Here is a 142,549-nt window from a genome sequence, read left to right on the forward strand (position 1 = left end):
TTATGGAAAATGATATCAATTTATATACTACAGTGGAGTAATAGAATAGAGCAAGTGAAGAGATTTTGGCATGGAGCCATCTTTGATTCTGTTTGCTTACTTTTTGGTTTACCCATATATAATATTTCCTTTTAAAACATGGTTCATATTCTTAGTATCTTTGTGTGGGTTCAAAAGTAGGGTAGCATGGCCTTCTGAGGCAGTTCTGTTTAGAAATCAGCACAGCATGCTCTGTTGTACCTCTCCTCCCTTGTTCCCAACTGTTACAAACACAGTGAATATTTATTTGGTCTACATTCGCCAACAGTAGAAAGATCATCAGCTTTGGAGTGAGTTCAGACCTCTGTCTTCTGCATAGCTGCAACCCTGGGAAAGTAAGTTACTTAATCTTTCTGATTCTGAAAATTTTCCCCTGGTATATGGCAATGAAAATATGTATTTATCATATCTGCTATGAGGACTAAAGGTGGTGAAGCACATAAGCACTCAGCACAATGCTAGGTGCTTAATAGGTGTTTCATAAATGAGAATTACCATTATTTTAGTTTAGTGTCTAACGGATTTGTTTAGATTTTAGAAACTCTGTTTTCCCAGTTCTCCTTCAATGGGTGGTACACTTTAATGCCCAAGCCTTGCTCTGGAAAGTTAAGTACTTAAAAGGGTCTTTATGTTTTCTTTTAAGCATTTTTAAAACAAAATTTTATACTTCTCTTTCTCATGACCATAGCGTCCTTTAAAAGAGAATGCTCTTTGTCCCCTTGACTTCAATAGGGAATTTAACTTTGTTAAGATGCTTTCTGTGTATGTTTAAATGTATTACTGTACATTATAAGCTGAACATTATATATTATTCATTGTGTAGAAGCCTGTCTAGCAAAACGGCCACAATTTAAAACAGGTCAATAGTGTGAATTAAAAGCAAAAACTTGGGAAAATATACATATTAGACTCTCTTACTGATCTAAATTATGTAGTAAGAATATAGCCTTTGCAAGTAATTAAAAAATGTTTGTTTTTCATCTCTATCTTTTTCAGCCTGGCATGGCAGAAAGACCAAGATATATGGCCCCACAAATACCTGATGATGAAGAAATAGTTAAGTATATATTTCAAATAGAACTCTGCATTTTAAACTTCAATAAGAATGTATAGCTTCAAAATATTGACTTAGTAAAGTGCTACAGGACTAGATAATAAAGGCTAGTTTGTTACATTTAGACATGAATTAACTTTTATATTAATTGCAATTAAATATCAGTGAGGATTTAAATAATTGTTATGTTTCATTAGTCTGCTGACCTTGTTAGTAGTGCAAAAGACTATTTCTATTTGATACCAAAGAAAAATAATTAATTAAAACTCCAGAATCTCCCAAGAGGTGAGAAGAATAGTGCTATTTTGATGGAGCGAGACCCCATCTCTACTAAAAATAGAAAGAAATTATACTAACAGCTAAAAATACATATAGAAAAAATTAGCTGGGCATGGTGGTGCATGCCTGTATTCCCAGCTACTCAGGAGGCTGAGGCAGGAGGATCGCTTGAGCTCAGGAGTTTGAGGTTGCTATGAGCTAGGCTGATGCCACGGCACTCACTGTAGCCCAGGCAACAGAGTGAGACTCTGTCTCAAAAGAAAAAAAAAAAGAAAAAAAAAAGAAAGAAAGAAAGAAAGAAATTTTAATTTTTTGTCTTTTATTAGTTTTTAATTTTAATATATTTATGTGGTACAAATGCAGTTTTCTTACATGGATATATTTTATGGTAGTGAGGTCTGGGCATTTAGTGTAACCACCACTTGAATGGTGTACATTTTACCCAATAGGTAACTTTTCATCCTTCAACCCACTCCCAGCCTCCCACATTTGGAGTCTCCAATGTCTATTATTCTACTTTGTATGACCATGCATACCCATGGTTTAGCTCCCACTCATAAGTAAGAACACGTACTATTTTATTTTCCATTCCTGAATTACTTCACTAAGGATAATAGCCTCATGTTCCATTCAAGTTGCTACAAAAGAAATATTTCACTCTTTTTTATGGCTGAATAGTATTCCTGTGTGTGTGTCTGTGTGTGTGTGTGTGCATACACCACATTTTCTTTATCAACTCCTCAGTTGTAAGCACTTAGGCTCATTCCATATCTTTATTATTGTAAATTTTGCTGTGGTAAGTATATGAGTGCAGGTATCTTTTTGTTATAATATAAAAATTATATAAAATTTTTATCTTTTTGATATAATTTCTTTTCCTCTGGGTAGATCTACAGTAGTGGTTTTAATGGATCAAGTGGTAGATCTACTTTTAGTTCTTTGAGAAATCTGCACCATTTTACATAGAGGTGGTATTAATTTACATTCCCACCAACAGTGTGTAAGTGTTTCCTTTTCACGATATCTTTGCCAACATCTATTGTTTTTTGACCTTCTATTAATGGCCATTCTGACTGAGGTAAGGTGGTATACTTTTGTGGTTTTAATTTCCATATCACAGATGATTAGTAATGTTGAGCATTTTTCATGTTTGTTGACCATTTGTATGTCTTCTTGTGAAAAATATGTTTATGTCTTTTGCCTACTTTTTAATGAGGTTGTTTGTTTCTTGTTAATTTGTTTGAGTTCCTTATAGATTCTGAATATTAGCCCTTTATCAAATGCATAGTTTACAAATATTTTGTCCCATTCTGTAGGTTGTCTATTTACTCTGTTGATTATTTCTTTTGCTGTGCAGAAGATTTTAAGCTTAATTAAGTACCATTTGTTTATTTTTGCTTTTGTTGCATTTGTTTTGGGGGTCTTAGTCATAAATTCTTTGCCTAGGCAAATGTCCAGTTTTTTGCTAGGTTTTCTCCTAGAATATTTAATGTTTCTGGTCTTACATTCTTTAATCCACCTTGAATTAATTTTGTACATGGTGAGAGATAGTAATCTAGTTTCGATCTTCTCCACATGGCTATCCAATTTTTCCAGCACTATTTGTTGAATAGGACGTCTTTTCCCCAGTGTATGTTTTTGCCTGCGTTTTCAAAGATCAGTTGGTTGTAGGTATATAGCTTTATTTCTAGGTTGTCTATTCTGTTCCATGAATTGATGTGTCTACATCTATACCAGTAGGAGGCTATTCTGTTTACTGCAGCCTAGTAGTATAATTTGTAGTCAGGCAATGTGATGCCTCCAGGTTTGTTCTTTTTTATTAGGATTACCTTGGTTATTTGGGATCTTTTTTGGTTTATGAATTTTAGGATTGTTTTTTGCAATTCTGTAAAGAATGATGTTGAGATTTTGATAGAAATTGTATTGAATCTTGTAGATTGATTTGAGAAGCATGGTCATATCAACAATATTGATTTTTCTAATTTGTAAGCACGAAGTGTTTTTTCATTTGTTTGTGTTACCTAGGTTTTCTTTCATCAGTGTTTCATAGATTTCTTTGTAGAGTTCTTTCACCACCTTGGTTAAATATATTCCTAATTATTTTATTTTACTGCAGCTATTGTAAATGCAATTGAGTTCTTTATTTGGCTCTTAGCTTGATCATTATTGGTGTGTAGGAATGCTACAGGTTTGTGTACATTGATTTTTCAACCTGAAACTCTACTGATTCATTTATCATATAAAAGACATTTAGAGGAGTATTTAGGGTTTTCTATGTATAAGATCATATCATCAGCAAACAGAGATAATTTGAGTTTTTCTTTCCCAATTTGAATGCCCTTTATTTCTTTCTCTTGCCTGATTGTTCTGGCTAGGATGTCCTGTACTATGTTAAATAGAAGTGGTGACAGTGTGCATCTTGTCTTGTTCCAGCTCTTAGCAGGTATGCCTTCAACTTTTCTCCATTCAGCATGGTGTTGGCTGTGGGTTTGTCTCATATGGCTTTTATTATTTTGGGATATGTTTTCTCTATATTTTGGGATGTACAGATGCTCATAATAGTGTTGGATGACTCTTTGTATTTCTGTGGTATCAGTTGTAATCTCTATCAGTTGTTATGCCTAATTGATTGAGGTTTTTTTTAAATCACAAAGGAGTGCTGGATTTTATTGAATGCTTTTCCCACATCTATTGAGATGATCGTATGGTTTTGTTTTTAATTCTGTTCATGTGCTTAATCACATTTACTGACTTGTGTTGGCTGTAAAATCTTCACGTGTCTGGAACAAGACCCACATAATCATGGTGTATTATCTTTTTGATGTGCACTTAGATTCAGTTTGCTATTATTTTGTTAAGGATTTTTACATCTATGTTCATCAGGGACATGGGTCTGTAGTTTTCTCCTATTGTGTCCTTTCCTGGCTTTGGTATCAGAGTAATACTGTTTCTATAGAATAAGTTGGGGATTTTCCCTCCTTCTACCCTTTGGAGCATTTTTGGTAGGATTTGTACCAGCTCTTATTTGCATATCTGGTAGAATTCAGCTGTGAATCCATTTTATCCTGGGGTTTTGTTTGTTGGGAGATTTTTTTTAATTGCTGATTCAAACTCATGAGTCATTATTGGTTTGTTCAAGATTTCTATTTATACCTTATTCAAGCTTATGAGGTTATATGTTTCTAGGAATTTACCCATTTCCTCTAAATTTTCTAATTTTTGGTATAGAGATGTTCATAATAGTCTTGGATGATCTTTTTTATTTCTTCAGTATCCATTGTAATGTCCCCTTTTTCATTTCTGATTGAACTTATTTGAATCTTTTTTTCCTTGGTTAATCTAGCTAGTGGTCTATCAATTTTGTTTATCTTTTCAAAGAACCAATGTTTCATTTCATTGATCTTTTGTATTTTTTCCTTTAATTTCATTTATTTCTTTTATTATTTTTGTTATTTATTCTCTTCTGCTATCTTTAGGTTTGTTTTGTTCTTGTTTTTCTAGTTCCTTGAGTTATGACATTAGGTTGTTAGTTTGTGATCTTACTGCCTTTTTGATGTAGGCATAAAACTTTCCTCTTAGCACTACTTTTTCTGTATACCACATGTTTTGGTAACTCATGTCATTATTATCATGCATTTACAAAAATTTGTATCCTGTTCTCTTGATTTCATCATTGTCCGAAAAATTGTTGAGCAGCAGGCTGCTTAATTTCCATGTATTTGTATAGTTTTAAGAATTTCACTTCGAAATGATTTATGGTTTTATGCTGCTGTGGTCTGAGAAGATAATGTGATTTTAATTTTTCAAAATTTTCTAAGTCTTGTTTTGTAGCCTAGCACAATATCTATCTTAGGAAATGTACCATGTGCTGAGGAGAAGCAGGCATATTCTGCAGTTTGGGGGTAGAATGTTGTGTGAACGTCTGAAGGTCCATTTATTCTAGAGTCCAGTTTAAGTCCAGTGTTTCTTTGTTGACTTTCTTCCTTGGTGATCTGTCTAGTGTTGTCAGTGAAGTGTTGAAGTCCTCCGATATTATTGTATTGCTGTCTATCTTTTTTATTAGGTCTAGTAGTATTTGTTTTATGAATATGGGTGCCCTGGTTTTAGGTGCATATATATTTAGGATGGTTTTATGTTCTTGTTGAATTGATACCTTTACCATTATATAATGGGTTTTTAAATCTTTTTTTTTACTGTGATCTATTTAAAGTCTGTTTTATCTGACATAAGTGTGGCTAGTAGGGCTCACTTTTAATTTCCATTTGTGTGGAATATCTTTTTCCATCCCTTTACCTTGAATCTATGAAAATCTTTATCAGTTAAGTGAGTCTCTTGAAGGCATCAAGCATTCAGATACTATTGCTTTTTATCCATTTCACCATTATGTATGTTTCAATTGGGGCCTTTAGCCTGTTTATATTCAAAGTAAATATTGATAAGTGAGCTTATATTCTTATCATAATGGTAATTCTTACCTAATTACTTTATATATTCTCATTACAAAATTGTTTTTATAGAACCTGTGAGTTTCATGGTTTTGTGTGTCTTTATGATAGTATCTACCTTTCGTTTCTGGTTTAGAACTCTCTTGAGCATTTCCTGTAGGGCCATTCTAGTAGTGAGAAATTCCCTCAGAGTTGCTTGTCTGGAAAAGACTTTATTTCTCCTTCATTTACAATGCTTAGTTTAGCAGGGTACAAAATTCATGATTGAAAGTTCTTTCTTTTAAGAATTTTGAAAACAGAACCCCAATCTCTCCTGGATTGTAAGGTTCCCACTGAGAAGTCTGCTTTTAGTCTTCTGAGCTTTCTTTTATAGGTGATTAGATGTTTTTTGTTTGCTGCTTTTAAATTTTTTTCCTTCATGTTGACTTCAGGTAGTCTGATGACTATATGTCTTGGTGAAGGCCTTCTTGGAATGTATCTCTCTGGTGTTCACTGACCCTCTTCCATCTGGATGTCAAAATATCTTGCAAGACCAGAGAAGTTTTCCTGAATTATTCAAACAAATAGGTTTTCTATGCATTTTACTTTTTCATCTTCTCCCTAAGGAATAACCTATGAGACAAGTTTTGGACACTTTATATAGTCCCATTATACTTGAAGATTTCATTCATTTTTTAAAAATTATTCTTTCTGTCTTTCTGGTTTTTCAATTTTTTTATTTCAGAATATTATGGGGATACAAATGGTTTGGTTACATGGATTACTTTTGTACTGCCTGAGTCAAAATTAAAAGCATGCCTATCACCCAGATAGTATACATTATATCCATTACATATGGTTTCACCTATGCCCTCCTTCCCCTGCCACCAACTTGAGTTCTATTGAGTTTTAATTCCCTCTGTACACATGAATGTTGACTAACTGGTACTAACTGGTCAACTAACCAATTGAATAGTGAGTATATGTGGTGTTTGTTTTTCCATGCTTGTGCTACTTCACTTAGGAGGATGGTCTCTAGTTCCATCCAGATTGTTGCAAAAGGTATTAATTCATTTTTCATGGATGAGTAGTACTCCGTGGTATACATATACCACATTTTACTAGTCCACTCATGAATTGACGGGCACTTGGGCTGATTCCACATCTTTGTTATTGTGAATTGTACTGCAATAAACATTCTAGTGCAAGTGTCTTTTTTATAAAATGTCTTTTTTTTCCTTTGGATAAATACCTAATAGTGGGATTGCTGGATTAAATTGTAGGTCTACTTTTAGCTCTTTGAAGTATACCCATACTACTTTCCATAGAGGTTGTACTAGTTTGCAGTCCCACCAACAGTGTATAAGCATACCTTTCTCTCTGCATCCTCACATGCATCTGTTGTTTTGGGACATTTTGATAAAAGCCATTCTCACTGGAGTTAGGTAATGTCTCATTGTGGGTTTGATTTGCATTTCCTTAATGATTAGACATGTTGAACATTTTTACATGTTTTTGTCCATTAGTCTATCTTCTTTTGAAAAGTTTCTGTTCATGTCCTTTCTCCAGTTTTTAATAGGTCTGATTTTTTTCTTGCTGACTTGCTTGAGTGCTTTGTAGATTCTGTTTATCAGGCCTTTATCAGATGTATAGCATGCAAATATTTTCTCCTATTCTGTAGGTTATGTGTTTGCCCTATGAATTGCATCCTTAGCTGTGCAGAAGCTTTTTAATTTGATCAGGTCCTATTTATTTATTTTTGTTGTTGCTGTGATTGCTTTTTGGGTCTTCCTTGTAAATTCTTTCCCTAGGCCAATATCTAAGAGTTTTTCCAACATTTTCATCTAGGATTCTTATAGTTTCATGCCTTAGGTTTAAGTCTGTTATCCATTGTGAATTAATTTTTGCAAGAGGTGAGAGGTGCAGATCCTGTTTCAGCCGTCTACATGTGGTTATCCAATTTTCTCAGCACCATTAATTGAATAGAGATTCTTTTCCCCAGTGTATGTTTTCATCTGCTTTGTCAAAGATCAGATGGCAATATAAGTATGGTTACATTTGTTCTCTGTTCTGATCCATTGATCTATGTCTCTGTTTTGTGCCAGTAGCATGCTCTTTTGGTTACTATTAATTCTAGTAAAGGTTGACATCTGGTAAAGTGATGCCTCCCAATTTATTCTTATTATGTAAGATTGCATTTACTATTTGGGGTCTTTTTATGATTCCATGTGAAGTGTAGAACTATTTTTTCAAGGTCTGCAAAAAATAACATTAGTATTTTAATGCGGATTTCATTGAATCTGTAAATTACTTTGGGTCATATAGACATTTAAACAATGTTGATTCTGCTCATCCATGAGCATGATATGTTTTTCCATCTGTTTTCATCCTCTGCAATTTCTTTCCTCAGTGTTTTGTAGTTCTCTCTGAATAGATTGCTCCCCTCTTTCATTAAATATATTCCTAAGTATTTTATTTTCTCAGTTGCTATTGCAAAAGGTATTGCATCATTGATTTGATTCTCAGCTTGACTGTTATTGGCATATATGAAAGCTACTGGTTTGTGTGTATTAATTTTATAGCCTGAGACTTTGTTCAATTCATATATCAATTCAAGGAGCCTCTTGGTTGAATCTTCAGAGTTTTCTAAACATAGGATCATATCATCAGCAAAAAGTGATAGTTTGACCTCTTCTTTCCCCATTTGGATATCCTTGATTTCCTTCTTTTATCTGATTACTCTGGCAAGGACTTCCAATTCTATGTTGAGTAGAGGTGGTGATAGTAGACAACCTTGTCTGCTTCACCTTCTAACCTGGAATGCTTTCAGTTTTTCCACATTCACTATGATATTGGCTGTGGGTTTGCCATATATGAAAAACCCACAGCCAACACAGTTAATAATTCTGAGGTATGTCCCCTCTATGCCCATTTTGTTAAGAGTTCTTATCATAATAGGGTGCTGAATGTTGTCAAATGCTTTTTCTGTGTCTATTGAGAAGATCATATGGTCTTTGTTTTTGCTTCTATTTATGTGGTGAAATATATTTATAGATTTGCATGTATTGAACCATCCTTGCATCAATGGGGTAAAGCCCACTTGGTCATGGTGAATTATTTTTTTCATGTGCAGTTGAATACAGTTTGCTAAGAGTTTATTGAGAATTTTTGCATCTATATTTATAAAGGATATTGGTCTGTACTTTTCTTTTATGTTGTGTCCTTCCCAGGCTTTGGTATCAAGGTGATATTGGCTTTATAAAATGAGTTGGGGAGGATTCCTTCCTCTTAGTGTTATGGAATAGTTTCTGCAGTATAGGTACCAGTTCTTCATTGTGAGTTCATAAATTTGAGTGTGAACGTGTCTGGTCCAGAACTTTTTTTTTTATTTGGACGATTTTTTTATTGCTTCTTCAATTTTGGTGCTTGATATTGGTCTGTTCAGGATTTCTATTTTTTCCTAACATGACCTAGGGAGGTTGTGTGTTTCTAAGAATTTGTCCATTTCCTCCACATTTTCAAGTGTATAGGCATAGAGATTTTTATAGTATTCAAAGATGACGTTTTGTATTTCCATGGTATCAGTTGTGACTCCTCGTTTTTTACTTCTAATTGACCTTATTAAAGTCCTTTCCTTTGTGTTTCTGGTCAATCTAACAATAGGCCTATCAATTTTCTTTATCTTTTCAAACAACCAACTTTTTGTTTATTATTCTTCTGTATAGTTCTTTTATTCTTGATTTCATTTAGTTCTGCTCTGATGTTGGTGATTTCTTTTCTTCTGCTGTGTTTAGGATTGGTTTGCGCTTCCTTTTCCAGTTCCTTGAGATAATTCATTAGATTGTTGATTTGTGATCTTTCTGTCTTTTGGATGTGGGCGTTGAAGGCTAGGAGTTTTCCTCTCAGTAATGCTTTTGCTGTATCCCACAGATTTTGATAACCTGTGGCTCATTGCCATTTAGTTCAAAGAATCTTTTGATTTCCACCTTTGTTTCCTCCTTGACCCAACAATCATTCAGCAATAGGTAGTTTAATTTCCATGACTTTGTGTAGAGTGAATGTTTCCGTTGTAATTGATTTCTAATTTTATTCCACTGTGGTCTGAGAAGATACATGGTATAATTCTATTTTTTAAAATCTGTTGGGATCTGTTTTATGACCTACAATGTGATCAATTTTAGAGAATGTTCCATGAGCTAAGGGGAAGAAAGTATATTCAGTGTTATTTGGGTGGAATGTTCTGTAGATGTCTGTTAGGCCCATTTGTTTTCGAGTTCTGTTTAAGCCAATTTTTTTTTGCTTATTTTCTGTTTGGAGGATCTGTCCAGTTCTGTCAGTGGGGTGTTGAAATCCCTGGCTATGAGAGCATTGCTGTTTATCATTTTGTTTAGATTAAGTAGTATTTGCTTTATATATCTGGGCACTCCTGGGTTAGGTACATAAATATTTAGGATTGCTAAGACTTCTTGTTGAATTGTTTCTTTCACCGTTATATGGTGACTGTCTTTGTCTTTCTTTGCTTTTATTGATTTAAAGTCTATGTCATCTGATATCAGAATGGCTACAACAGCTTCTTTTGGTTTCCATTTCCAAGGAATATTGTTTTCCATCCCTTCACCTTGAGTCTGAATGAGTACTTGTGAGTTAGATGTGTTTCCTGGAGATAGAAGATACTTGGCCTATATATTTTTTTTATCCATTCAGCCAGCCTATGTCTCTTCAGTGGGCAGTTCAAGCCATTCACATTTATTAAGAGAATTGATGTTTGCAGGGAATTTCTGTTCATTCTATTGGGCAGACCCTTATTGCTTTGTTTTACCTCTTGAGCTATCATGGTTTCTAGGTTCTGGAGTTTATCTTTTGGGTGATTTTACACTGGTGGGTGTCTATTGCAATGATCAGTGTATAATGCAACTCTGAGCACTTCCTGCAGGGGAGGTCTAGTCTTTGCAAATTCCTTGAGTGACTGCTGGTCTGGGAAAGTTTTTATTTCTCCCTCATATAAGAAGCTTAGTTTTGCAGGATACAAAATTCTAGACTGGCCATTATTCTGTTTGAGAAGAGTTAGGATGGGTCCCCAGTCCCTTCTGGCTATAACTGTTCAGTTGAGAAGTCTGCAGTTAGTTTGATAGATTTTCCTTCATAGGTAATCTGCCATTTTCACCTTACTGCTCATAGGAGTGCCTTTTTCATGTTTATTTTGACCAGCCTAATGACTATGTAGCATGGTGCTTTCTCTTCATGATGAATTTCCCAGGAGTCCTGTGTGCTTCTTATACCTGGACATTTAGATTTCTACCTAGGCCAGGGAAATTTTCCTCAATTATTCCCTCAAACAAATTATCCAACTCTTGTGTATTTTATTTTATTTTTCATCCTCATGGATGCCTATGATTCTTATGTTTGGCCTCTTTCTATTATCCCACATTTCTTATAGGCTTTGTTTGTCCCTCTTGTTTTTCTGTTCTTTCTCTTTGGGTGATTTATTTAGCTCATAGGTGTTATCTTCACGTTCTGAGATTCTTTCTTCTGCATGATCACAATTTTTCTTAAGGCTTTCTACTGTGTTTTGTAATTCCTTGAATGTGTTTTTCATTTCTAGAATTTCTGTTTGGTTTTCCTTTAATACTTCAATTTCTTTAGAGAATTTTTCATTCATTTCCTACATTTTTTTTTTGGCTTCTTTGTGTTGGATGTCTATTTTCTCTTGTGTTTCATTGAGCTTTCTTACAATCCATATTCAAAATTCTTCATCTGTCATTTTAACCATTTCATTTAGATTGGTATCCATTGGTGAGTAGTTATTGATTTCTCCTAGGGGTGTCTTTTTGTTCTGATTTTTCATGCTTCTGGAGTTCTTTTGTTGCTTCCTTCCCATCTGGCCTCTTGGTTGAGAGCTGGTGGTGCTAGAGCTAGTTTATGGCCCTGTCTCTGAGTTCCCAAATATCGATTCCTGACTATTCCCAGGGGAGGAATGCTGGTCCTGAATTGTCTTAGTGGTGTTTTAGCAGACTTGATGAACCCCTTGGGTTACCTTTGACCTGTTGTCTTCACCTCTTCCCAATGGAGTATAGTGAGTTTGTTCCCCCAGTTTAAGCTCTGAGCTGGTGGATTGTACTGTGGGCATATTTGCACTGCCCCTTAATAGCTTGAGATGGAAGGCACTATGTTTGGCTGTGAGGTGGTTCCTGCTGTCATTGATTGTAGTTTGCATGGGGTAGCAGTTGTTAACATCTGTTGTGCCTATGGCAGACTTTTGTCCCCCAACTTGAGTTTATGAATGTCCCAAGCTTTGTAGCTTTGTAGCTCCCATGGTTTGCTTGTACTCTGCTCCCCCTGAGGTGGGGGAAGGAGCAAGATAGGTCAAAGCTGGGATGCAAGAGTCTGGGTTCAGGGCTTTGCTGAACCTCTACGTTGCTCAGAAGTTGCCTATCTGGCCGCTAGGGGGAGCCGCTGACATGGAGTTCGGGGCTCTCTTTCCAAACAGGGAGAGCTGTCTCTGGTGGGAGGGGCTTAATAGTATGATTGCTGAGGCCCCTAGCCAGTCTTTTTCCTTCCCTGTCCACTAGCCTGGTTTCTCTGTGGAGTGGGGCGTGTGCCCTCCCTACTTGTTCCATGGGACCTCACAGCATTTTCTCCTCTAATTAGTCCATGTGCTTTCCCTCTCCACCCAAGACTGGCTGTTGAGCTACCCCACAGTTGGTATGTCTGACCCACTGGTTTGCATCTCTTTGTGATGCTGGCAGATGCACCCCTTTTTCACCACTAGACCCCCTACCCCAGAGAGGTAGGTAGGCCTCTCTATCTGCAGGGGTCTTTACCAGGGGGATGTTCCCACCAGGGGAACAGTGGCAGCTCAACAGACTTGGATCAAGCTGCACTTCGTATAGAAGTGAGTGGTGAGAGTGGCAGGGCTCTGGTTCAGCCCGAGTGCCGAAAGCATTTGGTTGTCATGGGAACCAGGGCCTCTGCAAATTCAGTCCCAGTGCCTATGGCAATTCTCCAGTGGGGGGTGGAGGATGAGGCGCTCTCACAGCCCCCAGCTCCTCTGTGCTGCTCCACAATTTCCCATTGGTTATGGTCACCAGGGCTCTCTTGACACCTGAGCCTGGAACTGTGACCTCTCCCCAAGACTCCCCACCCTGCTGTCAAGCTTTCAGTAGGTGAATGTGCCAAAGCCTGTGGGCGGAAAGATCACAAACTGGGGCTCTCCCGCTGGCTCAGGCGGAAATGTGCCCCTGGTGCCGAAAAGCAGGTCACTCAGCACAGAGTACCCTTGTGGCTGGTATGGTAGGGGGAGGAGCTGCGGTCTCCCGACACTGCTCTTGCATCAGAGCTGAGGCTGTGGCAATTATGGGGAGGGGCGGAAGGGGGGCTTCACCTGGGAACACGCCCCTTTTGCGGGGAGCCAAGTCTCTCAGTGCAAAGTGCTTTTATGGTTTCTATGGGGAGAGTGGGCTTTGGCTACAGGTTGGCTTGAGCCAAAATTACTTTCTTAGATTCTAGGAGTGAACGAGGTGCGGAGGAGGAAGCATCCAGATGCAGGGATGCTGCCTCTCTGGTCCGGCGTGGCACTCCCCCATGGGATGAGAGCCCTGTGTCCCAATACTGGCCTGAGGCACCCGGGTTGGGGAGGGGAGACTCCTTATCCTTCCACTGGGCTCCAGGGCTCCGTGCAGTTGGATCATGCTGCCAATTTCTCTTTTCTATCCTCTTTGTCAGCTTTGCAGTTCCTCTTGGTGGGGACCCCGGACTCCTCTGCTGTCTGCCTCTGTGGTCCACTTCTGAGCAGTAATCATTCTCTGCTCTCCTCAATCCAAACCTCAACTCTTTTGCCAGGATGGTCCGACAAGCTGTGTCTCCAGTTGGGCATCTTGCTTCCTCTTTTTTCGCCTTTTACAAATAATCAGTTGATTAATTTGTGTATAATATTGACGGATTTCTAATTTTCTTGGGTGGTGTTATTAGTAGTAGATTTTTAAAGATAATTTGATATAACACAAGTTCTCACAGGGTGTATGACAAATTTAAAATAAAAGTCATTTGCATTTTTTTACAAATTGCAAATTTATTTTTGTTTCTTCATATTTACATATGATTTCCAACTTATAATGGTTCAACTTAAAATTTTTTGTCTTTATAATGGGGCTGTTTTTCACTTTCAGTACAGTATTCAATAAATTATGTGGGATATTTAATATATTATTATAAAATAGGCTTTGTGTTAGTTGATTTTGCTCAACTGTAGGCTAATGTAAGCGTTCTCAGCATGTTTGATTTAGGTGAAACTAAGCTATAGTGATCAGTATGTTAGGTGCATTAAATTCATTTATAACTTACAATATTTTCAACTTACCATGGGTTTATTGGGACATAGCCCCATCATATGTCAAGAAGCATCTGCATTAAACATTAACATGTATTGGGTTTTCTTGACCAATCAACACACTAAAACAAAATGAAAGAATGCTAAAGTCTTTTCTTTTTTCTTATGGAAGAAATGATTTATTATTTTAGAGTAATACACTGGTGTTTCCTTTGGTATTTCCTTAATTCTTTATTTCTTTTTAAATTAAAAAATAGCCTCTTTAAGTGTGCTGAGAGATAGATTCACTTTTTTAATTAAAATTATATCAAAATCTATGTGTCTGGACACAGATTTCGGTTTTCACAAATTTACTTAATACATTTGCATTTTGTCTGAGATGCAGTGGCTCATGCCTCTAATCCCAGCACTTTGAGAGGCTGAGGTGGGAGGATCACTTGAAGCCAGGAGTTTGAGATCAGCCTGGGTAGCACAGCTAGACCCCATATCTACAAAAAAATTTTTAAATTATCTTGGTGTGGTGGTACGTGCTTGTAGTCCCAGCAAAAGAATCACATGATAGTCAATACTAATTTATTTGCTGTATGTTATCACTGTCTTTTCAAACTACTTCATTTCCTATTCTAATTAGAAACTTTTAAATTTTCTTTTATTTAAGCAAAAAGAAGACAATATTCGTTGCTTAACTACACTTGGCCATTTTGGTTTTGAATGTTTTCCCTATCAGTTGGTGAACAGATCTATCCAACAAGGATTTGCTTTTAATATTCTCTGTGTAGGTAAGTGCCAAACACTTTATTTGAATTATTACTTCATTTTTCCCAATGCTTATTTCAACTTAAGTAGTGTAATACTGGTGCTATTAATTCAAGACCATTATTCATGTTTATAATGGTTTCCATCTTCTTAATCATATTATGTAAACATTTTTAAAAATTTAAATACTTCAGTGCTCTTCAAAATCTGACAAACCTTAGTTTATACTTTCTTTCTACATTATATTAATGAGTGAGGGGATCAGGGCTAGCATGTATACATTCAAGACCATCCCAATCTTTAAAGTATTGGAGACCCTTTATTTATTTTTTAAGTAATAATAATAATATTAGTTATTATTATTATTTTGAGACAATCTCTCTCTCTGTTATCTGGGCTAGAGTGCGGTGGTGTCATCATAGCTCATTGCAACATCTGACTCCTGGGTTTAAGCTATCCTCCTGCCTCAGCCTCCTAAGAAGCTGAGACAACAAGCATGCACCACCACACCAAGACAATTTTAAATTTTTTTGTAGAGAAAGGGTCTAGCTATGTTACCCAGGCTGGTCTTAAACTCCTGGCCTCAAGCAATCCTCCTACCTCAGCCTCCTAAAGTGCTGGGATTACAGGTTTCAGCTACTACACCCAGCTGAAAGTAATATTATTTTTAATAGGAAAATCATAATTGTATATATTTATGAGATATGATGTGATGTTTTGATATATGTTTACAATCTGAAATGATTAAATCAAGCTAATATGTCCATCACTTGGCTTATCTATCATTTTTAATGTTGGGGTATTTGAAATTTACTCTAAGTTATTTTGAAATATACAACATATTATTATTGACTATAGTCACCTTGATGTGCAATTATCTCAAAACTTATTCCTCCTATCTATTAAATATTTAAAACTTTGTACCTTTTGACCAATAAATCCCCATTTCCCTTCTCCCCTCTTCCACAGTCTCTTTTAATCATTATTGTACTCTTTAATTCTATGAGTTCAACTTTTTTAGATTTTAAAAATCACAGTAGGAGTATTGCCTCTTCTTAGCCATTTTATGCCCCTATGATGAATTCTCTATTACAGGGGAAACTGGAATTGGAAAATCAACACTGATTGACACATTGTTTAATACTAACTTGAAAGATAATAAATCCTCACATTTTTACTCAAATGTTGGACTTAAAATTCAGACATATGAACTTCAGGAAAGCAATGTTCAATTGAAATTGACTGTTGTGAAAACAGTGGGGTATGGTGATCAATTAAACAAAGAAACCAGGTTAGTGTTTTATTATTTTAATTACAGAAAATATTTCCTTATTTTAAGAAATTTGCCTTCTTTCTCCATAAACTAAATTATAATATCCTTCTAAGATAATTAATACATTTCCTTCCATATTTTAATTCTTTTCTAATAATGTTCTTTTCTTGAAAAATTGATACTTTTGTATATAATTGATTTTCTTACAAGATTTTGAATGAACCTAGTATAGCAAAAATTTGTTAATGCAGTTTCTATTAGTTCTAGGTTATTTCCTTCTTTATTTTATTTTTTATTTGTACAAATTTATTGGATACATGTGTAATTTTGATACACACATAGATTGCATAGTGGTCAAGTCCAGGCTTTGAGGGTATCCAACACCCAAATAATGTATGCTGTAATAATTAAGTAATTTCTCATCATCTACTCCTCTCCCACCCCTTCACCCTTCTGGGTCTCCATTATAAAATTCCATTCTCTATGTCCATGTGTACATATTTATTTAGCACCAATTTATGAGTGAGAATGTGATATTTGACATTCTGTGCTTGGTTTGTTTCATTTAAGAAAATGTACTCCAGTTCCATTTATGTTACTGCAAAAGACATGATTTTATTCTTTTTTATAGCTGAATGGTATTCCATTGTGTATATATACCACATTTTCCTTTTTGGGGGGGAGACAGAGTCTCGCTCTTTTGCCCTGGTTAGAGTGCCGTGGCATCAGCCTAGCTCACAGCAACCTCAAACTCCTGGGCTTAAGCAATCCTTCTTCCTCAGCCTCCCGAGTTGCTGGGACTACAGGCATGCACCACCATGCCCAGTTAATTTTTTCTGTTTATTTTTGGTTGTCCAGATAATTTCTTTCTATTTTTTAGTAGAGACAGAGTCTCGCTCTTGCTCAGGCTGGTCTCGAACTCCTGACCTCGAGTGATCCTCCCGCATCGGCCTCCCAGAGTGCTAGGATTACAGGTGTGACCCACCGTGCCTGGCCTGTACCACATTTTCTTTCTTTCTTTTTTTTTTTTAATTTTTTTTTTTTTTTTTTGAGACACAGTCTCACTCTGTTGCCCAGGCTAGAGTGCCGTGGCATCAGCCTAGCTCACAGCAACCTCAAACTCCTGGGCTTGAGCAATCCTCCTGCCTCAGCCTCCCGAGTAGCTGGGACTACAGGCATGTACCACCATGCTAATTTTTTCTATATATATGTATGTTTTTTTTAGCTGTCCGTATAATTTCTTTTCTATTTTTAGTAGAGATGGGGTCTCGCTCTTGCTCAGGCTGGTCTCGAACTCCTGAGCTCAAACAATCTGCCCGCCTTGGCCTCCCAGAGTGCTAGGATTACAGGCATGAGCCACCGCGCCCAGCCCACATTTTCTTTATCTATTCTTCCATTGATGGACATTTAGTTTGATTTCTTGTCTTTGCTGGTGTGAATAGTGCAGTGATAATCATACAAGTGTGTCTTTTAGATATACTGATTTCTTTTTCTTTGGGTAGACATAGTAATGGGATTCCTGGATCCCATTATTATGGTGGTTCTGTTTTCAGTTTTTCAAAAAATCTTCGTACTACTTTTCATAGAGTTTGTGCTAATTTATATTCCCATCAACAGAGTATAAGCATTCCCCTTTCTCTGCATCCTTGTCAACATCTTATTTTCTGTTCAGTCATTCTGACTGGAGTGAGATGATATTTCCCTATGGTTTTAGTTTGCATTTCTCTGATGATTAGTGATGTTGAACACTTTTTCAAATACCTGTTGGCCATTTGTATGGCTTCTTTTGAAAAATGTCTAGCATATATATTGCTGAATTTTTAATGGAATTATTTGTGGGGGGGGGGTTGTTCATTTGTTTGAGTTCTTTGTATACTCTGGGTACTAGTCTCTTGTATAAATAGTTTGCAAATATTTTCTCCAGTTTTGTAAGTTGTCTGTTCAGCCTATTGATTATTTCTTTGGCTGTCCAGAATGTTTTTAGTTTAATTAAGTCCCATTTGTTTATTTTTGTTTTCGTTGTTTGTGCCTTTGAAGTCTTAGTCATGAATTCTTTGCCTAGACCAATGTCTAGAAGAGTTTTCCCTAGGTTTTCTTCTAGTATTTTTACAATTTTGGATCTTACATTTAAGTCTTTAATCCATCTTGCATGAATTTTTGTGCATGGTGACACATAGGATTTTCCAGTTTTATTTTTTGGCATATGGCAACTCAATTTTTGCAGCACCATTTATTGAAAAGGATATTCTTTCCCCAGTATGTGTTTTTGTTGACTTTGTCAAAGATCAGTTAGCTGTAGATGTGTGGATTTATTTTTGGGTTTTCTATTTCATTCCATTGATCTCTGTATCTATTTGTATACTAGTATCATGCTTGTTTTATTTGCTATTTAGTATTGTGTTTGAAGTCAGGTAATGTGATGCCTCCAGTTTTTTTACTTTGTACTTAGGATCTCTTTGGCTCTTTGTGTTCTTTTTGGTTCCATACAAATTTTAAGATTGTTTTTTCTAACCCTGCAAAAACTAATGTTGGAATTTTGATAGGGATTTCATTGAATCTGTGGATTGCTTTGGATAGTATTGTCATTTTAATGATATTAATTGTTCCAATGCATGAACATGGGAAGTTTTTCCATTTGTTTGTGTCATCTATAATATCTTTCATCAGTGTTTTGTAGAGTTCCTCGCAGAAATCTTTCATCTACTTTGTTAACTATATTCCTAGATATTTTATTTTTATAGTTATTTTAAATGGGATTATCCTCTTGATTTGGTTCTTGTCTAAACTGTTATTGGTGTATACAAAAGCTGCTAATTCTTATACAGTGATTCTGCTAACTGAATTCATTTATCAAATCTAATAGTTTGTTGATGGAGTATTTAGGGGTTTTTTTCGCTGTAAATTCATATTATCAGTGAACAGGAATAATTTGGGTTCCTGTTTTCCAAATTTGGATGCCCTTAAGGTTTTTTTCTTGCGTGGTTGCTCTGACTGGGACTTCCAATAGTATGTTGAATAGGAGTGGTGAAAGTAGGCATCCTTCTCTTGTTCTTGTCCTTAGAGGGAATGCTTTCAATTTTTCCCCGTTTGGATTAATGTTGGTTGTGGGTTCATCATTCTGAGTTATGTTCCTTCTATGCCAAGTTTGTTGATGGTTTTATCATGAAGTTATGCTGATATTTTTTCAAATGTTTTCCTGCATCTATTGAGATAAGCATGTGGGTTTTGTCCTAAATTATGTTTATGTGATATATCACATTTATTCATTTGCATATTTGAATCATCCTTGCATCCTTGGGATAAAAAGCCAATCTCACTGGAGTTAAGTGATATCTCACTGTGGTTTTGATTTTAATTGCCCTGATAATTAGGGATGCTGAGCATTTTTTCATGTTTGTTGGCCATTAGACCATCTTCTTTTGAAAAGGTTCTGTTCATGTCCTTTGCCCACTTTTTAATGGGGTCATTTGATTTTTTTCTTGCTGATTTGCTTGAGTTCTTTATAGATTCTAGTTATCAGCCTTTTATTGGAGGTATAGCATGCAAATATTTTCTTCCATTCTATAGATTGTCTGTTTGCTCTAATGATTGTTTCCTTGGCTGTGCAGAAGTATTTTGTTGATTCTGTGATTGCTATTGGGGTCTTCTTCATAAATTATTTACCTAGGCTGTTGTCTATAAGAATTTTTCCAATATTTTCTTCCAGAATTCTTATACTTTCATGACTTAGGTTTAAGTCTGTTATCCGTCATGAGTTGATTCTTGTGAGTGGTGAGAGGTGTGGATCCTGTTTCAGTCTTCTCCATGTGGCTATCCAATTTTCCCAGCATTATTTATTGCATAAGCATTCTTTTCTCCAGTGTATGTTTTTGTCTGCTTTGTCAAAGATCAGATGGCTATATGAGGATGGTTTTATATCTGGGTTCTCTGTTGTGATCCATTGGTCTATGTCTCTGTTCTTGTGCCAGTACCATTCTATTTTGGTTACTATAGCCTTGTAGTATAGCTTGAAGTCTGGTAAATTGATGCCTCCCAATTTGTTCTTTTTGCTTAAGGTTGCTTTGGCTATCTGGGTCTTCTTTTGTTCCATATGAAGCATAGAATCTTGACTTGGTTAGTCTAGCTAGCAGTTTATAAATCTTGTTTATCTTTTCAAAGAGCCAGATTTTCATTTTGTTGATGCTTTGTATTTTTTTTTTTTGGTCTCTATTTCATTTAGTTCTGCTCTGATCTTTGTTATTCATTTTCCTCTGCTAATTTTGGGTTTGTTTTATTCTTACTTTTCTAGTTCCTTGAGGTTAACATTAGATTGTTAACTGTAATTATTTTACTTTTTTGATATAGGCATTTAATGCTATAAAATTCCCTCTAACACTAATTTTACTGTATCCCAGAGGTTTTGGTATGTTGTGTTTCCATTTACATTCATTTCAAAAATTTTTTACATTTTCATCTTAATTACTTCATTGACCCGAAGATCTTTCAGGAGCATGTTGTCTAATTTCCATGTATTTTTATAGTTTCTGAATTCCCTCTTACTATTCACTTGTAGTTTTATTCAATTTGTGGTCTATGAAGATACTTGATATGATTTCAATTTAAAAAATGTGTTGAGATTTATTTTGTGGCCTATCATATGGCCTATGTTGGAGAATGTTCCATGTACTGATGAGTATATATTTTGCAGTTGTTTGGTAAAATTTGTATGATTTCATTGCTTATACATAGCCTTAGTGTGGTGGCTTTTTCCAATGCTGGTTGTAGTACCTACATATCCAGTGGGTTAGTGAGCTCACAAACTCCTGGTCAGCCACAGTGATATGCATGATGGTGGCAGCACTGGTCATAAGAAGTTTGTCTTGTTCCCATACGATGTGCTTTTGTGTTAGCAGTTATTATAATGAGTTGTGTGGGCTGGCCACCTGACCATTAGGTGGCACTAAAAAATAAGAACCAGCTTCAGTGGTAGTGGTAGCATTTATGCCTGACCTTTGTTAACTGGGAGAAGTATTTGGGTATCCCAGGTGGTGGATTGGGCTGTGGAACCCTGAGGGGCATGGATCTCAAGCTCCATCTCACGGGGTGCACAAAAATAGGCAGAGCTGGTCTAGGCAAGCCTGTACTCAGGCCCCATAATGAAGGGTGCAAGTGCCAGCTTTGATGGGGGTGGTGGAGAAGTCCTCAGGTCCCTGGTTAAATGCCTGGGTAAGGGGCAACTGCTGCTGGGTCAAGTTCTCAGAATGGGGAGGAAGGGACAGTCCTAATGCCACAGCTTGGCTCGTGGGAGTGGGACCTTGTTTCCATTTATGCTCCAGTTACTGTACAGCTCTCTCCCTCACCCTAACTATGGCAGTCTATAAAGGTATTCAGTTTGTCACTACAGTTTGCTTCTAGTCTGCAACATATCTCTGGCTGTAGGAAATGCCCCCTCAGTCATTCAATACCAAGCCTTCAGGGCAGCTCTCCTTCTGCTCAGGTTTTGGTGGTTGTAGGAGTCCAGTTTGAACAGTTTTTGAACTTGAAGTCTATTTTATCTAACATAAGTGTAGCCACCCCTGCTCTCTTTTGCTTTTCATTTGCATGGAATATTTTTTCTGTCCCTGACTTTCAGCTTATGTGTGTTCTTAAAGCTAAGGTGAGTTTCTTGTAGGCAGCATGTAGTTGGCTCTCGTGTTTGTTTCCATTCAGCCAGTCTATGTCTTTTTGTTGGAGAATATATTTTGTTTACATTCAATGTTATTATTGATAGGTAAGAACCTACTGTTGCCATTTTGTCATTTGCGTTCTGGTTGTTTTCAAAAACTTTTTCACCTCTCTTGTAATCTTTGTGATTTTATGATTTTCTGTAGTTCTATGCTTTGACTTCTTTCTCTTTATCTTTTGTGTATGTGTTGTAGTATTTTTTTTTTTGTGGTTAACATGAGGATTACATTAAATGTTTTATATGGGCATATCTCTGAGATATTGTGGGTTCAGTTTCTGACCACCACAATAAAGTAAATATTATAATAAGCCAAGTCTCACAATTTTTTTGATTTCCAATTGTATATAAAGTTATATTTATACTATACTATATCACATTTACAATAGGACTATGTCTGAAAAATGTGTGTCCCTTTATTAAGATACTTTATTGCTAAAAATGCTAATGATTATCTGTGCCTTCAGAGAGTCATAATCTTCCTGCTGATGGAGGGTCTTGCTTCAATATTGATGGTTGCTGACTGATCTGGTGATGGTTGCTGAAGGTTGGGGTAGTTGTAGCAATTTCTTAAAGTAAGACAATGATGAAATTTGCCATGTTGATTGATATTTTCTTTCATAAAATATTTCTCTGTAGCATATGATGTTGTTTGATAGCATTTTAACCACAGTAGAACTTTCAAAATTGGAGTCAATACTCTGAAACCCTGCCACTGCTTTATCAACTAAGTTTATGGTACATTCTAAATCCTTTGTTGTAATTTCAACAATGTTTAGAGCTTCTTCACCAGAAGTAGATCCTATCTCAAGATACTACTTTCTCATTCATAAGAAGCAACTCCTCATCTATTCAAGTTTGATAATGAGATGGCAGCAATTCAGTCCCATATTCAGGCTCCAGTTCTTATTCTCATTCTCTTGTTATTTCCACTACATATGCAGTTAATTCTTCCACAGAAGTCTTGAATCCCTCAAAGTCATCCATGAGGATTGGCTATCTTGTCTGTACTATATTGACTCCTTTGTCAAGTTTAACATCACTAGCAATAAGACATATCCACAATATGTGCCTCCTGTTAGGATATACTGAGAAAGGCAAATTGACTCCATGTTCATGTCAAATTGCACAACCTCAGTCTATTCATTAGAAAATATTATAAAAAACCAAATTGAAAACCATTCTGCAAAATAACCTGACCTATATCATTATATAATAATGAACTTTGTCTCTTGTGACAATTTTTGAATTAAAGTCTATTTTGTCTGACCTAAGTATTGCTATTCCTCTTTTCCTTTGGCTACCATTTGCAAGAATTTTTTTTCCATCTCCTTACTTCCAGCCTATGCATGTCCATAAGGCTAACGTATTTCTTGTAGGCTGCACATACTTGGATCTTGTGTTTGTGTCCATTTAAGCCACTGTATGTCTTTTGATTAGTAAACTTAGTCCATTTACATTTAAAATAATTATTGATAGGTAAGGACTTCCAATTGTGATTTTCTTAATTGTTTTCTGACTGTTTTTTAGTTACTTTCTTTCTCTCTTGTTATCTTCCTTGGGATTTGATTTTTGTAGTGCTATACTTTGATTTTTATCTTTATCTTTTGTGTGTATAGTACAGAGTTTTCCTTCATGTTTTCTATAAGGCTTGTACAAAACATTTTATAATTATTACAGAGTATTTTGTGCTTATAACAACTTTGATTGCACATAAAAATGCTACACTTTTACTTCTCCCCCCATTTTATTAGGTTATTAAATATGAAATGTTCAATTTTGAATCAAAAGTTTAGTTTACTATATCTCAAACAAAAAGCAATACAATTAATCAAAGTATGCACCTAAACTATTGACACAGTGTTGCCATCTTAAGGGTAGCTTGTTTATGCCAGCAGCAAAGAAGCCTGGAGAGCAAGTGGTGATGAAATCACAAAAGGTGTTTTCCACAGCTTGTTGAGATTTGAATATTTTTTCTTGCAAGAAGTGGTCCAAAACCTGGAGGAACTGGTAGTCAGTTGGTGCAAGGTCTGGTGAATGTGGTGGATGACAGAGTTTCCAAGTCCAGCCTCTGTAGTTTCAGCAGCATTGTTTTTTGTGACATGTGCTCTTGCAAGAGGATTAGCCTGTCTCTATTGACCAATTTCAGCTGCTTAATCACAAGCATCCTCATCACTGCATCCAAATGGCTGAAGTAGACATTCACTGTAATTGATTGACCAGGTTTCATGAAGCTGTAGTGGATAATACCAGCACTGGACCACCAAATAGACACCACTAGCTTCTTTTGATGAATATTTGGTTTTGGACTGTTTTGGCACTTCATCTTTATCCAACCATTGTGCTGAATGCTTGTAATTGTCAAAAAGAATCTATTTTTCATCACATGTAACAATATAGTGCAGAAATGTATTACCTTTATGTTGTGACAGTAAAGAAAGGCAAGCTTTGAGATGACTTTTCTTCTGACACTCGTTTAATTCATATGGTACCCATCTATCCAGCTTCTTTACCTTGCCAATTTGTTTCAAATGGTCCAATATTGTTGGAATAGTAACGTTAAACCTTGCTGCTAATTCCCACTAGGTTGAGATGGATTTGCTTCCACTACAGCTTTCAGCTCATCATGATCCATCTTGGTCTCAAGTCACCCACATGGCTCACTTTCAAAATTAAAATCACCAGAATGGAAGTTCTCAAACCATTGATGTACTATGCATTCCTTAGCCACATCTTTCCCAAACACTTAAATGATATTTTGAGCTATCTGCACTGCATTAGTTCCATGATGGAACTCATATTTGAAAATAACATGAATTTTTGACTTATCCATGGTTTCACAAAATTCCTCTTAAAAAAATGGAAAGGTAATCACAAGCCAAACCATGCATTTGAAAGGCTGAGGATAGGATGTACCTTCACAATAGGAAAAAAAAAAAAGACATGTTAAAGTGAAATATCAGAAATATCAACTGTCAAACTTAGTACTTAAGGAAATTGGATATTTCATACTTAATGACCTAATATATTATTGATGTCAATATTTATATTCTTTTTAATATGTAGCCATTAACAAATCATTGTAGCTATAGTTATTTTTAATACTTTCTTTTGACTTTTATAGCATTAAAATTATTTACATATCAACATTACAACATTAGAATTTTCTGATTTCGACTGTGTACTTACCCTTACCAGTAAGTAGTATACTTTTGTATGTCTTCATGTTGCTATTTAACGTCCTTTAATTTCAACTTGAAGAACTCTCTTAGGCATTTCTTGTAAGGCAAGTCTAGTGGTGATGGACCTCCTCAGGTTTTGTTTGTTTGGTAAAGTCTCTATGTCTCCTCCAAGCCTGGTGCTTACTCTGCTCTCACTTCACCATAGGTGACTTGTGGGTTGATGGACTCTCTTTTTACACTGAATTATGCCACTTTGGGGGAGGGATGACACTGGTTAAAGTAAAACTGTTTTTAGCTGCTTCATTGCATTTATTCTTGATATTTATTGCTCAAATGGGGTGCAAAAATCTCTCCACTGGGCTCCTGGGCTCCCATAGAGATATTCTTGTCCATGAGTGTTTGCCAAAATTGATGTTTCCTTGGGATTCTGAGGGCTAGAATTTCCTATTTTGCTATCTTTCCCCTTCAGAAATTTTAGACTTTTGTAATTCCACTTAGTAAATAGAGCTTCTTTTACCATTTTTCTTTAATGTTAACATCCGGTATAGTGATTATCAAAAGAAATGATTATTGCTACAATGCAATTTACCATGCTATAAACTATTCAGTTTCACCTGTCTTTCCACTAATAACTTTTTTTGTTCCAAAATCCAATAAAGGATCACACTTATTATTTATTTGTCATGTCTCTTTAGTCTAATTTAATTTGTAGTGGTTCCCAGTCTTTACCTTTTATGGCTTTTAAATATTTTAGGAGCACTGGCCAGTTATTTTGTAGAATGTTTTTAATTTGGGTTTTCCTAATATTTTCTCATGTTTATACTGAGGCTGTGAACTTTGCAAGAATACTACAGCATTGATTTACCTTTCTCAGTACATCATGACAGTAAAGACATGACATGGATATGTCTTATTACTAGTGATGTTAAACTTGACTAAGATTAAGGTAATATCCACTATAAAGTTACAATTTTTGCTTTGTAATGAAAAAACATCTTGGTTGGTGATATTTGCTTCGAGACTATGGAAATATTCTCTTTCTCCTTAAACTTTCACCCACTTTTTAAAGCATATATTTTGGATTTTGCTTGTAACAATTATCATTCTGGTGTTTTAATGTCAAATTTGTATCTTTCCTCGTCTCTTCTAGGTTTACTAATTTGAATTTTTGTCTAAAGCATAGTTTATTTCTCTCCCAATGATATATTCATTCATTCAATTATTTATATACATCAGTTGGACTAATGGATATTTATTTTATGAGTTATAATACAATGCTATAGCAATTGATTTTGTTGATCAAAATTTTCCAGCCTTGGTCATTGAGAAGTATTTTAGTTAGCTTTCAATTAGTTTCTAGGCCCTTCTGATATCCTCTTATTTAAAACTTTTAATTTTGAGATAATTTTAGATTCAGAGGAGTGCTAAAACAAGTGTACAGAGAGTTTTTGTATACCCTTCACATAGTTTTTCTTTATGTTAATATTTTATGTACCCATAGGGTAAAGCATGGGCCTTATTGTTGATTTAGAATTATTTAATATTATCTTTGTATGGACATGTCATGCACATTTTTATCACTATGGCAAACTGGTATGTATATTAACTATTAAGTGGTGAAAAAGAAGACCAGATTTTATTAATATGTTATGCTAAATGTTTAAATAATCTTTTTTTAGCTACCAACCAATAATTGACTACATAGATGCTCAACTTGAGGCATATCTTCAAGAAGAACTGAAGATTAAACGCTCATTTTTTGATTACCATGATTCTCGAGTCCATGTGTGCCTTTACTTCATTTCACCTACAGGACATTCTCTGAAGTCCCTTGACCTATTAACAATGAAGAACATTGACAGCAGGGTATGTTTGGTAAATAAATCAACTTTTCAATATTTAATATTAATTTTGAGATAATAACATATTTTGAGGGCATTTGCATACAAGTACAGTTACATGTAGCTTAATGACAGAAGTTTGTTCTGAGAAATGCACCCTTAGGTGATTTCATCATTGTTGAAACATCATAGAATATACTTACACAAGCCTAGAAGATATGATCCTACTACATACCTAGGCTATATAACCTTTTATGGTGTGTCCTATTGCTCTTAGGCTACAAACCTGTACAGAATGTTACTATACTGAATACTGTAGACAAATGTAACACAATGGTATCTGTGTATCCAAGCATAGAAAATGCATAGTATTATAATCTTAGGGTACAATCATTATGTATGTGGTCCATCATTTACTGAAATGTCATTACGTCATGCATGGCCATATTTGTTATTTTATAATATGTGTATATATTATAATTATTTTTTCTGTTAATATTTAAAGTATTTGCACCATTTTCCTAGAGCTACCATAGCAAAATACCACAGACTTGGTTGTTCAAACAATAGAAATTTATTTTTTCAGAGTCTTGGAGGCTAGAAGTCCAAAATCAAGGTTTCAGCAGGCTTGCTTTCTTCTGAAGCCTCTATTCTTCTCTAGCAGATGGTTGCCCTCTCTTTGTGTTCTCATGTGGTACTTCCTCTGGCGTGTCTTTATGTGTCCAAGTTTTACTTTCTTTTTTTTTTTTTATTTCAGCTCATCATGGGGGTACATAAGTTCAAGTTATATACAATGTCCATGTCCTGCCCATCCCTCCGAGTCAGAGCCTCAAGCGTGTCCATTCACCAGACAGTTCACATGGCACTCACCATGTAGTCATATCTCCATCCCCTCCCCCCAACCCCTATCTCCCCGAGTCAGCACCCTCAAGCATGACCATTCCCCAGACGGTGCGCAACGCACTCATCATGTAGGCATACACCCATCCCCTTCCCCCCACCCCCATCTCAATCTGATATCTAATTGGTACCCTTCCCTGAGGTGCATTTAGGTGATGATCAGGGAAACCAATTTTCTGGTGAGTACATGTGATGCTTGTTTTTCCATTCTTGGGATACATCACTTAATATAATGGGTTCCAATTCCCTCCAGGAGAACCAAAGAGATGTTGTATCACCGTTATTTCTTATAGCTGAGTAATACTCCATGGTATACATGTACCACAGTTTACTAATCCATTCGTGGATTGATGGGCATTTGGGTTGTTTCCACATCTTTGCAATTGTGAATTGTGCTGCTATAAACATTTGGGTACAGGTGTCTTTGTTATAGAATGACTTTTGTTCTTCTGGGTAGATGCCCAATAATGGGATTGCTGGATCGAATGGTAGGTCTACTTGAATCTTTGAAGCTAAGTTTTACTTTCTTATAAGGACATCAGTCAGATTAGATTCGACTCCATTGTCACAGACTCACATTAATTTAATCACCCCTTTAAAGTCTCTATCTCAAAGTTACATTATGAGGTACTAGGAATTAGGGCTTCAATATATAAATTTTGGAGGGACACAATTCAGCATTTGATAGATTTCAACCTTGACTTACTTTCCAGAGAAATGTAATAAAAATATATCAGTTTAGAAAATAAAATGCAGGTAAAAATACTAAAATAAAACTTTCTTAATTTTTTCTCTAATTAAATGGTAATTCAGATCATGGTCATTTGCTTATTTAGTAGTTTCCCTTTATCCCCAGGGAATAAGTTCTAAGACCCCCCCTCAGTGGATACCTGAAACCATGAATAGTACCAAACCCTATATATGCTATGTTTTTTGGTATATGCACATACTTTTGATAAAGTTTGATTTATAAATTAGACACATTAAGAAATTAACAATAACTCAAAATAGAACAAAAAATTATAACAACATACAGTAATAATAGTTATATGAATGTTATCTTTGTCAATCTCTCAAAATATCTTATCATACTGCACTCACTCTTCTTGTGATTATGTGAGAAAATACAATGCCTACATGATGAGATGAAGTGAGGTGAGTGATGGGTTGATTCACATCCAGGGTGAGAGAGAGTGGGACAGTGTGAAATTTCATCATAATATTTATAATGGCATATAATTTAAAACTTATAAATTGTTTATTTCTGGAAATTTCTATTTTATACTTTTGAAATGCTGTTGATTACAAGTAACTGAAATGGTAGAAAGTGAAACAGCAGATCATGGAAGACACTTGTTTTTTTGAAATTGATTTTACTATATGTTACTATAAAATAATACCATTAATGTTTGACTAGTACCACTGATGGTATGAAACAAAGCTTTTGTGATCCTGGCTACAGGTCCTATCAGGGAGGATTCAGAATGCAAGAGCAGGTAGGCAGCTACTTCTTGATATATAGAAACAGCCAAAAAAGCATGATCCTTTCTAGCAAAAGTTTGGGAAACAAATAGACTTTTTTTCAACAGGGTGGTTAAGTCCCATGACTTTAGCAAAATCTTGATAAAATTTATATAGGACCCTGTTCATTTGATTGATTTTTCTAATCATTCAGTGGTTTCTCATAGTTTAGTTTCATTGTATAGAAAATCATTCATTCTATGTATATAAAAACCAGAACAGGCAGATTTGTAGTCTTATCCAGAGAGAAGGAATTTTAATGTGTATGTAAAAGTCACAGGATTTGCTGTCAGTAGAAGCAGATTTTCAGTATTTGCTTTATCACTTGTTAGCATTCTGTGACCCTGGGAAAAACTTTTGAGATTTCTGTGATTGAAAGCATGAGCAGTGGGTTCAAGCTGTTAGCTTTCAAAACCTGACCCTACCACTTCCTGGCTATCTGGCTTTGGGAAAATCATAAAGTCTCAATTTTTTCTCTGTAGTATTTGTGCAACTCTTCTATAAGTCTAAATTATTATACATAAAAGTTAAAAATTATATCTTTTTTTAAAAATAGAGGGCCAAGGTACATATAAAAGAAACTGTCACATTATCAAATTGTTTTCTATACTCAGCCCTGGTAAAACATGCTGTCTTCAACTTTATTTAGTTGGAAAGAGAAAAAGTTCTAAAGTTGGGTTTCTTTTAACAGAGGAGTCCTAACTTTGTATTGCTCAAACTGAGAATGGACATGCTTGAGGCTCTGACTCAAGGGGATGGGTGGGACATGGACAATGTATATAACCTGAACTTATGTACCCACATGATGAGCTGAAATTAAAAAAAAAAAGAAGAAAGAAAGAAACTTGGTACTTAATCTCATATGTCATTAAGTAGTTGAAAGAAATTAGATTTCTAGTAAAATTAAAATCTGCTTCAAGTTTTTCATTAGCAGTACATTCAATGGTCAGGAACAAAGAGTTTTACTTTTAATTTTATGATCACCTGTGATCATCAAGCCATTTTTCAGATATAGAAAACCCCTAGTTTTCACAAGGACCATTACATAAAGAGGTGGGCAAGAGGGTGTATGTGTCTGCTGCCTTCTCCTTCAAGTTGTTCAATTTTCCTTGAAATATAAAAAGTGCCTTTCCCCTCAAATCTGAACACCTAAAGAATTATTGACAAGAAAAGTTTGGGTTTTTTTTTAAAAAAACAATTTCAAACTATAACGGGGTACAGATGATTTTGTTACGAGGCTTAAGTCAGGGCCACAAATGTGCCCATCACCCAAATAGTGCTCGTTGTATCCATTAGGTGGGTTTTTGCTCCTCTGTTCCTGCCCCCCTCCCCCTACTTGATTTCCAGTGACTTTTACTTTCTCTGTGCATTTGTGTGCCCATCGCTTAGTTTCAATTTATTGGAGTGTACAGGTGGTGTTAGTTTTCCCATTCTTGACATATTTCACTTAGGATTATTGTATCCAGTTCCTTCCAAATGGCTACAATTCATCCTTTTTATGGTTGAGTTGTACACCATGGTATAGATATACCATATTTTGTCTATTCATTCATGAATTGACAGGCACTTGGGTTGATTCCACATCTTGCAATTGTGAATTGTATTGTAATAAACTTTCGAGTTTAGGTGTCTTTTTGATAAAATGACTTCTTTACCTTTGGTAGATATGCAGTAGTGGGATTGCTGCATCCAATGATAGGTCTACTTTTAGTTCTTTGAGGAATCTCCATACTGTTTTCCTTAGAGGCTGTACTAATTTGCAGTCCCACCAGCAGTGTATAAGAACACTGTATTAATATTCTTTCTCTCTGCATCTATGCCAGCATCTATTGTTTGGGGGCTTTTCAATAAAAGCCATTCTGACAAGAGTAAGGTGTTATCTCATTGTGGCTTTAGTTTGCATTTCTCTGATGATTAGTTATGTTGAGCATTTTTTCCCTATGTTTGTTGGCCATTTGTCCACCTTGTTTTGAAAAACTTCTGTTCATTTTTTTTTGCTTACTTTTTAATGGGGTTGTTAGTTTATTTCCTACTGATTTGTTTGAGTTCTTTGTAGATTCTGGATATTAGCCCTTTATAGGATGTGTAGATTGCAAACGTTCTCTCCTGTTTTGTAGGTTGTCTGTTTAGTCTGTTGATTATTTTCTTAGCTGTGCAGAAGTTTTTAAATTTAATCAAGGTCCCATGTGTTTATTTTTGTTGTTACTATAATTGTTAATGGAGTCTTAGTCATAAATTCTTTGCCTAGGCTGTTATCTAGAAGTTTTTCTTCCATTTTATTCTAGAATTCTTATGGTTTTATGCCTTACATTTAAGTCTTTTATCCATCTTGAATTAATTTTTGTGAGTGGTGAGAGATAAGGGTCCTGTTTCATTCTTCTGCATGTGGCTATCAAATTTCCCTAGTACCATTTACGGAATAAGAATTCTTTTTCCCAGCATGTAGTGTTGTGTGCTTTGTCAGAGATCAGCTGGCTGCATGTAGATGGTTTTATATCTGGGTCCTCTGTTCTGTTCCATTGGTATATGTCTCTATTTTTGTACCAACGTCATGCTGGGTTTTTTAATGCAGCCTTGTAGTGTAGTTTGAACTCTGGTAATGTGAAGCCTCCAGCTTTGTTCTTTTTGGTTGGTATTCCTTTGGCTGCTTGGGCTCTTTTCTGGTTCCAAATGAAGCACAGAATTATTTTTTCTAGGTCTGTGAAATATGGCATTGGTATTTTGATGGAAATTACACTGAATCTGTAAATCACTTCAGGTAATATGGACATTTTAACAATGTTGATTCTACCAATCCATGAGCACGATATACAAGTGCTGCCTGGAAAGGATCCAGCCATGTAATATGTTCTTGTTATATTAGAAATGGCTGGATACTTTTGAGACATCCCTCCTATTTCTCCATTTATTTGTGTCATCTGCAATTTTTTTCTCAGTGTTTCATAGTTATCCTTGTAGAGATCTTTCATCCTTGGCTATGTATATTCCTAGGTGTTTTATTTTCTTTGTAGCTATTGTGAATGGTATTGAGTCTTTGATTTTACTCTCAGCTTGACTGTTACTGATATATGGAAATGCTTCTGGTTTGTGTACATTGATTTTGTAATCTGAGAATATGCTGAATTTATTTATCAATTCCAGGAGTCTCTTGGTGGAGTCTTTGGGGTTTTCTAGATACAAGATTATATCATCAGTGAAAAGTGATAGTTTGACCCCCTCTTTCCTGATTTGAATACCCTTTATTTTTTTCTCTTGCCTGATTACTCTGGCTAGGACTTCCAGTACCATATTGAATAGATGTGATGATAGTGGGCACCCTTGTCTTTTTCCAGTTCTTAGGGGGAATGTTTTCAATTTTTCCCCATTGAGCATAATGTTGGCTGTGGGTTTGCCATATGTGGCTTTTATAATATTGAGATAAGTTCCTTCTATATCTAGTTTGTTGAGGATTTTTATCATGAAAGGGTGTTGGATTTTGTCAAATGCTTTTTCTGCATCTATGAGATGATGGTATGGTCTTTGTTTTTGCTTTTATTTGTGTGGTGAATCACATCTATTGATTTACATATGTTGCACTATCTATCCTTGCATTCCTGGAGTGAAGCCCACTTCTTCATGGTGGATTATTTTTTTGATGTGCTGTTGAATTCAGTTTGTTAGTATTTTTTTGAGGATTTTTTGCGTCTATATTCATAAGGGATATTGGTTTGCAGTTTTCTTTTTTTGTTGTGTTCATTCCCAGCTTTGGTATCAAGGTGATAACTGCCTTTGTAGAATGAGTTGGAGTTGATTCCCTCTTTCTCAGTGTTATGGAATAATTTCTACAGTATGGATACCAGCTCTTGTTTTTAGGTCTTGTAAAATTTGGCTGTGAATTCGTCTGTTCTGGGGATTTTTGTTGCTGTTGTTGAAAGACTTTTTATTACTGCTTCAATCTCATTGCTTAATCATTGGTCTGTTCATGAGTTCTATTTCTTCCTGATTGATTCCTGGAAGGTTGTATGCTTCCAGGAATTTGTCTATTTCCTCTACATTTTGTAGTTTATGTGCATAGACATCTGTAGTATTTATGGATGGTGTTTTGTATTTCTGCACTATCAGTTGTAATATCTCGTTTTACATTTCTAATTGAGCTTATTTGGATCCTTTCTCTTCTGTTCCTGGTTAATGTAGCAAGAGTTCTGTCAATTTTGTTTATCCTTTCAATGAACTTACTTTTTGCTTCACTTACATTTTGTATGAGTTCTTGTTTTCTATTTCATATATTTCTGCTCTGAACTTTGTTATTTCTTTTCTTCTGCTGTCTTTGAGTTTGGATTGCTCTTCCTTTTCATTGAGTTGTAATATTAGACTGTTAATTTGTGACCATTCTGACTTTGGATGTGGGAATTTAAGGCTATAAATTTTCCCCTAAGGTATGCTTTTGCTTAGTTTCATGGATTTTGATAGCTTGTGTCTCCTTTGTCATTCAGTTCAAGGAATTTTTTGATTTCCATTTTAATTTCATTTTGACCCAATAATCATTCAGTAGCAATTTGTTTAATTTCCATGACTTTGTGTAGAATTGAATGTTATTCTTGGAGTTGATTTCTAGTTTTAACCCATTGTTGTCTGAGAATATATGGAGCATGATTTTGATTTTTTAAAATTTGTTGAGACATTGTTTTTTGGCCTACGATATGCTCAATCTTGGGAAATATCCCATGTGCTTATAAGAAGAATGTATATTCTGTAGTTTTTGGTTAGAATGTTTTGTAAATATCTGTTAGGTCCATTTGTTCTAAGGTCTCATTTAAGTCCAGTTTTTCTTTATTTATTTTTTGCTTTGATGATCTGTCCAGCTCTGATAGTGGGGTGTTGAAGTCCCTAGCAATTACGATGCTATTATTTAATTCTTTGCTTACCTCTAGTAGAATTTGTTTTATCTGTCTGGGAGCTCCTATGTTAGGAGTATGTATAGTTAGGATTGTTATGTCTTCTTGTAGAATTGGACCCTTTACCATTACATAATGACCATCTCTGTATTTCTTTACCTTTATTGGCTTAACATTTGCTTTATCTGATATGAGAATGGCTACATCGTCTCTCTTTTGATTTCCATTTGTATGAAATATTTTTCCATCCTTTCGCTTTGAGCCTTTATGCATCCTTGTGGGTTAGATGTGTGTCCTGAAGACAGCAGATACTTGTGTTCTGTTTTTTTATCCATTCAGCCAGTTCATGTCTTTGGAGTGCTGCATTTAAACTGTTAATGATTAGAGACAGAATTGACTTTGGGATGCTGTTCTGATCATCATAAATGTTAGTACCTTAATGCTTTGTTTTCCTTCTTGTGCTATTGTTTTGTTGGAATTGTGAACGTTAGCTATTTTCAGTGATTTTACACTGCTGGGTATCTATTGTGCTTGTTCATGTATAATGCAGTTTGGGTAGTTCCTGCTGGGCAGATCTGGCCATGACAAATTCCCTCAGTGTTTGCCTGTCTGGAAAAGACTTAATTTCTCCATCAATTGTGAAACTTAGCTTTGCAGGATATAAAATTCTAGGCTGGAATTTCTATTTAAGAGGATTTAAAATGGGGTCCCACTTCTTTCTGGCTTGTAAGTTTTCCACTGAGAAATCTTCTGTTAGCCTGATGAGTTTTCCCTTGTAGGTCAGTTATTGCTTACATCTAGCTGCTTGTAGAAGTTTCTCTTTCACTTTGACTTTGGCCACATCGATTAGTATGTCTTGGAGGTGTCCTATTTGTTTTGAATCTTCTCAGTATTCAATGACCATCTTGTATCTGGATGTTTGGATCTCTGGCAATACCAGGGAAGTTTTCCTCAATAATTCCCTTGAATAGATTTTTCATTTTTTAACTCTTTCTTCTTCTCTCTCAGGGATACCTATAATTCACATGTTAGTTCACATCACATAATTTCATATCTAAGTGATTGCTCCACCTTTTTTGTTCTCTTCTATGCCTCTTTAAATGACTGGGTTAGCTCAAGAGCCTTGTCTTCAATCTCTGAGATTCTTTCTTCTCCTTGCTTTAGTTTGTTGCTGAAGCTTTCTGCTGTGTTTTGAAATTTCCTAAATGACTCTTTCATTTCTTTAAGTTCTATTATATCCTTCCTTATTTTGTCTAGTTCTTTAGTGACTTTTTCATTGATTTCTTGCAATGTTTTTTGGCTTCTTTTTGTTGGTTTTCAGCTTTCTCTTCAATTCCTTTGATCTTATTTGCCACTCATGTTTTGATTTCCATTTCTTTTATTTTGACAATTTCTTTGAAATTGGAGTTCACTGCTGTAGCTCCATAGTGATCCCTTGTGGGTGTCAATTTGTTTTGATTTTTCATATTGCCAGGGTTCTTTTGCTGATTTCTTCTCATCTGAAACATCTTTTCTCAGCTCAGGACTAACAGGTTTGCAGGGCACCTGTTCTTTGCTGGGAACTCTCTTGCTTAATTAGAAGAAGGGGTGGTTGCTAGATGGTGCTTTTTTTCTTACTCTGGAATGTTGATGTGGCAGGGGAGGGGCATTTGCACTAGAATCCAGTAATGTAGCTTTTCTGGCTTGTTCTGTTCTTTTGTGATTGCCTCTGTTCAAGCCTGTGCTGGATGATTTTGTGCTGGGTGTTGGGTTGTTCACCATATAGTTGTAGGATATTTGAGTTAGGAGCTGGATGAATCCCTCTTCACTGAGGCAGGTTTTGTGTGGACTGCTTTGCCCAGGGTTTTCCTGTAGAGGTAAGAGTAGCAGCTGGATGATGCTATCTAAGCAGTCATCTTGTGTTCCTGGGCTGTGAGTGTTTGCCCAAACCAGGTCCTAGTGTACTGGCAGCTCAAGGCTGGAGTATCCATGTCAGTGTGTTGGACTTCTGAGTAGTTCCACCTGTGACAGCGGTGGAGGCTTTGGGCTGGAGTAGCTGGTCTTGGGGCCCAGGTGCATTGCAGGAATTTTGGAGGTGGTTTCACAGGCCTAGTGGGAGCTCTAGAGGCACAGTGGCAGATCGTTGGTCTCCAGCATGGAAGCCTCAGATCTGAGACTGCAGAGGAGCCAGAAGTAGGACTTCTGAGCAGGGCCTCAGAGTTAGAAGCAAGGCCATGTGGATGGTGGGAATGATCTGACCTGGGTAGTGGGGTCAGGGCCAAGCAGGCAGGATGCAATTAGGGCATGGAGGGTAGAGTCAGGGCTGAGCCAATGGTAGTCTGTTCCACAGACTCAGGGACTGCCTGGATGCCAAGTCATGCAGGCAGAGGTCAGTTCTAACAGCCCAGGGACCATGGAATTCTCCTTGCCCCTACAAGGACCCACCAAAGCAGTCATCCAAAGTCTCCCAGGTTGGAGCCTGCAGCACCCTAGTTAATTCCTGTGCTCAAATCCCATTGCACTGTAGGGGAGCGGTGCTTGGCTTCCAGTCACAGTATGTCACTCAGGGGAGCCTCTGGTTAGTGTGCTCCCTCCCCAGCCCAGGGTGAGTATGTGAAGTTCACTGCCACAAAGCTGGATCCTGCTTTGACCTGGGACCATGCACCCAAGAGCTCAGGATGGCATTATCTGCTGCCCAATCCCCATCGCACCTCTTGTCTGGTGCAATGACTCCACAGACTCCAGGAAGAACCCAGTCCATCCACATAGAGGTCTGTGGTGGCAGAAGGAGCCCTGTCACATCTCAAATACCATGCCTGTGGGGTGAGTGCAGTATCCCAGCACTCTATCCTCCTATTCTTCCCCACATATACTTTGATCTTATCAAATGTATCACCCCATTACCTTTTTTCCACACTGAGTATCCCATGTTGCTTCTCTGCAATTTCAAAATATTCCTTCTGAGAAAGGCAATCCATATATAGACAGCTGCCTGCAATTTTCACTTCTTTCCTTGAGACCAGTGTGTTTGCAGGCTGCTTCTAGTCTGCCATTTTTTCTTTTCTCCATTTCTTTATGTTAATGATTTACTATAACTGCGTTTCATCCCATCAAATTTAGGATGTTGTGGAAGGGGAGTTCCCACAGGGACTACTCCAAAATATACTGAGATGGGACCTGTTGGGATTGCAAAAAAAGAAGTACTAAATGCCAGAGTGATCAGTTTAAAGCATTTATTAGAAGAACTTACAGAGTTTAATAGCAATCCTCAGGATGAACAGTGAGTGAAACTTGGTGTTCTACCTAGGTATGTACACCATGAGGGAGGACAGGGTATGGAGTTTTCATGAAGGTTTAAGGAATTTGGCTCTGGGCCAGGGCATTTCTTTCAGTGTTTCTGGCAACAACCTAGATAAATTTATCATTGCCTGGGAATATTCAAGGCTCCAGTTTTGGCTGAATCCTGATGGGAAAAACCTCCATTTGGCTGGGTCACAGAGATGTCAAGGCACTGTGATTTTTGGTCATGACACAGAAAGAAAGCAGGGGGAGCTGGGGAAACCTACATACTAGAGGATGTATTTTCCTAGCTTTCTCACCCATACAACCTGAGACATTTACTTTAGTCTTGAATCTACCTTAACAGTTGTCTGCTCTTTACTGGGGAAGGCTTAATTTTTAGGCATTAAAATTAGACACAATTTTGGACATGCTGCTATAATATTAAAGCCTTGGATTTGCTCAAGGATTTTTTAAAAATGTGCTTTGAGTAGTCTAAAGCAAAAGCAACCTAACTGAAATTTATATTTATGCATTCCTACTAGATTACAGATCTTGTCATTGTGCAGCTATGATTTAATAAGATATTTTAACAGTAATAAAACATTTTAGAATTCTGCTAATTGTTATTTTCTAAAAAGTTTAATTATTTCAATGGAAATACATGGAAACATTGTAGAAGTGGGAAAATGTTTATGGGTAAAAATTCAATATCAAATATGCAAATATTCACCTTCAAATATGGAAATAATTTATTTTTTACAAATTACAAATGGATATGTTTGTTTGCAAGGTGCTTGTAACACACACACAGTCTTTAAAATATCATAAGAAAAAACTATATTCTTTTTAGGTGGTCTTTGTAAAACAAAAGCAAATCTATCAGCAAGGGTATATGAAAATAAAACATTAAGCAAGATTGATTTATGGAGGTGATGTAGAAGGTCAAATGACAAAACCACGTCTTTTACAATTTTGATGAAGCATCCCTCATTCTGACTTTTATCACTCAGTTTAATAAGAAATCACATTGATACCAAATTAAAGTCTATTTTATCCTATTGCTTATACTTTACTCTGTATGTGTAGAGATATAGGAGATTTCTAAAAGACAAAGAAGTTTGAGACTTCTAAACTTGAATTCTGATAAAAGGTGAATCTCAAAAGTATTGATAATTTTAAAAAACAATTTTGTAAGAAAGGCATGACAGCCAGTGGTTATCTAGTTAAGCACAAATTTATTGTCAGAGATTGTGAGGTTTTAGCTGTAAAAACTATAGGATGAACAACAAATACTCAATGCTAAGATTTTGTTTTCTCTCTTAATAGGTGAACATTATACCACTGATTGCCAAAGCAGATACAATTTCTAAAAATGATTTACAGAAGTTTAAGAGTAAGATCATGAATGAATTGATTAGCAATGGCATCCAGATATATCAATTTCCAACAGATGATGAAACTACTGCTCAAGTGAACTCATCAATGAATGTAAGCTTAAGTAAAACTATTAGTAATATATTGGAACTTGTATCTGGCAGACTATAAATGAGTTGTGCTTTTTTCTAAAATCCAGTGTGACAAAATATTTTGTTTTCTTGGTTTTGAAAAGTGTTGCTTACAATCAATTCTTTTCTAAAACAGCTTTATTTAGATTTAATTGAAATATCATACAATTCACCCATTGAAAGTATACAATTCTATTATTTTTGGTATATTCACAGATATGTACAACCATCACAACAGTCAATTTTAAAACATTTTTATCACCTTGAAAAAGCCTATACTGTTAGCTTTTTTCCCCACCTCTCACCTCACCCTTGGTCACTCCCTCCCCAGTCCAAGGCAACCACTCATCTACTTTCTTTCTTTAAGATTATCCTCTATTATATTTTTATGTACTTTCTACTGTTGGTCCATAGATTATTATTGCTATATTAGAGACAGAAACAATTTCAGGAGTTTTGCAGAGCTTTGCCCTGGAGGAATATGTGAACGTGTTAGTTCGCGTATCAAAAGCTGCCTGCCCTCAGGAGGGCATCTTAAAGGTCAGTGGCGGCTGCTTTCCAAGGTGATACTGCAGTCTCAAACCAGTGGTTTTCACCTGCTTTGAACGACAAAGCAGGTTTGCATTGGAGCCATGGGAGGAGACCTGATCAAAGAGTGCCAGCCCGACAGACAGACGCCTGCGGCTAAAAGCATTTAGCCCAAGGGGCACCTCTTGCTTGACTCCTGATTACCTGTCTCAATCCACAATAACTAGATAAAGAAATATAGAGTCACTATATCTCTGTTTAACTTTTCTGCTAAAGTGATAGTTTTATCTTAGAACTTAAAAGTTTGTCTCAGAAAGATTTTGTAACCATTTGCTCATGTAGATAGAGTTAATTAAGGGATCCCTGGAAGCCTTTTGGGAGACTTTTAACCTAAAATGAACTACCTGTTATTATGTAAATCTGTTACCCCTGGCAATTGATCACTGTACCCATAAATACTGATGTGAAACTTCACTTGTGGCCTCACAATTTACGGGAATATTGTGGGGTCTCCTGAGCCCCCCTCTTTTCATAAATCTATTCTTTATAAAACTATACTATCATCTCTGTGTATTCTTTTATTTCTATATTCTATTATTTTCTATTTTCTGTTATTTTCTTATCCTTTGCAACGACCCCTGCCTGACAGACCCAATTTTTTGCTGAGAGCGTAGCTAACTCCCCATATTCTACCTTTATAAATTTCTCTGTTTTAGATATTCCATATGAATGGGATAACATGTGGTCTTTTGTATCTGGCTTCTTTCACTTACCATAATGTTTTAAAGATTTATCTATGTGGTAGCATGTTGTTATCAGCTCTTCATTTCTTTTTATGGCCAACACCATTATAGGGATACCACATTTTCTTTATCCATCATTTAGATGATGGGTATTTGGGTTGCTTCCACATTTGGATTACTATAGAGAATGCTGCTATAAATATTTGTGTACAATTCTTTGTGTGGACATATGCTTTCATTTCTTTTGGGTATTTGCCTAGAAGTGGAATAGTTCAGTAATATAGCAACTATGTTTAATCACTTGAAGAAATCTAGACCTTTTCCAAAGTGGCTTTACCAATAGTTCTGCTTTCTCCACTTCCTTGCTTTGATTGTTATTATACAAATTTTTTATTCTAGCCATGCTAGTGGGTGTGAAGTGGATCCTATCATGCTTTTGATTTGCATCAGATCCTTTGCCCATTTTTAGATTGGGTTTTTATCTTTTTATTATGAATTGTAATAGTTCTTTATATATTCTAAATTCAAGGTCCTTATAAGAAATATGATATGCACCTTTTTTCCATTTTGTGGATAATCTTTTCAGTTTCTGTTTGGTTTCTTTTAAAGCACAAAAGATTTTAATTTTGATGAAGTTCGATTTTTCTACTTTTTTCTTTTTTGGCTCTTTTGCCTCATATCTAAGAATTCTTTGCTAAATCTAAGGTTATAAAGGTTTACCTATTTTTTCATAAAGTTTAAAAAATGTGGTAAAATACACACAACATTACAGGATTTACCATCTTAACTATTTTTAAGTGTATATTTCAAGGGCATTATATATTTACATTGTGCTACGACCATCACCATCCATCCACACAACTCTTTTTATCTTACAAAACTGAAACTCTGTACCTATTAAACAATAAATACTGATTCCTCTCTTCCTCTAATCCTTGGCAACAACCATTGTACTATTTTTCTCTATAAATTTGACTATTCTAAGTACCTCATATAAGTGGAATCAATATTTTTTCTTTTATATCTGGATTATTTAATAGCATAATGTCTTCAATGTTCATCAATGTTGTGGCATGTGTTAGAACCTCCATACTGTCTACTATAATGCCTAAACCAATTAACATTTCCACCAACAGTATGCAAGGATTCCCTTTACTCCACATCCTCACCAATACTTCTTATCTTTTGTTTTTTTGGTAACAATCTTTCTATTAGGAGTGAGGTGATATTTCTATGTTTAATTTCTCAAGGAACTACCATATTGTTTTTCATAGTGACTGCACTATTTTTCATTCTCACCAACAGTACAAATGATTCCAATTTCTCCACATCCTTGCCAACACTTGCTATTATGAGGTGTGCATTTTTTGATGGTAGCTTATATTAATACTAATGGGTGTAAAGTGGTATCTCATTGTAAGTTTGATTTGCATATCCCTAATGATTAGTGATGTTGAGCATTTTATTATTGGCCACTTGTATATCTTTAACATTCTTATGTTTCCCCAATACAAGATATTAGGGAAATGTCTGTTTAAATTTTTTGTCCATTTTTGAATTGAGTAATTTATTGTTCAGTTTAAGGAGTTCTTTGTATATTCTTGATATGCATGGAAGTTTTTAATTTTTATGTTGTCCAATGTATCTATTTTTCTTTTGTTGCCTGTGCTTTTGGTGTTATATCCAACATATCATTGCCATGTTCAATATCATCAAGTTTCTCCATGTTTTCTTTTAAGACTTTTACAGTTTTAGTTCTTACATTTATGTCTTTGATCAAATTTGAATTTATTTTTGTGTAAGGTAAGCCTTCTAGGGGTATTACAGTTTTAGCCCTTACATTTAGATCTTTGATCCATTTGATTTAATATTTATATATATGTAAGTTAAGGGTTCATCTTCATTCTTTTATATGTGAATATATGGTTGTCTCAGCACCATTTGTTGAAAATACTACTATTTCACCATTATATTGTTTTGGCACACTTGTCAAAAAAAGGTGACCATAGATATAAAGGTTTATTTAATTACACACACACACCCACACACATATGTATGATATATATTCTTGTTTCAGTATTACACATCTTGATTACTGTTACTTTGTAGTAAGTTTTCAAAGTGGCAATTTTGATTCCTACTACCTTGTCTTTTTGTTCAAAATTGATTTGACTATTCTGGATCCCATAAAAGTTCCATATAAATTTTCTTGTCAGTTTGTCAATTTCTGTAAAGAAGTAAACTGGACTTTTTATAGGGAATTTATTGAATCTATAGATTAATTTGGGGAGTATTGCCATCTCAACAATGTTAATTCTTCTATTTCATTTCCATCTTAACAATGAGTATTGCCATCTCAACAATGTTAAATCTTGATTCCATTAACATGGAATGTTTTTCAATTATTTAGTTCTTTTTAAATTTCTTTCAACTATATTCTGTAGTTATCAGATTATAAATTTTGCTCTTCTAATTTCTAAATACTTTTACGTTAATTTATTTTTAATTGAAAAATAATAATTGTGTATATTTACAGGGTAAAATGTGTTTCAATTTATATATACATTATAGAAAGATCCAATCAAACTACTTAACTATCTATCACCTCTAAAATGTCACATAAGTCTAGTTGTTTTATAGTGTTGTCCATGTCTTCTCATTACTTCTTCTCTTTGCTTTATCCATTTTTTATAGTGGGGTATTGGAGTCTTCAACCATTATTGCTGAATTGTCCAATTTTTCCTTTTGTCCTGTTTTTGCTTCATATATACTAATGCTTTGCTATTAGATATGTATATGTTTATAATTGTATCTTTCTGATTGACTCTTATTTTCATAAAATACCCCTTATTATCTCTAGTAGCAATGTTTCTAAAAGTTTATTTTATCTGAGAGTGGTATTACTACTCCAGCTTTCTTGTAGTTGCTTTTTCCATGTTTCAGTTTTTGCAACATTTTACTTTCAATATAGTTATATTTTTAAACGTAAGTTTTGTCTTCTGTATACAATTTATAGCTAAAGCATACTTTTTATCCAGTCTGCAAATTTTATCTTTTTTTTTTTTTACAGAAAGTTTATTGAGAGAGAGACAGACAATAGATCCTACTCCACAGACAGAATAGAGGTCCTTTCCCAAGTAGGAGGGGGACACCTAATGAGGCAATGGTAACATTTTTAAATGTTCAAAAACTCCATTATGAAACAGACATACATGGCCAGCATTGTCTTGAGGTCAGGCCATAAAGATTAGTCACAAACTGCTGTCACAGGAAGGTAAGTGCAATTTGTAAGACATCAGCTTAGTAATTTACCAACCCTGGTCCTGGGCCAGTGACTTGCTGATGACTTGTTCAGCTTGGTCAGGGTCCGGTATTGGCCAAAATGGCTGCTGCAGTCAGGCCCTCTCAATCTTCCTTTTCTGCCTTAGTATAGTATATATATCATATTTTCTTTATCCATTCATCAGTGGGTGGGTACTTAGGTTGTTTTCATACCTTTGCAATTGTAAGTTGTGTCTTGATAAAAATATGGGTACTGGTGTTGTTTACATGAAATGACTTTTTTTCCTTTGAGTAAATCTCAGGTAGTGGTATTGCTGGATTGAATAGTAGATCTACTTTTAGTTCTTTGAGAAATGTCCATAGTGTTTTGCTTAGTGATTATACTAATTTTCAGTCCCACCAGCAGTGTATAGGGGTTCCTTTCTCTCTGCATCCACACCAGCATCTATTGTTTTTGGACTTTATAATAAAACCTCTTCTAACATAGCTAATATGATGTCTCATTGTGGTTTTAATTTGAATTTCCCTGATGATTAGTGACATTGAGCATTTTTTCATATATTTTGGCCAATTGTCTATCTTCTTTTGAAAAGCTTCTGTTCATATCTTTTACCTACTTTTTAATGGGGTTATTTGTTTTTGTTCTTGATGATTTGCTTGAGTTCTTTGTAGAGTCTGGGTATTAACCCTTTATTGGCTATATAGTTTATGAAAATTTCCCCCATTCTGTAGGTTTTCTGTTTGCCCTGTTGATATTACCTTAGCTGTGCAGAAACTTTTAAATTTAATCAAACCTCATGTATTTATTTTTGTTGTTGTTGTGATTGCCATTGGGTCTTATTCATGAATTCTTTGCCTAGGTTGATTTCTAGAAGAGTTTTTTCTACATTTTCTTCTGGAATTGTTATGATTTCATGCCCTACATTTAATTCTTTTATCTATATGGAGTTAATGTTTGTGAGTGATAAGGGGTCCTGTTTTATTCTTCTGCATGTGGTTATCAATTTTTCCCAGTATCATTTGTTGAATAGGGCTTCTTTCCCCAGTGTACATTTTTGTCTGCTTTGTTGAAGATCATTTTGTTGTAGGTAGATGGTTTTATGTCTGGGCTGTCTGTTATATTCCATTGGTCTATGACTCTATTTTTGTGACAATACCATGCTTTTTTGGTTACTATAGCTTTGTAGTATAGTTTGAAGTCTGGTAATGTGATTCCTCCAGAATTGTTCTTTTGCTTAAGATTGTGTTGGATATTCAGGCTCTCTTCTGGTTCTAAACAAAGTGTAGAATTATTTTTTCTGGATCTGTGAAATACGATGTTGGTATTTTGATAGGGATTGCATTGAATCTGTAAATCACTTTGGGTAGCATAGACATTTTAAAAATGTTAATTCTACCAGTCCATAAGCATGATGTGTTTTTCATTTGATTGTGTCATCTGTGACTTCTTTCCTCAATGTTTTTCAGTTCTGCTTGTAGAGATCTTTCACCTTCCTTGTTAAGTATATTCCTAGGTATTTTATTTTATTTGTAGCTACTGTGAATGGTACTGAGTCTTTGATTTGACTCCCTGCTTGACTGTTATTGGTATATAGAAATGCTACTTATTTCTGTATATTGGTTTTGTAACCTGAGACTTTGCTGAATTTATTTGTCAATTCCAGGAGTCTCTTGGTGGAGTCTTTGGGGTTTTCTGGATATAAGATAATATCATCAATGAAAAGCAATAGTTTTACCTCCTCTTTCCCAATTGGATACCACTTTTTACTTTTGTTGCCTGATTGCTATGGCTATGACTTCCAGCACTATGTTGAATAAAAGTGGTGACCATGGGCACACTTATCCTGTTCCAGTTCTCAGGGAAAATTCTTTCAACTTTACCTCATTTGGTATAATGTTGGCTGTGGGTTTTTCATATATGGCTTTTATAATTTTGAGACATATTCTTTTTAAGCTTAGTTTGTTGAGGGTTTTGTCATGAAAGGGTGCTGAACTCTGTCAAATGATTTTTCTGCATCTATTGAGATGATCATATGGTCTTTGTTTTTGCTTTGTTTATGTGGTGAATCACATTTATTGATTTATATATGTTGAACTATCCTTGCATTCCTGGGATGAAGCCCACTTCATCATGGGGGATTATTTATTTGATGTGCTGTTGAATTCAGTTTGTTCGTATTTTGTTGAGGATTTTTTGCATCTATATTTATAACGGATATTGGTTTGTAGTTTTCTTTTTTTGTTGTGTTCATTCCCAGCTTTGGTATCAAGGTGACACTGCCTTTGTGGAATGAGTTGGGGTTGATTCCCTCTTTCTCAGTGTTATGGAATAATTTCTGCAGTATAGGAACCAGCTCTTGTTTTTAGGTCTGGTAAAACTTTGATGTGAATCCATCTGGTCCAGGACTTTTTATGTTGGAAAATTTTTTTATTATAGCTTCAATATTGCTGCTCATTACTGTCTGTTCAGGAGTTTTTCTTCTTTCTGATTGAGTCTTGGAATTTTGTGTGTTCCAGGAATTTGTCCATTTCCTCTACATTTTCTAGTTTGTGTGTATAGAGATTTTCATAGTACTTACAAATGATATGTTGTTCTTCTGTGGTATCAGTCATAATATCTGCTTTTTCATCTCTGATTTGGCTTGTTTAGGTCCTATCTTTTCTGTCTCTGGTTAATCCAGTGAAAGGCCTATTAATTTTATTTCTCTTTTCAAAGAACCAACTTATTGTTTTGTTAATCCCTTGTATTTTTTTTTCCATTTCATTTCATTTAGTTCTGTTCTAATCTTCTTTCTTTCTTCTTCTTCCTCAGGGATACCTATAATTCAAATGTTAATTCACTTCACAAAGTCCTATATCTCTCAGTGCTTGCTCAGACTTCTTTATTCTCTTCCCTTCCTTTTTGAATGACTGGGTTATCTCAAGAGCCTTGTGTTCAAGCTCTGAGATCTGTTTCTTCTCCTTGGTTTAGACTATTTGTTAAAGCTTTCTGCTGTGTTCTTCAATCTCCTAAATGACTCTTTCATTTCTATAATTTCTACTATATCCTTTCTTATGTTGTATAGCTCACCTGTAACTTTTTCATTTTTTTAAATTAATTTTCTGAAATAATTTTTTGGCTTCTTTTTGTTGGTTTTCATCTTTCTCTTCAAGTCCATTCATCTTATTTGCCATCTATATTCTGAATTCCATTTCTGTCATTTTGGCTATTTCCTTGTGGGTGGAGTCCACTACTGTAGCTCTATTGTGATCCCTTGAGGGTGTCAAACTATTCTGGGTTTTTTTATGTGCCAGGGTCCTTTTGCAGGTTTTTTTCATCTGGCTCCTCTTCTCTCAGTTCTGGGTTAATAGGATTGCAGGGCACCTAGGAATTTTTGCTGGGAACTCTCCTGTTTAGTTAAAGGAAGGGGAGGACTCTAGTTGGATATTTTGTGTCCTCCTCTACAATGTTAACCCCTCAGGGAAGTGGTGTGTGCACTGAGAGCCTGTTGAATAGCTGTTCTGTTTAACCCATTTCCCTGTGATTGCCACCATTCAAGCCAGTGCTTTATGATCTTTGTGTGGGGTATATGGGTGTTCGCCAGCTCGGTGTTGGAAGCTCAAGTTAGGGGATGGATATGACCCTCTCCATGAGAGCTATTGTGGAGTGTTGCTCTGGCTGGGGTCACCCAGTGGAGGTGACAGTGGCAGCTGGTGAGACTATTTAGGCAATGCTCATGAATGACTGAGTTGTGGACATTTGCATGAACCAGGTCCAGGATTAATGTCTGCTAGTGTTGGGGGTTCCTGAGAGAAGTGTTGGACCTTGGGGAGGTTCTGCCAGCCCAGTAGCTGTGGTGAAGGCTCAGTGGTGGAGTTTGGGGGCCCAGACACAATTCTGGAATCCCGGGGTTTGTGTCACAGGCCGAGCAGGGGCCCTGGAACTACAGGGGGAGAGCCTTGGGCTTGGGTGCAGCAAGAACTTCAGAGCTGGCTCTGGGGATTATGGGGGCAGAGCACCACAGATGGAGGGCTGTTCCACCAGCATGGCAACTGCTGATGCCCAGTTGCACAGGCAGGGGTTTGTGTCAGTGGCCCAGGCTTGGATATGCTGGTCAGCAAAGGTTCTCCCCACAACCTAGAGCCTGCTGAAGCAGTCACCCAGTGTTTCCCAGATGGTGCCTGTGGTGTCTGAGGCTCCTTCTCTGCTTAGATCCCACATGGGAGGGGAAGCATGATAGGCCCTCAGTCACAGGGCACAACATGGGGGAGTGTCTGTTCTGTCTGCTCCCTCCCTGACCTGGTGGGTGTGATGTAAATTCTACTGGTGGAAGGCTGAGCCCTGAGCAGATCTGGCAATGTGCACCAGAGCAATCAGGATGATGTCAGCTGCATAAACCTGGGATTGGCAACCACCAGATCTCTGATGCACCTGCTTTCCAGTGCAATGTCTCTGCACAGATTCTGAGCAGTTCACCAATCAGCCCAGAGGTCTACAGTAGAGAAGGGAGACACCTCACAGCTCAAGCTTTCTGAAACTTTTATTCCTCTCCTATAAAGGAGTGCTCCCTTAGGCTGCTTCTATTCTGCTATCTTCCCATCTTCTCAGCAGTGTGAATTGTATTGGGATCCCCAGGTTAATCTCTTAGGTGGTAGGTGAAGCTTGTAAGGAAGAATTGGCTATGCCCTATTTGATTGAGTCAGTAGATGCTGTAATGGGCTGTACAATTTATCTCCCTGCAAGTGGTTGATGCTTGCAGGAAAGAGCCAACTGAAGATAGGTTCTTTTGTGCCTATAATAGGGTCTAGACCCTCAGGAGAAGTACTTGAATTCCCCAAGCATTGGTAATGGCCCTGTAGCTCCCAGAGGATTGCTTTTTCTGCACCACAGCAGACGTTGGTGGAGGAGCAAGCCTAGCTGGGGTTAAGTCAGGTGATTCTGCCTTCAGGCTCTTCAAAGGTAGGTTTTAGAACTGTCCTGACAGGGGTCAGAGGTCAGCTCCCAGGCTGCTGAAGAAAGCTGCTGGGAAGGCAGCTGAAGCAGACTGGAAAGTCTGCTCATGGGGAAGGGGCCATCTGCACTACAGCAACTGGCTGTCAGGAGTGATCTCCACCCCTTTCAATCTACCCCAGCCTTGAGAGCCTCCCTCCAGTGTCTGGTTGCAAACAGGTGCCTGAGCTTGCCACACTCAGCAACAATGGCACTGCAGTCTATAAATTTCCCCACGTGAGGACCTGCCCAATCCAAAAGCTCAGCTTTCCTGTGTTGGGATTGGTGCTTTACTAGATTGCCATAGCCCAGACCCACATTGTACTCTCCCATAGTTCTGCCCATTTGGGCTCCCTTGACTCCCAAGTCCAGCTCTCAAATCTCCCCTATATCTCCCCCCAGCAATCTGATCAAGTCCTGAGGATATGGGATCTGGCCTATGTGTCTGTCCCACTGGTGAGCATATCCAGGAAATGCCAGTAGGTAGGGAAACCCCAGACTGAGTACCCCTGGGTCCATTGCACGTCCTCAAGGGGAAATGTGTGAGCCATACTCTCTGTGGAAACCACAGACTGGAGGACACATCAGCAAAGGAGAGGCAGCCACTTTTGAAAGCCTCAGCTCAATGGTCCCTCTCAGCTGCAGTGGGTAGGGGAGGGGGCAGGGAGAAAAAGAGTCTGAATGGAAGACATCCAGCACTCAAGCTCCTCTGGTCCCTCTCTCTGGAAGGAAGCCCTTCAGAATGTCCAAGCTCTAGGATCACGTAAGTTCCCCGGGACCCACGCAGTTCTGGGCAGGCATTGGGAACTGCCTATGTGAGAACAGCTGATGTAAAAAGTGAAGGGCTGGTGCTCCCTGGAGTGTTCAAAAGGATGCTATGGGTGGTGGATCAATATGGTGATTGTATTCTCCACTCTGAGCTGTGGTCATGGGAAGGAGGGGATTCTGAAGGGGCTGAAAGCCCAATGCTTTATTTTCAAGAAGGTCACAGTTCAGTGGTTGCAGCAGCAGTTGGGCCCATTAGGGTGGAAAAGCTTCCAAGCAACTCAGCTTCCCACTGATTACTGGAGCTGTGTGGGAAGAAGAAACAAAACCCCCACCTACTCCCCTCAGCTCTGTGCTTCTCCAGAGTTAATCTTTTTTTCCTCTTCCTGTTCTCCTTCACCATTTGCTTCTGTGAATTCCCTGGCAGGCTCTGGCACCTTTTCCTCCAAACAACACCTGAGCTGTGCCTATTTCCCCCTCTGCTCTATCTAAAGCCCTTCCTTCCCTCTGAGATAATCTGGCAAGTGATGTCCCTAGTCAGCCATCTTGCTTACCACTTGAACCTTTACCTACTTTTGGTCCTTCCCATCTCTTCCCTGGTGAATCCTAGCATTCTCTCCTACACAACCTGTTTGAAATGTTAAGAATCTGCTTACCATTCTGTTTCCTCTCCATGGAAGAGGCACATACAACCTGTGTACCTCTCTTTTTTATTTTTTTATTATTTATTTATTTATTTATTTTTTGGTCTGACTAGGTTATTTCGAAATATCTGTCTTCAAGTTTTGAAATAATTTCTTCAGCTTGATCTGGTCCATTTTTGAAGCTCTTGATTGTATTTTTTATTTTATTCATTTAATTCTTCATTTCCAGGATTTCTATATGGTTTTGTTATGATATCTTTTTATTGATTTTTCACTCATTTTCTGAATTTTCTTATCTCATTGTATTCCTTCTCTGTGTTCTCTTGAATCTCACTGAGTGTCTTTAATATCATTATTTTGAATTCATTTTAGGTTTTCATAAATTTCTTTTGCGTTAGAAATTATTGCTTGATAATTATTTTGTTCCTTTGGAGGTGTCATATTTCCTTACTTTTTTCATGTTTCTTGTGTTTTTATGTTTATATCTGCTCATCTGGTGTAACAGTTACTTCTTCCAATTTTTTCAATTTGCTTTCATAGGGGAAGACTTTGTCCTGAAGATGTATTTATGTTATTGGTTGGGTAAGGCTCTTAAGCTTTGATTCTTGTTATGTACAGTAGTGTAGTCTTCATATAGTTTCTTTGGCTGTAAACAGAGTCAGTGATGCCTGTGATTTTCTCAGCCACTTAGGCTGTGGTTGTTTGTGGAGGCTGTGATGAGGTTTTGCTGGGCACTGGGATGCCAGGTGGGCCAGTCCTCAGTTCACAGTGTTGGCAATGGTGGGCCAAGCATGATTTTCTTTGGGCCCTGGGCTATGTATAGAAACACCAGTGTTAGTGGGTTCAGAAGGGCTGATTATTGGGGCTCTAGTAAGGTTGCTTGTGTGTTGGCAGTGGCAGGATGGGTGGGTGAACAGGTTCTCAGTCCTCTGGGCAGCATACATGGTGTGGGCAATTGCAATAGTATTTGTGGGAAAACCTGGGACAACCAGGTGGCACACAATGGTGTTAGCAGTGACTGCAATAGGCTAGGCAGGCCAGCCTCATGTCCCTAGGTTGCATATGTGGGTGGGTGGGTTGTGGTGGTGGTGACAGTGTGGGTGGGCCCATCCTTAGTCCCCTGGGAGGAATGCACAGATTCCAGTGGTGATGAATGACTTAGGATGATCTCCTGGACTCTGGACCAGTGCCAGCATCAGGTATTCTAGGACTGTTGATAGGCTTGGTGGTGCACATGCATGCCCAGGGTGATTGATGGGGTGGGCCAATATTAAGTTCCCAGACAATGTGCTTGGTTATGGCGGCAACAACTGCAGTAGGTAGGGAGAGATTGTCCTCAGGGCATGTACAAGTACACTGTACTTGTTCCCCTTGTTCCCCACTTGTTCCCCTGCTGCTGGGGAAGTAAGAGTTGCTGTCAGTGGTAGGGGCCCAAGGCAGGCAGCTTTCAAGATCTGAGGAGTGCACATTTTGGCTCCCTTTTTTCCACAGATAGCCTCTGTGGTGTGGTGCACTGCCCAGTCCCTGGAGTGTAGGATTCTATGTGAGTTAGATTGCTGTGGATCCTGCCATAATAGTAGACTCAAATGGCATCGTGCTGCTGCAGCATGTGGGGAAAGAGGGGAATGTCAGGAGGGCTCCACTGGTGTGGAGCTATAGGGGCTTTTGTGACCCGGGGCAGGATGCAGTTTGATCGGGGCTGAGCTCTTAAAATGGCATCATGCTACAGTTGCTTGGGTCTCAGGGAGTGTGTGGGATCTAGTGTGAGCTCCCTCTCTGGAGCAATGCCAACGTGTAGACTCCAGGCAGCTCACTGTTCTAGTCTCATGGCTTGGATTGCAGGAGTCTGTGGTGGGAATTTGGACTGCTGGGGACCACTCACTTACCCTTTTCCTACACTGGGAAGACTCTCCAGGCTTCCAGCTGATTCTGGCCAAGTCATCTGCCTTGCTTCCCGCTCCTTCCATGCATCAGGTATTTTCTGTCATGTCTCTACTGAATTCCAGTGTTCTCTTTAGAAGCTATATTTAAAGTGTAGTATTTTTTTCTCAGATGGCACAGCTACTAGATGGAGGGAGCTGTTTGACCTACTTTGTTGTATTACACCTTGAGATTTTACTTTTTACTGAAGCAAAATATGGGTTAGCCAAACTAACACATATAGAAAAGAAGATGCCAACAAATTTCTGGGTTTTTCCTACACAGATATAGCACAGACATCAAGATCCCAGACTCCAGAGGTATAAAGTTCTGGGTTCAAGTCCCAGTTCTCCCACTTCAGTTTCTTAATTTTAGTCAGCCTCACTTTCTTCTTCTGTAAAATGAAGGTTTGATTTGGCCATGCCTCTCTGAATGGACTCATTTAGTCTATTCCCTGCCAATGGTGAGTAATCAGTAAATATTAACTTTGATGCTAAGTGATTAAAGAAGCAATGTAGTGTTAGGAATGAGCACGGGTTCCAGTTATAATTTTCATGTAATGTAAATTTCTTTTTCTATTAAATAGGATCAATATAATAACAAACCATAGCAACCTCACCGGGGTTAGTGTGAGGGTCCATGTGATTATGTTGGTGACTGTGCTGAGTAAACAATGATGCAACACAGAAAAAAAGTGCAGTTTTCTACTCACTATTTTCTTCCTGGGGAGGAGGCTAGTGATGGATGCCTCTAGTCACCAATATTCTGCTAGACTATTTTTGATTCCACATATAAGATTGATCATGCAGTTTTGACTTCCTGTGTCTGGATTCTTCACTTACTATAATGTCCTCCAAGTCTGTCTATACTGTAACAAAGGACAGTATTTTCTTCTTTGTAAGGCCGAATAATATTTCATTCTACACATAGAAAATATTTTATTTATCCAGTTGTCATAGAAGGGTATTTATTTTGTTTTTTTATCTTGGCTATTGTGACTAATACTGTAATAAACATTAGAGTGCAGATATCACTTTGAGATCCAGATTTTATTTACTTTGGATATGTACTCAGAAGTGGGATTGCTAGATCAAATGGTAATTCTATTTTTAACTTTTTTAAGAAACACCATATTGTTTTCTATAGTTACTGCACCAAATTATATTCCCACCAACAATGTACAAGTGTTTGTTTTCTTCATATCCTTGCCAAAACTTGTCCTTTAAAAAATAATAGTCACACCAATAAGTGTTAGGTGATAGCTCATTGTGGCTTTGATTTGCATTTCTCTGATATACAGTGATCTTGAATACCTTTTTATATGCCTGCTTGCCATTTGCATGTCTTCGTTCAACAAATGTCTATTCAGGTCCTTTGGCCATTTTTAAAAATTGGATGATTTGTTTGTTGTTGTTTTCTGCTATTGAGTTTTATGAATTTCTTAAACACTTTGGATATTATCCACTTATCAGACATACAGCCTGGAAATATATTATTCCCAGTCCATAGGTTGTTTTTCATTATGTTAACTCACTTCTTGGCTGTGCAGAAGCCTTTTAGTTTGATTTAGTCCCACTTATTTATTTTTACTTTTAATGCCTGTGCTTTTAGTGTCATATCCAAGAAATCATCATCCAGTATAATGTCTAGAAGGTTTTTCCCTGTTTTTCTTTAAGAGTTTTATTTTTCAGGATTTATCTTTATCTTGAATACATTATGAGTTGATTTTTGTTTATGATGTGAGATAGGGTCCAATTTTTTCTTTTGTTGCAGATATCCTTTTTTTTCAGCACATTTCCCTCCATTGTCTATTCTTGGCACCCCATCAAAGATTAGTTGAACATGTATGTATGGATTTAATTCTAGACACTCTTCTCTTTCATATGTTTCTCTTTATTCCAGTACCATACCATTTTGATTGCTATAGCTGTTCTAAAATTTCAAAACATTAAGGGGGTACAAATATTTTAGGTTACATGAATCATTTTTGTAATGCTTGAGTCCCAGCTATAGGTGTGACTATCACCCAAGTAGAGTTCATCATACCCATTAGGTAGGTTTTTTCCCCTCTCCCCTCCTCTTGGATTATTTCCACTGATTTTTAATTCCTTTTGTGCATGTGTGTTTATTGTTTAGTTCTAATGTAATAGTGAGTGCATGTGGTGTTTTTTTGTTTTGTTTTGTTTTGTTTCCATTCTTGAGATACCTCACTTAAGAGAATGGTCTCCAGTTCCATCCAGATCATTGCAAAGGTATTAATTTATTTTTTCATGGCTGGTATATGTATACCAGTACTACCTGGTATACATATACCACATGTTATTAATCCATTCATGAATTGATGGGCACTTGGGTTGATTCTACATCTTTGCAGTTGTGAATTATACTGCAATAAACATTTGAGTAAATGTGTCTTTTTGATGAAAAGTCTTCTTTTCCTTTGGGTAAATACCTAATTGTGGTCAAATGGTAGGTCTACATTTATGTCTTTGAGGAATCTCCATACTGTTTTCCATAGAGGTTGTACTAATTTGCAATCCCACCAACAGTGTATAAGTATTCCTTTCTTGCTGCATCCATGCAAGTATCTATTGTTTTTGGACTTTTAAATAAAAGCCACTCTTACTGGGGTAAGGTGATATCTCATTATGGTTTTAATTTACATTTCCCTGATGATTAACGATGTTAAGCATTTTTTCATATGTTTATTGGCCATTTGTCTTTCTTCTTGTGAGAAGCTTCTATTCCTGTCTTTTGCCCACTTATTAATGGAATTGTTTGTTTTTCTCTTGCTGACTTGCTTGAGTTTTTTGTAAATTTCAGATATTAGCCCTTTATCAGATGTGTAGCTTGTGAATATTTTCTCCCATTGTGTAGGTTACCTATTTGCTGGTTATTTTCTTAGCTATGCAGAAGCTTTTTAATTCAATCAAGTCCCATTTATTATTTTATTTTTTTGGTTGCTGTAACTGCCATTAAAGTCTTAGCTACAAATTATTTGCCTAGGCCAATAACTAGAAGAGTTTTTCCTATATTTTTTCTAGAATTCTTATAGTTTCATTCCTAATATTTAAGTCTTTTATTCATCTTGAATTAAATCTGTAAGTGATGAAAGGTAGGGGTCCTGTTTCATTCTTCTACATGTGGATATCCAATTTTTCAAGGACCATTTATTCAATAAGGCTTCTTTTCCCCAGTCTATATTGTTGCCTGTTTTGTCAAAGATCAGTTGGTTCTCAGTAGATGGTTTTATATATGGGTTCTCTGTTATGTTCCATTGGTCTATGTCTCTATTTTTGTAGCAATACTATTCTCTTTTGGTTATTATAGCCTTCTAGTATAGTTTGAAGTCTGGTAAAGTGATGCCTCCAGATTTGTTCTTTTTGCTTGAGATTGCTGTGGCTATTCAGGCTCTTTTACAGCTCCAAAAGAAGCATAGAATTATTTTTTCTAGATCTGTGAAGTATGATCTTGGTAATTTGATGGGGATGCATTGAATTTGTAATCACTTTGGCCAGTACGGACATTTTAAATTGGAAAATGAGGAGGAAATGGACAAATTTTTAGAAACACACAGCCTTCCCAAGCTCAATCAGGAAGAAATAGAATTCTTAAATAGACCAATATCAAGAACTGAAATTGAAACAGCAATAAAAAACCTTCCCAAAAAGAAAAGCCCTGGTCCAGATGGGTTCACACCTGAATTTTACCATACATACAAAGATGAACTGGTGCCCATCCTACATAAACTATACTTCAATATTGAGAAGGATGGAATTCTCCCCAACACATTCTACCAAGCCAATATAATATTGATACCAAAACCAGGAAAGGATGCAACAAAAAAAGAAAACTACAGACCAATTTCTCTCATGAACGTAGATGCAAAAATTCTCAATAAAATCCTAGCAAATCGTATCCAAGTGCTTATTAAAAAAATAATTCATCATGACCAAGTAGGCTTCATCCCAGAGATGCACAGGTGGTTCAACGTACGAAAATCTATAAATGTAATTCACCACATAAATAGAAGCAAAAATAAAGACCATATGATCCTCTCAATAGATGCAGAAAAAGCATTTGACAAAATTCAACACCCTTTTATGATAAGAACACTTAACAATATAGGCATAAATGGGACCTACCTAAAAATGATACAAGCCATATATGACAAACCCACAGCCAACATCATACTGAATGGGGAAAAATTGAAAGCATTCCCACTCAGAACTGGAACCAGACAAGGCTGCCCACTGTCCCCATTACTTTTCAACATAGTATTGGAAGTCCTTGCAAGAGCTATCAGACAAGAGAGCAGAATCAAGGGTGTCCAAATGGGGACAGAAGAGATCAAACTCTCACTCTTCACTGATGACATGATGTTGTACCTGGAAAACCCCAAGGACTCAACCAAGAGACTCCTGGAATTAATTAATGAATTCAGTAAAGTCTCAGGTTACAAAATCAATACACACAAATCAGAGGCATTCATATATGCCAATACCATTCAATCAGAGAACCAAATTAAGGACTCAATACCTTTCAAGATAGCAACAAAGAAAATAAAATATCTAGGAATATATTTAACTAAAGAGGTAAAGGACCTCTATAAAGAGAACTATGAAACGCTAAGGAAGGAAATTGCAGAACACGTAAATAAGTGGAAATCCATACCATGCTCATGGATTGGAAGAATAATATTGACTCTACCTATCCATGAGCGTGATATGTTTTTCCATTTGTTTGTATCCTCTGATTTCTGTCCTTGAAGTTTTGTAGTTCTCCTTTTAGAGAATTTTTTACCTCCTTAGTTATTCCTAAAATATTCCTAAATATTTTATTTTCTTTGTAGCTATTGTGAATGGTCTTGAGTCTTTAATTTGATACTTGGCTTGACAGTTATTGATATGAAGAAATGCTCCTGATTAATGTACATGGAATTTGTAACCTGAGACTGCTTAATATATTTATCAATTCCAGGAGACTCTTGGGTGGAATGTTTGGGGTTTTCTAGATACAAGATCATATCATCAGTGAAGAGTGATAGTTCAACCTCTTCTTTCCTGATTTGGATACATTTTATTTTTTTCTCTAGCCTGATTGCTCTGTGTAGGACTTCCAGCACTATGTTGATTAGAAGTGGTGACAGTGGGCATCCTTATCTTATTCCAGTCCTTAGGGTAAATGCTTTCAACTTTTCCCCATTCAGTATGATGTCGGCTCTGGGTTTGTCTTATATGGCTTTTATAATTCTGAGATATATTCCTTCTACGCATAGTTTGTTGTGGGTTTTTATCATGGAAGAATGCTGGCTTTTGTCCAGTGCTTTTTCTGCATCTACTGAGATGATCATATGGTCTTTGTTTTTGCTTTTGTTTATATGGTGAATTACATTGATTGATTTATTTATCTGGAACCATCCTTGAATCCCTGGGATGAAGCCCAGTTTGTCCTAGAGGATTTTTTTTTAAGTGCTGTTGAATTCAGTTTGTTAGTATTTTATGGAGGATTTTTGCATCTATATTCATAAGGAATATTGTTTTGTAGATTTTTGTTGTTGTTGTTTTCCTTTCCTGACTTTGGTATCAAGGTGATACTGGCTTTAGAGAATGAATTGGGGAGAATTCCCTCTTTCTCAGTATTATGAAATAATTTCTGTATTGTGGGTACTAGCTCTTTTTTGTTAATCTGATAGAATTCAGCTGTGAGTCCACTTAGTCCAGGGCTTTTATTTGTTGGAGGTTTTTTATTACTGTTTCAACCTCACTGTTCATTATTGGTCTGTTCAGGAGCTCTATTTATTCCTGGTTGAATCTTGGGAGGTTGTCAGTTTCCAGGAACTTGACCATTTCCTCTACATTCTCTGGTTTATGCACATAAAAATTTATGTAGTATTCATGGATGTTTTATATTTCTACAGTATCAGTTGTTGCGTTTTCATTTCCAGTTCAGCTTATTTGTTTCCTTCCCTTCTGTTCTTGGTTAATCTAGCAAGAGGTCCATCAATTTTGTTTATCTTTTCAAAGAACCAGATTTTTGTTTCATTAATCCTTTGTATGTTTTTTGTCTTGTTTTCCAATTCTTTTAGTTCTTCTCTGACCTTCATTATTTCTTTTCTAATGCTGACTTTGGGTTTGGTTTGTTCTTCCTTTTCTAGTTCCTTGAGGTGTCACAGTAGGTTGTTAATTTGTGATCTCCTGTCTTTTTGATGTAGACATTTAAAGCTATAGATTTACCCCTGAGGAATGCTTTTGGTATGTCCCAAAGATTTTGATAGCTTGTGTTGCTCTTTGTCATTCAGTTCTAAGAATTTCTTCATTTCCATCTGAAAGACATTTTGTTTTTGTGATATCAGTTGTAATGCTTTTTTCATTTCTCACTGAGCTTATTTTGGTCCTTTCTGTTCTATTTCTGGATAATGTATCTAATTGTCTATTGATTTTGTTTATCTTTTCAAAGAACCAACTTCTTGTTTATTGATGCTTTGTGGGTTTTGGGCGGGGTTGTTTTTGTTTTTGTTTTCACTTAATTTAGTTATCCACTGTGCTTCATTAGTTCTTTTCTACTGCTGGTTTTTGGTTGGTTGGTTCTTCTTTTTCTAGATCCTTGAGAAGTGACATTAGGTTGTTAATTTATGATCTTTATGTCTTTTTGATATAAGCATTTAGGGCTATGAACTTCCCCTGTAACACTGCTTTTAATGTATCCCATATATTTTGGAAACTTCTGTCCTCATTTTATTTCAGTTGAAAAAATCTTTTGATTTTTATCTTAATTTTGTCATGGAACCACAGATCACTCAGCAGCAGTTTGTTTAATTTCCCTGACTTTGTGTATATTTGAGAGTTCCCTCTTGGACTTGATTTCTAGTTTTATTTCACTGTGGTTTGAGAGGATACATGGTATGATACTGATTTTTCTGATTTTTTTTCATATTTGTTGGCCATTTGTATTTCTTTTTTTTTTTACAAGGCAATGTAATTTTTAATGACTTTTATCACCCTCTAACTCTTATGCTATAATTTTTTTCATGCTAATCCAGATCCTGAATTTTAACACCATGGCAAAATCAGAACTGGCAGGAACAGACTTCTAATCATCAGTGGCAAAAGACAAGGCTATGTTCTTCTCCCTTCTATTTCATGTCATTTTTAATAGCATGAAATCACCCTCACATGAACTAGACACATGCCTCCGCCATGGGAAAATACTCAGGGTGACCAGGAGAATTTAAAATACATTAGATTCTGGTAAGAAACATTGTCATAAAGATGGCTTGGAACTAAGCATTCTTTTTTTAATTAATTAATTTATTTAAATTTTTATTTCAGCATATTACAGGGGTACAAATGTTTAGGTTACATATGTTGCCTTTGCCCCACTCAAGTCAGAGGTTCAAGCATGTCTTTTTAAATTTTTTTTATTATTTTTCATTTCAGAATATTATGGGGGTACAAACATTTTGGTTACACATAACGCCTTTGCCTCACCTGAGCAAGAGCTACAAGAATGCCCTTCCCCCATACAGTGCATTCCACACCCATTCATTGTGAGTTTATGCACCCTCACCACCTCCCTCCCACCTGACCAGCACCAGATGACTATTACTTCCACGTGAGCACCTTAGTGTTAATCAGCTAATACCAATTTGATGGCAAGTACATGTGGGGCTTGTTTTTCCATTCTTGTGATACTTCACTTTGAAGAATGGACTCCAGCTCTATCCAGAATAATATAAGAGGTGCTAGTTCACCGTTGTTTGTGGTTGAATACTATTACATGGTAAAAATGTACCACATTTTATTAATCCACTCATGTATTAATGGGCAGTAAGGTTGTTTCCACATCTTTGCAATTGCAAATTGTGCTGCCATAAACATTCGAGTGTAGATGTCTTTATTATAGGATGTCCTTTTTTCCTTTGGGTAGATGCCTAGTAGTGGGATTGCTGGATCACAAGGTATTTCTATTTTTAGCTCTTTGAGATATCTTGCCAAGTTACTTTCCACAAGGGTTGTACTAATTTGCAGTCCCACCAGAAGCATGAGAGAGGAACACTTTTGTTGTTTTGGGACTTTTTGATAAAGGCCATTCTCATTGGAGTTAAATGATATCTCATTGTGGTTTTGATTTGCATTTCCCTGATGATTAGAGATGTTGAGCACTTTTTTATGTTTCCTGGCCATTAGTCTGTCTTCTTTTGATAAGTTTCTATTCATGTCCTTTCTCCACGTTTTGATAGGCTTGTTTGATATTATCTTGTTAATTTTCTTAAGTTCTATATAGATTCTTGTTATCAGCCCTTTATTGGATGTGTAGCATGCAAATATATTCTCCCATTCTGTAGGTTATCTACTGGCTCTAATGATAGATTCCTTGGCTGTGCAGAAGCTTTGTAATTTGATCAGGGTCCCATTTATTTATTTTTATTTCTGCTTTGATTGCTTTGGGGGTCTTCTTCATAAATTCTTTGGCTAAGCTGATGTCTATAAGAGTTTTCCCAACATTTTTTTCTACAAATCCTAAGGTTTCACTCTTTAGGTTTAAGTCTGTTACCCACCATGAGTTGATTTTTGTGAGAGGTGAGAGGTAGGGATCCAGTTTCAATCTTCTGCATGTGGTTATCCAATTTTCTCAGCACCATTTTTTGACTAGAGATTCTTTTCCCCTGTGTATATCTTTGTCTACTTTGTCAAAGATTAGAAGACAATATAAGGATGGTTTTATATCTGGGTTCTCAGTCCTGTTCCAAAGGTGTATATCTCTGTTCTTGTGCCAGTACCATGTTGTTTTGGTTACTATATCCTTGTAAAGCTTGAAGTCTGGTACACTGTTAGCTCCCAATTTCTTCTTTATGCTTAAGATTGTTTTGACTATATGAGGTCTTCTCTGTTTCCATACAAAGCATACAATTATTTGTCTAGATCTGCTAAGAATTGTGATGGTATTTTAGCAGGCATTGCATTAATTCTGTAGATCACTTTAGGTAGTATGGACATTTTAACAATATTGATTCTGCCAGTCCATGATCATGGTACAGTTTTCCATCTGTTTACATCTTCTACAGTTTCTTTTCTCAGTGTTTCATAGTTCTCCCTATATAGGTCTCTCACCTTCATTAAATATATTCCTAAATATTTAATTTTCTCTGATGCTATTGTGAAAAGTATTCCATCTTTGATTTCAGCTTGAGTGTTAATGGTATATATGAATGCCACTGATTTACGTGCATTAATTTTGTATCCTGAGATTTTACTAAATCCATTTATCAAGTCCAGGAGTATCTTGGTTGAATCTTTGGGATTTTCCAGATATAATATCATATCATCAGCAAGGAGTGAGAGATTAGATTCTTCTGCCCCCATTTGGACACTGTTAATTCCCTCCTTTTGTTGATTGCTCTAGCAAGGACTTCCAGCACTATATTGAATAGAAGTGGATAAGTGGGAAACCTTGTCTGGTTTCAGTTCTAAGTAAGAATGCTTTCAAATTTTCCGTGTTCAGTATGATATTGACTGTGGGTTTATCATATATGGCTTTAATAATTTTAAAGTATGACTTATCTATACCTATTTTGTTAAGAGTTTTTATCATAAAAGTGTGCTGTATTTTGTCAAATATTTTTTCTGCATCTATTGAGAGACTCATATGGTCTTTGTTCTTGCTTTTACTTATGTGGTGTATTCCATTTATAGATTTTTGTATGTCAAAACATCCTTGCATCTCTGGGAAAAACCCCACCTGGTCATGATTAATCATTTTTTTTATGTGCTGTTGAATTCATTTTGCTAAGATTTTGTTGAGGATTTTGAAATCTATATTCATTAAGGATATTGGTCTGTAGTTTTCTTTTTTTATGTCCTTTCTGGATTTGGTATCAAGGTTATATTGACTTCATAGAACAAGTTGGGGGGGACTCCACCCCTCTCAATGTTGTGGAACAATTTCTGCAGTATCGGTATGAGTTCTTCTGTATAAGTTTGGTAAAATTCAGGTGTGAACTCATCTGGCCCAGGACTTTTTTTGTTGGAATATTTTTAATTGGTGCTTCAATTTCTGTGCTTGATATTGTTCTGTTCCAGAATTCTATTTCTTCCAGATTCAGCCTAGGGAGAATATGTGTTTCTAAGAATGTGTCCATTTCTTCCACGTTTTGTAGTTTTGGGATATATAGATTTTTATACTAGTCAAAGATAATGTTTTGTATTTCCATGATGTCTGTAGCGAGCCCTCCTTTTTCATTTCTAATTGAGCTTATAAGAGTCCTTTTCTTTCTAGTCCTTGTCAATAGCATGAGGGCTGTCAATTTTGTTTATCTTTTTGAAAACTGACTTTTGGTTTTATTAATCTTCTTTATAGTTCTTTTATTCTTGACTTCATTTAGTTCTGCTCTGATCTTAGTTATTCCTTTTCTTCTGCTGGGTTTAGAATTGATTTGCTCTTCCTTTTCCAGTTCCTTGAGATGGTTTATTAGTTTGTTGATTTGTGAACTTTCTGTCTTTTGGATGTGTGCATTTAATACTATTAGTTTTACTCTCAGGAATGCTTTTGCTGTATCCCACAGATTTTGATAACTTGTGTCCCCATTACCATTTAGTTTGAAGAATCTTTTGATTTCTGTCTTGATCTCTTCCCTGACTCAATAGTCATTCAGCAATAGATTGTTTAATTTCTATGACTTTGTGAAGTGGTGAGTATTTCTGTTGAAATTGATCTCTAATTTTATTCCACTATGGTCTGAGAAGGTACATGGTATAATTTCTATTTTTTAAAATTTGTTGGCATCTGTTTTGTGGCCTAGGATGTAATCAATTTTAGAGAAAGTTTCATGAGCTTATGAGAAGAATGAATATTCAATTTTATTTAGGTGGAATATTCTGTAGATGTCTGTTGGACCCATCTGTTCCAGAGCTCTGTTTAAGTCAACTGTTTCTTTGCTTATTTTTTGCTTGGAGCATCTGTCCAATTCTGTCAGAGAGGTATTGAAATCCCCAGCTACTATGGTGTTACTGTTTATCATGCTATTTAGATTAAACAGGGTTTGATTTATGTATCTGGGCACTCCTGTCTTGGGTGCATAAATATTAAGAATTGTTCAGTCTTCTTGTTGGACTTTTCCCTCCACCACTATATAGTGACCATCTTTGTCTTTCTTTACTTTTACTGTTTTAAAGTTTATGTTATCTGATATAAGAATAGCTACCCCAGCTTTCTTTTGGTGTCCATTTGCCTGGTTGTTTGTTTTCCAACCCTTCACGTTGTATCTGAAATTATCTTTGTGGGTAAGGTGCATTTCCTGGAGACAGCAGTACTTGGCTTGTGTTTTTTTATGCACTCAGCCAGTCTATGTCTCTTCAGTGAGCAATTCAAGCGATTCACATTCATTGAGAGAATTGATATTTGGAGTAGATTTCTGTTCATACTGTTGGATAGAGTCTTATTGTTCCGTTTTACCTCTCAAGCCATTGTGCAATCAGGGTTCTGGACTTTAACTCTTGAGTGGTTTTACATTGGTGGGTGTCTATTGCACTGGTCAGTATATAATGCAGGTCTGAGTACTTCCTGCAGAGTATGTCTGGTCTTCACAAATTCCATAAGTGATTGCTTGTCTGGGGAAGTCTTTATTTCTCCCTTATATAAGCTTAGTTTTGCAGGATAAAGAATTCTAGGTTGGCCATAATTCTGTTTTAGAAGATTAGGGATGGGTCCCCAGTTCCTCCTGGCTTGTAAGGTTTCAGTTGAGAAGTCTGCAGTTAGTCTGACAGGTTTTCCTTTGTAGGTTACCTGCCGTTTTCATTTTACTGCTTGAAGGATTGCCTCTTTGTTTACTTTGGCCAGCCTAATAACTATATGATGTGGTGATTGCCTTTTCACATTGAGTCTCCCAGGAGTTCTGTGTGTCTTGTACCTGGATATCTAGATTTCTTGCCAGGCCAGATAAGTTTTTCTCCATTATTCCAATAAATAGATTTTCCAGCCCTTGTGTATTTTCTTCTTCTCTCTGAGGGATGCCTATAATTCTTATGTTTGGTTTCTTTATGTAATCCCACATTTCTTGTGTGTTTTGTTCATGTCTCTTGATTCTGTGTTCTTTTGCTTCATCTGATTTGTTTAGCACATAGGTGTAATCTTCAAGCTCTGAGATTCTTTCCTCCATGTGATCCAACCTATTCTTTAAGGCTTTCCACTGTGTTTTATAGCTCCTCGAATGCCTCTTTCATTCCAGTATTTCTGTTTGGTTCTTTGTTAATACTTTAATTTCTTTAAAGAACTTTTCATTCATTTCCTATATTGTTCTTGTGGCTTCTTTGTGTTGGGTTTCAATTTTCTCTTCAATTCCATTGAGTTTTCTTACCATCTATATTTGGAATTCTTCCTCTGTCATTTTAATCATTTTGTTTAAGTTGTTGTCTGCTATTGAGGATCTAACGATTTCTTTTGGGGGTGACTTTTCACTCTGATATTTCATGTTTCCTGTGTTTTTTCACGTATTCTTTCTTACTAGGCTTCTTGGTCAAGAACTGGGGGTGCTAGGACTGGTTTATGCCCCTATCTCCACATCCCCAAAGGTTGTTTCTTGGCAGTGATTTTGAGAGGTGTGCTGGTCCTGTATTGCCTTTGGGGTATTTTAGCAAATTGAGTTACCTCTGACCTGTTGTCTTCACCTCTTGCCAACAGAAACTAGTGAGTTTGGTCTCCTAGCTTAAGATCCAAGCTGGTGGATTGCACTTGTTGGTACAACTCAACTTCTCTCTAAGAGCTTGAGATGAAAGGCACTGTTTTAAGCTATAGGGTTACACTCTCTGTTGTTGATTGTATCTTACATGGAGGAGCCAGTTATCAAAGTAATCTGATGACTCTGTGGTAGGCTCTGCTACCCTGGATGGTGTATATGAATGCCCCGATCCTTGGGAGAAGGCTTGCCACTCTCAAGGGTTACTTGGACCTTGTTCCCCCTTAACGTGGGGGTACAAGCAAAATAGATTGCACCTGGTACATGCAAGCCTGGGTGTGTGCTTCTATGGTTGCTTGACCAAAGGGGCTAGGGAGCCGCTAATATGTTATTCAGGGCTCTTTCACCACACTTGGAGAGTGGTGAAAGATAGAAGTGTTCAATTGGTGCAATTGCTGAGGTCCCTGGCCAGGTTTTTCTTCCCTGTCCACAAACCCCAATACTGTTGGCTGCCCAGACCCAGGCCCTGTTCTTATTTGATGGCCTAAGCCAGTCTGGTGGGCAGAGTCAACAGGCTGCCTACTATTTCTCTGGCTCCAAGGTCCCACACCTTTATGCCAGCTGCACAAAGAAAGTGGCTTTTCTCATTTCTCCCATCTCCAAGTGTAGAGTCCACCATGACTGCCACAAAAATCCCCAGGATGGGGATAGAGTGGTGCCTGAAACTGTTGCCGCTGCAGCATTTCTGGACTGAGAATCCCAAAGATGATGGCCACCCTCCCCTGGAGAGCTAGCACTGGGAGCAACCACTCAAGAGTTGGTAGAAGCTGGTCCAGCGGATTGAATCAACAGGCCGTCAGCTGTTGCTTTGGCATCACAGTCCTGCAGTCTCATATCTGCCTAGCAGAGGGTCCTACTCTTTTTGTCCTTCCCTGAGCTGACCAAATTGCCAGAAGTTTCCAGGGGCAGAGCCCCCTTTTTGGCATTCACCTCCTGTGCTCTGGTCCTACTGACCACCAGAGATGAGGTGCCTGTCTTCAAACTCCTTTGCATGGTCAGAGTCGCAGGAAGTAACCACTCAGACCAGTCCCTCCCCTACCTAGTGTGGTCCCAGCACAGAGCACTGGAGAGTTCAAAATGTTTCCTGCTATGGTCTTCTCTCCACAGAGCCTATCATCCCATGCCACAACTTGCACTGACTTTAGGCACATCCCTGTCTGAGTGGGTGTGGAGGTCTGTCAGGGAACCAGGTGTCCTCTTTTGGGTCAGATCACACTGCACTGGCTGGCCAGGTGAGCGGCCCTCCTGTGCTGCTCTCTATTCCCTATTATATTTCTTGCACTCTCCAGTCTTTGAGAACGTATGTCCCTTTCACATTTTTTCCTGCACTGCATGTCCCATGCTGTTTCTCTTCAGATTCACAATGCTGTTCTCAGTGAGGGGAATGATCCACTCATGTGTAGCCATCTTTCACCTCCTTCTTTGGGAGCAGTGAGCAAGGAGGCTACCACCAATCTGCCATTTTTCACCTGATTTTTCTGATTTTGCTGAGACTTATTTTATGGCTTAATATGTGATCCATCTTGGAAGATGTCCTATGTGCTGATGAGAAGAATGTACATTCTGTAGTTTCGGGTAGAATGTTCTATAAATGTGTTTTAGGTCTATTTGTTTTAGAGTCCTGTTTGAGTCCAATATTTCTTTCTAGATTTTGTGCCTCAATGATCTTTCCCATTCTGTCAGTGGAGTGTTAAAGTCCCCAGCTATTATGATGCCACTGTTTGTTTCTTATTTAGATCTACCTGAATTTGTTTTATGAATCTGAGTGCTCCCATGTTAAGTGCACATATATTTAGGATTTTTATATCTTGTTGAATTGTTTCCTTCATCATTTTATAATGACCATCTTTTTCATTTTTAACCATTGTTGATTTACAGTGTATTTTATCTGATGTGAGGATAGCTACTCCTGCTCACTTACGTTTTGCATTTACATGGTATTTTTTCCCCATCCCTTTACTTTGAAGCCATGAGAGTCTTTGCAAGTTAAATGGGTTTCTTGGAGACAGCATATAGTTGGGTTGTGTTTCTTCATCTATTCCACCAATTTATATCTTTTAAAAGGAAAATTATGACTGTTCACCTTCAATGTTAGTAATGATACATGAGATACTGTTCTATTCATTATGTTGAATGATACCTTGTTGTTTTGTTTTCCCTTGTGCTACAGTTTTACAGGAGCTGTGAGCTTAAACTTTTGGGTGATTTTTATACAGGTAGATATTTATTGTACTGTTCCATGTATAGTGCACTTTTGAGAATTTCCGTAGGGCAGGTCTAGTGGTGACAAATTCCCTTCGTGTTTGCTTGTCTGGGAAAGACTTTGTTTTTCAGTCATTTTTGAAACTTAGTTTTACAGGATACAAAATTCTTGCATGACAGTTATTCTATTCAGTAATAACCCTGGTCATGGTGATTTTAAGGATGGAAAAAATTTAAAAAATAATAGAATAACCCTGGTCTCTTCTGGCTTTTAGGGTCTTTGCTGAGAAGTTTTCTCTTAGTCCTACAAGTTTTCCTTTGTAAGTTAGTTGTTGCTTTCACCTTGCAGCCTGTAGAAGTTTCTCCTTCACTTTGACTTTGGCTAGAGTTATGACTATGTGTCTTGGTGATGTCCTGTTTGCAATAAATCTTCCCAGTGTTTGTTGATTATCTGATATCTGGATATCTAAATCTCTGGTAGTACCAGGAACTTTATCTCAATTATTCCCTCAAAGAGGTTGTCCATGCTTTTTCCTTTTCTTCTCCCCTTCAGGGATGCCTTCAATTCTTTTTTTTTTTTTTAATTATTTAAGACCTTTATTAACAGGTGCTTGCAGTTTGTTGACTTTTTTGAAAAAATCAAGTTGTAAACTTTTATTACAAATTAAAAATGAAGTTCTTAAAAAATCTCAACTTGACCAGATATGAAACAATTTAAAAACCTTTAAAGGCGCATTGAGAAAAACCAGGCTTTTTTAAAAAACACGTTTGTTATTACCAAAAAAGACATCTTTAGGTAAAAATAATAAAAACCCCATGCTGCATAGATAATGCAGATAGTTCTAGTTATCTGGTCAACGGGCAAAAAGCAAGCACTTAAGGTCTTCAGCTCCAATCTTGTTCATTTCTTATTGCTGGAATTTCATATTCATTTCTTCTTGTTGGATGACTAAACCGGACAATGGTGGAGATGGTAAGCCGGCATTTACTCAGCCCCGCCCTGCTCAGCCTCAGGAGCGGACGAATTCTCAGCTGGCGGATCGGCTGCTTTTGTCTCTTTGCCGTCTTGTGGTTTAGGGTTTTCTGGGCATCTGCGTCGGTAATTGAAGTTGCGGCGGTACGTTGAGGCAGCTGTTGACCTTGGGTCTCATCTCCTTGATTCTCTTTATCCTCTTCATTGCCGTCCTCTCTGGGCTGTCTTTGGCAAGGAGGGCCCCTGCGGAATCATGGTCTATAACCCCGATACATATTCTGTCTTACTGGTGGTCTATGTTGTTCTCCTACACCCTGGTTGTCAGCACCCTCCATCACTTCTCCCTGTACAGGAGGAGGGTTGGAATACTATGGTTGACGCCCATAGGGTCTCTGCATGTAGTAAGGTGGGACCCTTCGCCTGCAGTAGGGCCGGCATTGTTGGGCCTGGCCTTCAGGAGCACTCTCCGATCCCTCATTCTTTTCCCCACTCTCACTATTCTGGTAACTCTGCTGGTAATTGCGTGGAGGACCCCTGCGACGTGGATAGCCTCTATGATGGTTACGGTCTGCTGCCTATTTACTGCCTTGAACTGGAATTCCACCAGGGCCTGTAACATTTGCTGCCTCCGCACCCTTTTCTCCTTCAACAACATCAAACTCCACAGTTTCTCCATCTCCTGCACTGCGAAGGTACTTCCTGGGGTTATTCTTCTTTATGGCAGTCTGGTGTACAAATACATCTTCTTTGGTGTCATTCCTGTTGATGAAACCATATCCATTTCTTACATTGAACCATTTTACTGTCCCCAAAACCTTCGTTGTGGTGACCTTCTTGTCCCTGCCGGCAGGCGCCGCTGATGTGAGGCCGCCCGGGCCACGTTTCCCTGCGCTGCTGCCCGTGGTGCCAGGCTTGGTGTCGGCAGCGCTGAGGGTGGGGGCGGCGGGCGGCTGCTGGGTTTCGGCCTCGCTGCTCATGGTTGCGGTGGTGGTGACTGGGGCCGGCTGCGGCAGCTGCGGCTCCTCCCGATATGTGATGGTAACTAGGCTGGTGGCAGCAGTGGGACTGCACAGGGCTCTCTGGGGTCCGCTCTCCGCTCCCGCTACCGATCGAACTAGCGACAATCTCAATTCTTATATTGGCTCATTTTACATGGTACCATATTTCTCTAGGTGATTGTTCATTCTTCTTCTTTTTTTTTTTCCTACATTTTTGACTGGCTAGGTTAATTTGAAGGCCTTGCCTTCAAGCTCTGATATCCTTTCTTCTGGTTGATCTAGTCTGTTGTTAAATCTTCCTGCTGTATTTTGAAATTCTGTGCTGCTCATGATTCATGGGGCTGTGGAGGTATCATGGCAGCTGGGGCTTTCTCTCCACCCAACACTGGTTGTGGCAGCTGCTGTGGTGCTACTCAGGTTACAGTGGCAGTGCTATCTAGATGGCTGTGGTAGATAGTGGGAGCTAAGAGCACCTCCCCTGCTTGGATCTCCCAGTGGTGAGAGGCACATAGTACACAGTTATGGGCCATACAAACGTGCCTGCAGTCCCTTCTCCCTCCTCAGCCCATCAGTGGTTATGGGGAGATTGCTACATTGTGGCTGACCCCAGTGCAGGCCAGGCATTTTGAAGGTAAGAGCTCAAAATGGTGTCAGTTGAAGCAACCTGGGATTGGAGGCCAGCAGGATCCTGCTGTGCCCACTCTCTGGTGCAATGCTGCTGCACAGTCTCCAAGCAGCTCCCTAATCAGTCTGGAGGCATGACATAGTAGGGGGTTCCCTCACAGTTCAGGTTGCGATGTCTGTGGGGGCAGTATATAGCCCCAGTGTTCTCTTCTCTGACCTTTCCCCATGTATAGATGCTTCCCCCAGGTACTTTGTAATCTTGCTGAACAGATCACTCTGCCTCCCTTTCCTTCACCTTGGATGTCTTCAGTTACTTCTCTCTCCAAGATGGTCCATCCATATGTGAATATGTACTTGCAACTTTTGATCCTCTCCTTGAGAGTGGCTTGTACAGGCTGCTTCTAGTCCACCATCTTGGCCTCCCTTCTAAATTTTTAATTTGTGTAAATTTTCTTAAATATATAAAATATTAGATTATATTTTGAAAGGTAACTAAATTGAAAATATATAGACTTAGAATTCAATCCTAGATTCCCTAAATAAAAACCAAAAAATTCTGCATGATTCACCCGTCTTCCTTGAGACTGTTAACTTCTCTATGCTTTGGAACCAATGACACCTCTAGTGGGACTTCTTTTAAGATGTGAGTCCAGGATCTTTGTGAAAGACCTGACACATTATCTGGAATATAATAGATGACTGATAAATGTTAATTTTATTTTTTATTTCTCTTTGCTTATATTTATACCTTATTTATTTTGAAATACCTAAAACTACATTTCTGAATTGAAATGCTATGTAATATAAAACATGTTTTTATTCTTTTGTGTCAAATTTTCTTTAGACCTTGCTGTAGAGATTTTTGTCTTCTATTTAATTATACTTCTAGGAAATCAATTATAGGAAATAATCATAGAGAATAATTTTTCTTCAAGACCAACTAATAGACTAAATAATGTTAATTATTAAATATTTAACAAAATGCTTAATAATTTTGGCCTTAAACATTTCCTTTATATCAAAATTCTATTCAGACAGACCAATCTATATAATTTCTGATGGACCATGTATCTATTTTGCACATTTCTGCCTCTACATCTTCTCAAAAACCTTCACCTTACCTATGGTTGTCCTTCTTACTTTGATCATTATCCTCCCAGGTACACATTGGGTTGTACTTTTTTTTTTTACACTATCCCTGACTCTTACCTCCCAGAGTGACCCCTTTCTACTTTAAGTTGTACTTAGAATTCACTGGGGCATTTATAGTACTACTTATTAGCACATTTTATATTATGTATCCATTAACTATTATAGTTTTAGTTATTTTTAATGCTTCTGTCTTTTAATTTTAATACAAGAGCAAAAGTGATTTATATACCATTGCATCAACATTATCAGTGTGAAGATAGTTCAAGGTAAAAATAGTGTGAAGAAAATAATATGTCTATTAAAAATCTTTTTTCTTTGTATTCTTCATAGCAGGATGCTTTGCTTTAGGCTATTCTCAGTATATAGTTTTCAATTGTGTGCCCAGACTGAGACTAATGCTTACAGAAATTAATTAGTACATAGTTACTGCCAAGTTCTAAAATCTGATGCAGGGTGGATCCCTGTCAGATTAAATTTAATATAATATTTTCACCTCTGTTATTTTTATAACAGGAATAAGAGTAATATAATAAGCTATAATGGTATTAAGGACTTCAATTCATGTCATTCTTATTTTCTAGGGACTGTTACCCTTTGCTGTAGTAGGGAGTATGGATGAAGTGAAAGTTGGAAAAAGAATGGTGAGAGGCCGTCACTACCCTTGGGGAGTTTTGCAAGGTAATTATAATGAAAGAGGGCAGGCTTTGGAATGATTAAGTTAAATATGCCATGTGTATCATCCATAGTCTCAAAATAGCATTTAAAATTGAGCCAATATTGGTAAATCTTGCTAATCTGTAAATTAAGTTACTAATGAGGAACAAAGGTTCTGTTTCATTTAACTAACACTTACTTTGACTCATAGGAATTTGTCGCCTGCTGCTAACAAATTTTGGGCCAAAATCCAGAGTGGCTGGGCAGAATCTCCTTGTTTATCCAACGTGCCTTGTGCATATTATCTCTGGCTGCATAAACAATGACATTCAGAATGCTGGGAAGTACTTTGAACAAGATTGAAGCATAAATACTGGTGTTTAAACATGTTACATAAACTAATTACTACCTAAATTATAAAGCATTTTTAACTGGTCACTAAAAAAATGAAAAACTATTTTAAAACAAAGATGTACAATTTGCCTTTGGCTAAAGTATACCTTTGATATTTATATTATTATTTGGTATCATTAGGAGTTAGAATATCATAATAAGCAATAATTTATTGTCTTGTTCATCTACTTGTGGTATTAATTATTGAAGAATGGAAGATTTCTACCTGTACTGGTTTCCAAATGTTGTTTTAAAAATTGGCATAGAAATTTTTAAATTCATGGAAGATACATAAAACTTTACATGTCTTAATATTCATTATAGTATATTTTATTATATGTTATATATTATTATGTGCTACATAATAATATATGAGGGCTGTACAGAAAGTATCCAGCCATGTAATATGTTCTCATTACATTAACAATGGCTGGATACTTTCCGGACAGCCCTTTTATATTTATATTATTTCTACATATACAAAAATTGGTCACAATATTATACACAATAAACAATATATTGTGGTCAAACTTCTGGGCAAAATAAACACAGGAGACAGCCAAATGAATTGCTTTTAATTAATGAAATAATTATTTAATATATTTTTATTTTTATTACTATTATTTTTAATTTCAGAATATTATAGGAGACAAATGCTTTAGTTACATAGATTGCCTTTGCACAGCCCAAGTCAGAGCTACAAGCATGCCTATCCTCCAGACAGCGTGCACCACACCTGTTAGGTGTGAGTTTACCAATCCCCTCCTCCCCCCACCTCCCAACACCTGATGAATGTTATTTCCATATATGCACATGAGTTTTGATCAATTAATACCGATTTAATGGTGAGTATATGTTGGTGCTTGTTTTTCCATTCTTGTGATACTTCACTTAGATGAATGGGCTCCAGCTCCATCCAGGATATTTCAAAACATTATGGAGGTACAAATGTTTTGGGTTACACGTATCAATTTGGTTATGCTTGAGTAAGGTTTATCTCATCACCCAGATAGTACTCACTGTACCCATTAGGTAGGTTTTTGCCTATCTCCTCCTTCCCCCTCCCCCCTGCTTGATTTCCACTGAGTTTCACTCTCCTGTGTGCACATATGTACTCGTCAGTTAGTTCCAATTTAATAGTGAGTACATGTGGTGTTTGTTTTTCCATTCTTTAGATACTTCACTTAGTATAATGGCCTCCAGTTCCATCCAAATTGTTGCAAAAGGCCTTAATTCATTCTTCTTCCTGGTGGAATAGTATTCTATAGTACACATATACCACAATCTGTTAATCCACTCATGAATTGATAGGCCCTTGGGTTGATTTCACATCTTTATAATTGTGAATTGTGCTGCAATAAACATTTGAGGGCAGGTGTCTTTTTGATAAAATGACTTCTTTTCCTTTGGGTGAATATCCAGTAGTGGGATTGACAGAACAAATGATAGGTCAAATTTTAGTTCTTTGAGGAATCTCCATATTGTTTTCCATAGAGGTTGTACTAATTTGCAGTCCCACCAGCAGTGTATAAACATCCCTTTCTTTCCACATCCACACCAGTATCACTGTTTTTGGACTTTTTAATAAATGTCATTCTACCTGGGATGAGGTGATATCTCATTGTGGTTTTAATTTGCATTTCCCTGACAATTAGTGATGTTGAACTTTTTTTACATGTTTATTGGCCATTTGCCTATCTTCTTTCGAAAAGCTTCTGGTCATGTCTTTTGCCCACATTAAAATGGGATTGTTTGGTTTTTTCTTGCTGATTTGCTTGAGTTCTTTGTAGATTCTGGTTTTTAGCTCTTTATTGGATGTGTAACTGGTGAATATTTTCTCCCATTCTGTAGGTTGTCTATTTGCTCTGTTGATTATTTCCTTAGCTGTGCAGAAGCTTTTTAATTTAATCAAATCCCATTTGTTTATTTTTGTTTTGTTGTGATTATCATTGGGGTCTTGTTCATAAATTCTTTGCCTAGGCCAATATCTAGAAGAGTTTTTCCAACATTTTCTTCTGTAATTCTTATGGTTTCATGCTGTATATTTAAGTTTTTTTCCATCTTGAATGGTGCATGGTGAGAGATATGGATCCTGTTTCATTCCTCTGCATGTGGCTATCTAATTTCCCCAGCACCATTTATTGAAAAGGCCTTCTTTTCCCCTATGTGTGTTGTTGTGGGCTTTGTCAAAGATCAGTTGGCTGCCTATGGATGGTTTTATATCTGGGTCCTCTGTTCTGTTCCATTGGTATATATATCCATTTTTGTGCCAGTATCGTGCTGTTTTGGTTAATATAACCTTGTAATATAATTTGAAGTCTGGTAGTGTGATGCCTCCAGGTTTGTTCTTTTTGCTTAAGATGGTTTTTGCTATTTGGGCTCTTTTCTGGTTCCAAAGTATAGAATTATTTTTTTCTGGATCTGTGAAATATAATGTTGGTATTATTATGGGGATTGCATTCAATCTGTAAATTACTTTGAGTAGTACGGACATTTTAACAATGTTAATTCTACCTATCCATGAGTATGAAATAATGAAATAATTATTTACTTTTAATTGACAAAATAGTATGTATTTATCATATATAATATGATGTTTTGAAATATGTATACATTGTAGAATGGCTAAATTGAAGTAATTAACATATGCATTACTTCACTGCTATTTTAGGGGTGAAAACAACATCTACTCTGTCAGCAATTTTCAAGAATACAATGTGTAGTTATTAACTATAGTCACCATATTGTATAATAGATTTCTTGAACTTCTTCTTATCTAACTAACATTTTGTATCCTTTGACCAACATCTTTCCCACCACACCCTTCACCTAGCACTACCTACCCTAACTACCTAGCCCTAACTACCACCATACTCTGTATTCCTGTAAGTTCAACATTTAAAAATTTTGTATATAAGTGAGATCAGGCAGTATTTGTCTTTCTGTTCTTGGCTTATTTCATTTAACATAATGTCCTCCAGTTTCATCTTCATGGATGCAAATGACAGGATTTCTTTCTTTTTAAGATTGAATAATATTTTACCGCATATATATACACACATATTTAGATTGCCTCCATATTTTGGTCATTGTGAATAATGGTGATGCAGATATCTCTTTGACTTACTGAATTCATTTGGGGGGGTATATACCCAGTAATGAGATTGCTGAATCATATGATAATTCTTTTCTTAATTTTGGGGGGGGAACCTCCATATCGTTTTCCATAATGGCTGTATTAATTTACATTCCCACCAATAGTTATGCAAGTGTTTCTTTTTCTCCATCTTCTTACAAGCACATGATATCATTTCTCTTATTAATAATAGCCATTTTAAAAGATGCAAGGTAATATCTCATTGTGGTTTTAATTTGCATTTCTCTGACAATGAGTGATGTTGAGCATTTTTATATACCTGTTGGCCATTTGTATGTATCCTTTTGAGAAATATCTATTCAGATCCTTTGCTCATCTTTGAATCAGGTTATTTGTTTTCTTACTATTGAGTTATTTGAGTTCCTTATACATATTTTGGATATTAACTCCTTATTAGAGATATGGATTGAAAATATTTTCCCCCACTCTATAGTCTTTTCATTCTGTTGATAATTTCTTTGGCTGTAAGGATGCTTTTTACTTTGAATTAGTCCCATGTGTTTATTTTCACTTCTGTTACCTGTGTTTTTAGGTATATATCCAAACAATTATTTCTCTGAGCAATATCATGTACTTTTCCCCCATGTTTTCTTCTGGTAGTTTTACAGTTTTACTTAGAGGTCTTACCTCTAAGTCTTTAATCCATTTTGAGCTGATTTTTATAAATGGTGTGAGATAATAGTCTAATTTTTTTCTTCTGCATGTGGATATCCAGTTGTCTCAACACAATTTATTGAAGATATTGTCTTTTTTTCCATTGTGTGCCCTTAGTACTTTTGTTGAAAATCAATTGACTGTAAATACCTGGATTTCTCTGTAGAGTCTCTATTTTTTCCATTGGTCTATGTGTCTGTTTTTATGCTACTACCATGCTGTTTTGTTTTTTTATAGATTTTTGTAGTATATTTTGAAATATCACAGTAGTTTAATGTCTCCAGATTTTGCTTAAGATTGCCTTGGTTATTCTGGGTCTTTTTGATTTCACAGAATGTTAAGATTGTTTTTTCTATTTCTGTGAAAAGTACCTTTAGAATTTTGATATGAAGTTCATTAAATCTGTAGATTGCTTTGAATAGTATGGATATTTTAATGATATTAATTTTTCCAATACATGAACACATAAATCTTTCCATTTATATGTGTCTTATTCAAATTCTTTCATCAATGTTTCATAGCTTTCAGTGAAGAGATCTTTCATCTTTGCCTAAATTAATTCTTAATTTTAAATTTGTTTATTGAAGCATTGTACATAGGATTATTTTCTTGATAGTTCACTATTAGTTTATAAATATGTTAATTTTTATTTATTAATTTTGCAACCTGCAACTTTACCATATTCACTTATTAGTCTAACTTTTTTAATGGAATACTTAGGGTTTCTATATTTAAGATTATTTATTCTGTAAACAGGGATAATTTTACTATTTCCTATTTGGGCACCTTTTCATTTTTGTTCTCTTGCCTAATTGCTTTGGATTTGCAACACTATGTTGAGTAAAAGTGATAAAACTGGGAATCCCTGTCTTGTTTATGATCTTAGAAACAAAGCTTTCAATGCTTTGCCACTGAGTATAACGTTAGGTGTGAGTTTGCCATATATGACTTTTATTGTGTAACATTCTTTCTAGACTTTAATTGATTGAGAATTTTTATCATAAAAGGATGTTGAGTTCTGTCAAATGCTTTTCATGCATCTACTGAGATGATCGTGTGGTTTTTGTTCTTCATTCTGCTAATGTAGTGGGTTACATGATTTGCATATGATGAACAATCCTGCGTCCCAGGAATAAATCACACATGATTATGGTGCATAATCCTTGTAATGTACTTTTGAATTCAATTTGCTAAAATTTTGTTGAGTACTTTTTTGCATCTATGTTCATTAGAGATATTGACCTGTAATTTTATTTTCTTGTAATGTAATTGTATGGCTTTGGTATCATGGTAAATGCTGACCTTATAAAAAGAGTTTGAAAGTATTCTTCTTTGATTCTCTGGGTAGAGATTGAGAAAAATTTAAATTCTTTCTTAAATGTTTGGTACAATTCAGTAGCAAAATCATAAGGTCCTGGACATTTGTTTCATGAAAGATTTTTAATACTGATTCAGTCACTTTACTTGCTGTTGGTCTGTTCAAATTTCTATGTCTTCTTGTTTAAGTATTGGTATGTAATATATGTATAGGAATTTATCTATTTCTTCTACGTTTATCCAACTTGTTGTATAATTATTTATAGCAATATCTTATGATCCTTTGTATTTCTGTGGTATCACTTATAATGTGTTATCTTTATTTTCTCATCTTACTTATATGAGTCTTCTCTTTTATCCTTTGTTAGCATAAAGGTTTCTTGATTTTGTTCATCTTTTCAATAGAACAAACTCTATTGGTGACATCACCAAGATGGTGGAATAGAAGGTAACCCACAAATATACCACCAGAACAACAAGAATTCAGCACCCATCCACAATCAAAAGTTTCTCTTCAGGAGAAATTTAAAAGACAAAACTATTTCTTTTGGTTTTTTTATTTCAAAATACTAAGGGGGTACAAATGTTTTTGTCAGGTCTTTTACAGCAATCTCACTACTGGGTGTTTATCCAGTGAAAAGAAGTCAAAGGGATACCTGCACTTGTATGTATACTGCAATATTATTTACAACAGAAAATACATGAAATCAAGCTAAGTGTCTATCAATGGATAAAGAAAACCTTTCTGGTATAACATGGTATATATACATAATGAAATAATATTTGGCCATAGAAAATAATGAAATCATGTCATTTGCAGCAACATGGAGAACTGGAAGTCATTATGTTAAGTGAAATAAGCCAGTTACAGAAAGTTAAATATCACATATTCTCACTCATATGTGGGAGCTAGAAAAGTTGATCTCCTAAAAGTAGGAAGTAGAATGATAGATTACTAGAGGATAGGAAGGGTGGGTGAGTGGAAGGGGAAATGAATAGTGGTAGATTAATGAGTACAAGCATACAGTTAGATGAAAGGAATGAGTTCTGTTGTTCAACAGCGGAATAGATTGACTATAATTAACAACAGTGTATAGTATATTTCAAAGTAGCTAGAAGAAAGGACTTTATTTGTTCCCAACACACAGAAATAATAAATACTCGAAGTGATGATACCACAACTATCCTAAATACCCAGGTTGTGCAAGTCTAGTCCCTGTGTTTTGCCAAAAGGCAATGAGATGGGAATCTTCTTCCCTGTGCAGGGTCTTGGGGTGGACTTTAAGGCTAAGCTGAGCTGCTGTTTGAAAGTTTGGGTGGTGCAGGTATATTGCCTGTGCTTTCCTGTAGCAGTCATCTCTCTCACTGAGTACAGCCTTGGAGTGGGATAGGAGGCTAGGTATGGATGCTGGCTATATAGAGATTCAAGCCGCAATAAACTTTCCACCATGTTTCTTGGAGCAATCAGCTTGACATTGTGGATAGGCTATGTTGTTGACTGGTACCTCTGACTGGGCACCTGTACTGGCAATAACACGGAGCTACCCCTCAAGATCTGCATGCAGATTGCTGTGAGTAATACCTCCTTTATTCATTTTTATCTGACCCCAGGTAGTCTACTTATGCCATCACCCCCTGTGTTCCTTGTGGTAAGACTGGGGTAGGTTTCCTGAGAGGCATCTCAGAATGCTAGAGAAACTGGATATTCGTCTCTTTTTTCAACTGTAGAAACTGGGGTCAGGGGAATCCTCTCTGTGTGGTACTGTGCCAACTTGGGGGAGGGGGAAAGGCCTTGCAGTCAAAGTAAGACCATCCCTCTTACCCTTCTGATGTGATATTTTTGGTTCTGTGTCCCACATGGGTGTCTCAAGATTATTATCAAGTTATGGAGTTTTCACCAAGGTGTTCTTATCTATGGATAGTTGCTAACTGAATTTTCTATGTGGGGGAGAGAAGTTTGAAATTTCTTATTTGACCATTATGCTAATGCCCAATCATTTGTAATTCTGTCATTTCAGTTGTAATGTTTTCTCTTTCATTAATGGTTTTATTGATTTGAGTATCTCTCTCTCTCTCTCTCTCTCTCTCTCTCTCTCTCTCTCTCTATATATATATATATATATATATATATATATATATATACATATAGTCTCTCTATATAAATATATTCCTCTAGTCTATCTAAAACTTTGTACCCTTTGATCAACATTTTCCATTTACCTATTCCTCCTCCATTCCACCTCCTCCTCTAGTAATCACTTTTCTAGTCTCTATTTCTATGAGTTTGACATTTTTAGGTTTCATATATAAGTGAGATTATTCAGTGTTTGTCTTTCTGTTCCTGGTGTATTTCACTTAACATATTGTCCTTCAGTTTCATTCATGTTTTGCAAATGACAAAATTTTCTTTTTAAAAGCTCTATAGTATTTTATTGTGTGTATGTGTATATCACTTTTTAATCCACTCATTTGTTGATGGATTCTTGGGTTGCTTCCATATCTTGGCTATTGTGAATAATGCTGAAGAAATAAACTACTTAGGAATTAATTTAGCCAAGGAGATAAAATATCTGTACACCGAAAACTATAAAACATTGATGAAAGAAATTAAAGAAGACACAAATAAATGGAGAGCTATCCCATGTTCATGGATTAGAAGAATTAATGTTAAAATGTTCATACTACCCAAAGTCATCTACAGATTCAATAAAATTTCTGTCAATATTCTGATATTATTTTTCATAGAAATAGAAAAAAAACCTAAATTTCATACAGAACCAGAAAGGAACCTGAATAGCCAAAACAATTTTAAGCAAAAGAACAAAGCTGGAGATATTATACTCTATGATTTCAAAATATTTTAATATTATAAAACTATTGTAATCAAAATGGCCTGGTAATTACATAAAAACAGAGTCATCAAACAAAGGAAGAGGATAGAAAGCTTATAAATACATTCAAGTAGTTATAGTCAATTGAGATTTGATAAAGGTGCCAAGAACACACAATGGGAAAATGACAGTCTCTTCAATAAACAGTATTGGGAAAACTGGATATCCATATGCAGAAGAACCCCACACACAAAAATCAACTCAAAATGGATAAAAGTCTTGAACTTAAGACCTGAAATTGTAAAGCACGAGAACAAAACACAGGGGAAAATCTCCATGACTTTGTTCTTGGCAATGATTTCTTGGATAGGACTTCAAAAGCACAGGCAACAAAAACCAAAATAGACAACGTATTGCATCAAACTAAGAACCTTCTGCACATAAAAGGAAATAATTGAGTGAAAATATGATCCATAGATTGCCAAAAAATATTTTCAAATCACACATCTGATAAGGTATATGTTAACATCCAAGATATGTAATATTCTTGCTATTGATGCAAAGAACTCAATGGCAAGAAAATAAATAGCACAACTAAAAATGGGCAAAGAATCTGAATAGGTATTTCCCAAAAGAAGAAATACCATTGACCAAACAGATATATGAAAATATACTCAATATCTCTAATCATTAGATAAATGTAAATTAAATCCACAGTGAGATATCACTTCATGCCTGTTAGAACGGCTAGTATCAAAAATATAAATAATGACAAGTGCTGGCAAAGCATGTGGAGAAAAAGAAAACACTGTTAGTAGAAATGGAAAGTGGTAGAGCCATTTTGGAAAATAGTATGAAGGTTTCTCAAAAACTAAAATTAGAATTACCATATGATCCAGCAATCCCACTTTTCAGGGTATATATTCTAATTAATTGAATTGATAAGTCAAAGACAGATCTGTACTCTCATTTCTATTTCAATCTTTTAAAATTTATTAAGACTTATTTTGTGACTAACATATAATCTATCCTGGAGACTGTTGTGTGTGTGCTTGAGAAAAACGTGTATTCTGTTGCTGTTGGATAGATTATTCCATATATGTCTGTCAGGTCTATTGGGTCTAAAGTGTATTTCAAGTCTGATGTATTCTTATTGATTTTCTGTCTGGGTGATCAGTCCATTTCTCAAAATGGAGTATCTAAGTCCCCTACTGTTATTGTGTTACAGTCTATCTCTCCCTTAAAATCTATTAGTATTTGCTTTATATATGCAGGTGCTCTGATGTTAGATGCATATATATTCGCGATTTTTATATTCTTTTGATGAACTGACCCCTTTATCATTATATAAGACCTTCTTTATCTTGTTTGACTTGTCTTTAACTTAAAGTCTGTCTCATCTGATAGAAATATAGCTACCCCTGCTCTCTTTTGGTTACCATTTACATGGAATATTTTTCCATCTCTTTACTTTCAGTGTATGTGTATCATTAAAACAGCCATGTGAATTTATTGATTTTGAATATTTACTGATGCAGCCTCATAAATGTGATGCATAAATGGAATTTGATAACTAAAGTATACACAATTTAAAGACTTTTTCTCAACCAAATTTCCTTTAATAAAATTATTTACATTAGCAATGCTATATTACATATTCTGTTAGCACTCTGAAATAACTTGAAGTTAGTTTGTAACATATACAATTATTAATGAAAACCTGTAGCATATATGCATATTTCACTAGTTCCTGCTTATTGTTTAGGTAATAAATGTAAAGCAAATTTGATGACCTATAAATAAAATCTGCCTATAATTGATATGTATAGTACAACCATGCTTACATGATTAAAAGAATAGCTTTTAATCAAATTGATTACTTATGAATTATTTTAAATGTGCTTTAAATCAATGCATTCATTAACAAATACTTACTGATTGCCAGGGATTAAAAATGAGTGTTGTGGATTTATTATCTTTCTTGCTAGTGGAAAACGAAAATCACTGTGACTTTGTTAAGCTCCGGGATATGCTTCTTTGTACCAATATGGAAAACCTGAAAGAACAAACCCACACTCAGCACTATGAATGTTATAGGTGTTGCAGACTGCAGAAAATGGGCTTTACAGATGTGGGCCCAGACAACCAGCCAGTTAGGTGAGTAGAGATATTGCTAGCATAACCAAATGGATAATTTAGGAGTCTCCTATAAACACAAGGTACAATAATTTTTCAATGAGAATAATTATACTTCTATCCTGAACCATCCTGAGTTTTAGGTATTTTTACCATCTTTAGATTTAGATGGAGACAGTAGGAGCAACATAATGTAAGATCTCATTTATATGTTGAAATATGTGTGTCCAATATGTGTATATGCTGAAATGTGTATCCAAGAAAAAAATCTATTATTTTGTTCTAATTTTTGTATTTATATGAAAAAAAGAACAAGGAAAGGAGATTGAAAAATATTGCAAATATTGACAAAGATTGGCAAGGGATATTGAGAAGGGTTTGATGAAGGAAACATCTGAAAAGAAGTCATGCAATGTCCTGGAATTCAAGTGAAAAAAGTTTGAGAACAGGTGTATGTATCTCTATTGAAAAGGAGTAGAAATTGTGCTGCAAAAATATGGGAGAGTAGTATGTATAATCCAGATATATCATTTATGGTTCTTTGCAGACAACAAAAATTTAACTCTCTTCAATAATTAAGTTGAAAGATATAGGCATCTTTATTTTAACTATTTTGAAAATAGTCTCAAACATTAGCAGTTTCCCCAAATTTTATTGTTAAAAGATGTAAAGTATTATATAATGGTAAGTGGTGGTAACAAGAAATTAGCTATATAAAGATTTAAAGGTTCTAGTACATATAATCTATATGTACTCTGAAATTAAATATTGTGCCTCGTTTTTATATCTTATGATATATAAATTCCTATTTTATATTGCTATACATGAGAAAATGTTGGTAAATGTCCTTATATGGGACCTAACATATACTATATATACTTTTACACATTTACATTAGCATTTTAATGTGAGAGTAATAAAAAATTTATTTGTAGTTTTCAAGAAATCTATGAAGCCAAAAGACAAGAGTTCTATGATCAATGTCAGAGGCAAGAAGAAGAGTTGAAACAGAGATTTATGCAGCTAGTAAAAGAGAAAGAAACAACACTTAAGGAAGCTGAAAAAGAGGTAAGTACTGCCAGTTTGATATACTAATAATTTGTATTCATTTTTAAATGTCCTATTACTTTTATATGAAGAGTTTACTTGATATTTTTGCAGGATACTTGCTATTTTTCAAAAAGTACCTATTTACCATGTAGGGTTTTAACACAGCCTTTATGAAATTATAGTCTGTAATTTTATTTTTTTCTGTGACACATGAATAATTTTCCACATAAATAACCCCTAAAATAATTTTATAAAATGCATCAGATTACTTTCATTTTATTTACACTTTGAGTTTTCATGCATAAAGTCAAATTTATAACAAGCGCAAGCTATTTACTTCTTTGAAGAGTAAGGTACTTTCTAACACTATTACTGTGTTATAAAATTTTCTTCACTTTTATAAATAAGTAAATATTGACTAAGGCAGCCTTGATTAGAGAACTTTTAGTTGGTAAATTATATAAATTTTCTGTTCCTTTTATTCCGTGCTATTTCTAAGACAATGGAAAAGGAAGCTGTTAATATATTATAGTTTTGATTATTTGCCACAAATAAGTTTTTGGTGAAGGCATATATTTGGAACCAGAATTTCTTTTCTCAATTGCAAATGGCTTCACTTTAAGAACATTTAATTTTAGTAGGTAAATTGGAATATAAGCTTCCTTTTCCTTAGAAACAAGATGGTGATTAGGTACTATAGACCAGATGTCTCAGTCAGGGACAGTTCAATAATAAGTAATAGAAATTCCATTAGTGTAGGTATAAAGGGAAAGTTTGAAAGTATATAAGGGTATCTCATGCCATTCAAGAATGGGAAGTATAGCGGGATCTCATGAAGACTTATACCCAAACTGGAAGTGACCAGAAACCAAAGCAACTATTTAAATTTTCTATTTCTCTTATACCTTATTTTCCTTCATTATGATCCTTATCTCTGTACATCTGCTTCATGTTTTTCTCCCTGAAAATCAGTCCCCCCCCTCCCCCATTTCTCTCTTATATCTTCTTAGGAAGAACTAACCATATCCTAAAATTGGTTGTGCAAAGTGGTGAGTAGCAGAGGTTCTTAATAGGGTTTAATAATTTCTTCAGGAAGAAGCAAAGGAACTTCTGGTAGTAAGAAAATAACCAAGATTTTAAGGGCATCTACAGAGAACAAGGTTATAAGGAAACAGGCCCATATGGCTTACTTAACTAAGGAATAACTTAATTATCTTTAACATGGTAAGTAAACAGCAACTCTGACAAGGAAATTGGAAGCTCACAGAGGTAAACTTTCCAAGCACATCTACCAGAAGGATAAGTTAGCCCCTTCAAAATTTTCAAATACTCAAAAATTACATTTTCATATATTCCTCATTATTAGGAAGTTTGATCTTTTCATATTCTAAATTATTACTTGTTTTGTTTCAGAGAATTACTTCTCTGTTTATAGTATTCCTATTAGTTTGTTATTAGTTTACAATTCTGTATATACAATAGAAGTATTCTTTTGTTTTCTAAATATTTGCAGTGTCTCTCCTAATCTGTCTCCTATCTTTTATCTTTATTTACAATGTCCATTGCTGAATAGAAATTGTATGTTTTGAGGCAGTCATATGTACTAGTCTTGTCTTTTATAACATTTACATTATTTTATTGCCTAAAAGGCCTTACTTATATGAAGGTTATAAACATATATTTCTGTAGTTTTTTTCTATGGAATTTATTTTTGTGTTTTTTGTAGATTGGTAGTCAATCATACAAATATCATTTGAGTACTCCTTCCTGTCTAGTGGATTTGGAATGCTACTTGATAATATTTCCATAAGTGGCTTATTTCTGTACTTCTTTTGTGTTTCATGTATATATCTTCCTCTTTCTGTTCCAGTGTAAATGAATTTAAATGGTAACAACTTTAACAGTGTTTGTTTTGGTATCAGTTAAGGCAAGTCTCTTCTCTCATCTCCCAGCATTGCCAAAAGTTTTTTGGCTATTCTTGCATATTGTATTATTCAGACAAATTTTAGATCTATTTTCAAGGTCTCTAAAAAATTCCTGTTGGTATTTTACTGACTTAATAGGCTAATTTTGGGAGAACTAACATCTTCACCAATATCGTCACTTACTCAGGGACAATATATTCATCCTCATTTATTCACAATATACTTTCACGGTCCTTAGAAAAATTATTTAGAATACATATGCTTTGCTCATGTTTTGTTGAGTTTATTCTTAGCATCTGAAAATTTATTTTTGCTACTTTAAATATGGGACAAGTTTTTCTTTTGTATATAGAAATTGAGAGGAGTAAGAAATTTTTAAATTGGTTCTAATAGTTTTTAATTATTTAGAGTCTTTTACTTAATCATATTTGCAAATTCATCACACTTCCATCTTTTTGTAACAAATATTTATATTTCTCGTTTATTTTTCTTATTCTATTGCATAGGTTGTGACTTCCAGGAGAATAGATACCAGACATACAGTTCTGGTAATTTACTAGAAATATTTCTAATATTTAACCATAAAGTATGACGTAGGCTGGTGGATCATTTTTCCATCTTAAGAAATTTTCTAATAAGCACCACATGTACTCACCATCAAATTGGTTTCACTGATCATCACCTAAGAGCACATTTAGGAATAATATTAATCGGGTGTCAGGCAGATGTCGGGGGGAGGGGATGGTGTATGCATACATAATGAGTGTGATGCGCACCGTTTAGGGGATGGACACACTTGAAGCTCCGACTTGCGGGGCGGTGGGCGGGGGGGGAGGCAAGGGCAATATACATAACCTAAACTTTTGTACCCCTGTAATATGCTGAAGTTAAAAAAAAAAAAGAAATTTTCTGTTCTATTCCCAATATCACTGATATATTGGCATCTACTGAGAGATAATATGATTTTCCTTTTTAATCTATAAATATTATAAATAAAATTAATAACCTCTACTGCTGAATCCCCTTATTATATGAGAAAGTCAGTTTAATCTTTATTTATCTTATATCAATAAAAATGATAAATAAAAAAGTTAAATAAATCAGAATAAAAATTTATATGTATACGTGTCTCCTAATTTTGTTCTCATATACATGCATAGACAAAGAAAAGAGACTTGAAGGAAATGAGGCTTGTAGGGATTATGTTAAAGTAGTAGTCTCTAGGTGGTGACATTTGAAGTGGTTTTTACTTTGTTATTGCTTTTGAAAAATTAACATATTAAAATGAGCCTTATTAATTTTCTCATTGGAAAAACACATATGTTTCCTCACTATACTGAGTTGATACTTCTGTTCAATTTAAATTTTTTTCAAGTTTCATTGAGGTATAACTGGCAAATAAAATTAAGTATATTTAAAGTGTACAACAGGGGGGAGTAAGACAGGATGGCCCAATAGAGCCACAGCTTGTTGGACCATCCTGGCAGAAGAGTTGAGGGTTGGACTGAGGAGAGTGGAGAGCGATTACTGCTTGGAAGTGGACCACATGGACAGACACCAGTGAAGTCTAGGAACACCACCAGGAGGAACTGTGAAGATGAGAGAGAGAAGGATACAAAAGAGAAATTGGCAGTGTGAATGAAATCCAGGGAGTTCTGGAGCCCAGGGAAAGGGTAAGTGGTCTTCCTCCTCCCCACCCAAGTACCTCAGGCCAGCAATGTTACACAGGGCTCTCATCCTGCTGGGGAGTGCCATGAGGGACCAGAGAGCCAGCATCCCTACATCTGAACACTTTCTTCTTTGCAACTCCTTGACTCCTGACATTCCAGAAAGTAATTTTGGCTCAGGCTGGCTCTACCCTTGTGGCCACACCCTCTCCATAGCAATTGCCAAAGTCTCTTTACCTGAGACACTTGACTCCCCACAATGGGGGCACATTCCCAGCTGAACCTGCCTCAGAGAGTGTAGCTGCAGTGGTAGTGGTTCAGAGAAGAGGGTGAACCCAGTGCCCCCTGACATGAGAGTGGTGCAGGGAGACTGCAACCCCTGCCTCCACCATAGCAGCCACTAGAGAATTCTGTTCTGAGTGACCTGCCTTCAGAGCCAGGGGATTACTTCCAACCTGAGCCAGTGGTACAGCCACAGTTTATGATCTTCCTGCCCATAGGTGTTTGGCGTGTTCACCTACTGACAGCTCTGACAGCGGGGTGGGGAGATGAAGGGGAGAGGTTTCAGTTCCAGGCTCTAGTGGCAAGAAAGAGCCTTTACCCATTGGGAGGGTGTGGAAGAGCACAGGACAGTAGGGGGCTGTGAATGTGCCCTATCCCCCATGCCCACTGAAGAATTGCCATACTGGAGTAGGCTGTGGCACTGAGACTGAATTTGTATAACTACTCATTCCCATGGCAACTGAAAGCTTCGGATGCCACAGGCTGAATGGGAGCAGCTGCTCTACACCACCACTCCCATCAATAGAGAGTGCAGCTTGATCTAAGAGTTTCATCAGCTGCCACTATTACCCTGGTGGGAGTGTCTCCCTGGCAGAGACCTCTGTGGATAGAGAGGCCCAACCACCTTGCCTTGGGGTCTAGCAGCAGAAAAGGGGGGCACAACTGGAAAGCCCCCATCAGCCAGTGTCACACAGAGATGAACACCAGCTGGTCAGACACACAAACTATGTGGTAGTTCAAGAGCCCAGAGAGGGAATACAAGTAGACCTATTAGAGGGGAAAGTACCCAGGCTTGTGGACAGGGATGGAAAAAGCCTGGCTAGGGGCTTCAGCAACCACATAATTAGCTCCTCCCATCAGGAGCAGCCCTCCAAGCTTGGAGAGGTAGCCCTGAACTCCATATCAGTGGCTCTCCCTAGTGGCTGAATAAGCAAACTCTGAGACCATAGAGTCTCAGCAAAGATGTACATCCAGACTTTTGCACCCCAGCTAGGATCTATCTTGCTCCTCCCCCCTCTGCACCTCACATGAGAGCAGGATCCAAAAACCCTCTTGGAGCTACAAAGTCCCTTGCAAATCATAGGGCATTTGTATACTCAAACTGGGGGACCAGAGACTACCAAGGGCACAATAGATTACCTTGGTAACTGGCTCCTCCATGCAAACTATAATCAATGACAGTAGGAACAACTCCATAGCTAAACATAGTGCCTTTCATTTCAAGCTATTAGGGAGTAGTGGATTCATACTGACAAGTACAATCCACCAGCTCAGAGCTTAAGCTCAGGGACCAAACTCACTATACTCCATTGGGAAAAGGTGAAAACAACAGGTCAGAGGTAACCCAAAAGATTCATCAAACCTGCTAAAACACCTCAAAAGCAATTCAGGACCAGAACTCCTCACCCAGGCCTGATCAGGGAACAATCTTTGGGGACTCAGAGACAGGGCTATAAACCAGCCCCAGCACCTCCAGCTTTCAACCAAAAGGCCAGATGCGAAGGAACTAGTGAATGAACTCTGGAAACATGAAGAGTCAGAGCAAAAAGATGCCTGCAAGAGAAATCAATAGCTGCTCAGCAATGGGTACTAACTTAAATGAAATTGTTAAAATGACAGATGAAGAATTTCAAATGTGGATTGTAAAAAAGCTCAATGAAACACAAGAGAAACTAGAAATCTAACACAAAGAAGCCATAAAAACAATGCAGGAAGTGAATGAAAAATTCTCTAAAGAAATTGAAGTGTTAAAGAAAACCAGACAGAAATTCTGGAAATGAAAAATTCATTCAAGAAACTACAAAACACAGTGGAAAGCCTTAAAAATAGGCTGGATTACACATAAAAAAATAATCTCAGAGCTTGAAGATAACACCTATGAGCTAAACAAATCAGTCAAAGAGAAAGAACACAGGAATAAGAGGCATGAACAAAGCATACAAGAAATGTATTATGTAGAATTATGTAAAGAGGCCAAACATAAGAATCATAGGCATCCATGAGGTCAAAGAAGAAAATACACAAGGGTTGGATGATATGGTTGAGGGAATAATTGAAGAAAATTCCCCTGGCCTAGCTAGAAAATTAGGTATCCAGATACAGGAAGCACACAGAACTCCTGGGAGATTCAATGTGAAAAGACAATCACCATGTAACCTAGTTATTAGGCTGATCAAAGTAAACACAGACTCTCAACTGAAACCATAGAACCCAGAAGGGACTGGGGACCCAACATCAGGCTTCAAAAACAGAATGATGGCCAACCTAGAATTCTGTATCCTGCAAAACTGACCTTCTTATATGAAAGAGAAATAAAGACTTTCCCAGATAAGCAATCACTGAGAAAATCTGTGAAAACCAGACCAGCCCTGCAGCAAGTATTCCAGACCTGCATTATGCATTGACCAGTGCAACAGACACTCACCAATGTAAAATCACCCAAAAGATAAAGTACAGAACCCAGATTCCACAATAGCTCAAGAAGTAAAACAAAACAATAAGGGTCTACCCTACAGGATAAACAGAAATCCACCCCAAATATCAATTTTCTCAATAAATGAGAATGGCTTGAACTTCTCACTGAAGAGACATAGGCTGGCTGATTAAATAAAAAAAAAAAAAATACAAGCCAAGTATCTACTGTCTCCAGTAAACAAATCTAACCCACAAGGACTCATTGGAACTCAAGGTGAAGGGATAGAAAACAGTAGTCCATGCAAACAGAAACCAAAAGAAAGCTGATGTAGCTATTCTTATATCAGATAACATAGACATTAAATCACCAAAGTTAATGAAAGACAAAGACAGTCACTGTATAATGGTGAAGGAAACATATTCAATAATAAGTCTTAACAATCCTAAATATTTATAAACCTAACACAAGAGCACCCAGATACATAAGACAAATCCTACTTGATAAAAACAAGAAGATAAAGAGTAATCTCATAATGGCCAGGGACTTCAGCACCCCACTGACAGAACTGGACAGATCCTCCAAATGGAAAATAAGCAAAGAAACAATGAACATAAACAGAACTCAAGAACAAATTGGCCTTACAGACATCTACAGAATATGCCACCCAAAAAACACTGAATATATGTTCTACCCTTGAGCTCATGGAACATTCTCTAAAATTTATCACATCCTAGGCAATAAAACAGACCTCAAGAAATTTTTAAAAATAGAAATTATACCATTTATCTTCTCAGACAACAGTGGAATAAAATTAGAGATAGATTCCAACAGAAACACTCATCTCTACACAAAGTCATGGAAATTAAACAACCTATTGCTGAATGATTATTGGATCAATATGGAAATCAAAGGATTCTTTGAACTACATGATAATGGGGACACAGGTTATCAAAATCTGTGGGATACAACAAAAGTAGTTCTGAGAGGAAAACTCATAGCTTTAAATGCCCACATCCAAAATACAGAAAGATCACAAATCAAAAATCTAATTAATCATCTCAAGGAACTGGATATGGAAGGGCAAACCAATCCTAAACCCAACAAAACAAAAAAAAAAAGAAAAGAAAAGAAAAGAAAAGAAATAACTAAGATCAGAGTAGAACTAAATGAAATTGAAGACAAAAGAACTATACAGAAGATTAATGAAACAAAAAGTTGGCTCTTTCAAAAGATAAACAAAATTGGCAGGCCATTTGCTAGAATGACCAGAAGCAGAAAGGAAAGGACTTTAATAAGCTCAATTAGAAGTGAAAAGGAGAAGTCACAACTGATACCTTGAAAATACAAAACATTATCTTTGAATACTATAAAAATATCTATACCCATAAACTTAAAAACATGGAGGAAATGGATAAATTCTTAGAAACACACAACCTCTGTAGGATCAGTCAGGAAGAAATAGAAATCCTGAACAGACAAATATCAATCACTGAAATTGAAGTAGCAATAAAAAATCTTCCCACAAAACAAATTCCTGGACCAGACAGGTTCACACCTGAATTTTACCAACCTACAAAGAAGAACTGGTACCTTTACCAGAGAAACTATTCCATAACATTGAGAAGGAAGGAATCCTCCCCAACTCATCTTACAAAGCCAATATCACTTTGATACCAAAGCCAAGAAATGACACAACAAAAAAGAAAACTACAGACCAATATCCCTTATAAATATAGATGCAAAAATTCTCAATAAAATCCCAGCAAACCAAATTCAGCTACTCATCAAAAAATAATTTACCAGGACCAAGTGGGCTTCATCCCAGAGATACGAAGATGGTTCAACATACACAAATCTATAAATGTAATTCACTATATAAATAAGAGCAAAAACAAAGACCATATGATCCTCTCAATAGATGCAGAAAAAACATTTGACAAAATTCAGCACCCTTTTATGATAAGAACACTTAACAAAATAGGTATAGATGGGACATACCTCTAAATTATTAAAGCCATATATGACAAACCCACAGCCAACATCATACTTAATGGGGAAAAATTGAAAGCATTCCTGCTTAGAACTGGAAGCAGACAAGGTTGTCTACTATCATCACTTCAATTCAACTTAGTGTTGGAAGTTCTAGTCAGAGCAATCAGACAAGAGAATGAATCAAAAGTATCCAAATGGGGAAAGAAGGAATCAAACAATTGCTGTTTGCTGATGATATGATCTTGTATCTAGAAAACCCCAAACATTCAACCAAGAGACTCCTGGAATTGATAAATGAATTCAGCAAGGTCTCAGACTACAAAATCAATGCACACAAATCAGTAGTTTTCATATAGCCAATAACAGTCAAGCTAAGAATCAAATCAATGATGCAACACCTTTCACAATAGCAACAAAGAAAAGAAAATACTTAGGAATATATTTAACAAAGGAAGTGAGAGACCTATAGAGGGAGAACTACAAAATACTGATGAAAGAATTTGCAGAGGAAGTAAACACATAAAAACCTGTATCATGCTCATGGATCAGCAGAATCAGTATTGTTAAAATATCTATACTACCTAAAGTGATCTACAGATTCAATGCAATCCCTATTAAAATACCAACATCATTTTTCACATATCTAGAAAAATTAATTCTATGCTTCGTATGGAGCCAGAGAAGACTCCATACAGCCAAAGCAACTTTAAGCAAGGAGAAAAAATTGGGAGGCATCAATCTACCAGAGTTTAAGCTATACTACAAGGCTATAGTAACCAAGACAGCACGGCATGACAGAGAACAGAAAAATAGACCAATGAAACAGGACTGAGAACTCAAATATAAAACCGTCCTCATATTGCCATCTGATCTTTGACAAAGCAGAAAAAAACATACACTGGGGAAAGGAATCTCTATTCTATAAATGGTGTTGGGAAAATTAGATAGCTACATGTAGAAGACTGAAACAGGATCTGCACTTCTGACCTCTCACAAAAATCAACTCGCAATGGATAAAAGACGTAAACCTAAGGCATAAAGCCATAAGAATTCTAGAAGAAAATGTAGACATCAGCTGAGGCAAAGAGTTTATAAAGAAGACCCCAAAAGCAATCACACCAACAACAAAAATAAATGGGAACCAATCAAATTAAAAACCCTCTGAACAGCCAAGGAAACTAGCATTAGAGTGAACAGACAACTTATAAAATGGGAGAAAATATTTGCAGGCTACACATCCAATAAAGAGCTGATAACTAGAATCTACACAGAACTAAGGAAAATCAGTAAGAAAACCCTATCTAAAAAGTGAGCAAAGGACATTAACAGAACTTTTTCAGAAGAAGATAGACTAATGGCCAACAAACATATGAAAAAATGTTCAACATTTCTAATCATCAGCGAAATGCAAATCAAAACCATAATAAGATATCATTTAACTCCAGTGAGATTGGCTTTTATTAAAAAGTCCCAAAACAAGACTGCATGGTGTATGCCAGGCGCACAATCTCGAGAGTGGACACGCCTGGGGCTCTGACTCAGGGGGATGGGCGGGACATGGACACTGTATGTAACCTGAGGTTTTGTACCCCCATGAAGAGCTGAAATAAAAAATAAAAAAATAAAAAAAATTTTAAAAAGTCCCAAAACAATAAATGTTGGTGTGGATGCGGAGAGACAGGAACACTCATACACTGCTGGTGGGACTGCAAACTAGTACAAACTCTATGGAGAGTAATATGGAGATGCCTCAAAGAACTAAAAGTAGAACTACCATTTGATCCAGCAATCCCACTACTGGGTATTTACCCAAAGGGAAAAAAGACATTCTATGATAGAGACAGCTATACTTAAATGCTTATAGCAGCAAAATTCACAATTGCAAAGATGTGGAAACAACCCAAATGTCCATCAATACATGAGCAGATTAATAAAATGTAGTATATGTATACCATGGAGTACTACTCAGACATAAAAAAAATGATGAACTACCTCTTGTATTATCCTGGATGGGGCTAGAACCTATTCTTTGAAGTGAAGTATCACAAGAATGGAAAGACAAGTACCACATGGACTCACCATTAAATTGATACTAATTGATGAACGCTTATGTGCACATGTGTAAGTAATATTCATTGGGTGTCATGCAGATGGGAGGGGGAGGAGAAGATGAGCAAATTTCACAAGTAATGGGTGTGGGCGAATGCTTTTAGGGGGTGGGCACACTTGTAGCTCTGACTCGGGTGGTGCAAAGGCAATATATGTAACCCCATAATATTCTGAAATAAAAAAGTGTATGACATTATGTACATTAACATATGTATCATTAATATATGTATATACTGTGAAATAATTGCCACAATAATGTTAGTTAACATATTCATCACCTCACATATTTACTTCTTTTTTTCAGTAAGAATATTTAATATCTACTCTGCAAATTTCAAGTATACAATACAGTGTTATTCACTATAATCACCATGCTGTGTATTAGATTACTGGAATTTATTCATCTTATATGTGAAAGTTTCTACACTTCTACCAATATCTCCCATTTTCCCAATCCTCTGCCTCTGGAAACTACCATTCTACTGTCTTTTTCTGTGAGTTTGACTTTTTGTGAGATCATGCAGCATTTGTCTTTCTGTGTTGGCTTATTTACTTAGTGTAAAGTCCTTCAGGTTGATTCATGCTGTTACTAATGACAGAATTTTCTTCTTTTTAGAGGCTGAATAATATTTCATTGTATACAAGTGCCACACTTTCTTTATCCACTGATCTGTCAGTGGACAATTACGTTGTTTCTCTATCTTGGCTATTGTGAATAATGCTGCAGTGAACATAAGAGTACAGACATCTCTTTGAGATACTGATTTTGTTTTTTTCAGATATATACCTAGAAGTGGGATTGCTTGATCATAATGCAGTTATAGTTTTGATTTTTTTTGAGGTGCCTCCATATTGTTTTTATAATGGCTATGCCAATTTAAATTTCTTTTAACCGTATACAAGGGTTCATTTTTATTCACACCCTCACCAACACTTGTTATCCATTGTCCTTTTGATAATACCCATCCTAACATGTATAAGGTGATACCTCATAGTGCTTTTGATTTATATTTCCATAATGGTTATTGATATTGAGTAATTTTTATATGCCTGTTGGTCATTTGTATACTTTTTTTGGAAAATATCTATTTAGATCCTTTGCCCATTTTTAAATTTGAGTTATTTTATTTTTGCTATTGAGTTATTTGAATTTCTTATATATTTTGTATATTAACCAGTAATCATATAAATGGTTTGCAAATATTTTCTCCCATTCCATAGTTTTCCTTTTCACTCTGTTTGTTTCCTTTGCTGTGCAGAAGCTTTTTAGTTTAACGTAGTCCAATTTATTTATTTTTGCATTTATTTCCTGTGCTTTTGGGTCATATCCAAAAAATCATTGCCCAGACTATGTGAAGGAGTTTTCCCCTATGTTTTCTTTTAGGAATATTATGATTTCAGGTCTTACATTTAAGTCTTTAGTCCATTTTGAGTTACTTTTTTTATATGGTGTAAAAAAGGTTCCAATTTTATTCTTTTGCATAAGTATACTCCATTTTCTCAACATCATTTACTGAAGGCACTATTCTCTCCCATTGTGATTTTTGGCACCCTTTTTGAAGATTAGTTCACTGTATGTGCATATGTTTATTTCTTAGCACTCCATTCCATTTCATTGTTTTGATTACTATAGTTTTGTAATATAGTGTGAAAATCAGGAAGCGTAATGTTTTGTAGCATTTTTAAAGTCTGGTTTGTTTTACAAACCTCTGTGTTGCCCTCAAAATATTGAACTAATGCTTTTAGTCAATTTAAACTTTTTTCAAGCTTCATTGAAGTACAATTGAAAAATAAAATTAAATACGTTTAAGGTGTACAACATGATGTATATTGATTTATGTATCATTAACATATATATACATTGTGAAATGATTACCACAATTATGTTATTTAACTGTGATTTAGGACATGAGTTTTGACACATGGTATAGAAAATGATGAAAGTGTTGGAAAACAAAATGGTACTGAAGAATCTGGGGTATTGATCTATTATCTATTGATAATATTGAGGGTCTCAGCCAGGGTCAGCAAACTATTGCTGCAGGCCAAATCTGAATTGCTTCCTATTTTTATGAATAAAGTTTTGTTACAACACAGCCAAGTCTATTTGTTTAAATAGTGTGTATTGCTGCTTTTAGCTTTAAGGGTACATTTGTTATAAGAACTATCCCCACAAAGCTTAAAAAAAATTTTATGATCAAAAAGCCTAAACATTTGCTGTCTTGGCTTGTAAAGAAAAAGTTTGCTAAGCCTTATTTAGGGCCTAACTATATGGGAGAAACTTGGAAATGTTTGCACTATTTTTCACATGTATCTTATTTCAGAATCTTTCTTCTTTTATTTTAGAATATTAGGAAGGTATAAACATCTTGGTGACATGATTTGCCCTTGTTCAGTTTGAGTCAAAGTTATAAATGTGCCAATCACCAAGATAGCATGCATTGTACCTGTTAGATATGTATTTACCCATCCCCTTTCTCCATCCCACCTGCTTGGTTTCCATTGACTTTTACTACCATATGTGCACATGGTTGTTGATTGATTCGTTCCAATTTAATAGTGAGCACATGTGGTATTTGTTTTTTCCATTTTTGTGGTACTTTGCTTAGAATAATGGTCTCCAGTTCCACTCAGGTTGTTACAAAAGGTGTTAGTTCACCATTTTTTATAGCTAAGTATTACTCCATGGTATACACATACTACATTTAATTAGTTCATTCATGTATTGATGGGCACTTGAGTTGATTCCACATCTTTGCAATTGTAAATGGTACTGCTATAAACATTTGAGTGCACGTGACTTTTTGATAAAATGACTTTTTTTCCTTTAGGTAAATACTTAATACTGGGATTACTGGATCAAATAGTAGTTCTACTTTTAATTCTTTGAGGTGTCTCCATACTACTTTCCATAGAGGTTGTACTAGTTTGCAGTCCCACCAACAGTATGTAAGTGTTCCCATCTCTACACATCTACACCACCATCTGTTGATCTGGGACTTTTTGATAAAAGCAATTCTCACTGGATTTAGGTGATATCTCATTGTGGTTTTGATTTGCATTTCCCTGATGACTAGAGTCTTTGGGCATTTTTACATATTTATTGGCCATTAGTCCATCTTCTTCTGAGAAGCTTCTGTTCATGTCTTTGCCCACTTTTCTATGAGGTTGTTTGATTTTTTTTCTTGGTAATTTGTTTGAGTTCTCTATAGATTCTGGTTATCAGCCCTTTATCAGATGTATAACTTGCAAATATTTTCTCCCATTCTGTAGGTTGTCATTTATTCTGTTGATTGTTTCCCTGGCTGGACAGAAGCTTTTTAATTTAATCAGATCCCATTTGTTAATTTTTGTTATTGCTGTGATTGTCTTTGGGGTTGTCTTCATAAATTCTTTGCCTAGGATGATGTTTATAAGAGTTTTTTCTACATTTTCTTCTAGAATTCTTAAGGTGTCATGTCTTAGGTTTAAGTCTATTATCCATCATTAATTAATTTTTGTGAGTGGTGAGAGGTACAAAACCAGCTTCAGTCTTCTACATGTGGCTATTCAATTTCTCAGCACCATTTATTGAATAAGGATTCTTTTCTCCAGTGTATGTTTTTGTCTGCTTTGTCAAAGATCAGATGGCAATATGAGAAGGTTTTATATCTGAGTTCTCTGTTCTAATCCATGTGTTTATGTCTCTGTTTCTGCGCCAGTACCATGCTATTTTGGTTACTAGAGCCTTATAGTATAGCCTGAAGTGTAGTAAAGTGAAACCTCCCAATTTGTTCTTTGTAGCAGCAGCTTTTCGCTCTGAAGTCTGGCAGCAAAGAAATAATTACTCAAAACACATAGTGTTTAGAGAGAAGGAGATAGACCAAAGTCTGAAGGAGAAAATGGCCTCCCCAGCTAAGTTCCTTCACATATTTATTACCAAGGATGCGTGCAAAAGGTCAAGGAGTACACAAGAATGGGGAAGCTCAAGCAGGCATAACTCTTTGCAGATAAGAAACAAGAAGTGTGGATATCAGCTAATAATTCTTAGAACAAAGGACTTGGCTGGAAGACAAAGGTCAGGGCAGTTTGCTAATTTCTTTACAAACATCCAACATCTATACAATTCAGCTGTTTTCAGCTGACCTTTGCACACAGTAAGCAAGCAGCTTCAGGCAGGCGTTTTCACTTGTCCCTTCATTCACTCAGCTCACATTCTTTCCATCCATTCATCCATTCATCCTTTCTTCTAGGCCAAGCCCCCACAGTTCTTAATGATTAATGTTGCTTTGGCTATTCAGGCTCTTTTCAGGTTCCATACAAAGCATAGAACTATTTTTCCTAGATCTGCAACAAAAAAAAAAAATGATGTTGGTATTTTAATGGGATTGCATTGAATCTGTAGACCACTTTGCGTAATATAGACATTTTAACAATGTTGATTCTGCCAATCCATTGACATGATTTTTTTTTTATCTCTTTACATCCTCTGCAATTTCCTTCCTCAATGTTTCTTGGTTCTCCCTGTAGAGGTCTTTCACCTCCTTAGTTAAATATATTCCTAGGTATTTTATTTTCTTTATTGCTATTGTGAAAGCTATTGAGTCTTTGATTTGATTCTCACCTTGACTATTGTTGGCATATATGAATGCTATGAATTTGTGTACAATGATTTTGTAACCTGAAATTTTGCTGGATTTGTTTATCAATTCCAGGAGTTTCTTGGTTCAATCTTGGTGTTTTCTATACATAAGATTATATCATCAGCAAAGAGCAATAGTTTGACCTGTTCTGTCCTCATTTGTGTAGCCTTAATTTCCTTCTCTTGTCTGATTGCCCTGGCTAGAACTTCCAGCACTATGTTGAATAGAAGTGAGGATAGTGGGCAAGCTTGTCTGGTTCTAGTTCTAAGCAAAAATGCTTTCAATTTTTCCCTGTTCATTATGATATTGCCTGTATGTCATGTATGGCTTTTATAATTTTGAGGGAAGTCCCATCTATGCCTCCTTTGTTAAGCATTCTTATCATAAATGGGTGCTGAATCTTGTCTAATACTTTTTCTGCATCTGTTCAGAGAATCATATGGTCTTTGTGTGTACTTCTGTTTATGTGGTGAATTACATTTATGTGTTTGCATATATTGAACAATCCTTGCTTCTCTGGTGTGAAGCTCACTTGGTTCTGGTGGATTTTTTTTTTTTTGATGTGCAGTTGAATTTGGTTTATTGGGATTTAATTGAGAATTTTGCATCTATATTCATAAGGGATATTGGCCTGTAGTTTTCTTTTGTTGTTGTTGTTGTGTTCTTTCCTGGCTTTGGTATCAAGGTGATATTGGCTTTATAAAATGAGTTGGGGAGGATTCCTTTCTTCTTGATGTTATGGAATAATTTTTGCAGTATACGTACCAGTTCTTCTTTCAAGGTCTGATAAAATTCAGGTGTCAGATTATCTAGTCTGGGACTTTTTTTGTCAGAATATTTTTTATTGCCGCTTCAATTTTTGTACTTGATATTGGTCTATTCAGGAATTCTATGTCTTCCTGATTGAGCTGGAGAGACTATGTGTTTTCAGGAATTTGTACATTTCCTCCACATTTTGAGGTTTTTTGCATAGAGATTTTTGTAGTATTCAGAGATAATATTTTATATTTCCATGGTATCAGTTTTAATTTCTCCTTTTCTATTTCTGATTGAGCTTATTAGAGATATTCTTTTCTATTGTTTGTTAATCTAGCAAGAGGCCTGCCAATTTTTTTTTGTCTTTTCAAAGAACCAACTTTTTCTTTCATTAATCTGCTGTATAATTATTTTATTCTCGATTTCTTTTAGTTCTGCTCTGATCTTGGTTATTTCTTTTCTTCTGCTGTGTTTGAGATTGCATTGCTTTTTCTTTTCCAATTCATTGAGGTGCTTCATTAAATTGTTGATTTGTGATCTTTCTGTCTTTGGGTGTAGGCATTTTAGGGCTATGAATTTTCTTCTCAGGGTTGCTTTAGCTGTATCCCACAGATTTTGATGACTTGTTTCCCTTTATCACTTAGTTCAAAGAAGCTTTTGATTTCCATATTAATTTCCTCCTTGACCCAACTATCATTCAGCAGTAGGCTCTTTAGTTTCCATGACTTTGTGTTTAGATGAGTATTTTTTTTATTTCACCTTATTATGGGGGTACAGAAGTTCAGGTTATATATATTGCCCATGTGCCGCCCATCCCCCTGAGTCAGAGCTTCAAATGTGTCCATTCCCCAGTAGATGAGTATTTCTGTTGGAGTTGATTTCTAATTTCATTCCACTGTGGTCTGAGAATATGGCTTAATTTCCTTTTTTTTTAATTCATTAAGACAAGATTTGTGGCCTAGTATGTGATCAATTTTAGAGAATGTTCCATGAGCTGATAAGAAGAAGGTATATTCAGTGGTTTTTGGGTAGAATGTTTTCTCTAAATCTCTCAGGCTTATTTTTTCTAACATTCTATTTATGTCCATTGTTTCTTTATTTTCTGTTTGGAGGATCTATCCCGTTCTGTCAGTGTAGGGTTGATGTCCCCAGCTCTTATAGTGCTGTTGTTTATCATTTTGTTTTGATCAAGTAGGATTTGCTTTGTAAGTCTGGGTGCTCCTATGTTAGGTTGGTAAATAATTAGAATAGTTACATCTTTTTGTTGAATTACTCCCTTTACCATTATATAATGAGAATTTTTGTCTTTTTTTACTTTTGTTGATTTGAAGTCTATGTTATCTGATATGAGAATGGCTACATCAACTTTATTTTGGTTTCCATTTCATGAAATATTGTTTTCCATCCCTTGAACTTGAGTCTGAATGAGTCCTTGTGTGTTAGATATGTTTTCTGGAGATAGCAGGTACTTGGCTTGTATTTTTGTAACCATTTAGCTAGCCAATGTCTCTTGAGTGGGGTGGATTTCTGTTCATCCTTCTGAGTAGAATTTTATTACTCTGTTTTGCCTCTTGAGCCATTGTGGTATGTGGGGTCTGACCTTTATCTTTTTGGTGAGTTTATACTCATGGGTGTCTATTGTGTTGCTCCATGTATAATGCAGTTCTGATTATACTTTGCAGGGTGTGTCTGGTCTTGACAAATTCCCTCAGTGTTTGCTTACCTGAGAATGTCTTTACTTCTCTCTCAATTAGGAAAATTAGTTTTTCAGTATATTAAATTTTAGGATGGCCATTTTTTAATTTATTTATTTAGTTTTTATTCGGGATATTATGGGGGTACAAACATTTTGGTTACATGAAATGCATTTGCCTCACTCAAGCCAGGGCTACAAGCCTGTCCTTCCCCCATACAGTGCACCCTGTCTCCATTAGCTGTGGGTTTACTCACCCCACCCACTCTAGCCCCCCCACACCCACGCCCTCTACCGGACCAGCACCCAGTGGGTATTACTACCATGTGAGCACCTTACTGTTGATCACTTTGTACCAGTTTCATGGTGAGAACATATGGTGCATGTTTTCTCTTCCTTGTGATACCTCCCTTTGAAGGATGAGCTCAATCTCTATCCAGGAAACTATAAGAGGTGCTAGATCACTATTGTTTTTTGTTTGTTTGTTTGTTGGTTTGTTTGGTAGTTGAGTAGTATTCCATGGTATATATATACCACATTTTATTAATCCACTCACATATTTATGGGCATTTGGGTTGTTTCCACATTTTCACAATTGTAAATTGTGCTGCTATAAATACTCAAGTGCAGATGTCTTTATTATAGAATGTCTGTTTTTCCTTTGGATAGATGCCAATGGTGGGATTGCTTGATCAAATGGTATTTCTATGTTTAGCTCTTTGAGGTATCTCCAAATTACTTTTCACAGGGGTTGTACTAATTTGCAGTCCCACCAGCAGTGTAAGAGTGTTCTAATATCTTCATATCCATGCCAGCATTTGTTATTTTGGGACTTTTTGATAGAGCCCATTCTCACTGGAGTTAGGTAATATCTCATTGTAGTTTTGATTTGCATCGCCCTAATAATTAGAGATGTTGAGCACTCTTTTATATGTTTGCTGGGCATTATTCTGTCTTCTTTTGAAAAGTTTCTGTTCATGTCCTTTGCCCAATTATTGATGGGGTTGTTTGATTTTTTTCGTGTTGATTTTCTTAAGTTGTATATAGATTCTTGTTATCAGTCCTTTATCAGATGTGTAGAAAGCAAATATTTTCTCCCATTCTGTAGGTTGTCTATTCACTCTAAGGACAGTTTCCTTGGCTGTGCAGAAGCTTTTTAATTTGATCAGGTCCCATTTGTTTATTTTTGTTGCTGCTGTGATTGCTTTGGGGGTCTTCTTCATAAATTCTTTACCTAGGCCAATGTCTAAAAGAGTCTTCCCCACATTTTTTCCAGAATTCTTAAGGTTTCACACCTTAAGTTTAAGTTTGTTATCCAACATGAATTGATTTTTGTGAGAGGCAAGAGGTGGGGATCGTTTCAATCTTCTGCATGTGGTTATCTAGTTTTCCCAGCACCACTTATTGAATAGAGATTCTTTTCCCCAGTGTATACTTTTGTCTGCTTTGTCAAAGATTAGATGACAATATGAGGATGGTTTTATATCTGGGATCTCCATCCTATTCCAAAGGTGTATATCTCTGTTCTTGTGCCAGTACCATGCTGTTTTGGTTACTATAGCCTTATGGTAAAGATTGAAGTCTGGCAGACTGATGCCTCCCAATTTTTTCTTTTTGCTTAAGATTGCTTTGGCTATCTTCTGGTTCTTCTCTGGTTCCAGATGAAGCGTAGAATTATTTTTTCTAAATCTGTAAAAAATGATGGCAGAATTTTGATAGGGATTGCATTAATTCTGTAGATCACTTTAGGTAGAATGGACATTTTAACAATATTGATTCTACCAATCCATGAGCATGGTAGGGATTTCCATCTCTGCACCTCTTCTATGATATCTTCTCTCAGTGATTCATAGTTCTCCCTATAAATATTTCTCACCTCCTTAGTTAAATATATTCCTAAATATTTAAATTCCTTTGATGCTATTATGAAAGATATTGCGTCTTTGATTTGATTTTCAGCTTGACTGTTATTGGCATATATGAATGCCACTGATTGATTTGTGTGCATTCATTTTGTATCCTGAGACTTTACTGAATTTGTTTATCAATTAGGATGGCCATTTTTGTTTTAGAAGACAGTGAATGGAGGCCCTACTCCCTTCCAGTTTCTAAGGTCTCAGTTCAGAAGATTGCGGTTAGTCTCATAGGTTTTCCTTGTAAATTACTGGATTTTTTTTTGTTTTGTTTCCTCTTACTGCTCATATGAGTGCCTCTTTCATGTTTACTTTGGCCAGTCTTAGGATGGCCGTTTTTGTTTTAGAAGACAGTGAATGGGGCCCCACTCCTTTCCAGCTTCTAAGGTCTCAGTTCAGAAGATTGCAGTTAGTCTGATAGGTTTTTCCAGGTAAGTTACTGGATTTTTCATCTTACTGCTAATATGAGTGCCTCTTTCATGTTCACTTTGGCCAGTCTCATGACTATGTGTCATGGTGACTGCTTCTTCATGATGAATATCCCAGTAGTCCCTTGGGCTTCTTGTATCTGGATATCTAGATTTCTATCAAGGCCAGGGAATTTTTCCTCAATAATTCCGTCAAGTATATTATACAACCCTTGTGTATTTTCTTCTTTGCCCTCAGGGATGCCTAGGATTCTTATGTTTGGCCTCTTTACATAATCCCACATTTCTTGTAGGCTTTGTTGGTTCCTCTCTGTTCTCTGTTCTTTCTCTTTGACTGACTTGTTTAACTCAAAGGTGTTATCTTCAAGGCCTGAGATTCTTTTTCTGCCCATTATAGCCTATTCTTAAGGCTTTCCATGGCATTTTGTAAATCCTTGAATGAATTTTTCATTTCCAGAAGTTCTGTTAGGTTTTTCTGTAATAATTTGATTTTTTTAGAAAATTTTTTATTCATTTCCTGCATTGTCTTTGTGACTTCTTTGTGCTGGGTTTCTATTTTCTCTCGTATTTCATTGAGCTTCCTTACAATCCATATTTGAAATTCTTCAGCTTTCACTTTAATCTTTTCATTTAGGTTGGTATGCATTGGTAAGGAGTTACTGTTTTCTTTGGGGATGTCCTTTTGCTTTGATTTTTCATATTTCTGGAATTCTTTTTCTGGTTCCTTCACATCTGGCCTCTCAATTGAAAGCCAGGCATGCTAGGGCTGGCTTATGGACAGAAGATGGCCAACCAGAAACATAGCTTGTCAGACTGTCCTGGCTAAAGGGTAGAGGGCTGGACTAAAGAGAGAGGAGAACAATTTTAACTGAGATGTGGACCACGGGGAGAGACATCAGAAGCATCTGGGGACCCCACCAGGAAAGGCTGCAGAGCTGAGAAGCAGGAAGTGAGAGGAGAGAGGACAGCAGTGTGGACCAAACCCAGAGAGGCCTAGAGCCCAGTGAAAGGGTAAGAGGAGCTCCTGTCCCCCAGTAGGGTAACTCTGGTGAGAAGCTGGACACAAAACTCTCACCCCCCGCCCCCCCTCACACAAATAGAGAGCCATAAGAGACCAAAGAACCAACATTCCTACACCTATATGCCTCTTCCTCTGCACCTCTGCCATTCCTGGCATCACAGAAAGTAATTTTGGCTCAGGCCAGTTTGTACCCTAGCCCCCCTCCATAGCAACCATGAGTGTGCTTGTGCTGGGATGCCTATTGCTCTTCAGCTGGGACATACTCTTGGCCAAACCTGCCACTGAGTGTGGAGCCACAGCAGTGGTATTTTATGGGACCACCTGCTGGTGGCTTGGAAAGACAGGAAGAATAAAGTGCCCCCAGGACATAAGAACTGTACAGGGAGTCCAAGGCCCTTACCCCAGAAACCATAAAACTGATCAGTACTGAGAAGCCTGTTTCTCTGCAACATGGGTACATTCCCAACTGAACCTGCCATGGAGAGTGGAGCTGGGGCAGCAGTGTAAGCCAAGAGTTACATCAAACCTGCTAGGCACTCCAAAGGCAACTCAGGGCCAGCTCTCCTCTCCCTGGCATGGTCAGGGAGTGATCTTCTGGGATTCAGAGTCAGGTCCATAAGCCAGAAACTTTATGTCTTTATATAACATGCTCATGGGTAGCTACAATCAACATTGTTAAAATGTCCATATTACCCAAAGGAATTTGAAATTCAACGCAATCCCCATCAAATTACCGAGGTCATACTTCATATGTCATAGATTTAAAAAATTCTATGCTTCATTTGGAATCAGAAAAAACACCAAATAGCCAAAGCAATCTTAAGCAAAATGAAAAAATCTAGAGGCATCACATTACCAGACATCAAACTATACTACAAGGCTATAGTAACCAAAACTGCATAGTATTGGTACAAAAACAGAGACACAGACCGATGGAACAGGACAGAGGACTCAGATATAAAACCATCTACTTACAACCAACTGATCTTTGAAAAAGCAGACAACAATGTACACTGGGGCAAAGAAGTCCTGTTCAATAAATGGTGTTGGGAAAGTTGGATAGCCACATGCAGAAAAATGAAACAGGACCCCTACCCCTTGCCACTCACAAAAATTAATTCAACATGATAAAAGACTTAAACCAAAGGCATGAAACCATAAGAATTCTAGAGGAAAACATAGGGAAAAAATCTTCTAGATATCAGCCTAGGCAAAGTATTTATGACTAAGACCTCAATGGCAATCATGGCAACAACAAAAATTAATAAATGGGATTTGGTTAAACTAAAAACCTTCTACATAGCTAATGAAACCATCAACAGAGCAAACAGACAACCTATAGAATGGGATACAATATTCAAAACCTTCATATCCATTAAAAGGCTAATATCCAGAATTTACAAAGAACTAAAACAAATCAGCAAGAAAAAGACAAACAACCCAATTTAAAAATGAACAAAAGACATGAACTGAAGCTTCTCAAAAGAATATAAATGGCCAACAAACGTGAAAAAGTGCTCAACATCAATAATCAGCAGGGAAATGCAAATTAAAACCACAATGAGATATCACCTTCCCCCAGTAAGTGTCGCTTTTATGTAAAAGTCCAAAAGCAATAGATGTTGGCATGGATGCAGAGAGAAAGGACGGTTTATACACTGTTGGTGAGATTGCAAATTAGTACAACTTCTATGGAAAACAGTATGTAGATTCATTAAATAACCAAAAGTAGACCTACTATTTGATCCAGCAATCCCACCACCTACCCAAAGGAAAAGAAGACTTTTTATCAAATAGACACATGAAATCAATAGGATTTATGAGAAAGTTGAAAACTAACATAAAGAAACAAACAAAAAAAAATACAGGACATGAATGAAAAATTCACTAAAGAGATAGATAATATTACTATAAGAATAAATATAACAAAACTTCTGGAAGTGGAAGAGTCATTCAGGGAATTTCAAAATGCAGTAGAAAGTTTTGACAAACTAGAATTTCAGAACTTGAAGGCAAGGCTTTTGAATTAACACAGTCAAAAATGAAGAGAAAAGAATCAAGAAGAACAAACACAAAAAACAATAGTGATATAGCACCTTTTGTATTATCCTGGATAGAGCTGGAACCCAGTCTACTAAGTGAAGTATCCTAAGAATGGAAAAACTAGCACCACGTGTACTCACCACCAAATTGGTTTTAACTGATCAACACAAGTGCACATATAGTAATAACATTCATCGAGTGTTGGGCATATGGGAGGGGGAGGAGGGGATGGGCATATACACACCTAATGGGTGTGGTGTGCACCATCTGGGGGATGGACACGCTTGAAACTCTGGCTTGGGTGGGGTAAGGGCAATATAAGTAACCTAAACATTTTTACCCCTGTAATATGATAAAAGAAAAAAGAAAAAAAAGAATGAACCATCTCTCTGAGAAATACAGGACTATGTAAAGCAAATTAATATAAGAAACATAGGTATCCCTAAGGGAGAGGGAGAAAAAGCAAACAGCATGGAAAACCTATTTGAGATATAATGGAGGAAAACTTCCTTGGTATCACTAGAGATCTAGACGTGCAAATATAAGAAGGTCATTGAACATCTGGAAGATTCAGGTAAATATGAAATCACCAAGGCACACAGGCATCAGTCAGGCCAAAGTCAAAGTGAAGAAAATTCCACAAGTGCAAGATAAAAGTATCAAGTAACTTACAAAGGAAAACCTATCAGACTAATGGCAGACTTCTCAGCAGAAACCTTATAAGCCAGAAGGGATCAGGGTCTCATTTTTAGTCTTTTTAAACAGAATAACTGCTAGACACAAATTTTATATCTTGTAAAACTAAGTTTTATGAACGATGGAAAAATAAAATCTTTCCCAGACTAGCAAATACTAAGGGAATTTGTAACCACTAGACTTGCCCTACAAGAAATGCTTAAAAGTGCTCTGTATGTGGAAGACAACGATGGATACACACAAATCTAAAAACACCAAAAGTTAAAATACACAGCTCTTCCAAAACAGTAACACAAGGAAGAAATCAAAGCAAATAGGTAACAAACAATACAATGAACAGAACCATATCTCACATATCAATGCTAATTTTGAATGTAAATGGTCTTAATGCCTGACTTAAAGGTATAGATTGGCTGTTTCCTGGAGACAGCAGATACTTGGCTTGTATTTTTTTATCCATTCAGACAGCCTATGTCTCTTCAGTGGGCAATTCAAGCTATTCACATTTATTGAGAGAATTGATATTTGGGGTAAATTTCTGTTCATACTGTTGGATAGAGTCTTGTTTTATTTTACCTCTTGAGCCATTGTGCAATCAGGGTTCTGGACTTTATCTTTTGGGTGATTTTATACTGGTGGGTGTCTATTGCACTGGTCAGTGTATAATGCAGGTCTGAGTACTTCCTGCAGGGCAGGTCTGGTCTTCGCAAATTCCATCAGTGATTGCTTGTCTTGGAAAGTCTTTATTTCTCCCTCATATAAGAAGCTTAGTTTTGCAAGATAAAGAATTCTAGGTTGAGGGCCAGGCGCGGTGGCTCACGCCTGTAATCCTAGCCCTCTGGGAAGCCGAGGCAGGTGGATCGCTGGAGGTCAGGAGTTCGAGACCAGCCTGAGCAAGACCCCCGTCTCTACTAAAAATAGAAAGAAATTATCTGGCCAACGAAAATATATATATAGAAAAAAAATTAGCCGGGCATGGTGGCGCATGCCTATAGTCCCAGCTACTGGGAAGGCTGAAGCAGTAGGATCGCTTAAGCCCAGGATTTTGAGGTTGCTGTGAGCTAGGCTGATGCCATGGCACTCACTCTATCCCAGGCAACAAAATGAGACTCTGTCTCAAAAAAAAAAAAAGAATTCTAGGTTGGCCATTATTCTGTTTTAGAAGACTGAGGTTGGATCCCTAGTTCCTTCTGGCTTGTAAGATTTCAGTTGAGAAATCTGCCAATAGTCTGATAGGTTTTCCTTTGTAAGTTACCTGCTGTTTTTGCCTTACTGATCAAAAGAGTGCCTCTTTCGTGTTTACTTTGGCCAGCCTATTAACTATGTGACGTGGTGATTGCCTTTTCACATGGAGTCTCCCAGGAGTCCTGTGTGCTTCTTGTACCTGGATATCTAGATTTCTGGGTAGGCCAGTGAGGTTTTCCTCAATTATTCCTACAAATAGATTTTCCAGCCCTTGTGTATTTTCTTCTTCACACTCAGGGATGCCTATGATTCTTATGTTTGGTCTCTTTTCATAATCCCATATTTCTTGTGTGCTTTGTTCATGTCTCTTGCTTCTGTGTTCTTTTTCTTCTTCTGATTTGTTTAGCACATAGGTGTTATCTTCAAGCTATAAGATGCTTTCCTCTGCATGATCCAGCCTATTCTTAAGGCTTTCCACTGTGTTTTGTAATTCCTTGAATGCCTCTTTCATTTCCAGTATTTCTGTCTGCTTTTTCCATAATACTTCAATTTCTTTAGAGAATTTTTCATTCATTTCCTGCATTGTTCTTGTGGCTTCTTTGTGTTGGGTTTCAATTTTCTCTTGAATTCCACTGAGCTTTCTTACAATCCATATTCAAAATTCTTCATCTGTCATTGTAACCATTTCATTTAAGTTGGTATGCGTTGCTGAGGAGCTAATGATTTCTTTTGGGGGTGATTTTTCACTCTGATTTCTCATGTTTCTTGAGTTCTTTTGCTGATTCTTTCTCATCTGGCTTCTTGGTTGATAACTGGGGTTGGTAGAGCTGGTTTATGGCCTATCTCCAAGTCCCCAAGGGTCATTCCTTGACAGTGCTGGGGAGAGGAGTGCTGATCCTGTATTGCCTTGGGGTGTTTTAGCAAGTTCGATGAACCTCTTGGGTTAAGTCTGACCTGATGTATTCACCTCTTCCCAATGGAGTGTAGTGAGTTTTGTTCCCCAGCTTAAGCTCCAAGCTGGTGGATTGTGCTTGTGGGTATAAATCAACTGCTCCCTAATAGCTTGAGATGGAAGGCAATGTGTTTAGCCATGGGGTTGTACCCTCTGTCATTGATTGTAGTTTGCATGGAGGAGCCAGATACTAAGGTAATCTGTTGTCCCTGTGGTAGGCTCTGGTCCCCAGGTGGGGCATACGAATGCCCCTTTGGCCTTGTAGCTCCCGGGGATTTCTTGGACCCTATTCCCCCCTGAGGTGAGGATAGGAACAAGACAGATTGCAGCCGGAGTGCGAAAGCCCGGGTATGTGAGCTTCTATGGTTGCTTATCCTGCCACTAGGTGGAGCCACTAGTATGGATTTCAGGGCTATGTCTCCAAGCTTGGCGGGCTGCTCTTACGGGGGGGAGGGGGAGACCAACTGGTGTGATTGCTGAGGTCTTTAGCCAGGTTTTTCCTTCCCTGTTCACAAACCCGGGCACTTTCCCCTCTGATCGGTCAGTCCACTGTGTTTTCCTCTCCACCCAAGATGGGCTCTCGAACTACCCCACAGTTCATGTGTCTGGCCAACTGGTGTGTGTCCCCACGTGTCAGTGGTGGGTAGGGGAATCTCCAGCTGTGCACCCCTTTTCTGATGCTCTACCCAAGGAGAGGCAGGTGGGCCTCTCTATCCTCAGAAGTCTCCACCGGGGCCATGGTGAGCCCCATCGCTCCCTCTGGCCAGGGGACGGGGGTATGGGGCCCACCCGCAGAACCCTGCTCTCTTGAGCTCCTCCACACCCTCCTGATGGGCCACCCTACCCTAGAACTGGGTTCTCTCTCCCACACTGCCCCACCCCGCCATCTGCGCCGTCAGCAGGTGAATGTGCCAAATGCCTGTGGGCAGGAGGATGGGGATGAAGACATGTCCCCAGCGGTGAAAGCAGGTCCCTCCGCACAGAGAAATCTACCCGCTGCTACGGTTTGGGGGAGGGGCTACGGACTTCTTGGACCACTCTTGAGCTGTAGGGGTGGCTCCCATCTGCCCTCGTCTCCAAGCCCCGGTCGGGACCGAGTGACGGGCCTCCTCTCTGCTCGGCTGCAGGGACTTTGCTGACTGAGGCAGGCTCAGCAGGGAGTGCGCTCTCCTTGCACGTAGCCAAGTTCCTCAGCGCAAGGCGCTTTGGTGCTTGCTGTGCGGTGGGTGCAGCCACGTGGCTACGAGCAGCTTGAGCCAAAATTACTTCCTGGGATGCCAGGAGTGCAGGGGGATGGGGGAGGGTGTCCAGATGCAGGGATGCCAACTCTTTGGTCACTCGTGGCACTCCCCCATGGGATGAGAGCCCGTGTCCCATTGATGGTCTGAGCCACCCGGGTGAGGAGCGGAAGAAAAATCCCCTTACACTTTCCTTGGGCTCCAGAACTCCCTGGAGTTAGTTCGCGATGGTTGCTCCCTTCTTCCCTCCTCGTGCTCAGCTCCTCCTGGTGGTGTTCCCAGACTCCACTGGTGTCTGTCCCTGAGGTCCACTTCTGAGCAGTAATCACTCTCCATTCTCCTCAGTCCAATCCTCAACTCTTCTGCCGGGATGGTCCCACGAGTTTTAATCGGCCATCTTGGCTCCTCTCTTGTATTTCCTAGTGTATATAAATTGAATTTCAAATTATGTACTTTTTTGCCTTCTTCTCTCACTTGGAAAAATTTTTTGGATATTTGCCCCAGGTTGTTGCAAGTATCAATAGTTCATTTTTTACTGTTGTGTGATATTCTGTTATATGTATATACCACAATTGACCATATCCATTCCCGTTTTGAACGAATAGTTGGGTTCTTCTAGGTTTTGACTGTAACAAATACTGCTTCTTTGAACATTCTTCATGAAATATACAAGTCTTTGTATGGAGATATACTTTTATCTTTTGGGGGCTAATACCTAAGAGAAGAACAGCTGGATCATATGACATGGGCATGTTAAACATATTAAGAAATTGTCAAACCATTTTCCAAAAATGTTTACACCATACTAAGATTCTTGCTAACAGTGTATTAAAATTCCAGGATAGCATTACTTCATCGTGGTATTAATGTACATTTCTGCAAAGACTATTATATTGAGCAACGTTTTCTTCTGCATACTTGCCATCTGTATATCTTACTTGGTGAATTGTCTTTCCAAAATTTTTGCCTACTTTTTTGAAGTTGTTTTCCTAGTATTGAGTCTTAACAGTTACTTATACAGTCTGGATACAAGTCCTTTTATAGATATATGATTTTCAAATATACTCTTTTAGTCAGATTCTTGTTTTTTATTCTCTTAACAGCATTTCAAAGAGAAGTTATTTTGATGCTGTATTATTGGAGAAGTCCTTGCACCTAAACCAAAGCCACAAAGACTTTATTCTATTTTTTCTTGTAGAAGTTTTATAATTTTATTTATTTTTTGAGACAGAGTCTCGCTCTGTTGCCCAGGGTAGAGTGCCATGGTGTCAGCCTAGCTCACAGCAACCTCAAACTCCTGGGCTCAAGCAATCCTTCTGCCTCAGGTTCCCGAGTAGCTGGGACTACAGGCATGCGCCACCATGCCCAGCTAATTTTTCTATATATATATTTTTAGCTGTCCATATAATTTCTTTCTATTTTTAGTAGAGACAGGGTCTCGTTCTTGCTCAGGCTGGTCTCGAACTCCTGACCTTGAGCGATCCTCCTGCCTCGGCCTCCCAGAGTGCTAGGATTACAGGCGTGAGCCACTTTACCCGGCCTATAATTTTAGATTTTATGTTAAATATAAGATTCAATTTGAAATAATTTTTTGCTTTATGGTGCTATGTATGGATGAAAGTGTTTTCTGAGTCTGTATATACAATTGTCTAGAACTCACACTTTGAAAAGATTATCTTCCCTTAACTGAAATATACTTGAATTTTTTATTGAAAAATCAGTACACTGTATAAATTTTGGGCTGTTTCTAGACTCTTTATGCTATTCCATTAGTATATTTGTCTTCTTGATGCCAACACCACACTGTCTTGATTACTATAGCTTTGTAAGAGTTCTTAAATCAGGTAATACAAATTATACAATTTTGTTCTTTTTCAAAAATGTTTTGGTTTACAATAAAAACACAGCTACATTAGAACCATTCAAGCAAAAGGAATGGGATAGTAGACTTGTAATACAGAGCAAGAGAAATTGCATCTCAAATGCATCTCAAATGTGTCTCATGGCGTCTTGGTTCAGGGTAACTTAGTCAAATGTTCAGGAAGTCCAGGCATGGAAAGAAAACATGAGATACAGAGATCTCACTAACAGATGATTAAAGTCATGTACTTTTACAAAAAGAAAAAAATTCCTTATCATTGCTTTCTAATTTCAAAAAATGAATCAATAAAAAAGAATCATTGCAACATATACTAAAAATAAATTTAAGAAAGAATCACTGAGCAGCAGTATATGTCAAAAGCACTGTTGGCAGAGCTGGCAGCAGGGTACCAAGTCAGTGAATATGTATCCTTGAGAGCACTGATGACTAGTTGTCAACAGCCCAAAGAACCATTGCTTATTAATCTATTGAGCATTTGATAATACATTTCTATTAAATACCTTCCAGACATGTATTAGATTATTGTTATTAAAACCTGTGAAACACAAAGCTACAACCACATTATGCTGCATAATTGAGGCTTTCCTGTTTCTAATTTTCCAGAAATTTATAATCAACCTTATGAATCACACATTACTGTACCATTTGGTAATGTTTATTATGCATAGGTTACTCTCCATTCTATTAAACACAGCTATTTACTTAATAGAAGATGCTGCATTTCCACCCTTTCCATGTCTCAAGCAACCTTCTATTCCCTCTCAAATTTATGTGTACACACAGGCTAATCTTTAAACACCCTGGCTCAATCTTTAAACACATAGAAACACAATTACTATGTGTGTGCTTTTAAAGCATGAACACTTTTAACCAGCAAGTATTGATGAAATAATGGCTATTCTCTAAACAGTCATTGCATGAAATAAATCTCTTAGATTTATAAGAGACTTATTAATCATCTATTTTCACTTTTCATTCAAAACTTACAGCTAATCACTCTGTCATTGAATTCTTCTCAGGTCAGGGAGCTTACTCAGGCGGCCACCCATTCCATTTTTGAGTGGTTAAAGTTTGAACAGTTTATGTATTGGGATGAAGTTTAGCTCTCTCTCATGTCTACTCTTGCCTTCCCACCTTTAAGTGAAATATTTTCTCATTGATTTTATGCCATCAAGCCATAGGTTTAAAAAAAAATACATTCTGTAATGCACACAAGCAATCCTTATGTTGTTAAACAAAGTTGTGTTAAAGACTTAGGTCTGCCTCTATTGAAATTCAAGGTGACATTGCCTCCTTCATATGGCTAATTAAGTTGATTTTAAGTCCCACAAATTAAATTAGACTTTGTGAGGAAATAAAAAGTAACTGAATGAAGTCCTTGAATTTTTTTTCTACAATTCACCTAATTTTACTTAACAAGAAAATTATTGGACTTTCTTTCAAAACGTATTTACTAGGTCTAAAGTACTGTTTCACAATCAATGCTATGTCTTAATGTACATATTTTTAGTGAGCATGGATTTATTGAGTTTTATTATAAAAGACTTCATGGAGGATATGTTTGATAACCAGAAAAAGACAAGCATTTTCTTTTGTATGTTCTGCCACACTGTGCTTTGAGTCATAATTGCACATTTGTTTCACAGTTACAGGACAAGTTTGAACACCTGAAAAGGGTCCAACAAGAGGAGATAATGAAGCTTGAAGAAGAGAGAAGACAATTGGAAGAAGAAATAATAGATTTTTATAAAATGAAGGCTTCCTCTGAAACATTGCAGACTCAGGTGTGCACCAACACAAAGAAAGACAAAGATCGCAAGAAATAGTCCTCTCTTGCCATTCTATCTGTTGTAGAGACACATTATTCTCTATCCCATCTTTCTGTGAGACTGTCTTTACAGTATTTTGCTCTAATTGCAGTTCTAATTTTCAAAAATTGTTTGCTTATTGTATAGTTTACTCAACTAAAATGTGAACTCCTTGAGAGCAGGTACCTTGTCAATCCTGTTAAATGCTAGGTCTCCAGCGTGTAGAACATAGACTAACACAAAGATGGCACTCTATAAATATTTGCCAACATGGGGGAAAAAAGAAATGTGAAGCCGTGAGTAGTATCTAGATGATTATGCCTTATAGATTTTGGGTATGTATTAAAGTTATCAAAGTTACAGAAAATAAAGTGATTTTTTTGTATTTTTGAAAACATCCATCTGACTTTAGATGCTGAATTTCCTGCATATAAAATGTTTTTGTTAGCTCACCTATTTGAGAGTGGCTGATTTTCACCATGACTCATTGTATTGAAATGATAACTTTGAGGGTCTTTATCTCTGTTTACTCCAACTGCATCTGATTAGTACACAGAGTTCTTCTCATGTTTCTAAAAGAGTTCCAACAATTCTTCTGTTGAAATTTATCACTGCATCCATTTCAAATGCAGCATTTTTTTCAGGATATTAGAATGTTGTAACTTAGTCTCAAAATATTTTTGAAAATATTATCCCTTATAAAGTTTTTACTTCACAAAAAAGTTTTATATGAAAAACATGCAGAAAGGGAGGTAAATCCACAATGATTTTTATATTGTTGTTAAATCATCTTACAGATTTCATAATTTGGGGGAAGAAAGATTCTACTACAAGATCTTTTAATGGAAATGGTACAAGGACCAGGAACTGTCTTTTGTTCTCTTATGTATCCATTCCTAGACCTAGAACAATGCCAGACACATGGTGGCAATTATTAGTTGAATAAATGGACACAATGATAGTACATAAGCTATATTATATCCATGAATAGTTTAATTTAGATCATTGACTTTTATAAGATAATGTAATTTATGACTGCTTTTTTACATGCTCATGAGTTACACTGCTGAGGGGCTTTTATCTTCTCATTCTTTCATCTTAATCTAATGTTATTAAAATTGAAGTCACCAATGTTATCCCATATATAAAAAATAATAACATTTACCCTGTAAAAATTATCACTCTGCTGCATTTGAGAATGGACTTTCTAAGTAATAATGGGAGATCCATAGGTATATTTTTAGAGAAGCATTCATGCTAAAAAGAACTATGTTTTGTTTTTTCTTTTTTTCCCAAAGGTATAAAACATGATATTATGTAATAGTATAAGGCATATTTTTGCTATTTACATAATTTTTTCTTAATATTAGTGTTTGTTTCACATATCTTTTAACTTTATGAATAAAATTTTTATTTTTCTCTTTCAGCTCAAATGTTATGTGAAATAGAGGTTCCAGATTTATGTAGCACAGGAATTTTTAATAAGTCAGAGTTACCAACTGTTGTCATTTATTTTCTCAATTACTGACTTCTTTTGTGTTTCGTTGATTTTTTACAGTGATATTTTTGTTTCCATTCTCAATTCATTTTGTGTATATTTTCTTTTTGGTTACTATGAGGATTATATGTGACATCCTAAAGTTACAACAATCTAATTTGAATTGATTTCAATTTAACTTCAGTCACATACCAAAATTCTACTGCTATACAGTTACGCTCCTTTTACGTTATTGATGTCACAAATTATATCTTTATTCATTGTGTACCAATCAATAGATTTATAACTACATTTAATGCATTTGGTTTTTAAATCCCATAGAAAATAAAAAGTGAATTTACAAAATAAAATTATAATGATACTGTTTTTATATTTGTCCTTGTATTCACCTTTACCAGAGAGCTTTATATCTTTATATAGCTTGTTTACTTACACAGTTAACTGTCCAGAATTCATTTATTTCAGCCTGAAGGACTTCCTTTAACATTTCTTGCACAAGAGGTTTAGAGATAATGGATTTGCTCAGCTTTTTAAGACATCTGGAAATGTCTTAATTTCTCCATCATTTTTGAAGGACAATTTTGCCAGCTATATATTTCTCGAGTAACAGGTTTTTCCTCAGGGCTTTAAATATATTAATATCATCTTCTACCTTCTGGCCTCTGAGGTTTCTGCTGAAAAGTCAACTGATAATGTTATTCAAATGCCTTGTCTTTGATGAGCTGCTCTTCTCTTGCTCTTCTGCTTTTAAGGCTCTCACTTAGACTTTTGCCAGTTTGACCGAAATGTATCTCAGTGTGGGTCTTTTTTTGTTTATTCCACTAAGAACTTGTTGAGTTTCCTGGACCTGAAAATTTCAAATGTCTGTCTTTGAGTTCAGTGATTCTTTCTTCTGTCTGCTCAAATCTGCTGCCAACCTTTGTATTAGTCAGAGTTCTCTAGAAAAACAGAACTAATAGGATATATAATATATTATATGTGTATAAAAATAGTACATCTATATTTATATGTGTAAAAATATATTCTATCCATCTATCTATCTCATGTGCTCAGGTGCTAACGAGGAATGAGAAGTCCCACAATCTGCCATCTGCAAGCTGGGGATCCAGGAATGGCAGTGATATAGTTCAGCCCAAGACTGAAGGGAGCTGATGATGTAATTCTCAGTACAAGTGCAGGAGGAGACTGATGTCCTAGCTCAAGCAGTCAGGCAGAGAGAGTAGATTTTCCCTTCTTCTGCCTTTTTGTTCTATTCAGGCCCTTAACAGATTGGAGATGCCCTCTCTCATTGGGTAGAGCAGTCTTCTTTATTCAGTCTACCAATTCTAATGCCAATCTCCTCTAAAAACACCCTAAAAAACACACTCAGAAATAATGTTTGCTAATTTTCTAACATCCCATGATTCAGTCATGTTGACACATAAAGTTAACCATCATAAATACACACCTTGTCAACTTGGTACTCATATACATATCCTTAAGCCATATTTCATCTCTAAATAAAGATAATAACAAGATTGTTATTCCGGTGAACATGATACAACCATCTTCCACACAACCAAAAATGCACTAACTCCTTTCCCTGAGGAAGACTCCAATTTTCCCTTGGTAGTCATGATCAATCACCCCAACCAACACAGGCACTCCCTTCTTTGATTGTTGATTTAGAAGCATGAGGAGCCCAATGTGGCCAGGTGGTAATATTAACTTCCCGTTCAATGAGATCATTGTTGTCTCTTCTGGTGGAAATATTCCTTCCTCTGGAACTAAGACCTTTAGGCCAGCAGAACAAAAGTTTGTGAGAAACAGAAGTAAACATTTTGCTAGTGGGTCACTAGGGGCAATAGTAGGTGGTGCCACAGCCATTTCCATCTTTGATTCCTGGACCCATAAATCTTGGCTATGGGAGAAGTTGAACCATCTATTGGATGCTGATTTACAGCACTTAAAGCTTTCTAGAGAATTCTTCCCTAGACCTGCAAAATTTTGCCATTTATATAGCCCTGTAACCGAGTCTTCAAGAGGTCATTTCACCCCTCCGTCAAGCTGGCTACTTCAGGATGGTAGAGAATATCGCAGGCCCAGTAAATTCCATGAGCATGGGCCTAGTGCCACAATTCTTTTGCTGTAATGTAAGTTCCTTGGTCAGAGCAAATGCTGGATGGAGTAGCATGATTATGGATAAAGCATTCTGTAAGTCAATGCATGATAATTTTGGCAGAAGCATTGAGTGCAGGGAAGACAAATCCATATCCAGAATAAGTGTCTATTCCAGTGAGAACAAAATGCTGCCCCTTCCATGATGGAAGCAATCCAATGTAATCAATCTGCCACCAAGTAGCTGAATGATCACCCCAGGGATCCAAAGGTTTCATATCTGGAATTTGGTGTTGGTCTGGATTGCTGGCAGATTGGGCACTCAGCAATGGCCATAGCCATGTTTGCCTTGGGGAGTGGAAGTCCACATTGCTGAGGCCATGCATAACTTCCATTGCTGCCACCATGGCCACCTTATTCATAATCTCCTTGGGCAATAACAGGGGTGTCTGGGGAAAGAGACTTTCTGGTATTCACAGAATAAGTCATCCTGTCCATTAGATTATTAAAATCCTCCTCTGTTGAAGTCACTCTTTGTTGAGCATTTGCATGAGACACAAATATTTTTAAGTTATTTGTCCAGTTACAGAGGTTTATTCTTAAACCTATTCCTCAAGTTTTCCTGTCATCAATTTTCCAATCGTGTCCCTTCCAAGACCATGACCATCCAGCCAAACCTTTGGCCACAGCCCATGAATAACTATGTAATTGCACTTCTGGCCAGTTCTTTTTCCAAGCAAAGTGCACAACTAGGAACCTTCCCAGAGTTGTGCCCACTGAGAGGGTTTTTTTATTACTGTCCTTCAAGAATGTCCCAGAAAAAACAATTTATTCTGGGCAAATCAAGTCACATAGTTATCGGTGGTCCATGGGTAAGCATTCAGTCTCTACTAAGGCCCAGTAGCAGGCCAAGAGCTGTTCCTAAAAGGGGATAGTTATCTGTGGAGAATAACAGGGCATTGCTTTAAAATCCTAAAGTCCTGCCCCAAGATTCACCTACAGTGTCCTACCAAGGGTTCCAACAAGCATCCCTATCTATCACTGACACTTCAAGCACCATTGGATCTTCTGGATCCAATGGCTCAAATGGCAGAGAAGTTTTCACAGTATTTCAAAATTGTTGCACACTCTTCTCCCGCTCTGGACCTCAGTCACATCTAACAGATGTTCAGGCCATTATGTAAATGAGCTGGAGTAACACTCCCAAATGAAGACCATGTTGCCTCCAAAAATCAAAAGAGGCCCAGAAGGTGTTGTTCCTCTTTTTTGGTTGTAGAAGGGGCCAGCTGCAACTACTTATCCTCCCCTCAGAGGGGATATTGACATGCTTTATACCACTGGACTGCTAGGAATTTCAGTGAGAAAGAAAACCCCTGAACTTTTGTTAAATTTATTTGCTACCCTGTGATGCACAAATTTCTTAACAGTAAGTCTATAGTCATTGCTACTTCTTGCTCACAAGGTCCAGTCAGCATAATGTCATAAATATAATGGACCAGTATGATATTTTGTGTGAAAAAATTCAATCAAGATTCCTGAAAATGAAATTATGGCATATGGCTGTAGAGTTGATACAACCTTAAAGTAGGACAATGAAGGTTTTTTGCTGGCCTTGTGAGCTGAAAACAAACTGCTTCTGTTGGACGTCATTGACAGGAATGAGGAAAAAGGTATTTGTCAGATCAATAGGTGTATGTCAGGTACCAGAGGATGTGTCAATTTGTTCAAGTAATAAAACAACATCTGGTACAGCAGCTGCAATTGAAGTCATCACCTGGTTAAGCTTACAACAATTCAATGTCATTTTCTAAGATTCATTTGTCATCCGCACAGGGCAGGAAGACAAGTTGAGTGGGGATGTGGTGGGAATCCTCACCCCTACATTTTTCAAGTTCTTCATGGTGGTGCTAGTCCATGCAATTTTTCCAGGAATGTGGTATTGCTTTTAATTTACTATTTTCCTAGATAGGGGTGGTTCTCATGGCTTTCATTTGGCCTTTACTAGCATAATAGCTCTCGCTCCACAAATCAGGGAATGAAGGTAGGGATTCTGACAGCTGATAAGTATATATATCCAATTATGCAGTCCAGAACTGGAAAATAATTACAGGATGGGTTTCCGGAATGCACTGGATCCTGTGTGAGATAAATAAGAGCTGAAACTCCATTTATCACCCAACTTCCATGAGCCCCTACTCTCACTGGTGGGCTACAATGATGTTCTAGGTTTCATGGAATTACAGTATGTTTATGTAGTCCCTAAAATGTCTGATCATTTTCTTTTCTCCAATGCACAGTTACCCTGGTAAAATGCTGTAAGTCTCTTTAGAGAAGACTGGGAGAAAATTTAAAGTATAAATTGTTGTAATGTATCAGTGTATTTCTGACCCGTCCTCAAGGGTCCCAGCCTCCCCTTCATTCATGGGGTTCTAAGTCTACAAACTTGCTCATGTCTGGGAATTGATTGAGGGTCCATGACTCTGTTTTTATGATTCAGGTTAGAATTTTGTTCACTTTACCTAGAATGGTTTTGCTTATATAGATCAAGTATGAGTCTAGTAGGCTTTCTATCTCTTTCACTTCTAGGAACACTATGGTCAACTAGCCAACTCCTTAGGCCTGTATGAGATTATTCTCCACTGCTGCTTCGACTCTGCTGTCCATCATGCTAACCCCACCCACTCTGCCTGTGCTGACTGAGTACCACCACCTGGCCCCTGCCATCCCAGGATCTTATTGCTCTCTTTGCATTTAGGTTTTCCAATTCAGTGACTTCAGTTCCCACTGTGAGGTCTGGCCAACAGAGAATAGCAGTCACAAAGCTCTTCACAGATGCTATGGGCTTGCCTCACAAATTCATCTTTTACAGCATGGGTCAAACATATGTCTTCTCAACACTTCCAGTGTGGATGTGTTGGTCTTAAATGACAAATCAATCCTGACATTCCAATCTCACTAAGCCTTTGAATTTCTTTCTCTTCATTAAATTAAGGCAAGTGTGTCATGTAAAATTTGCTTTCTATGGGCCACGTTTTGGTCCCTGTTCTGCCAACAAACCAAACTGTGAGCCCTCTCTAACTCCCCGAGTGAGTTTCTGCTGAGCAGACTCATTTCAATACATTCAGTTTGATTCAACTTTATGTTTCTTTCACCACTATTACAGACCCTTAGTATCCATTCCTACACATGCTTCTTGGATTTTTCTGTGTAAATTAAAATACTCAAGTTATTCTTTTGGAGTATAATGCACTTGCTCAGGTCACACTTTGTACCTTACCGTTAAGGGTCTGCTGGGACTTGAATCTAGTTATAGTTCTAGAAGCAAAGAGGGGTGATGGGTTCGGTCCTTGGGGCAATCAGCAATGTCTTTTATTGCAACTGTGTCAGGAGAGGCCACTACAGTTTCCTCAGACAATGCAAGGTTAAGCCCCTTAAATGAGAGGGAGAGAGGCTAATCCACTGTGGTAAGGATGACGCTGCCACTGTGGCTGGTGAATCCACTTCCACTGGGGTTAGGGAGGCCACCTCTGCTGGGGGTGCAGAGGCTCTTCTGTTGGGGGTGGGTCTGCCATTTCCACTGGCAAAGAAGTTCATCAGGATCTAAGGGCTCAATTACACAGAAATCATCAGGGCCTTTCCATATGTTCCCACTCACCTGCAGAATCACGTGGTTTCCCAGCGAATGCCCTCACCTTAACAGCAGACACCCTGTGAGGCTGGGAGTCCAACCTGCATTGTAATACAGCCAGTCGCACAATGAGTTTACAAATTTGATTTTCAGCAATCTCAGCCCAATTGCTACAGAAGATAAGAGTCTCTTTCAGGGAACATATAGAAGCTCTGTAGGGTCCCTCCATTTCCCCCACTTTTTTGTGTGTCCTCACCAAAAATCAGAGTGCCTTGACTGCTCTGTGACCTGGCCAACTGCAGGTTTTCCCCAGCAAGCTTGAACCCAAACCGGAGCCTTGAACACTCCCAGGCACTGACAAAGGTGCCTAGGTAGTTTCCTAAGGCACTGAAAGAAACTAATCTCATCCTTGAGCCAAAATTTCTTAAACTTTCATATAAACTCTATATGTTGACTGCCTTGCTGCAGACATACGTAGGAAGATCACTTTTCTCTCACTGTCTGTCATGAGGATTCCTGCAGCACTCTCTAAGTTTCCCTAGTAAATGCTTCAGACTGATCACCCTGGAGTTTAGTGCTTCTTTCTTTGGAATTTTAACCAGCCCCATCTCAGGATGGTTTGGGGCATTCCCTTATGGGAATTCCCCTGCTGCCACCTTTGGGGAGACTCTAGGCATGGATTTGATGGGAGGAAACAATTAGTGTAACTGATAGGATTCCAAAGAAATGAGCTAGGGAAGAGAGGAGCTTACTGGGACATCCCAGGCTGGCTGCCAGGATCTATGTGGGGTTCTGTGACCCACTTGTTTGATGCCTGTGGGATGCCCCGGGAGTACTAAGATGCTCCAAAAGCTCCAGAAGACTTGACTAGCCTTACAGAAGATTTAAGGGAGCCGATGCTTAGTGAAGGGGATAGACTGGCCTCTGTTGTGGGCAGTCTGCCTGGTAACAGAGTCTCAGCTGGCAGCCAAAGCAAGGCGTGCAAATTAGAGGAAGAATTACAACTGGAAAGAGACATGCACTCTACCACTACTCTGTTAGTTACCCACATGATGGGGAAAATGGAAGAAGGGAACTCTGCCAAGAGGCACCCAGGGAGCTCACAACCTCGGTCCTGGCACCTGGAAAGCTTTGGGTGGTGATGGCTGCATCTCTGAGTCTCACCTGCTGGCAGTAGGGAAATAGAAGAAAAAAAAAAAAAGGAAAAGAGACAGCACCCTGCACCCCACGTTGGTCACAAACTTGGTGGTGGCTCTGAGTGGCCGCTGGCAGCAGCAGTAGCTCAGTCAGCCCATGCCAGATTGTGTGTGAGGTAATGCATATGTTAATTAGCCTGATTTAGCCATACCACAATACATACATATTTCAAAACATCATGTTATACATGAAAAATATGTAAAAGTTTTTGAAAGTTATGAAAAATAAATAATTTTTAAAAAGGAATAATGGTCAATGTCTGAGTCAGTGTGAGGCACAGTTTCAAGATCAGGATGAAGATGAGAATTAAAATCAATGTCAGGATGAGCTTCATAGTCAGAGTCAGGGTGATGGTCAGGGTCAGAGTCAGGTTGAGGGTCAGAATATGGATCATAGTGAGATATGGAAGAGTGTGAGAGTCAGAGTGAGTGTCAAGTAAAGCTCAGGGTAAAAAGGAGGGTCAGAAGCAAGGTGAGGGTCACAGCCAGGATCAGAATCATGTAGATTGTCTTTGGAAGGGTCAATGTGAAGGTCACATTTAGGTTCACAGCAGCGTGAGGGACACCCACATAAATGAGTGAACATCAAGTTCCAGTCAGGGTGAGTATCAGGGTCAGAGAAATGGTCATTTCAGGGTCAAGGTGAAGGTGTCAGAATTGGGTGAAAGTGAGGGTCAGGGCAGTTTCAGAATAAAGGGTGAGAGTATACACTTCAGGGTCAAAAATCATGGTTATGATCAGTGTCTAGGTCAATTTGAGGATCAATGTCATGGTTATGGCAGGGTCACTGAGGGTCAATTTCAGAGTAAGGATCAGGGTAAGATTCAGGTTGAGGATCAAGGTCAGAGTCAGGGTGAAAGAGTCAGGTAAAGTTTAGGGTACAGTTTAGTATGAGGATCAGTGTAAGGTTGAGAATGAGACAATGTCAGTATGAAAGTCAGGGTCATTGTGACGATAAGATGGTCAGAGGTAAGATGAGGTTAAAGGTGAGGCTCAAGTTCAGGATCAGTCCCAGGGTCAGGGTCAATGTCAGGGTGAGGATCCTGATGGTTCATAACGCCATCTCTGAAAAATAAACTATTCCAAATTTTACTTCTTGTAGATTTCCAACCAGGCACTGCGGTGAAAGGAATGTAAGAACAGGAAGTTCGGTTAGATTTTTCTGTCCTAAAAATATTTTTTTACAACTATTTGATTTCACAAGCTTATGGAATGGTTGGAATGGAATTTAGATGTTAACTTCCCATGCACTGTAAGAATACTTTCTACTACATACCTGATAATTGATCATCTTCCTTTGTCGGAGCACATGAGGAATGATTACCTAAATAGCTCCAAAAGCTGGATAGTTTTAAATTTATGGAAAGTTCGTCTTCATTAGTTGAGCCAAAATGGCTTCCGACCATTCTTTTCAGCTAAGCTACACAACCCAACAGAGTAACTCAAATACAATAAGGTCTCCATACTTTCGGGTTCCACCCATATCTTTGGGTCTGTGGATTCCACCAACCACAGATGGAAAACATCTGGGGGAAGAAATGGATGGTTGCTTCTGTACTAAACATGTACAGACTTTTTTTCTTGTCATTGTGTTTATTCCCTAAACAATACAGTATGACAACTATTTACATAGCATTTACATTGTATTAGGTATTATAGGTAATCTAGAGATCATTTAAAGTATACTGAAGGATGTGCGCAAGTTATATGTAAATATTACACCATTTTATACAAGGGACTTGAACATCCGAGGGTTTGGGGATCCGTAGGAGGGAAGACTGTACTTTTTCATATAGTCCCTCAGTCACTCTCCTCCGCTCATGCACAGGTCTTTTTGCAAAGGGGAGGCTGTTCACTGTCCCACCTGAGCGGGCCCTGGGTCCCCATTGACAGACGGAGATTTCCCGCGGGCCGCGGTGGGAAGGCCGGGCCGCCTGGGCCACCGACCGCAGCCCAGCGCCGCTCGCTGCCTGCCTCCCCGGGGCCCGAGGCCTCTTCACAGCCCAGGGTTGGAAGGATGACTGGGGACACCGACCTGGTTCCCTTTTCACCCTGGTCCCAACTGCAGAGACCCAGGAAACAGCAGTCGGAGGTGAAGGTTCCCAGACCCGAGGGGAAAGCCTGCTGGAGGCTGGAACGAGGGAACAACCTCCCTTTCCCGCAAACTTTCCCCGCTGAAGAAATAACGCAGAAGGCCGCCGGGCGCGCGCCCGCTACCTCCCCGGACGCGCGCGCGCCCTGCCCCGCGTCTGATTGGTGCGCTCCGCCCCTGGCCCCGCCCCGCCCCGCGGCCCCGCCCCCAGCGCGCCGCGTCTGTGCCGGGAGGCTGTTTGTGAAGTCAGCCCGCCGGCCTGGCCCGGCCCCGGTTCCCCCCAGAGCCCTGACATAAAGAGGCTTAGAGTCTGGAGGTCTAAGAGAGAGGAAGTCTGGTCCCGGGAAGTGACAGGAGAAGTTTGGGGCAGCGGGGAAGCCAGTGTCTCTGCTTCCCAATCCTGTGCTCTGGGGCCTTCGGTGGGGCCGAAGATAAGGGGTCCCCCCAACCAGAAATATAAGGGTCGTGCTAAATGGTTCCCAAGATCCTTTCCAACTCTAAATTACTGAGATGCTCGAGGAGGTATTCTGTGGTAGTCTTAGAGTCAGAAGATCCTAGCTAAAACGTTTGCGCTGGGGCTAAGGGCAGGGGATTGAAAAATCCAGGCAGTGGACCTGGCACGGGGAGAACAAGACGGGAAGACTTCCAACAGTTTTCTCCTAGACAAGCATGTCACAGGACAATTTCTGCAGGGCTTCTATCCCTCTTTCTTTTTTCTACCACTCCCTTGCCCCGGCACTTTCTCTTTAGTCCCTGCCTGCCTGGCCCCTTGTTCAGCCTATGTTAGTACTGCCTGACAGTTACTTAGAGCTGCTAACCCCTGCTGTAAGGAATTAAGTCTCCAAGATCATACCTGAGAAGGAGGCTGAAGTAAAATGGACCAACTGCCTCTACAACTCAGGACAGACAATGGAAGAAGAGCCAGCAAGTCCAGCAAAACCAGTATTGGTCTTTATTGAGATGTCAAGGCAGAGTAACACCGAAGGAGCACAGCCTGGGGACATGAAGAACACGGAGCCAGAATTTAAGAGTCTTTCAGAGATGAAGACCTGGGTCTCTGGGCTAGAAGGAAGGCAGTGGGTGATTTAGGTGCTCATGGGACTTCAGGAAGGCCCTATATTTGGCCAGGAAAGTGTTGGCCAGAGTGTTCAGCTCTTGCTGAAGTTGCTGCAGAGCCCTGTCTTGCTCTTCCTGCTCCCCTGTCACCTGCCGCCTGTAATAGTTGATGTAGAAGTTCATCCAGTCGTCCACCACCGTCACCATGGCTTCTTCAGAGACAAGAGGATCGTTAAAGACCTGGGGGATCAGCACGGGGTGAGTTGGCAAGGGAGAATGTGGTCAGCAACATGATTCCGGAATACCCAGAATAGTCCCACAAACTCTCACATCCTCTTTCGTCGGATTTGTATTCCCTGTTTCTAATGGTTTCCGTCAACTCCACCATTACCTCTCAGCTCCAAATTATCCTTTCTTCTCTGCCCTCATCCCCCACAACCTCCCCACACTCCCAGTCTCCAGGCCTATCCTTTGAAACAGAATGCCTGGACTTACCTGTTGTTTCAGCAGAACATTAAATTCCTTCATTCCCGTGGAAATGAGATTCTTATTGGTCTGAAGAAAGGCCATCTGCCTGGTTAGAGAAAGAGAATTTAAGTATCCATTTCACTCAACCCTGGGTATTTCCCCCAATCCTCTCATTCCCCTTAAAAATCCCTTATGCCTTGCAGGGCTGCCTCCTTTCCAAAACCTTTCAAATTTTTCTCTGCTCTGAGGTCACATTTCCCCCAGATTGGGCTCACTTGCAGGTCCAGCAATGCTGCGTATGTCTCACCCACACTCTTAAGGCTATGGATGTCCCTCTGTGCCCAGCTAGATGTAGGCAAGGAGTCAAGTATCAGCCTAAGAGGGAAACACCCTGTGTCTAGGTCCTGAGGGAGAGTGATAGGCCAACCTGGGGAGGAGAAGGAGGGAGGGGTTTCCCTGAAGTTAGAAAGATAGCAAGGCCGAGAAAAACAGATAATTGAGGAAACCCAGAAAACACAAGAGCCAACCCAGGGATATAATTGCCCTTTGCCCCACATCCCAGTATCCAGGCTCCAAGTGCTAAGAAAACTCACATTTACTGAGTCCCTGTTACATAACAGGCAATTTTATGTAATCACAATAATGTGATGGTAATTATTCTCCCAATTCATAGATGATATATAGATAGCAGCTTGCATTACATTTATTCATTTGTGCCAGGCACTGTTTCAAGCATGTATTAAATATTTATCCTTATAAAAATTATTTTTTAGACACATTTTGCAAATGAACCATCTGTAAGAGGTAAGGACTGAACTGTACCAGGCTGTGCTCCACAAGAATGGAGGTGCATTTGTCTTGTTCGCTACCATATCATAAGGTACTCAATAAAGCAGAAATACTCTTTTTCTTCTTTTTAAATACTTTTCCTGGTGCTTTTCATTTGCAGTAGATGTTTTTCAGATTTCAAACTTACTACATACTAATTGAAATAATTTTAAAAATGCACAAAAAAATTGATCATTTTTGCCCCCTCCCAGAAGTAATTAGCATTAAAGACACATGTATTTCCTGTCACATTTTTTCCATTCAAAACTCAGCATTCAAAGTCATAGGCATTCAAACCTATACATCCATAGAGGTTTGTTAATTTGCTTTATTGGTTATAGCATTTTCTTTATTAACATACAGCAAAATTGATTTCCTTTTGGTGTAAAATTTATTAATTTTAACACATTTATAGACTTATGTAACTACGACGATGTGAACTAAAATAAAATCTTAAGGCTCCACACTCCACTGGTTGACCGAATGGACCCCCTGCTGGCCAAGGGGATACCCTAAAACTGAATTGCTGGCCCTGAGGAGGTAGGTCAGACATGCCTCATCATGCCCCTCTCCCTTCTTGTAGATATCCTTTATAACGCATTAACAGGTCTGAGGCTGTACAAGACAAACCTGCAGGTCCTCAATTTACACAACAGATATATGGCCAGGAGCTTGTCTCTGATTAACAGACTTCCATATCTTAACTTAAAAAATTCCAAGCCTTTAGACAAAACTTCATTTCTTTAACTAATTGCACGTTAAAGAGTCTTTAAACTTACCTAATAACCTGTAAGCCCCCGCTTTGAGATGTCCCACCTTTTCAGGCCAAACCAATGTGTGCCTTCCATGTATTGACTTATGACTTTACCTGTAATCCCTGTCTCCCTGAAATGTGTAAAACCAAACTGCAACCCAGCCACAGCGAGTCCACTTGCTCAAGGGTTCTTGGGTGTGGCTCCAGGCCATGGTCCTCAAATTTGGCTCTTTAAATATTTTTAAATATTTAAACCTCTTTAAATTATTTTACAGAGTTTGGCTTCTTTTCTGTTGACAACCACAATCAGAATACAGAACATTTCCATCACCCCCCAAAATTCCTTCATGCTACCCTTTTGCAGCTACCTCCACCCACACCCCTAAATTCTGGGAACCACTAATTTGTTCTTCTTCACTACAGTTCAGTCTTTTTGAGGATGTCACATAAATGGAATCATATAGTATATAACCTTTGAGACTGACTTCTTTCAGTCAACATAATGTGCTTGAGATTCGTCCAAGTTGTTGCAAATATCAAGAAGTTGTTCCTTTTTCATTGCTGAGTGTGTATTACATGAATGCACCACAGTTTGTTTATTCATTCAGCCACTGTAGGACATCTGGATTGTCTGTAGTTTGGGGCAAATATAAATAGAGCTACTAAAAATATTTGTGTATAAGTTTCTATGTGAACATGTTTTCATTTATATAGGGTAGAAAATATTTGTTACCATGAGAGGAAATCATTGCAATATAACCTGACAAAGGACGTATGTACAGAATTTGTAACAAACTCTTACAGTTCAACAATAAAACAACCCAATTTCTTAAATTGCCAAAAGACTAGAACAGATACTTCACAAAGAAGATATACAAATAACCAACAAGATGTTCAACATCACTAGGCATTACAGAAATGCAAATTAAAGCCACAATATGATACCACTACATGTCCATTACAAGGACTAAAATTAAAAAGACTGGTTAAGTGTTGGTAAGGATGTGGAACAATCAGCATTCTCATATGCTGCTGGTGGGAGTATAAAATGGTATAACGACTTTGAAAAACAGTTTGGCAGTTTCTTATAAAGTTCAATATATACTTACTATATGACCTAGTAATTTCACTCCTAGGTACTTTACCCATAAAAAAACAAATGTGCATGTCTACAGAAATACTTACATGCAAACACAAATGTACATAGTAACTTTATTTTTAATAGCAAAACTTGAAACTGTTACCAAAAGCTCAGCTCTTGTCCTTTTTTTTTTTTTTTGGAGACAAAATCTCACTCTATTGCCCAGGCTAGAGTGAGTGCTGTGGCGTCAGCCTAGCTCACAGCAACCTCAAACTCCTGGGCTTAAGCGATCCTACTGCCTCAGCCTCCTGAGTAGCTGGGACTACAGGCATGTGCCACCATGCCCAGCTAATTTTTTCTATATATATATTTTTTAGTTGGCCAGATAATTTCTTTCTATTTTTAGTAGAGACGGGGTCTTGCTCTTGCTCAGGCTGGTCTCGAACTCCTGACCTCAAGCGATCCACCTGCCTCAGTCTCCCAGAGTGCTAGGATTACAGGCGTGAGCCACTGCGCCCGGCTGGCTCTTGTCCTTGAGGCCGCATCAGAAGAATGAGAACAAGTGATCTGAGGAGAAGGAAAGACAAGTTTATTGATTTGCCAGCAAATGAGGAGGATGGAGACTTCTGTCTATAATGCCATTGTCCTAATAATAAGCAGAAATACAGAGCTTTTAAAGGGAGGCCATTCAGCTTCAGGCAATTGCTGTTCATCTACAGTTGATGCCCCTGATCCTTTAGTCTCCAGAAACTGCTGGGAACTCTACCACCTGGACCTCCACCATCCCCTGCCATGCAAAGAACAGAAGACACTCCCATGTCCCACCCAACTGCTGGCCTGAGGCAGGGATGCAGACTCCAGTTCCTGAAAAGAGTGGGGGAAGCTTCAAAGAGAAAGAAAACATTTTTGATGGTTTGTTTTTCTTTCAGTACATTCCGTCTGTTATATACTCCCCATTCTCTATTTTACATTTCCTTATCTATGGGAGGAGAGGTGACTACTCTGTTACAAAACAATCCAAATGTCCAAAAACCAGTGAATAGATATACAAATGGTAATACATTCACACCTTGGAATGCTACTAGCAATAAAAAGAAACAGACTAATGGTACTCATGATAATATGGATGGATCTCAGAAACAGTATGCTGAGCAAAAGAAGCCAGACCTAAAGACTACATACAGTATAATTCCATTTCTGTGAAATTCTAGACTAGATAAAACTAATCTACAGTGAGAGAAAGAAGATGAGTGGTTACCTGGGATCAGAATACAAGTGTGCCAATTAAAATTCAAAGGTGTCCAAAAGAACTTTTTTCAATACTGCACATATGTATCTTGATTATACTAAATATTTTCACTGTTAGAAAGAATGTAAATTGGTAAAGCTTTTTAGAAGGATAATTTAACAGTACTTCTGCAAATTAAGATACATGTGCCCTTCAAAACAATGATTCTTCACTGGTCTCTATTTTAAAGAAATATTCCTATTCTATGCACAGAAAAGCCTGTACAAGGAATTTACCATACCAGTTTGTAATAATGAAAAGGTAGAAACAACATAAAGTTCCATCAATATGGAGAATCTTTCATGAAACTATAGTATGACATGCAGCTGTTAAAATAAATGAGGTGTATACAATATGTGCTGGTATGAAAGATCTCTATGACAATGTTAAACGAACTACAGATAGAGCAGGCTACCCCAGCCTGGGAGTATGGGAGAGGGAAGTCAGTGCAAAACTGTATATTTGTGTGTGTGTGTGTGTGTGTGTGTGTGTGTGTGTGTGTGTGTGACCATAGACTATGTTTACTTCTGGGGATGGAGTGATATTGGTTGGAAAAAACAAAGTGGGATAATTGTTAAGCGAGAATTTGATCTTATCTATCTATACTGTTTGAATTAATTTACAGCAAGAATGTATCCCTCTATTATTATAAAAGTACAAAATTCTTAAAAGGAGTACAAAGCAAAAAAGAAAGAAGAAGGTATAGTTCTAAAATCATTAACCTCAAATTTGAATCCTACCTCAGTGCCTAGTAGATTAATAGCAGCTTGCTAAATATATGTTGAATGAATAAATGAATGATGATTTTGCCTCATTTCAGCTCTGGGACCTTGGTCACTATACATACATAAGCTTCACTTTTCTTGTCTGTAAAGGAAGAATAAAATAATACCTACCTTACAAAGGCTATTGAGAAAATAAATTCATTCTTTCCACAAATAGGTATTTGGCACCTACCTTGTGCCAGGCACTGGTACAAGGCATTGGAAATATAACAGTGCCAAAGACAAAGTTCCTGCCCTGGAGCTTCCCTTCTAGTAGGGGAAATGAGAGGATGAATGGTAAGGGGTGAAGTCTGAGAAATAGGGCAGGGCCTGATCTACAGAACTTTGTGGGCCCTGACAAGACATTTGGGTTTTATTTTCAAATGTGAAGAAAGGCCACTGGAGGGAGGAGAATATTGCAATCTACTTCCATAAAAGTAATGGAAAGCTGCTGAAAGGTTTTAAGCAGGGGAGTTTGAAGCCTTGTGGAGAGTGACTATAGGAGGCAGGAGTGGAAGTGGGAAATCAATGAGGGGAAAGTATTACAAAGGAGATGAGAGCTTGGAGTATTCTCCAGTTGATCCTTGAACAATGTAGGTTTCAACTGCATGGATCCACTTATACATGATTTTTTTTCAACCCAACACAAATGGAAAAATACAGTAATGGCTGGGCACAGTGGCTCCCACCTATAATCACAGCTACACCAGAGGCTGAGGCAGGAGGATCACTTGAGCCACAAGTTCGAGGCTGCAGTGAGCTATGATCAGGCCGCTGTACTCCAGCCTGGGTGACAGAGTGAGATCGTGTCTCTGAAAAAAAAAGAAAGAAAGAAAGAAAAAGAAAAAAAGAAATGATACCAAGATATTTTTTATTAAATTAGATAATAAAAATGTTTTAAAAGAAAACACAGTAGTGGAGGAATGTGAAACTTGCATATATGCAGGGCTGACTATAGGACTTGAGTATGTGGGATTTTCGTATATGCTGGGATCCTGTAACCAATCCCCAGAGTATAACAAGGGACGGCTGTACTGTTATGCCTGGATTTAGGCGCAGGCTACCAAGAGGCCTCATGAGGTAGAGGAAGGGGAACTATCACTCATCTCTTTGCCAAGCGACTGATCTGCACATTCAAGTGAGGTGAAGTGTATGCTGGGTCTTGCCCTCAGACACTTACAATCCACTTGGGAAGACAAGACATAGGTATTTAATAAAAGTAAATACAAACTGGCTCCAGGCAGTTTTATTTACGCTAAAGGCTAAATAAATACTATAATGAGCAAGGGCTGTCATAGTCTCTGAGTGGGGAGAGGTCCAGGTGGGCAATGGTGATCAGTAAAGCTGCAGAGGGTCCATAAATAATGTGTATTCCAGTTTTCCCAGGACAGCTCCACTCTGAGTTGTATTCCAACATAATTATTAATAGCACCTTCTTTAATGACACTCTCAAAAGTCCTGGTTTGGACAATAAATTATATGGTGACACTAGTCATGAGGACTATCTGCCTCACATGAAGCAAAGGGTCTCACGTTTGAACACTTGACATTATCTCCAAATAACGACCAACACTGAAATAGTACGTACCATGTGCCAAACACACTTTAAGAGCTTTCTGCATAGGACTCATTTAGTCCTCATCCCAACCCTATGTGGTAGGTACTAGTATTATTTCCATTTTGCAGATGAAGAAACTGAAGGACAGATAAGTAACTTGCCCAAGACTTCACAGCCACCACCCTAGACAGACCTGCATTCAAAGTAAGGCCCTCTGCTGGGATCATTCTTAGAAGTTTGCCTCAGAGTTCAATGCACTCATGGAAGTGAACATTTCAAATATAACATGATGTTTGTAACCTTCCATTTTTCACTCTACCAAGATAGTCAAAAATTTTTTTGAAATGAAGATAATTTGTTGATAATGCTATAAATTAAATGGAAAATATGAATTAAAAATTAGATTTCTTCAACTTTGTCTTTAAAGTACTACTCCAAGTGAGATACACCAGTATATTCAAGGCTAACATCATGGCTTAAAATAGTTAATGTAATTAAGTAATTTATTATCACTTCTAACTGTATGAATTACTATAAACATGACCAAAATAAAGTTGGTATTTGTACTGCAGTCATTTTTTAATTCTACATTTCTTGCCAATACATACAAGGTTTTTTAAAATTTTTATTTTGTAATAACTGCCACAAATATGCTCTGATTCAGAACAGTCAATTTGTGGATGGGATTCCCTCTACTCTCCCTTGGTTTGCTCCAAATATCACACTGTCCTATATCCAAGTGCCAGTTGAGGGTCTTCTCAAGTTGTCCAACTGAATGTGTCCCTTACCATCATTTGTTTTGGTCTCCTGTATCAGCCTGGTTCACTCGAAGTAGGCTTTTTCTTTTTCTTCATTATTCACAGTTTAGTCAATCATACCTAGTACATTCTCTTTTGAATACATACAGAGATCTTTTTTTTTTTTTTTTTTTTTTTTGAGACAGAGTCTCGCTCTGTTGCCCGGCTAGAGTGAGTGCCGTGGCGTCAGCCTAGCTCACAGCAACCTCAAACTCCTGGGCTTAAGCGATCCTACTGCCTCAGTCTTCCGAGTAGCTGGGACTACAGGCATGCGCCACCATGCCCAGCTAATTTTTTTTTTTCTGTATATATATTTTAGTTGGCCAGATAATTTCTTTCTATTTTTTAGTAGAGAGGGGGTCTTGCTCTTGCTGAGGCTGGTCTCAAACTCCTGGCCTTGAGCAATCCACCCGCCTCGGCCTCCCAGAGGGCTAGGATTACAGGCGTGAGCCACCGCGCCCGGCCTTTATAGAGATCATTTTTAAGGCCCTTTTCTTCTTTTCTTTTCTAACTTCTACCTGGTTATGTTGAGGACACTGTTATGTTCACTAGTTTCCTATGTTATCTGTTTCAAAGGGTTTTTTATAAGAGCTGACACTGTAATCATGAGTTTATGGAAAAAACATTATGACTTTTAAACTGAAATAAAAATACACAGATGACTAATTTAATCCTCATCCCAACTCTATGTGGTAGGTACTAGTATTATTTCTACTATTTCCATTTTGCAGATGAAGAAACTGAAGGACACAGAAATAAGTATAATAACTTGCCCAAGATCTCACAGATCTCAAGAACTCTTGTAACACAACCCTTTTATAATTAATAGTAAACTTTTCCCATTGAACATAAATAATATTAGTTTAAGTTTAAATATTAACCTTAAGGATAAAGAAAAGTCTGGCCTAGAATGTGTGGGGAGCGCGGACGCCATTGCAAGATGGCGCCGATTTCCGGTGGCCTGGCTGAGGTAAACAAGTGCGGCACATGCGTAGTACATCTGTAGGGTTGTTGCATAAGTATGCATATGAGGTTTTCTGGCTTGGCCTATTGGTGACCGCTTGTGATTGATTGTGGCCTATCACTGTTACTTCCTGTTTCCCTGAGAGTATATTACTGTGTGAGAGCTTGTGCTCAGGGTCTTCCGCATCTTGAAGCTTAGAGGGATCCCCAATAAAGCACTGTAGAAGAACTCCTGTTGCCGCGTCTTCCTTGCTGGCGAGGCGGGCGCGACAAGTGGTGCCGAAACCCGGGAACTGTACCACCAGGGCACCAGCGGAGACGACCTCTTGTGAGGTGAGTTCAGAACTACAGTGTGGGACGGCCAACTTCCCCGCCCCCAAGAGAGACATGGGCAACATACCACTACGCCGGTTTCTGTGGCCTCTGAAAACTCTGCTTGCTGAAAATAAAATCCATGTTGACGATCATGACTTAAAGAGATTGTTGAGGGAGGTGGACCGGGTATCCCCTTGGTTCCTAGCCTCCGGCTCGCTCACCATACCATCTTGGAGGAAGGTGGGCCATGATCTACGCGAGGCGTTAGATTTAAGGCCTGGCGTCTTGATACTTCATAGGTTAGTTATGGATTGCCTAAAGTGCGATCCGCAGGGTTCGCAGAGTGCAGCAGAACAGCTTGCGGAAGTGCAGTCTCAGCTCTCAGAAGGAGGGAGAGGGGAAGGAGTTGCAACGGTTAAGGACGATCAGTCATGTCAGGTAGAGAACCGGCGAACGGGTGACGACCCGCTGTTGCCAGAATTTGCAGATTTGCATTTGTCCGAGGCGGAAGGTGAATCGTCCGCCTCGGAGGGGGAAGAAGCTACCCCCTCTTTTCAGCAGTTGAGGAAATACGGGGACTTAAAAAACAGGATGTGGTCCAGCCGAGAAGGCAGGCCCCGCCCAGGCTCGATATAGAGACCTGGCCTCCCCCGTATTCCCTGCCCCCACCTACAGCGCCCCTCGTTGGGCCCGCACCGGGGGGTGGAGCGTCTCTCCTCCCCCCAGAAGCACGGAGAGAGCTAGGATTTGCTTTCCCTGTGTATGTGGACAACAATAATCAGAGATATTGGCAACCTGTGGACCATAAGCAATTAAAGGAATTTGCAGAGGCGGTCCGCAACTGGGGGCATAGCGCAGCCTACACTTTAGTACTGCTGGAGAGGCTTGCCGCTAGTGCCCTAACGCCCACGGATTGGCAGCAGGTGGTGCGCGCGGCGCTATCCACGGGCCAATATCTAGACTGGAAGTCCATGTATCATGACGGGTGTGCCGCGCAGGCCCGTGCGAATGCAGCCCAGGGAGGCGGCAGAGCAGCGTGGACTTTTGACATGCTCACCGGACAGGGACAGTGGGCCAATAATCAAACGGCCTACCCGGAGGAGGTGTATGTCCAGGTAAATCAGATAGCCATTAAGGCTTGGAAGTGTTTGCCCAAACGGGGGGAGGTGCGTGGCAATCTGACAAAAATTGTCCAGGCTCCGGCAGAGCCGTTTTCGGATTTTGTGGCTCGCATGATGGATGCCGCAGGAAAGATTTTTGAGGACGTAGACACGGCCTTGCCGTTGGTTGAGCAACTGGTTTTTGAGCAGGCCACTTCGGAATGTCGGAATGCTATTACGCCATGGAAAAGTAAAGGACTAAATGCATGGCTGAAGGCTTGCAGGGAGATTGGGGGTCCTCTGACTAATCAAGGCCTGGCGGCCGCGGTCATAGCAGCACAAGCCCAGCAACAACGCTGTTGCTACAACTGCGGCAAGCCCGGTCATTTAAAAAGACAGTGCCGAGCGCCCAGTAAGGTGAAGCAATCATCTTCCCAGCCGGGGGTTTGCCCCGTGTGCCAGAAAGGTCGGCACTGGGCCGCAGAGTGCCGATCCGTTAAAGACAAGGAAGGCCGGCCCATCTCCCGAGGGCCTAGCGGCAGTATGGTTGCACTGCCAAAAAACGGGAGGCGGGGCCCACGACCCCAGGGCCCGCAAACATATGGGGCGATGCTGGCGCAGGACAGCCCCCAGGGGCCCCCGGGCCCATCTCTGCTGACCCCGGGGACTCGTCCCTCCTTGAATCCGGCGCTACCGGGGGGGAACCTAGGAGGGCCACCCCCGGTTCCGCAGGATTGGACCTCCGTGCCACCACCCTCACAGTTTTGACACCTGGGTTAGGATGTCAACCTATCCCTTCAGACTTTAAAGGACCTCTGCCCAATCATACTGTGGGATTAGTGCTTGGGAGGTCATCGGCTACCTTAAAAGGGCTGATTGTCCACCCGGGGGTTATAGACTCAGACTTCCAGAGGCCAATAAAGGTCATGTGCTCATCACCTCGGGGAATTATCTCCATCCACCCCGGAGACCGATTTGCTCAGCTTCTGCTCCTCCCTAGCCTTCACGCTTGGTTCCCCAGCAAGCAGGAGCCACGTGGTAGTAAGGCGTTCGGGTCGTCCGGAGGCACTTGTACCTTTCTGTCTTTGGATTTAAACACCCGTCCGACCCTTGTATTGACTGTTCAGGGAATAAAATTTGAGGGTTTGCTGGATACGGGAGCGGACACTAGCATCATATCTGAGCGATGGTGGCCTAAAGGCTGGCCGCTCACCCGCTCAGAGACTACTTTACAGGGCCTGGGTTACGCTTCGGCCCCAGCCGTGAGTGCCCGAACTCTGTCTTGGAGTGATCTTGAAGGCGGTAGGGGTAGTTTTAAGCCTTTTGTTCTCCCCTTGCCAGTGAATCTCTGGGGCAGAGACGTCCTGAGACAGTTAGACCTTAAGCTGACAAATGAGTATTCTGCTCAGAGCCAAGGCATGATGAGTACCATGGGATGGGTCCCGGGTAAGGGCTTAGGAAAGAATTTGCAAGGCAGGTCAACACCACTTATGCCTACTCCCAATCCCGGTAGACAGGGGCTGGGTTTTTCCTAGGGGCCGCTGACACTGCCTTGCCCATTCCCTGGGTTTCGGAGGACCCGGTGTGGGTGTCTCAGTGGCCATTACCCTCCGACAAACTGCTTGCAGCCCGTGAGTTGGTACAGGAACAGCTCACTCTTGGGCACCTTGAACCCTCTCACTCGCCTTGGAACACCCCTATTTTTGTGATTAAGAAAAGGTCAGGAAAGTGGCGCTTACTGCAGGACCTAAGGGCAGTCAACGCCCAGATGCGCCTAATGGGGCCTGTCCAGCGAGGGTTGCCCCTTCTTTCTGCCTTGCCCAAGCATTGGAATCTGATCATTTTGGATATTAAAGACTGTTTTTTCTCTATTCCCCTTCACTCATCTGACAAAATTAGATTTGCATTTACACTCCCTTCCATGAACCATGAGCAGCCTGATGAAAGGTACCACTGGCGGGTCCTGCCTCAGGGCATGGCTAACAGTCCCACTCTATGCCAGATTTACGTGAGCGTGGCTCTCCAGCCTGTTCGACAGAGGTACCCTAAGGTAAGAATCATCCATTACATGGATGACATTCTACTATGCCATCGGGATGCCCAGTTGTTGCTTCAGGTCTTTGCCTTCCTTCACGCTCAGTTAAAGGAAAGGGGGCTGTCCATAGCTCCCGATAAAGTGCAGGAAGGGGCGGTGGGCTCATTTCTTGGCAGTAGCATCCTTCCCGATAAAATTGTACCTCAAAGGCTGTCCATTCGAAGAGATGCTTTGAGAACTTTAAATGATTTCCAGCGATTATTAGGAGACATCAATTGGCTTCGGCCTTTTCTGGGTCTTACCACCGCTGAACTAAAGCCTTTATTTCAGATCCTTGAGGGAGACCCGCATATCACTTCCCCTAGAACCCTGACTCCGGAAGCCCTAAAGGTCTTGCATAGGGTTGAGGAAGCCATTAAGAGTGCGCATCTGGTACGCATTCGTCACCAGGACCCTTTTCTTCTCTGCCTGCTCCCCTCTCCTACACTTCCTACAGCAGTGCTTTGGCAGGATGGTCCCCTTCTCTGGGTACATCCTCAAGCCTCTCCGGGAAAGGTGATTGGTCACTACCCGACCTGTGTAGCTGACCTCGCATTAAAGGGCCTTCACATGGCTCTCTCCCACTTCGGGCGCTACCCAGAGAGCCTCATCTGTCCATACACTTCTAACCAGATAGACACCTTATGTGCCACTCTTGATGCATGGGCAGTGCTGCGGTGCGCTTTCCCAGGAGGCATTGACAATCATTACCCCAAACATCCCCTATTACAATTTGCTATGAGAAATGACCTCATTTTCCCGAAGGTGACTTCGGCACACCCACTGCCTAATGCCCTGGATGTCTATACTGATGGCTCTAAAACAGGCATTGGGAGTTATGTTGTCCGGGACCAGGTGTTTACTAAGCAATTCCCTTACGCCTCCCCTCAGCTGGTGGAGTGTGCAATAGTTGGCCTGGTTCTCAGCACCATCACCGATCCCATTAATATCATCTCAGACTCTTGCTACGTGGTTAACGCAGTGAAGGTTTTGGAAACTTCCCCTTATATCCTTCCTAAAAGTACAGTTTTCTCCTTATTCACGGACCTCAGAAGCATCATCCTGAGTAGGACCAACCCATTCTCTATTCAGCATATCAGAGCACACTCCCTCCTGCCTGGACCCATGGCGGCGGGAAATGCAATGGCAGACCAGGCCACCCGCACTCTTTGGGTGGCTGATAACCTTGCTGCCGCCAAAGATTTTCATACACTTTACCATGTGCCAGCTGAGACCTTGCGTCTCCGATTTCACATCTCGCGTGCCGAGGCGTGTGAGATTGTCTTGCAGTGCCACGCTTGTGCTCCTTTTCGCAATGTCGCGCATACGGGAGTAAATCCCAGGGGTCTGCGACCATTACAATTGTGGCAAATGGACGTCACTCATATTCCCTCTCTGGGAAAAACTCAGTTTGTTCATGTCTCCATAGATACCTGTTCTGGTGTCCTCCACGCCACGCCACTAACGGGGGAAAAAGCCAGTCATGTCATCATCCATTGCTTGGAGGCTTGGGCTGCCTGGGGCAAGCCAAGTACTATTAAAACAGACAATGGCCCCGCTTATACCTCCAGAGTTTTCCAACAATTTTGTGCTCGCCTCGGAGTCAAACACCTCACTGGCCTCCCCTACAATCCTCAGGCACAAGGCATTGTGGAGCGTGCCCATGGCACGCTCAAGGCTTATCTACAAAAACAGAAAGGGGGAGATGCCCTGGAGGCCATACAGAGGTCCCCTAAAGGTACCATTTCCCTTGCCCTTTTTACCTTAAATTTTTTGACTTTGGATGTGTCCGGCCGCTCTGCGGCAGAGAGACACACGTCCCCCCCAGTGGCTCACCGCGAGGCAGTAAAATGGAAGGACGTCTTAACGAGCCAGTGGAGAGGCCCGGATCCGGTTATAGCCAGGTCCAGGGGAGCTGTTTGTGTTTTCCCGCAGGATCACGAGCACCCTATTTGGGTTCCGACGCGCTTGACCCGCTCGGTGCACACCACGGCTGAGGAGGACGAGCGTCCGGCGGGCCAGGATGGCGTCACTGCAGATGCTGATGCTGGCGGGAGTCCTAACGACGGCGACGGCGGTACCGGAAGCGTGCTGGGCCCTGATGGATGTCTTCCCTCTGCCGATGCCCGTCCGGCATGACGCCACAGTTTTTCCCCGCTTTTTTACCACCAACGAGTCTCTAGAACTACCTTTCCTCCCGTTTGATATCCCTGTGGAGGCGCCCTCGGCCACGATGCTGTATCGGCAGCGACGCGACTTTGGCATCACCGCAGCCATAGTTGCCGCCGTAGCGGCCGCGGAGGCTGCCGCGGCGACGGCTGCAGTTGCGCTCACCACTTCGGTGCAGACGGCCACCGCCTTGATCAACTTATCGTCGGGGGTGGCGACCGCCCTGGCGACCCAATCAAACGTCAACGCTCAGCTGAAAGGAGGCATCATGATTCTCAACCAAAGAGTGGACTTGGTTCAAGAACAAGTGGACTTGTTGATGCAGGTCATGCAGCTCGGATGCGAGTGGCGCCTGCCTGGCATGTGTGTCACCTCTATCCCTTTTCAGAACGCTTCCCGGGCAGCTAACCTATCACGAACCCTGTCACAGCAGTTGTTGGGTGCATGGTCCAATGAGTTTGAGCCTCTGATGGAACAGCTGCAGGCTAGTATAGTTCACGTCAACTCTACGCGAGTCGACGTGGACTTTGCCCAAGGACTGTCGGATTGGGTGTGGCAAGTGGCTAACCATGTGAAAGAGTGGGCGGGAATGGGCTGTTTGTCAGCCTTGCTCGCGACTGTGGCCCTGATAGGATTTGTGGCCCTTACCCGTATGGCGCGTCGCAATCGGCGCAACCAAATGTTGCTGCAACAAGCCTTTGCCGCACTGCAACTCGGCCAGGACCCCCACGTGTGGATGGCCAGGTTATAGGCGTTCCGCGACTTGCCTGCTCTCCCCCCTCTCTCGGCTGTAAGGTACCTCCATGACGGGAATGCGTGGGTCCCGCGCCTGGAGGCACACCAGTTGGTGCCAGGCCGGGAGGCAGCCCGCGTAGCCTAAGACAGAGGCCTTACCCACGGCCGCCTTTATAACCGGCCTCTGCACGTCTCCGAGTTCGCTCATTGCACGAGACGAGGCGGTTTCCAGTCTGGCAGGCCTTCTTAAATAATAAAGTAGGGGGAGATGTGGGGAGCGCGGACGCCATTGCAAGATGGCGCCGATTTCCGGTGGCCTGGCTGAGGTAAACAAGTGCGGCACATGCGTAGTACATCTGTAGGGTTGTTGCATAAGTATGCATATGAGGTTTTCTGGCTTGGCCTATTGGTGACCGCTTGTGATTGATTGTGGCCTATCACTGTTACTTCCTGTTTCCCTGAGAGTATATTACTGTGTGAGAGCTTGTGCTCAGGGTCTTCCGCATCTTGAAGCTTAGAGGGATCCCCAATAAAGCACTGTAGAAGAACTCCTGTTGCCGCGTCTTCCTTGCTGGCGAGGAGGGCGCGACAAGAATGTCCTGCAGTTTGGCTCCTACCTAACTCCATATCACTACCTTTTACCATGCACCTTCTTGCTAGACTACTGCCACACTGACCTTTGTTGAATGTTAGGTACTGTGCTCCCACCCCTCTCAGGACCTTTGTACATGCTGTTCCTTCTTTCCAGAAAACTCTTTTCCCCATCTTGATCAAGTTAACTCTTATTTGAAATCTCAGCTAAATAAACACTTCCTCAAAAAAAGTTTCCCTTGATCCCACTGATTAGCTAAATTCTCCTTCTTAAAAGCCCTCATATTATCTAGAGAGGAAAGTTAGATGAGTCAAAAGTCTTAAAAATAATTTAAAAAAATAAAAACTTTCATTTTAAATATCAGATACCTTTCTCCAGCAATTGAAACAGCTTCAATTTTGCATTTATTTGTATGATTATTTGATTAATATCCTTCTTTACCTGTAGGATATAAATTCCAGAAGACCAAGATCCATGTCTATTTTTGCTCATTATCCCCGTGAGTACATAATAGACATCAACACATGTATGTTGAAGAAAGACACTAGCAAACCACCGGCAAAAAAGAGAGACCAAACACTGAGTCAATGGTTTTAAAAAAAAATCACTATGGCTTTTCAGCTGAAAACAAAATACGAAACCATAATTGGTAGCGTTCTTTAAACTTGACAGTTTTCAAAAGAAAAAAAATAGTTCAATTCCTGGTGGTAGGGGTAGATGTGATGATAATTTATATCATAGGGCTACCTGGAAATAAATTAGATGCAAACAAAACTTATAATGTAAATGGAGAAAACATAAGCTATATCCTTTTGTTATTTTTAGCATTTATTTATATATAAGATTTATAGTTTTAATTATTATTGGCCAGGCGCAGTGGCTCACGCCTATAATCCTAGCACTCTGGGAGGCCGAGGCGGGAGGATCCCTCGAGGTCAGGAGTTTGAAACCAGCCTGAGCAAGAGTGAGACCCCATCTCTACTAAAAATAGAAAGAAATTATATGGACAGCTAAAACTATATATATAGAAAAAATTAGCCGGGCATGGTGGCGCATGTAGTCCCAGCTACTCAGGAGGCTGAAGCAGAAGGATCGCTTGAGCCCAGGAGTTTGAGGTTGCTATGAGCTAGACTGACGCCAGGGCACTCTAGCCTGGGCAACACAGCGAGACTCTGTCTCAAAAAAAAAAAAAAAAAAAATTGTGTATTATTTACTACTGTTCCTAGGGACCAAGCTGTGTATGAGTTTTAATTATGAAAGGAAAAAGAACCTCAGTTAGTATTCTTGCATAATGTTTTATTAACTACAGTGTTTTGTTTCCAACACAAATTCAGAATACACTTACTTCAGACTCCAGTGAACTTTCCAGTCATAATTGCAAAGAGCTATGCCTTTCCTTATTTTTTGTGCAAATTATTTTCCCCCTTTCTTTGTTTCTTTTCTGACCTACATTCTGGGAAATAAAATTTTAAAAATATAAATGGCAAGGTCCTATATATTATTTCTAACCAGTTCCCTAATTTACCAAGCTATTCTGAATTTTAATCCTAGCTTTCAAACTAGTAAAAATAAGCTTCCCAATCCCTTCATCCCATTGGGAGCTTTGTCTTTACCTGCATTCCCCTCTTCTGTGACAACCTAGTATCTATCCTCTGCCTAAACCCTGATTAACTCCTGTCCTCCCCAAAAGTACACTGTGATTAACTCCACAGAATTCTAATTGCTTCTTTACTAGGCATATTGACACAATCGATATGTAAAACAACATCAAGCACTCAGTTTGATGTTGTTTTACAAAGGTTCTTAAAGTGTTTTCAAATACATGTTTCGGTCACTCTTAAAAAGTACTTAGTCTTCAAATTTTTTGTTTTATTTTTTTTGTCCTCTATTCAAACCAGTACCTGAATATAGAAAACATTACAGGAATGTTAAGTGACTATGCTATCTGTATTTTGAAACTCAAAATTAAAAAAGAAAATGAAGGGATCAAGTTTATCTCAGCCTCAGAGTCATTCTGCATATAAGGTGAGGTAAGGTAGAAGGGCCTTACAGGCTGAAGTCCATGAAGAAGGTGACAGTTGGGAGAATCAGAAGTCTCAAGTAAGGAATTGTCAGTTGGAGTCAAACGGTGGGGTTCCAAGAATGCCAGGCTAAGAAACCTTCTGATAAAAATAAAGGTGCTTTTGGCAAATTTCTACTTTAGAGTG

The 142,549-nt window shown here is 38.1% G+C and overlaps 2 protein-coding genes and 1 pseudogene across 7 annotated transcripts; 1 reads left to right on the forward strand and 2 right to left on the reverse strand.

Annotated features, from left to right (window-relative positions):
- Positions 1-14,296: 14,296 nt before the first annotated feature.
- Positions 14,297-113,307, forward strand: SEPTIN14 (septin 14). Its single transcript, XM_045542168.1, has 9 exons — positions 14,297-14,314; positions 14,781-14,901; positions 15,974-16,169; positions 26,714-26,900; positions 38,758-38,919; positions 71,051-71,147; positions 81,464-81,632; positions 82,547-82,679; positions 113,128-113,307. Exons 1-9 carry the CDS (start codon positions 14,297-14,299, stop codon positions 113,305-113,307), a joined length of 1,263 nt encoding a protein of 420 aa, XP_045398124.1.
- Positions 67,291-68,761, reverse strand: LOC123632674 (annotated as a pseudogene). Its single transcript, XR_006733423.1, has one exon. The product of XR_006733423.1 is annotated as a Y-box-binding protein 1-like (transcript).
- An 11,422-nt stretch (positions 113,308-124,729) lies between the features above and the next one.
- Positions 124,730-125,709, reverse strand: LOC123632675 (alpha hemoglobin stabilizing protein). Of its 5 annotated transcripts, none has more exons than XM_045543221.1 (3): positions 125,600-125,709; positions 125,352-125,430; positions 124,730-125,096 (listed from the first exon to the last, which is right to left on the reverse strand). In XM_045543221.1, the coding sequence occupies exons 2-3, from the start codon at positions 125,424-125,426 to the stop codon at positions 124,863-124,865; spliced, it is 309 nt and encodes a 102-aa protein (XP_045399177.1). In that variant the 5' UTR covers positions 125,427-125,430; positions 125,600-125,709; the 3' UTR covers positions 124,730-124,862. The 5 variants fall into 5 exon arrangements, with proteins under 5 accessions (XP_045399177.1, XP_045399178.1, XP_045399179.1 ...); XM_045543222.1 differs by having other exon boundaries at positions 125,352-125,426; positions 125,548-125,704; XM_045543223.1 differs by having other exon boundaries at positions 125,632-125,703.
- Positions 125,710-142,549: the final 16,840 nt, after the last annotated feature.

The sequence above is a fragment of the Lemur catta genome, chromosome 2 (assembly GCF_020740605.2).
Source record: "Lemur catta isolate mLemCat1 chromosome 2, mLemCat1.pri, whole genome shotgun sequence".
In the NCBI taxonomy this organism is placed as follows: Eukaryota; Metazoa; Chordata; class Mammalia; order Primates; family Lemuridae; genus Lemur; species Lemur catta.

Coding starts and splice junctions, on each gene's coding strand:
- SEPTIN14 (XM_045542168.1), top strand. Junction 14,902..15,973: donor TTTTAATATTCTCTGTGTAG/GTAAGTGCCAAA, acceptor TCTCTATTACAG/GGGAAACTGGAATTGGAAAA. Junction 82,680..113,127: donor TTAAGGAAGCTGAAAAAGAG/GTAAGTACTGCC, acceptor TTTGTTTCACAG/TTACAGGACAAGTTTGAACA.
- LOC123632675 (XM_045543221.1), bottom strand. CDS start 125,426: ATGGCCTTTCTTCAGACCAATAAGAATCTCATTTCCACGGGAATGAAG. Junction 125,097..125,351: donor ATGTTCTGCTGAAACAACAG/GTAAGTCCAGGC, acceptor CTGATCCCCCAG/GTCTTTAACGATCCTCTTGT.